This window comes from Herpailurus yagouaroundi, unplaced genomic scaffold, assembly GCF_014898765.1.
Source record: "Herpailurus yagouaroundi ecotype Mexico unplaced genomic scaffold, PumYag 28, whole genome shotgun sequence".
Taxonomy (NCBI): Eukaryota; Metazoa; Chordata; class Mammalia; order Carnivora; family Felidae; genus Herpailurus; species Herpailurus yagouaroundi.
Window position 1 is genome coordinate 138,280,995 of NW_024412376.1, and position 119,242 is coordinate 138,400,236.

The 119,242-nt window shown below is 38.1% G+C and overlaps 1 protein-coding gene across 3 annotated transcripts; it reads right to left on the reverse strand.

Moving 5' to 3' along the window:
* Window positions 1–20,588: 20,588 nt before the first annotated feature.
* DTHD1 (death domain containing 1) lies at window positions 20,589–92,338 on the reverse strand. Of its 3 annotated transcripts, XM_040486100.1 has the most exons (11): window positions 91,995–92,338; window positions 88,924–89,539; window positions 84,814–85,141; window positions 81,818–81,997; window positions 79,093–79,337; window positions 68,143–68,307; window positions 65,891–66,180; window positions 58,875–59,119; window positions 32,129–32,186; window positions 28,389–28,747; window positions 20,589–20,979 (listed from the first exon to the last, which is right to left on the reverse strand). In XM_040486100.1, the coding sequence occupies exons 1-10, from the start codon at window positions 92,263–92,265 to the stop codon at window positions 28,401–28,403; spliced, it is 2,745 nt and encodes a 914-aa protein (XP_040342034.1). In that variant the 5' UTR covers window positions 92,266–92,338; the 3' UTR covers window positions 20,589–20,979; window positions 28,389–28,400. The 3 variants fall into 3 exon arrangements, with proteins under 3 accessions (XP_040342034.1, XP_040342024.1, XP_040342045.1); XM_040486090.1 differs by lacking the exon at window positions 20,589–20,979 and having other exon boundaries at window positions 27,896–28,747; XM_040486111.1 differs by lacking the exons at window positions 20,589–20,979; window positions 68,143–68,307 and having other exon boundaries at window positions 27,896–28,747.
* Between the last annotated feature and the right edge of the window lie 26,904 nt (window positions 92,339–119,242).

The following is a 119,242-nucleotide window of genomic DNA, read 5'->3' on the forward strand; positions in this document are numbered from 1 at the left end:
TAAACATAAAAAATAAATAAATAAATACGTGGGAGAGGCATCCCTGATGCCTTAAAGTTTATGATTGACGTGGGAAACGTATGAAAAATGTACTCTTGGGAGATCTAAGTCATGTTAAAGGAAAAGTCCAACAATCATAAAATTTGAAAGATCTGGTAAACTTCATTCAGTGATTCATGAATTGAGAAGCATCCAGTCTAGAAAATTAAAAAGAGCTTCCGAGGGTTGTATAAAGTGAGAGAATGTTATAGGGCAATGTGAGAAGGAACCAGGAAGTTATAGTGGTCACTTGCTGATTGGTTAAAGGAAGGTCACTTTCCTCATATGGCACTCACATGGAGGTCTTGGAGCAGGTCAGGTAACCTGTGCTGAGCAGGCAAGCCTAGGCCTTCCTTTTTTGGGGCGAGCAGAACATAGAAATTTAACTAATTTTATCTGGTCTGTGATGTAGGGCTTAGCATAAGTGACTCTATCTTGAGTCCAGTCTGGACACCAATAGTGATAACAAATAAGTGGTCCAAAAAGTCACAAAGTGGCATAGGATTAAATGGAGAAACGGGTGATAGAAACAAGTATGAGTTCAGAGGAGATCACTGTGGTTGGAAAAGCCATAAAGGAGGGAAGATTTGAAAAATAGGTCGGAGGGAAGAGTTTATTTTAGGTAGAGATGATTAGCATGTGCAACAGACCAATGCTGTATGTGACATGTTTGCAGGACAGTGAGGAGAACAATTGGATGACCTCTCCTTTTATTAAGAATTTTCCCCTTTCAACCCAGTTTAATAGATTTTCATTTCAATTGTCTCAACCATACTTTCCAACTTTTCTTCTGGAAAAAAAAATCAGAAATAGTTACAAAAAACAGCCATAATTTTTATTTTTCTCATGTCACTTTCTTGATATGGCCTCTACTAAAATATGTTATTTTTATTTTTAAATTTCTATCTTCTATGAACAGTGTAAGATAAAGAAACCCTAATTCTAACTTCCTGCTCAGATTTTTAGGAATGCCAAATGTCACAGAACAATCCAGTCTGCTGGCGGGAGGTTTCCATGTAAAAAACCTAGCTGTATCACTGTTCTACTTCCTTTTAGTCCCTTTGTCCTGTTTAATGTCATTTCAGTGTAAAAAACAAGTATCTTAAAAACAATATTTATTAAAGAGACTGTTTTCCATTGGATATTCTTTCCTGCTTTGTCAAAGATTAGTTGGCCATACTTTTGTGGGTCTAATTCTGGGTCTAATTCCATTGGTCTGTGTGTCTGTTTTTGTGCTAATACCATGCTGTCTTGATGATTACAGCTTTGTAGTAGAGGCTAAAGTCTGGGATTGTGATGCCTCCCGCTTTGGCCTTCTTCAAATTTACTTTAGCTATTCAGGGTCTTTTGTAGTTCCATACAAATTTTAGGATTGCTTGCTTGTTCTAACTTCGAGAAGAATGCTGGTGCAATTTTGATTGAGATTACATTGAATGTGTAGATTGCTTTGGGTAGTATTGACATTTTAACAGTACTTATTCTTCCAATCCATGAGCATGGAATATTTTTCCATTTCTTTATATCTTCTTCAATTTCCTTCATAAGATTTCTATAGTTTTCAGCATACAGATCTTTTACATTTTTGGTTAGGTTTATTCCTAAGTATTTTATGCTTCTTGGTGCAATTGTGAATGGGATCAGTTTCTTTATTTGTCTTTCTGTTGCTTCATTATTAGTGTATAAGAATGCAACTGATTTCTGTACATTGATTTTGTATCCTGTGACTTTGCTGAATTTGTGTATCAGTTCTAGCAGAATTTTGGTGGAGTCTATCAGGTTTTCCATGTATAATATCAAGTCATCTGCAAAAAGTGAAAGCTTGACTTCATCTTTGCCAATTTGGATGCCTTTGATTTCCTTTTGTTGTCTGATTGCTGATGCTAGCACTTCCAACACTATGTTAAACAACAGCGGTGAGAGTGGACATCCCTGTCATATTCCTGATCTCAGGGGGAAAGCTCTCAGTTTTTCTCCATTGAGGATGATATTAGCTGTGGGCGTTTCATAAGTGGCTTTTATGATTTTTAAATATGTTCCTTCTATCCTGACTTTCTCAAGGGTTTTTATTAAGAAAGGATGCTGAATTTTGTCAAATGCTCTGCTAGGAATTTACCCAAGGGATACAGGAGTGCTGATGCATAGGGGCACTTGTATCTCAATGTTTATAGTAGCACTTTCAACAATAGCCAAATTATGGAAAGAGCCTAAATGTCCATCAACTGATGAATGGATAAAGAAATTGTGGTTTATATATACACAATGGAATACTACATGGCAATGAGAAAGTATGAAATATGGCCTTTTGTAGCAACGTGGATGGAACTGGAGAGTGTTATGCTAAGTGAAGTAAGTTATACAGAGAAAGACGGATATCATATGTTTTCACTCCTATGTAGATCCTGAGAAACTTAACAGAAGACCATGGGGAAGGGGAAGGAAAAAAAAAAAAGGATTAGAGAGGGAGGGAGACAAAACATATGAGACTCTTAAAAACTGAGAACAAACTGAGGGTTGATGGGGCGTGGGAGGCAGGGGAGGGTGGGTGAGGAGTACTGAGGCGGGCACCTGTTGGGATGAGCACTGGGTGTTGTATGGAAACCAATTTGACAATAAATTTTATATTAAAAATACTTAAATAAAGAGGGTTTAAAGTATTTATTACTGTGTCTCTGAGTTTTTCCATCAGTTTTATATCTATAATTATACTTTCCAGAACTCATTCTGCATTGAACCTAATATATGTCTCAGCATAACATAACTGATAGTGGTAAATATATATCAGATTAATCAGTTTACCCAACAACCTTAATTTCCAAGGCAAAGATTGTGATTCTTCTCCCATGTAGTAAAGAGGTCCTTCCTTCCTTCTCTCCCTGATTCTTTGTTGTTTTTATTGTTGTTATTTGAGTATAGTTGACACACAGTGTTACCTTATGTTTCAAGTGTACAATATGGTGAATGGACAAATTTATAGGTTATGCTCTGCTCACCACAAGCGTAGCTACCATCTGTCACCATACAACATTATTACAGTACCATTGGCTGTATCCCTCATGCTGTGCCATTCTTTTAAAGTTTATTTATTTAGTTTGAGAGAGAGAGTGCATGAGAACAGGGGAAGGGCAGAGAAAGAAGGGGAGACAGAGAACATCAAGCAGGCTCCATACTGTCATTGCAGAACCTGATGCAGGGCTCGAACTCAGGGAGATCATGACCTGAGCTAAAATCAAGAGTTGAACGCTTAACCGCTTAACTGACTGAGCCACCCAGGTGCCTCAATGCTGTGCCTTTTATACCTCATGACATTTCATTCCATAACCTAGGATCCTGTACCTCCCAGGATCCCTTTTTTCCACCCATTTTTTCCATCCTTCCCCGCCCCTCTGGTAACCATCAGTTTTTTCTCTGTATTTGTAGGTCTGATCCTGCTTTTTATTTTTTTATTCATTTTTTTAAGGTTCCACATATAAGTGAAATCATATGCTATTTGTTTTTCTCAGTCTGACTTATTTCACTTAGTGTAATACCCGCTAGGTCCATCCACGTTGTCTCAAATGGCAACATCTCATCCTTTTTTATGGCTGCATAATATTCCTCTGTGTGTGTGTGTGTGTGTGTGTGTGTGTGTGTGTGTGTGTATGTGTGTGTGTGTTCCATATCTTTATCCATTTGTCTATTGATGGACACTTGGGTTGCTTCCATTTCTCTGCTTTGTAAATAATGTTGCAGTAAACATAGAGATGCATATATCTTTTCAAATTAATGATTTTATTTGAGTAAATACCCAGTGATGAAATAACTAGATCACACAGTATTGGTATTTTTAATTTTTTGAGGAAACACCATACTCTTTTCCACAGTGGCTCTACCCATATACGTTCTAACCAACAGTGTATGAGGGTTTCTTTTTCTCAACATTCTTGCCAACACTTGTTATTTCTTGTCTTTTTGATTTTGAACATTCTGACAGGTGTGAGGTGATATTTGTGGTTTTGATTTACATTTCCCTGATGATGAGTGGGATTGAATATCTTTTCCTATGTCTATTGGCCATCTCTATGTCTTCTTTGGAGAAAGGTCTGTTTCAGTCCCCTACCTATTTTTAAAAATATTTATTTATTTTAAGAAAGAGAGTGTGTGAGGATGGCACGGGCAGAGAGAAAGAATGAGAGAGAATCCCAAACAAGCTCAGTGCTGTCAGCACAGAACCCAACATGGGGCTTGATCTCAGGAACCACAAGATCATGACCTGAACCGGTATCAAGAGTCAGATGCTTAACCAACCGACTGAACCACCCAGGTATCCCTGCACATTTTTTAATAAGATTGTTTGGGATTCTTTTGGTGTTAAGTTGTAAGAAGTTTTTTTTGGTTTTTGGTTTTTGGTGGTTTTTTTTGTTTGTTTGTTTGCTTGCTTTGGATATTGATCCCATTTGCAAAAATCTTCTCCCATTCAGTAGGTTGTCTTTTGTTGTTGTTATTGATGGTTTCCCTTGTTTTGCAAAAGTTTTTTTTACTTTGATTTAGTCCCAGTAGTTTATTTCTACTTTTGTTTTCCTTGCCTTAGGAGACATATCTAGAAAAATTTTGCTATAGCCAATGTCAGAGTAATTACTGCCTGTTCTCTCATCTGGGATTTTAATGGTTTAAGGTCTCACATTTAGGTCCTTAATCTATTTTGAGTTTATTTTGTGTATGATATATTTAAAAAAATGATCGAATTTCATTCTTTAACATGTAGCTCTCCAATTTTTCCCAGCACCATTTACTGAAGAGACTGTCTTTCTCTCCCTGATTCTTTAGTTCTAAAAGAGTGAGTTACCTTGCTGGCAGCATCTAGTCTCCTTCCCCACCTGCAAGCCACAGGCAGAGAACTTGATAGATTTTGTTACTATTCTTGGTGAAATATTAAAAGAAAATTCCAAAATAATGGGGGAGAGGTCTAGTCACCTCTGGCTTTGTTTACTGTCCTATCCTAAGAACCTAGCATTGGTTACTTGTAGTAGACATTCAAATAATATATGCTGAATGAAACGATTGATGATGAAAGCTTCTTGAGAAAAGGAACTTTTTCAAAATGTTGAAGTCACAACATCTAGCACTGCATCTGACTCTGAGCTGGTTGGCATTTGATGATTAATTTAATGAAAAAATAATCAGTCATTGATGAATGAATAAAATTATCTCCATTGAAAAAATGCACAGCTGTTCAGAAGTCATGGATACTACCTCTATTTTCTTCCGATATTTTGTCTAATAGAAAAAAATATCCAAAAATTTTAATATATTTGTGGGCCCTACCATCCTAATATATCCAAATAAATACATTCCCATTTTCCTTGTGGCCAGAGTGCTACAGAAGTCCCAGGCTGCAAACTGATGAATGGAGTACTTCCCATTGACACTCGCAAACTTCCCATGGCAAGATTGACTCTGCATCTGTTACTATTGCTCATGGGGCCAGTGTCATCACAGGTACACTCATTGACTTCAGCAGCCAGGGAAAGTATGTTTGCAGATTCCAGGGAGAGATGGATATGTTTTCAAGCATGTCTCTGGTGTTCAATTGTTAGATTAATGAATGGAGCAGCTATGTCTTCTAAGAAAGAAAAAAAATGATAGAGTGGGTGTCCTTCTCCAAAGCAAGGACTACGTCCATCCATGTCATGCTTCTGCTAGAGCTCAGGGCAAGGCACGCTCCTATTCCTATCTACTTGGCCTCAACATTGATCTAGGTGCTTCCTACTGGATAGGAGTCATCATTCAGTTGGAACACCCTTCATAGTTAGCCATAAGTTCTCTGTACTTTGACTCCCAATTTCTAGGCAGATCCTGCCCAGAAGTGATGTTTCTTATAAAAGCATTGACATCTAGACATCTTTCCCTGATCCCTGGGCAGACACGAATTGCCCTCCCCTATCTGCAAAAAGCTAAAGTAGAGGTATTATAATTCTCCCATACTAGAATGTGATCTTCTTGAAGACAAAAACTGATGTATTCATCTCTTTGTGCCTGAAAATAATAGATGCTCAATAAATGATTGATTAGTGTGATGGATAGGGAGATGGACAGATGGACAGATGAGAGGGAACCTGCAAAGACCAGAGCTAAGGAGCCCTCCATATGGAGACAGTGTGAGAATAAATCTCATTTATTTGCCTTAGGTCCCAGAGATGTAGAGATAAATGAAACATCTCTCCAATTCTCAAAGAACTCACAATCTAGCCGATAAGTGACACAATGGAGAGTTTGCTCACTCATTCACCTTCTGCAAATACTTCCTATAAATGGAAATTCTAAAAGTCTTTTGGAGAGTTGCACCTGGTTGGTGATCACAGCAAAATCCTTCTCAGTCAGGAATAAGCAGGGTGGTAGGTGAAGTGAGATAGGGAAGTAATTGACTGCTGTTGGCCTCGGTTAAGATGAACCATACTTAAATTGTCATGCATGCTAAGTCATAGGTGATTCAGAGCTTTCCCAGAAATCAGGCCTGGGATCATTGCCAGGCTAACCAGAAAATGTTGTTTTTGTTTGTTTGTTTGTTTGTTTGTTTGTTTTAATTTGGATGATTCACATTTGGTCTCTCTTTTCCAATAAAAAACGTCCTATACTATATAATAGAAATTTTTTCTCTTTGTTCATCTAAATTTTTTGTCTTTTTCCATCAGTAATGATAATGGCAATATGTTTTCACTCATAATTTTTATCTAATTGAGTTTTATATATGTATCATAAAAGATTTTGGTGAAAATATATGAAAAACCACCAAAACGGGTAGCCCTACCATCTGCCACCTGCCAAAGTGTCTGAATTTGCCCATAGAAATCTATATATTTTAATATTATTAAGTTTTTCAAGCTTTCAGAGGCTCCTTTTGAGAGTGGTAACATTTGTTAGTGTCAGTCTTCAAAATGAATTTGCCAAGTATGTGACACATGAGCCATCATGGCATTATCATTCTTTCTCCTTCACCCTTAAGCCCATCACAGGTCACATGGCCTCAGACTCCTCAGGACAGATTCCTGGGCAGCCATCACGAAAGGACTGGGATTGGTCTGCAAAATGATACCAGCTCTAAGCAGATTTAGTAAGAGCTGACAGAGATCAAGAGATTGACCTGCCTTAGTCTTGAAATAAGACAATGACAATTTTGTGATTGTTAATGTTCAAAATCTTAAAGTCACTCTAAAAAAATAAGCTGTAATATGAGTTTCTTAACACTTGAGAGAAATCAGTAGTGTAAAATTAAAGAAAAGCACAAAGAAGCATTTATCTTCATATGAATCGATTTTGTGAATAAATGTTTCGTTTCCATTTTGAACATTGTCATACAAAATCCCAAGGGAATTGAAGACAGGCATAGGCTCTGCCCTAATGAAGCTTCGAATCATAGAGAAAGTTCTGCTATTGAGCTACAGGACCATAAAGCACCACTAAGGAACTCTGTACTAATATAGACTCAGAGAAATTCAATTTTTTTCTCATATAAATTGACAAATAGCATGGCATGGTATGAACACTTAATTGTTTTAATGAAGTGTTTCCCAAACCTGAGTTATTCTCATACTCCCTTCACAATGTTTTTATCATTTATGCATATATTACATATTATTTGAGGTTTAAAACAAAATTGTTTAAGGTACTTCATTTTAGAATAGTTTTAGATTCAGAAGAAAATTGTGAAGATAGTACAGAGTTCCCATATACCTCATACTCAATGTCCCTCTTATTAACATCTTTCATTAGTATGATACAATTCATGAACTGTTACTCATATATTATTAACTAAAGATCATAGTTTATTTTACAATTATTAGTTTTTATTTAACATTGTTTTTATGCTGCAGTGCCCCATCCACAACCCCACCTTATGTTTAATCATATATCCCCCCAGGCTGGTCCTCTTGGCTACTACAATTTCTCAGAATTCCTTATTTTTGAGGACATTGACATTTTGGGAAAGTATGATCCAGGTATTTTGTAGAGTGTCAATTTGTCTGATGTTTTTCTTATGATTATAGGCTTTTGTGAGGAAATAGGATTATTATAGGCTTTTGTGAGGTTATAGGCTTTTGTGAGGAAAACCACCGAGGCAAAGTGCCCATTCTCATCACTTAATATAATCATATTAAGATTATGTAATTTCAGTATGACGTCTCTGTTAATATTAACTTACTTACTTTTCACTGCAACCTTATCTAACTAGTAGACTTAAGATAACACATTTAGCTAGCTGTTTATGTTTTTCTAATCCATTTTTCACTCTATTTTTGGTGTTTCAATTTGGGCGATTTCTGTTGACGTATTCTCAAGTTTATGGATTTTTTTCCCTCAGCTGTGTCAGCTCTATCGATGAGCCCAAGGAAGGCATTCTTGTCCCTGCTACTGTAATTTTATTTCTAGCATTTCCATTTGACTTTTTCCTCTACTTTTCATCTCTCTGCTGAAATTCTCCATTTATTCATCCATATTGCCTGACCTTTCCACTAGAGCCTTTGATATATTATTTAACATTATTTTTTGATATATTATTTAAAATTGCTGTCTGATAGTTCCAAGTTCAGGGTTATATGTGAATATGATTTTATTTATTGCCTTGTCCATTAACAATGTGTTATTTGTTGTTTACATCTTTGTGTGTCTTGTAATTTTGGTTGAAAATTTAACATTGTTATAGGACAGTAGAAACTGAAGTAGATAGTATTTATTCCTGGAATAATACTATAATAAGAAGGCACACCTCTTCTTCTGCTAGTCTTTTAATGAGTAGAACCAGGAAAAGGATTTTATTATTGCAGTGGTACACTTTCAGTACATTGCTGGCTTCAATTTCCTCTCCTGTCACCTTGTGCTTATAGTGTGGGTTAGCTTGCTGGAGGACTTCACACAATTCTCCTGTTCCACCTTCAACTTTAGGTCTTCCCTATGCACCTATATTTCAGAGAGGCTCTTTCTCCAAACTTTTGTCCTTCCTCCAACAGAATATTGCAATAGCATGTTACTAAGTGCTTGCTAGTCTAATGGGCAAGGGAAGCAGAGTCCACTCTTCACTTGATTCAGCCTCAGTCTGAGACAGACTATGTATCACTGCACCTCAGGTCTTTCTCAATGATCCTTTCCCTCCCTCGGGGGGGAAGAGATTTCTTATGGTCTCGGCCTATGAGATTTCCTGCCCCTGCCAAGATATAGAGAGTGTTTTTCTTTTCTGCTTTCTAAGCCGTGAAGAGCCTTGGCCTGTGTGATAGGATTTACTGCCCTCCCTCAATAACATAGGGATTCCCCCCCCCCCCCCCCCCACACACACAGGGAATAGCATCTAGGTGGAGTTTCTGCCTTTCTTATGGTTGTCACTCCTCCACTTTTCCATACTGGACCATGAGGAATGATTTTTGTCTTTTCCCAATTGCCCTTAATCTTTTCATCTTTCTTGTGAGTGCCCAGTGGAGAGCTGTGGAGAAGAACATCTGAGCGGGTGCCAATTCCCCTTGCATCTTTGTTTCTAGGGGTTCTATACTCTCACACTTGCCCACACTCCATCTTTAGCAACTTTTCATTAAAATTTATTTTATTTGTGGCTGAATTCTTCCTGAAAACTTGCATTTAAGTCCCATCTTCCACCCATGATATTTGACTTGGGTCGGTGCATATGACACATATCTCTTTGAAGCTACCTGTTGTTCCTCAACTTCAGACTAGTTGATGTACCTGTAAACTCATCTCTGTTATGGATGTAAGAATATTTATGATTTTGTAGATTATTGTGCATTTTCTGATTTTGGCGTTATAAGCAATGCCTTTCCCAGATTTTTATATCCTAAGCAGAATCCAGAAGTCCCTAATCATTGGAAAGTGAATGCATAGTAATTTTTTAATGTTTATCCATATCCACCTGGAATCATCTACTTTGCCACCAGCATTATAAGAATCAGACTTTGAAAAAGGCTACTATACTGTCAGATAAATGAACTGGATATCAAGAAACCTGGGTTCTACCCCCTGCCTGGTCAATAATTAGGTTGTACAGGTTGTGAAAAGTTATTTAAATACTTGGAACTGTAGTAATCTCATATGCAAAATAAAGATATCATATTACATTGATCTCTAAGATTCTTTCCAGTTCCAACTTCTGTTGTATTTCATATTTTTGGTAGCAAAACATGTATTTTTATTTGCTTATAATTGAACGTACATTGTTTACTGAATAGGGAGTTAAAGTTAGACTTCAGAAAGACAAATCTTTCCTATAAGCAAACTACTCCTGGAAGCAAGTTAGGTACTTGATAAATTGCACTGAATCCTAAGTGTTACTTTAAGAACTAAAGATATTAAGCAGACCATAAAAAGTGCCTGTGCTTTACTGGCTGAGGAGTCCATTGATTTCAACAATTGACTATATTTTTGGCAAAATGTAGGCAACAGTAATTCCACAAATGAAAAATTCAGTAAAAAGTAAGTTTTCCCTGGACATTATCCATAGAATTGTACCTCAGATTTCCAAGAAGAAGGTGAGTTTATATTTCACATGAAAGATCAAATTATCCAGAATCTGAATACTTTCATGAAATATATGTATTTATGTTTTCCCTTTATTATCATTTTTAATACTAAAGGGAGTATTCAAATAAATACTACACTTAGTTAAGTGTTAATATTAATCTTCAAGATTTCAATTTAAGTCTTGATTTCAAGCATAAGTAAAAATGATTTGTTGAAGCTCTCCTAAAATAGGAAAACAGAAGATTTAATATAATTTATCATAGTAGAAAGTATGTGCTAGCATATTTTTTCCTTAGCTTGCTGTTTCACTGGTTATCTCCAGAAGCAATATCACATTTTAAATCTACATCGAGTCTCTTCTTATTCTCTAACTTTATTTGATAAATGCTAACATAGAATTTATGTGAATGCCATATAATATATGTGAGAAAATATTTTCATTTATGCAGGTAAAATACAGGTTTTTAACTGACCATATCGCTGTCTTGTTGTAGTGAGCATTCCTTAATTATCTGAAAGAGCAGTGATCCTGATTAATCTACAGAGTGGGTTCTAGGTAAAATGTGAAGCGAGATCGCTTTATTGCTGAAAGCAGATGAATCTTCCAGATGTGCTGGTCTTAACCCCCTTTGTGGTGTTATGTCAAACTCAATCAAATTTGTTGAGTGCACACTATTCACAAAATCTCAAGCATGATACGTGAGGCACACACAAACAGAAGTGAAACAGCTTTTGCTTTTGACATGCTAACAATTTTAGGAAAAGCAAAGAGAAGCATGTACCCAGTATTGTAAGGATGACTATCTGACCCGATACAAACATGCTCTGTGGTTTCAAATATTTTACCATACTTCTATTTTTTTTTTTTTTTTTTTTTTTTTGCTGTGCTTTTTAAGCAATGATTCTGAAACCTACCTGATTGTCAGAATTAACTGAGGAACCACCTAAATCATAATCGCCAGCTCTGGGCCTAGGAATCTGGATTTTTAGAAAACTCAGCAATGATTCTGATGATTGGCTGGGTTTGGCAGCCAGAATTTAACCAACTGGAAAGGACTGTGTTTAACCTATTCTTTTCTTCTGGTAACATAACTATAACAGTGTGGAGGGAAATTCCTTTCATAATGCTTAAGTGGAGGAGAAAGGTGAATCTCTTACCCAAGGCTGGGCTGGATGTTACCAGAACTCTAAGGGAGAAGAGGTGATGGTCAGCATTAGAGTGGGTGATGTGTTGATTGCTTTGTTCCTTGTCACGAAGTGCCGCAGAACCTGGCACTCTCCTGGTCATGAGAATATGTTCAGGATGGTTCAAATACTGTGAGATGAAGGTTTTTTAATCATTGCTTTGGAGTGAGATTCCTTCCCTTCAGATACATGTGAAAGAAGCTAGTATGCTACAACCATGGGTAAAGACAGCCTGTGGACAAAGCTAACTCATTAATAAAAGTAGGTTTGAGAGAATCACCGAGAATCAGTATAAGAACTCTAAAGCTCTCCTTTATAGGAGAGGATGCTCTAAATCTCTCCCAATCTATGCACTTATCAGTATGAGAACTAATAAATTCACTCTACTGTCTAATCTCGCTTGAGTTAAATTTTGTGTTATTTGCAATCTAAACTGACTTAATCAATTACTCATTCATTAAATATTGAACAGTTATCAGTTATGTACTGCTTTCAGCACTTGGGAAATATGAATGAACAAAAAGAGAGAACTCTCTGGGTTTTGGTAACCAGTTGTCCACAGCTATACCACAAGTTATTAATAACAGGAAATAATTATCTAGTTGCTTCTCTGAGGGTGAAGCTGCTATAGTGTTTGTACCTGGCTAATAAGTTTAGTCATTGGATTAATAGGATAATTCATTCAATAATGATTTATGGGAGTCTATGAACCAATCGTATTAATTAATCCATTTTAATGTACTTTTTAGGTAATGTGCTCCTTTTCCCAAATTAATAGATTATTGTAACACAGTTCAAATACCTCTGCTTCCAGGAGGAACTTTGAGGATAAAGAGTTTTATGTATTTCAACTTCCTACAGAAGATTTCCTCGTATATTATAAAAGGACAGGCATTATTTTAACTCTTCGTCATGATTTTAGATATGCCAGTGTTTGCAGAAAACATTTTGAAGCAGATACAGGTTGTGTTGGACTCTGCTCTTTCCCACTGGCTGGCTTTCCCCTAATGGGAATTACATCATCTTCTACTCAATTCTATCAGAACTTCCTCAAGAAGAAGGATCCTTAAGATGCGTTGCTCCCTGGGAAGACTATAGCCAGGACCCTTTGTGCTTGGGCAGCATCTGAACGAGGTCCAATCTGCTCACACTCCTGTATGGTCCATCACCACGAGAACTTGCCCTTCCATATTCCCTGCTGGCTCCTCAGGTGTGTGGCTTTCCACTGCCCAAAGATAATGACTTAATGACAATTATTCATACGTTAGTGAGAAATTTTTTCAATGTATTTCATGTCTGGAATGTTTATACTCTGTCTTATTTCATCTCCAATAATAATAGCAAGCAGGTAAAAGAGACTCGCAGCGCAGGAAAGCATCCTGGCATGCTGGTTCACACCCCAGGTGTGGCCACCAACTCACCCTGTATGTTCCAACCCTGCTTCCATTTAACCCTCATATCTCCTACAGGTTTTCTAAAACTTCTTTCAATCATTAATGTTCACTGTTTGATCTTTTTCTTTGTTTTTCATATTAGTTCTTGTCAGTGTAGATGGTCTTAGTACATTCCAAAGGACCTGGAAACACAGTCACTAAAAGGCTCTTTGATATTTTAATAATTATATTCTTTGGGCTCCAAATTGTCTAAGGAAAAATGTTTTGGTTCAAGACCTCTTTCCAGTCTTTTTAAAAAATTTTTTTTAAAGTTTATTTATTTATTTTGAGAGAGCAAGTGAGCACAAGCAGGAGAGGAACAGAGAGAGAGGGAGAGACAGAGAATCCCAAGCAGGCTCTTCAGAACCTGATGCAGGGCTCAAACTCACAACCGTGAGATCACGACCTGAGCTGATATCAAGAGCCAGATGCTTAACCGAGTGGGTCACCCAGGTGCTCCGACCCCTTCCACTCTTAAGAATGAATGACCTCAAAGTGCTTTTTTCTTTTTTTTTTTTTAATTTTTTTTTCAACGTTTATTTATTTTTGGGACAGAGAGAGACAGAGCATGAGCAGGGGAGGGGCAGAGAGAGAGGGAGACACAGAATCGGAAACAGGCTCCAGGCTCTGAGCCATCAGCCCAGAGCCTGACGCGGGGCTCGAACTCACGAACCGCGAGATCGTGACCTGAGCTGAAGTCGGACGCTCAACCGACTGAGCCACCCAGGCGCCCCTAAAACACATTTTTGATACATTTACTGATTAATTTATCTCAAAAAAGGCAATTATAAATCCATTCTATGTTAACCTAAATAACATTTTCATTAAAAATAACTATACCCCCCTCCCCAAATATAGAAAGCTGGCATTGTTTAAATTATAGCAAATCTTTTAAATATCTGGCATGATTTGAAAAAATATAGCTGGAGTCTCCTATGTACTTTTGCATTCAATCATCACACATCATGTACCCTCTGGAAAACTCCACTGCATACTAACTAGAGAAAGGACAAATAAAATATTAGTTACATTGTAATGAATTTTCACTTCTTCTTCTCAGATCCCCTGATAGAGTTTCAGGGACCCCACCCCCACTACCACATTTTGAGAACCATTATTCTAAGTGATAATTAAACAGAAAGAAATATCAGTGGCATTTCACTGTAGAGCCATCTACAATACCAAGAATGGCACGGAAAAGGTAAAATTTAATGTGTGGTGTCATTTGCTCAGTGATGTAGCTTGACATTTTTCTGCTCAGGTGCAAAGATGATTAGAGACAGACTTCACCCAGCACCTCCAGTTCTGTTGCTACCAGATCCTTAAATGGTGTTTGCACCACCAGAAGGTTCTGGTAGGTGGACTATGACTTGATCCTCTTAAAGTCTTTATTATATCCATCCTTTAGGAAGGGAGTTCATGTCTTCTGCCAAGGACGCTTCCGGCAGATAAAGTCTATAAATTCCATTCAAGGTGATGTTTTCCACATTTAAAATAAAATACATAAAATTACAAAGGAGAAAATATATTGAAATATAAGCATCAATATATTTTACGTTGGGATATAATAGTCCTTTAGTAGCCCATAAAGTAACAAAATCTAAGGAGAGGAAAATAACAATATCACATCAAAGTCATCATGTGCACAAACCATATTTCAAGAGATCTGAAACAATGGTAAGGTGGTATGAAAATATCTCTGATTTCTACTGGGACAAAGTCTGGTGCTACTACTGTTTTCGTGGTTTGCTGGCTTCATTCAGAGTGGGTTAGTAAAAATGTGAATGCTGTTCTTTAATCCATATTTTATAAATTTTTAATTATTTTTTTAAAGTTTATTTATTTTGAGAAAGAGAGTACGTGTGCTAGTAGGGTAGGGGCAGAGAGAGGGAAAGAGAGAGAATCCCAAGCAGGCCCCGCTCTGTCAGCACAGAGCCAGGGCTAGGGTTCCATCTCCTGAACCACAAGATCATGACTTGAGCTGAAACCAAGAGTCTGAGACTTAACCGACTGAGCCACTAAGGTGCCCTTTTTAACCCATCTTTAATAAACTCTCTGAATTCTATCTATAGATGCCATTGCGTCTATGAGCACTAGGTTAAGGAATGTTCTTCTAGAGAACAATGTTTCTCAAAACGTGATGCTAAGACCAGAAGCATCACGGTCACCTGGAACCTTGTTAGAAATGCAAAATTCTTGGGTCCTACCTCAGACCTACTGAATCAGAACTGGGGGTGAGGTCCAGTAATCTGTGTTTCAACAGATACTGATGCACACTAATGTCCTAGTAGTTCGTTTTCCTCAGGAGCAAAGTATATCAAGGAAAGTGGAGGCAAGCAAGGTACATAGTCAAGACCTGGAGAAAAATGGAACCTTTGTTAAGGTCAAGTAAAATTCCTTGCACAGAAAGATGCATGCAAGACTCATGGAACACTAGAAAAATAGACGAGGACTGAGAGCATCCATTCCAGGAGCGGTATATTGTCTCATGCTAAATGGTAATTTCGCTGGGTTAATAAGTACTTTGAAAACTGCTGAGTTTGAACATGAGGATTTTGGTTGAATTTTGAACAAATGAATGAATGAACCATGTTACCATCAACTATCTGTTATGGCTATACATAGGGATGGGAGAAAAATAACAACCCTCAAGTAATATATATGTTATCCCTAATATATCCAATCTTTTCATCTTTAAAGTGAAAAAAAAATATGACACAGATATTAAGGGACTTGCCAAAAGTCGACGGCGAATTCATCTCAGAGCCTGAATAGGGACTCAGGACATCTGATCTGTTGTCTAATATGGATGCTCTCATATGTCAGAAGTTAGTAGCTTCACAGCCTGTACTAGGCAACTTTTATATACTCTAATCCAGAGTAATTAGCAAATGTCAGTTTGCAATCTCTGGAGCTTGCCGGGTAAAATCTGAAACCAGAATTCCCCCCTGTGGACATAGGGCAAGGAGAGACTGCAGAGAGAGGCAGGCCACTCCATATTGGTAGGTGGCAGGTTTAAAAAGCAAGGGAACTTACATAGGAGGCTTGTCTTGGGAGGTGCAATGGGAGTAGATCTCTGCACATGCCCACCAAGTCTGAAAAGTTTACACAGAGGCCTTAACTGGGTGCAGTCATGTATACCATCCAGACGGCCTCAGCCACACATTTCTATCTCAAGGCTGCATCCTTGGGCAGCTTCAAGCAGGGAGAAGGTAAACAGAACATAAGTTCTAAAAACCAGGGAAGGGATGAGGAACCTCCAGATGTTGGGTCCAGATCACAGATCTACTTGCTGTCACATCCTCTCAATGACCTCCTCCAGCAGCAAGATTTTATACACTCGGTGAATAACTTTAGAGCTGCTTGCGCTATTCTATTCACTGACTTAGGACTGGCAATTGAAATTCTTCATATGCTAATCTAAAGAGAGAAAACCCCAAACAGACAAGACATGAACAATTCTCTTCTAGAAAGACATCATGGGACATTAATTGAAACAATGTTACTGAATCCAAAGATAATTACATTCTCAAACATAGAAGAAGAAGCAAGAAGGAGATTGTTTTCTTGAACTGAGACACATAACTCAATGGGACAAGTTAAAATGGAAGAAAGGAAAGTGAACCTGGAGGAAGGGCAGTAAATACTAATGAATAATGGAGTGCTCTTCAGGGAAGACACTAGAAGATCCATTACTTAGGAAACAGAATATTTTCTGATGGCAAGATTTTATTTCATAAAATTGTAGGTCAGATGACCCATTTGCAGGTTTTGTATCTTATTTGTGAACTTGGTAAACTTTTTTTTTTAATTTTTAAATGTTTATTTATTTTTAAGACAGAGAGAGACAGAGCACAAGTGGGGCAGGGGCAGAGACACAGCATCTGAAACAGGCTCCAGGGTCTGAGCTGTCAGCACAGAGCCCCATGCAGAGCTCAAACGCATGAACCACGAGATCATGACCTGAGCCGAAGTTGGATGCTCAACTGACTGAGCCACCCAGGTGCCCCAAACTTGGTAAACTTGTAAGATCATGTTATTTAAACCCTTTAAGATAGCATATTGTTCAAACCCCTCTAGTAATACCAAGTAACATTTAACATAGGTCTTCAAATAGGGAAAGAATTGTTTTAAAGGTCATTGATTTCCATAGATTTTATTTAAATGATATTTTCTTACAGATACATATTATGAGTAGGGAAAATTAAAATTATTCATGAAGACTTTGCCACAGAAGAATACTAAGGTTAAATTAAAAAGGATCCTGCACGAGAATTAAGGGGACTTGTCAAAAATATCTCAAATGGTCAAAGAATATTTAACCTTTGCTACATAAATAAGAACAGAGGAAAAGCACAGTGGGGAGAGGTAAGGTTAGTGTAGGAAATATGTGCATTGAAATAAAAGACTATAACAATGAAAGTGCCCTTATATTTGTTCATATTATTCTCATGAGAAAGGCTTTTGAATAGATTTTTGAATCTCATATAAAAGAAAGAATGAAGAAGTTTCATCCAACTGCAGTCATAACAATTTTTTAAATGGAAAAGTCTAAATTAAATGAATCATGACCCTGAAAAATATCTCAAGTTCATAGTCATTATATTTTGAATGGACCACAACTGCCACAAACCTTCCCCTAGAGTCAACAAATAACTCAATTAGAATCTCTGGCAAAATTAGTCAAACCCATAACATAACTTTGAAAAGAAAGGACTTGAGTAGTCATGAAATCATAGAAAATATAATCATAATCTCTGGATTTAGAAGGGAGCTTAGTGATCCTGTATTATAATAATTTCTTATCACTTTTTTTCTTTTTTTCTCTTTTTGCCTTGCTTTCTATTGTCTAAGGGTATTTCTAAACTCTACCATCATACCTGCCTACCTTCTAAACTAGATAAATCTGAACATAAATTGTATTTTTATTAATGACTCAAACTTGTCAACCTAAAGATGAGTGCATTGGTTGTCTTTTGCTGTGTAACAAATTATCACATACTTAGTGACCTGTAAAGCACTGATTTATATGCTTATAGTTTCCATGGGTCAGGAGTTATCACATTTTAGTTAGTCCTTGGTGCAAACTTGGTTTCAGAAGGCTGAATTCAAAGTGTTGGCTGACTGTATTCTCATCTGGAGCTATGATTAGGAATATTCTGTCAACTAACTAGCTGCTGGTAGAATTCACTTTCTTGTGATTATAGGACTGATGTCCCCAATGTCTTGCTGGCTGTCTTCACAGACTGCTTTCTTCTCCAGAGACTACACTTGGGTCGTTGGCATGTGGTCCCCTCTATTTCAGGGATTGAGAACGGTTTGCATCTCAAATCTCTTTCATGCTTTAATTCTTTCTAACTTCCCTCCAAAACCAGCTCAGGAGATTAGGTCAAACCCACTTGAATAATCTTATTTTAAAGCCAACTGTGTTTTATAGCATAGCCTATTCATGAGAATTAAATCCACTATATTCATCACATTCATAGAGTGTTTATGACAGGAGCGTGGGAAATCTTTATTTTTTTATTTTTTTACATTTTTATTTATTTTTGAGAGACAGAGACAGAGTGTGAGTCAGGGAGGGCCAGAAAGAGAGGGAGACACAGAACCCGAAGCAGGCCCCAGGCTCTGAGCTGTCAGCACAGAGCCCGACGCGGGGCTTGAACCCACGAACTGTGAGATCATGACCTGAGCCGAAGTTGGCCGCTTAACCGACTGAGCCACTCAGACGCCCCAGGAGAGTGGGAAATCTTGAGGGTCATCTTAGAATTCTGCCTACCACAGAGTTGTAGGGAACAGTAAGAACATAGACTTTGAAGTCAGATAGGAAAGGGTTTGAAAAACCTAACTTCATGATCTGGTACGTAATAGGTGTTTAATAAATGCTTGTTGATTGAATTATGACTATGTGAATAAATGCACAAATAAACAAGGAAATGTGCAAATAAATGAACTTAACTTTTCAAAACCTGTTTCGCACTCTAGGAAAGGAAAATAATGGCATCTAATTGAAGAACACTTACAAAAATGAAATGAAATTATACATAAAAAGCTCTTGGTACATAGTTGGCACTCAATAAATCAGTATCTATTCTTAATCTTTCTACAGCGGCATAATATCTGGGCTTACCATTTCTGTAATGACTTCTAATTTCCCCCATTTGCTGTGGCAGTCTGCTGTTAAGATCAATAGGGATGCCAAGTTTTGAATTTTTGCTGACCTTCTAATCACTTTTTCTTCTTTTGCTTTGATTATAGACCCTATGGTTCAATGACTTTTATTAAAGTCTCATAGCATTAACAGCCAATCATATTGTTTTCTTCTTTATGCTTGGGAAATTAATTATATCAATCAGATGATGGGAAGTTACAGCAAAAATATATATTTTTCATATCTAGTTTTCATGCAATGTGTTGCAAGTAGGCTGTGGGTCTCATCCATGAATCAGGATCCAGGCTGATGGAAGAGATTTCACTGGGACAATGCTGATCTCAAGGTAGAGAAAGGAGAAACATGGTACAACAACTCAATGGCTCTTAAGCTTCTGCTCAAACATGGCACTCAGATTTCCTTGGGGACTCTAAATCACACCATCAAGGGTAACGTCAATGGGATAGGAATATGTAGTCCTTCCACAATGAGGAGAAGCAAACGTTTAATATACTCATCACATTTCAGTGTCATTTTTGTGTATTTGACTATTTTCAGTTGTGCTGTTCATTTTTGCTATATATTCAGGGGCTGTTCTGTTGCCATCACAATATCATTGGTGCATGTGTGTTTGTGATGCTTTGTGGAAGTAGTAATATTGAGCTTATTTTAGAATTTATATTTTTTAATAAAATCACAGCTAACACAAATATTCTGAAAAATATCACTTGATTATTTTTAAATAATAATCAATTTAGAGATTTATTTTTAAAGCATGCTAGCCACTTTTGTTTACTGACAAACCAAAGCAACACTCCATTCAAAACCTTTCAAAAATGAGAAGACAATTCTTCAGAAATCACATTCGTCAATAACATATATTGGAAAGTAAAGTGAGTCAAAAGTACATTTGTTCCATGGTACTATCAATAGTTTATACTCTCAATTTCTATTTCCTGATAATTTCAACAATATTACACACATCAGTTCCAATGATCAATAATAGATTGCATTGTTATTTCTATTGCATTGATTGAAGAAACAGAAGGTATGATAAAACATAGAGACCTGGATAAATGCAGAAATTTCTATATACTTCCTTTCTTCATATCAAAAGGGAATCAGATGGGGGTGCCTGGGTGGCTCAGTCAGTTAAGCGTCAGATTTCAGCTCAGGTCTTGATCTCATGGTCAGTGAGTTTGAGCCACACGTAGGTCTCTATGCTGATGATGTGGAGCCTGCTTGGGATTCTTCCTCTCCCTCTCTCTCTGCCCCTCCCCTACTCTCTCTCTCTCTCTCTCTTTCTCTCTCTCTCTCAAAATAAACTTAAAAAAAAAAGAATCAGATGTTTCTGAATATTAGAGAAATTAGCCACAAAATGATGTATTATTACGTTAACAATATATTGACCATAGATCAAATTACACCCTCTACCCTAAAATAACTTTAGTTTTTTAAATCATGCAAAACACTTGTTTGGCAACATAAAGGATTTTTCTCCATAAAGTTTTAAATGATTCCTTAATTTTATCTGAAACACAGAGGCCCTCTTGTGGCCATCTCTAGGCATTTGCACTAACAATTTCTAAAGAACAGTTTGACTTTGCAGGAAGCACAGAGCCATTCAGGTGGAGCATAGCCTGGGGCATGTTGAATTTCTGAGGTCCTCAGTGTCTGTAAAAAATTACCAAAAAAGAAATCTAAAAATATATAATATATGATCTGATATAATACAATACAATGCATTTTAAATTCTTTAGCACACAAACAAAAATACAATGGAATATAGTTTCACTCTTTAAAATGAGAGAAGAAATTAAAAAGAACTATTAATTCACAGTGTATGATTGGTGTGCAGTCTGTTAATAGGATCAAATTTAAAGGTGTATGAGAATCAGCTTCCAGAGAAGTCAGTCTCCATCTTTGTGATTGCGGCACAGCTCTTTTCATTGAGACTTTTAAAACTTCTATATTTGGGGGCGTCTGGGTGGTTCAGTTGGTTAAGTGTCCAACTTGTGGTTTTAGCTCAGGTCATGGTCTCATGGTTCGTGGGTTTGAGCCCGGTTTGAACCCTGTGTCAGATTCCGTACTGCAGAGCCTGCTTGGGTTTCTCTCTCTCTCCCTCTCTCTTTGCCTCTCTCTCTCTCTTCTTTTCTTTCTCTCACTGTAAAAATAAATAAATAAACTTAAAATAAATAAAGCTCCCATATTTATGTTCCTCTGTTCTTATGAAGCCTGGGTCAAGTGCTCCTCCCTCCTAACTATCCCAATTCCTTGCCTCAGCTCCCAACCCCACCCTGCTTAGTCTTGTGAACAGATAAATTGTCTCAAAATGCAACCATAAACGGAGAGAAAAAGTCTTGTATATTCAACACAGAACAGAGCCTTCTCTGTTCCTTTCCCTTTCCCTCTCCCCCCCTATGTTACTCTTGATTCTGTGCTAATCCTGAAAAATAAAAATAGAAATGGATAGTGCTCTGGACAGGAAATAAATAGTAGGCGTTGTCCTTAAACTTCCATGTCCGCTAAGAATACAGATTCCTCCGTTCTGCAGCCAAAGACACTGATTTACGGGGCTGACTTGTGGTTCTGTGAAACTGGATTTTAACATCCCTTCCAAGTTTTTCTGGGGCCAGTTAGCTAGACAAAATGATTCTTTGCCCCGGCTGCAGAATCCACTGGAGAGCTTTGAAATTCTCATGCCCAGGACCCACCCCAGACCACTTCAATCAGAATTTCTCAGGATGGGTCCAGGCACCCCCCCCCCCACACTGACTCTAATGTGCAGCCAATTTGAGAACTACTGGGCCACAGCACAGAAGGATGGATGTCAGACTTCAATCTGCCTCAAACTACCAGAGACGCACCTGAAGTTCCACACAGTCAGGTTTACGGACTCATTGCAGTGAGGGGGATGGCATGCCAAAGGAACAGTGGTGTCCCACAGAACAAACGCAAATTGAGTTATTTTAAGACACGGAAGTAGGGCCGGGTTGAGTGTCTGAATGGGCTCGAAGCAAAGCAGAGCGTGTGTAAAGGAACCAACATGGACCTGCACTGCAAAGTGGACCCCAAGTCCTGCTCCCTTGAAGACAATAATGTCAAGATAGATGTGCAGTGCTGTATCCAGACACCCTTCCTCTGAAGCTCTGCACCCTGACTGTCAGTGAGGACTGCTTTTCTGTGTCAAAGTGTGTTAGATCCTCCAGGCAAAAGAGGAATATCTCTTTCTCACTGATAGGATTCCAAACGGCAAAGTTTGTGATAGACCATGATTTTGAAGAACAAAGTTTTTTCGGTGTGTAAAAAAGCAGCTGTCACTCAAAGAGAGGGAAGAGACACTTTACAGATGCAGTATGTCCTTGGGAGAAATATTGAATCCTGTTAATTTTGTAGCCGGCTCCCTCTCTATTATTCTAGCCTCATACATGGCAGGGCAGTGTTTACGTTCCAAGCTAATTTTTAGTTTTTTAGAAATGGCATCTGCCCCACGGGGTTGCTTCCAGAAGGAAAATGGAACAGGAAAAGAGGGTCATAGCATGTCAGCATGTAGATGTCACCCATGCATTAATTCAGCAAGACTTATTGAGTGCCTACTTTGTGTTGGGACCTTGGCAGCATCGGGAAACTTAACAATGAACAATACTCAGTACTTGCCCTTGAGATACTTACATGCTGGTTGGAGAAAAACACATATAAGCAATTGCAACAGAGTATGGAAGAGCTGTAACTAGACTTTAGAATATCCATGAACAATTAACCCAGTCTTGGGTATTTAGGGAACTGGAAAAAAAATGTTACCTGAGATTATAGAAGATGGACGATTATGGGGGTGGGGCTGGGGGGTGGAACCAGGACCAGAAAGTGGTAGTAGATGGAACAAGACTTTGAAAACAGAATTATCTGGCCTCTAATCCACTGACTGGATATCACTCTAGCTCTGAGTTGCAGCTTCTCATCTGGGAAGTAAGGGTAACAAAACAGAGGAACGTTCACTGAGTGTCAGACAGAGTTCTAAGTAATAGGATTCCATCAACGAACAAGAGACAAGCTCTCTGCCCCTTACAGAGCATGCACTAAGGTGCAGGGTTACCAAAAATAAATAATAACCATCATTGAGATGTAAATTATTTGGTATGTTAGGTCATAAATGCAGAGTGAAGGAAGTTGGACATACCAGTAGAGAAAACCTAGGAGAAGAGGCAGGTTGAGGATTCAATGATATGACGTCCGTCCAAATGCCTAGACATTACACAGGAACATTCTCATGATATTAAATCACACAAGTTATGTTTGCCTCGGTGAAAGGGGAAACCCTACACCTGCACATCACTTAGCCACGACTTTGACCTCACCCCAGTATTTCCCTTTTCTTGTGAACTACCACTATTCTAACTTTAGGGAGCCTGAATTTGTACCTTAGCAAAACTCTCATTTTATAGCATAACCCTGGGGTACAACTCAGAATCTCTCAGGAGATTCCTCTCTGAGAATATTTCTGGGCAAGCTACCAGACAACAGTTGACAATTCTCGTAAACACTGGTACCAGTTGGAGGATTTCAAGTTGGGCCTTTTTTTTTTTTTTTTTGCTTATAATGCTCTAAATTGCCCTTGGCTTATTCTGCCCCCTTTCTTTGATTCTCTGCTTCAAGCCAAAATTTGACTGAAACAGTGGTTCTCAACATGCTCCCTTAAGGTCTATAGCACTCTATTCTTGAGTTCAGTAATGGCATTTCTGTACCCTCCCAATACCCGCCCCATGACTCAAACTGTGTGGAAGGAATTTTACTTCTCACATTTACTAAGGTGAGGGAGTGCTCTGTGCATTTGGTGGACAGAGGTCAGGGATGCCAAATGGACATGAGCCAGTTCAAGTCACTTAAAAAAATATATATTCCATTCAAAATGTCAATAACACCTCCTTAACAAATACTGGGTTAGGAAAATAGAACTTTCTCCACAAAATTTAGATATTTTGAAAATTGGATTATGATACCCTCAAAGTCTACTTAACTTAGTTGTTATGATGTTTCTATTTTACCTTCAAAATAGGGGCATCTGGGTGGCTGAGTTGGTTGAGCAACCAACTCTTGATTTCAGATCGGGTCATGATGCCAGGGTCATGGGATTGAGCCCTGTGACAGGCTCTGCACTGAGCGTGGGACCTTCTTAGGATTCTCTCTTTCTCTCCCTCTGCCCCTCTACACCATTCTCACTCTCCCTCTCTCTACAAAATAAAAATAAAAATAAATAAATTTAAATAAAATACTTTAGAATATACAATGTGATATTGCCTATGTGTTCATTTAAGCTACATTTTTTTTAGAAATAATCAATTGCTATAATCATGAATGAATAAGCATTTGATTAAGATAACTATGGTTAACATTGTACATTTTGTTAAATAGAATAATAAATGTTAGAATTTTTTATTTGAAATATTTAGTGCTTAATAGTTAGCAAATTGATGGATATAATGGGCTTTCCTTAATGAAATTGATGTTATTCAAGATAAGGTAAGATTGGTCTGAATTATATAATTTTATAATTTCATAAAATTATGAAAATAATTTTATATCACAGAGGGGTAAGAATGTTAATAATTAATAATTATTATTGACATTAATAATTATTTATTATTAATTGCTAAATAAATGGTCATGTTTTGCAGCCACTACTCTGAAGGGTTCTTGATGTTCCTGGGTAGCTAAATTGTGGCACAGTAGCTCTAATTATAACTCAATATTTATGCATCACCAATTTGTGTTTGATCAATTTGCAGTATTATCCTAAACTGTCAGTCTCTTAAACAAGAATAAGAGAACATTTAACTAATTGAGCTGGGACAAATATCAATGAAGTCAACATCACACTTCCCTCCCACCTCCTGCTCTTTTCCCCATCCCTGTTCTTAAAACTCATGTCTATTTGTATTAGATATGAATTAGAAATTTTGTTTCGCAAAATAAGAAATAAGATAATGGAGAAGTAGATACGTCCATCCCCTTCCTTTCTTCTCCATAGGTTGGTAGCAACATGGTATGGTGGGAGCCAAGCCAACATTCTACATTTGAATCCTGGCTATGTCACTCACTTGTGACATTAAGCAAGGTACTCACTCTTTCAAGACTCCAGTTTCCTCTCATAAATTGGGGGCAATGTGCCTACCCCACAGAGCAGTGAGAGGATTCAATAATTCAGTACTTATAAAGGGCTAAGCATAAAAAGCCTGGTTCATTCTAGGCGATAAACTAGATGTTGATCTCATTCATTTACTCTTTTTGTATGCAGAAAACATAACCCTAGAGAACTGGCTCCTACTCTCTTTTGTGCTTGTACTATTTAACAGACTGCTAGACCCAGAGTTCATGTTCAATGTATACCTATTGAATTTAACATTATTTTCATTGGAATTTGGCTATAGTTTGACACTAGAAACTGACATTTTGGAATCTGTCCAGATGTCTGCTGTATTATTTCTCTTTCTGATGCTTTTTAAAAGAGCAATGTCAATGGAATATACTCTCTTAATTAGTAAAGGAATTACTGTAAAGATTTAAGCCAATGTCTTTTTTTTTTTTTCAATAGAGCAATTGAAGACAGTCCAGGCTTACCCAGGATGTAGAGTTTCATGTTATGTGCCTCAAGTTAATTCATTTTTATGTATTCTTAAAAGTTCCATTTTCCTAAGAATCTTCATGACCTAGTGATTATAAGATGGCAATTTGGCAATGTGTATCAAGAGCCTTAAAAATGTTTTCAGTAAGTAATCTCTTTTTTTATTTAAATTTTTAAAGTTTATGTGTTTATTTTGCGAGAGAGAGAGAGAGCGCACACGAGGCACGTGCTACACCCAGACTGATTCCTTTGATAACCTAGGTGAGAGGCCACACCCAAGACGTGACCCATTTTTTCTATATATACTTTTATATTGTTTGACTATTGCAATAATGTATGCTATTTTTTTTTTTTTTTTAATTCTGGAAAGGTCAGAGAGTGTGTGGGGGTGAAGGGATGGGTGCCTGTGAGGGTAGGCACATGAAGCATGTGAATGAATTCATGCGTGAGAAGAAAGTGTGTGCGTGATGGTGTATGCATGCATGTGAGGATGTACACGCGGAGGTAAGACTGTGTGGGGATTTGCGAGATGTGCGTGGGAGGGTGTGCGTATGCGTGGGGGTGCCTGGGGGGCAGGGTACGAGGACACGGTGGGATGAGAAGATGTGTGTAAGTAAGGAGATGGGTGAGTGTGCAGCATGTGTGGGGATTTATAGTGTGTGGGTGCCTGTGAGCACATAGGTGAGTGTGTTTATAGATATCTATACACGGAGAAATAGAAATATTTCCTTCCAGGAGCAAAAGAAAAACTGGGAGAAAATACTCCAAAATGTTCAGAATAGTATTCTCTAGTGTTGGAACAAGAATCCTGGCTATGTCACTCACTTAGGACATGAGGCAAGGAACTCAATCTTCTGAATCTCCTTTCCTTTCTTGTAAATTGCGGGGAGGTACCTACCTCACAGAGCAGTTGGGAGGACTAAACAAGTCAGTGCTTGTAAAGGACTAAGCATAAAGCATTATAGGCGAATAAACTTCACTTTGCTGTTACTTTGTAGTTCGAAAAACTGGATATTCCAATCTGTTTTCTTCATTCCAAGGACACCTGGAAAATATTGTACCTTTCCGGAAACATGTAAAAATAGTAGAACATTGACTAAATGTTTCTTAACAGGAATGTATTTGAAAATTGGAATCCTCTTTTTCAATGTGTAACCAAATGGGAATCTAACTCCTTGGTTAATTTGTAGAAGGAAATCTGGTCTTTGAAATTCAGAGCCCTATAAGTGTTTAACTTTTCGTGTGATTTCATTAATTCTTCTCGTATTTAATAATCAAAGCTAATCACTACTGATGCTGACAAGCCCAGGCCGTGATGCTTTTGTATGAATGAAATGGTAATACTCATGTCATACCCCATTCATATCACGTTGTTTTTGCTAAAGCTAAAGCCTCAGGTTTCCCAAAGTCTCAAAGCTTATGCACTAGACATCAACAGGGTTCATCAATGATGGAGGGGCTTTGGTAATTGTTATTTTTTTTCCTTTTAGTTTTGTGGTTTTTTACAGCCTTTTTTTAAACGATGAGTCTTACTTAAGGGCTTACTTAATAAGATTTCCGTGAAAACTGGGGCGCCTGGGTGGCTCAGTCAGTTGAGTGTCCAGCTTTGGCTCAGGTCATGATCTCACAGTTTGTGAGTTCGAGCCCCGCGACGGGCTCTGTGCCGACAGTTCAGAACCTGGAGCTTGTTTCGGAGTCTGTGTCTCCCTCTCTCTCTGCTCCTTCCCCCGCTCGTGCTCTCTCTGTCTCTCTCTCACAAAAAAAAAATAAACATTAAAAAAAATAAAAAAAAAAAGATTTCCGTGAAAACTGATTTAAGAGTAGGTTGTTTTCCAAAGGTAAAAGGCCCTGAATTCTTCCAGTGATACTTCGTGTTCTCTGCACTGCCTCATTTCACTACTAATAAAACACGAGATTTTCCCTATTTCAAGATACCTTTTTAAGAAAAGAAAAGTTGGTGGCAGCGGATGGTGGATGTTATTCTATTTTTAATTTATTCCAAGCTTCTCTGTTTTCTTACTGATTTGCTATCATCAGCATCAGGTCGCTGCAACCCAGTTTATTTTGTACTGTTAGCTGCAGGCTCTACAGCATGTGCATAATGTGAATTTGTTGCTTGGAGTCTGGCACAACTAGTTTACTTTTATGTAGATAATGATAAAAGGGGGGTTCTGTATAGCCTATTTTTCCTTTCCACTTAGAAAACGACCTCAACTGTTAACATGTAAACAGAGCAAACTCTACCACAAATGCTATTAAATTTGGCTGAACTCAAGACAATAATTCTTGCAGAATGTATATCTCTGAACCACAGAGGAGCCCTCAAACCCAAGAACGCCTTTTATGATCTGCTTCATGCTTTTCCACCTGTCTCAAATAGCACATCTATCAAAAAGATGCCCTTCAAACAACTTTACTTGGAAACCGCCAGTAAAATGTTGGCAGAAAAAGCCTTAAAACCTACCATGACCCCTCTCTAGGGCAAAAGAAAGAGTGACCCGGCTTTACTAGGTTGTATCAAACCAGTGCTGTGGCTCAGGGAACACCTATTATCCCACTTGAATCTGAGCTCTTCGGACAGATCATTCCTGCCGATCTTGCGGAGATGACGAGCCAGCAGGCGAAGTTTATCGGTGGAATTTGGGAGTGATTTTTTCCAGAAGCAAAGGAGTTCATGGATCTGTTCTGTGAGGTCACCAGGGGTCTTCAGTTTGATGAGCTGGACGGTGCTGTGGCGAAGAGGGAGGGAGGAGGAGAGGCGGGTGGCATTTTCTTCGGAGAGTTCCTCTGCCAGCCAGTACAGCAAGTTATCCCATAGGGCTTCTGTCAGGCACACAGGGACACGCAGGGTTAGGACACTTTCTCGGGCCATGCGCTTATCTAACCGTCCACACCTGCGCACGGGAAGTCTAAAGGCTCTCTGCTTTGGCCTCTGAACAGTGGAAAGATTTGGAAACTCCCCGGCCCACTGTTGAAAGCCTTTGGATCCCTGCCATTTCGGGGGTCTTCTCCCCGAGGGAATCACCTATTGCAGGGGGACTAGAAATGCTCCTCAGGTTTTAACTCCCCTGAGATCCAGGAGGGCTTGTTGAAATGGATTTTAGGCACTGCCCCAGAGACTCTTATGAAGTAAAACTAGGGTAGGGGTAAAATTTGGCATTTTTAACAAGTTCCCGGGTGATGCTGGCACTGGGGTCCCCAACCATACTTTGAGTAAGTAGCACCATGGTAAAGGATACTTCTAGGTTCAAAACTATTTTTCTTAATTAGTACCGATCTGATACATAACTTATACCAGCAGAGGAGCGCTTGGGAGGTTCAGACAGTTAAGTGTCTGACTCTTGATTTGGGCTCAGGTCATGATCTCACAGTTTGGGAGATCGAGCCCGGTATTGGGCGCTGCTCTGACAAAGTCTGCTTGGGATTCTCTCTCCCCCTCTCTTTCTCTGCCCCTCCTCTACTCACACTCTAAATAAATAAGCAAACAAACTTAAAAAAAAATTATACCCGCTACACAGTCCCCTCATCACCACCCAACTATACACACACACAAACTCCCCAAGATTCAACCCAAAAAGCAGTTCTGTGGAAGGTCCTTTATGCCAACATTTCCCCTGACCTTTGAACTATTTGCAACCACAAACATCTCCTCTGAATACATCCTGGAAGATGGTTAGGTCTACCACCTAAACTCATGATTCCATTTTTCTATTGTTTGGTTGTTATCTTTTTTTTTCCCATTGTGTTACTCCCAGTTATCGCTCCCAGTGAAACCCCTAAGTCCTCCTATCCTCCTGCCTCTGTGCCCCAGCCCAAGCCCGTACCACTATCCCAACTCTTGTCTGGTCTGATGTCAGTAAGCATTCTGTATGTGTACCTTTCACTCAACGATTCCTTTGTGAGTAGATACCTACTCACATACACTGCACTTAACACACTGTGAATCATGCCACTTTGGTGTGAAAACTACTCAGGAAACAGAGCCAACGCATCCTCGCTCTCCATTGTCACTTTCGAACCAACATTCTGCTTCCCTCATGCAATATACTCAGGCTACATGGGTAGGCCTTCCTCTCCCTGTCTGCTAAAACTCTGCGGAATCCTTTCTTTCTGGTCTTCCTAGTGCTCTCCTAATTACATCTCACAGCAAATGATTCTCAGTCTGCACCTTCTCTGATTTCCAGAAAGCATTTCACTCCTTCCCCCGGGTTCCGTGGCCTGCCCTCATTCTCCGCACCTCTCTTTCCCTTTCGTTGACTCTCTTCCTCCTGATTCTGCTGAATTACTACTTCCTCTATCTGGCCTTTTCTTTTTCTGTCCTCTCCCCTGAATGAATACATCAACATTCACTTTCATAACCATTTCCTCTAATGTGAAATATCCCAGCCCTGGTATATCTTCATCCTTGGCTTTGTTTCCCTAAACCCTGGGACGATTCATCTCCTAATTATCTTTACCAGTATACATCACAGCCAACCCGAGCTCCGTATTTCTAGAGTCACAATCAGCTTTGGGCTTTTTCTGTCTGCACCTGATCCTTCTTCACTCTGTGCACTTGTTAGTGAATATGACCCCTCAGCTGAGTAAGCTGAAACATGTAACATTATTCACATTTCTCAATGCCTATTTCTTAACCCCCACACCCATGTCCTAACTCTAAATATAGCTCAGATATTTCCCCTCCTGACCAGCCTTACTGACAATCTCAGTCATGTCCCACCTCTCTTTTTTTGGAGTATCGCAGGCACCAGGAGTCTAAATCCCTGCTACCAGTGCTGACCCACCTTACTCCTCCATCAACTCCTAGACGGTTGCAAAGTCTAATCTGATTTTACCCATTTCTTGTTAATACGTGTCACGTAGCTTCCTCCTATCGCTTGAACTTCTTAACTTGGCATTTAAAACTTCTAGTTTTAGCCTGCTATAACCTCATCTACCACCATCCTTCCCGCAGCAGCTTGGTTTTGAGAGATGGCGCACTGTCACAACCTAGGACTTCCTAGTACACATAGGAAAGATAATAGCCTTGTGGTCTCTGGCAGTTGTTGACAATAGTAGAGGGAACGCTTTTCTGTGGGCATCAAACTCTTCAAACATTAGCAACACTACTAAACTTGCCAGGCTTTCATCTACCACTGTTGCTTTTTTAGATTTGTTGCTGGGTTTTCTTGGTTTTGGCTTTGGTACGTTTACTTTTGTTTTTGCCACATCATCTGCTCTTTCTTTGAAAATGGTTTTTATTGCCTCTGAGATGGTGCATAACACTAAGGTGTATGCCCATCCTCACTTTTAAAGTAATTCAGCAAAGCCTGCACATTTTCTGTACAAATTCACAAAGGTGATCCCTGAATGGAATGCTATGCCATCAGCCATGGGCCTGACACACAGTAGTTGAAAGGTACTCAAGTTTTGAAGGCCAATAAAGTATTGCCTTAGTGACCATTAACATTATAAAATGAATTGTTTCAAAGCCTAAAGCAGAATAAAAATGTTAAATTCTACCCTGAAGCCTTTATCACTGTTATGTAACTGAATGATGCATAACCATGATCAACTCCTAGATGTTTCTTTCCTTTTTGTGGTTTCATACCAATATACCTCTCTTTAAAATCTACTGGCCTTGGGGCTCCTGGGTGGCTCAGTTGGTTAAGTGTCCAACTTAGGCTCAGGTCATGATCTCATGGTTGGTGAGTTCGAGCCCCATGTCGGGCTCTGTGCTGACAGCTCAGGGCCTGGAGCCTGCTTCGGATTGTGTCTCCTCTCTATGCCCCTCCCCAACTTGTGCTCTGTCTCTCTATGTCTCTCAAAAATAAATAAATGTAAAAAAAAAAAAATTAAAATCTACTGGCCTCAAATGTAGAATTGAAGTGACCACATCTTAACTCACAATTTAATAGAAAGCATTTCAGAACTGTAGTTATTTACCAAACTAAGCAATTACTAGGTATCTTTGTAAAATAATACTTAGCAGGTTCATATTTCTTGTAGATTTTAACCATTTGAATTACATTCACATTTGAGAATGTTTTGCGCACATGGTTTATGTGCACATGACTTCCGAAGGAAAACTCATTTATTTGTTGTTTATGATTGTTTGTGCAAAGTCACCCCTTCTATCCTTTTGTATGCAATGATTCATATACATATAAAATATAAGAGGAAAAATAGCACCACTGTAATGAGGACAAAGCAAATATTTCTTACCTACAGGATCTGTAGAAATTCTTTTGGTACTCTGTGGACGGCTGATTAATTTTTTATGCTATTGGAGGAAAGGAACACAGAATAAGCAGAAGAAATCATTAATTTGTGAACAAGCTACAAGTAAAAATCCATCTGACCCTCACCTCTATTTGAAAGGAGTACTGAACTGCACACTTTGCAAAAATAGATTCTGTATTTAGGCATGCATGCTCAGAATTGCTTTCCAATGATAAAGCAAAATATATTAACCCAGATCTTTCAGCAAATTTAAAACTACATATTTAAATATTATTATAGCAGTCACATTAACTCTGAATAAATATTTTCCAGTTTCAAATTTGAAGCTGTTAAAAAATAAAATTATAATATAATATAATATAATATAATATAATATAATATAATATGATATAATGAAATAAAATTTGAAACTCTTAAAAGCAGCAAACATAAAGCAAGCTACCTCTGTGCAACAAATGCAGTATTTTGTAAAAGCCCTCATGGGGAAGGCACCTTGCCCCAGCACTCAGCACAGGGCCTGAGTACTCAAACAGTAATTTTTGTAAATGAATGAGTGAATCAATGTGCATACACGATGCTAAAAATAATCATGTTTTTGAGCAGATATTATTCTAAAACCAATATTTTTTTCAAGAATATTCAAATATATAATCATTACTTTTCTCCACTGTCTGCAGAACGGTTTGTTCTCTGTTAACAGGAGATCGCGGAAATAGCACAGGAGATAAAGTAACAACGCCTGGGTTTGGAAAATTTCTCAGTGCTCTGGACAATTTATTTGCCTCTCCTATCGCAGCTCTGAAAGGTGATTTATTTAAAAAAAAAATCTCAAATACCTGTCTACAAATGTTCAGAGCAGCTTTATTTGTGTCAGTCCCGAACTGGAAACACCTAAAAGTTTCTGCAGTAGTGAAACGGTCAAACGGACTAAGGCACATCCACACTACGGAATGCTATTTCATAATAAAAGGGACAGAGCATTGACACAGGCAACAGCTTGCATGGACCACAGGGAATTATGCTGAGTGAAAAACTCCAGTCTTAAAAGGTCACATATTCTATGATTCCATCTGTACGAAATTTTTGAAATTACAGAATTACAGAAATGTAGGATAGATTAGCAATTGCCAGGAGTTACAGATGGTGGAAGACAACCATAAAGGGGGTTGCACAAAGGAGATCTTTGTGGTGAGAAAATAGTTCCGTGTCTTGAATGCAGTGGTTACACAACCTATACATGTGATAAAATGTGTCTAGAACAGTGTCTAGAACTGTACACACACACTGAATCAATGTGAACTTCTGGGTTTTGACATTGTGCTATAGTTATGTAAAATGTAACCACCGAGGAAAACCAGACTTCTGTGTACTGTATTCTCCAACTTCCTATGGATCCATAATTTTTGCAATAAAAACCGTTTTCCAAGGAGCAAGTTTAACTACCTTTTAATTATTTGGAACATACAGATAATACTGAAGGAAAAAATACCTTCTACAAATAATTTTCCAAGTTTCGCGTAGGTTTTTAGAAGGCGGTCTGTAAAACCTGACATAGATTTACATACATGCACAAGCATTCGTGACAGAAACTGCTACCGTGGTGATTTACAATGGAAACAAGTTTTGCATGCGTTCACTGTAAAGAATATTTCAGGGGCGCCTGGGTGGCTTAGTTGGTTAAGTGTCCGACTTCAGCTCAGGTCATGATCTCACTATCTGTGAGTACGAGCCCCATGTCAGGCTCTGTGCTGACAGCTTGGAGCCTGGAGCCTGCCTCAGATTCTGTGTCTCCCTCTCTCTCTGCCCCTCCCCTGCTCATGCTCTCTGTCTGTTTCTCAAAAATAAATAAATGTAAAAAAAAAAAATTAAAAAAAAAAGAATATTTCAGTGATCCTACCTAAGGTACTGGCATGAACAATGAAGTTGTTGATAAGCTAGTATTTCTCATTGATACCATCCAAATGGTCAAAATAACACACGTATAAAAGCATACACACTAATAGGTTAAAGAATTTCAGAAAATTAAGACCTGTAATCAAAGTTAATTTTTAATGACGATGTATTCATACAATATTTAATGCCACCAATTTTTATTGTGAAAATGTCATTAGCTATAAATGCCTCACTCCTGTAAGAACACGCTCAAGGCAAATGGCCTCTACCATTTAATGTAAGAGTTGAAATTTTTCTTACATTTGAATATTTTCCTCTCTAAACTACTGAATTGCCAAGTGCCTGGTCAAAGGCAATCCTCACATATGTTCAAAATAAAAACTTTTTTTAAAGCACTTACTTCACAGCAATGATACAAGGGTAATCTAAGTGTTTTATGCTAACACATAGCACACTGGTTCACAGGAAGATTTCAATACAAGTGGATTAAATGTGAATGTCACATTTTGTGAGTATTCTTGTCACACATCATATAAACATGTATATAAATTTTCCTTTAGGAAGTTTTAATGGGAGGGGTGCCTGAGTGGTTCAGTCAGTTAAGCGTCCAACTTTGGCTCAGGTCATGATCTCACGGTTCGTGTGTTGGAGCCCCATGTCGGACTCTGTGCTGACAGCTCAGGGCCTGGAGCCTGCTTCATGTTTGGTGTCTCTGTCTCTCTCTGACCTCCCTGCTTTCACCCCCCCCCCCAAAAAAAATAAATAAACATTAAAAAATTTAAGTTTTAATGGGAGGAAATTAGGAAATAACATAAGAACAGCAAAAGTTCAAGTATATTAATACTACAGAATTGCAAAATAAGCAGACATAACTTGTGAAACATCAACTATATGCTTAAACCTCTCAAAAAAATTGAGAAATAGCAACTTAAATAGTGAAACAGATTCTATCTTTCCCATCAAAGGGCATATGGCCTGCATTGAGCCTGGGATAAGAGATACTGTTTTTTCTTTGTATAAATAATGACCTCCTACCCCTGTCCTTCTTTCTTCAGAAATGTCTCATAGCATCTTGATGCACTGAGAGTGATTCTAGTGTTTAAATATATGTATTTTCCCATACGTGAAAATTCAAGCCAAGTCCTTCTTTTGGGGCTCAACCTTAGAAAGAGTGGATTGTAGCAGCATGGAAATCTCGGACTCTTGGACACTTGAAGGCACTATGCTGGGTCTCCCATTTGGCCCCTTCATCAGGGATTTTTAGTGTTCCCTTCTCTTTCCCTCCATTTCCCTTCCTTTTTTTTTTTTTTTCTTTTGTTTGCATGATTTTTGTCTCTGCACTATTTTTGCCTTGCTCACCATCTTTCAAATCTCACTGGTGCTCAAGGTCAGGTCCCGGCTGAAAGGGGAGTCTCTGCTTGTCCCACGTAGTGTTCCCTCCCACAGATCCCCAGTATCTACGTGTGGATCCCTGGATGCCTTCCTTTGTGGCAGTGACTCTAATTTTTTCCTACTTTTCTCTCTTCCCTGTTCTAATCCACAGGTGTCATTCTGTTGCATTTCTCAGGTTTTACTATTTGCTAAAGGAAGGGTTGCTATATATGTTAATATTGTGTATTTTATTTTGCTGAATGCAATTTCTTAAATGCCATCTTCAACTTGTCACTGCTCAGGAAGATGGTTGGCAAAATCTAAACCTGTCTCCCAAGCTCTCCCTAGTACACATCTACCTTGTAAAGGGGTGTAGTCGGGTGTGGGTAGCAGTTTTCCCTTCCCTATGAACCTCTCAAAGCCATCAATGTAAAATTATTAGTAACTCAAATATATACAGATGTGTCTTATTTATACTGCTAGGTGAAACACAGGCCTCATGAAATTAAAAGTGGTTGGGGCGCCTGGGTGGCGCAGTCGGTTAAGCGTCCGACTTCAGCCAGGTCGCGATCTCGGGGTCCGTGAGTTCGAGCCCCGCGTCGGGCTCTGGGCTGATGGCTCAGAGCCTGGAGCCTGTTTCCGATTCTGTGTCTCCCTCTCTCTCTGCCCCTCGCCCGTTCATGCTCTGTCTCTCTCTGTCCCAAAAATAAATTAAAAAAAACGTTGAAAAAAAGAAAAAAGTGGTTAAAAATTTTTTGGAACCAAAGAAAAGTATTCACACCTGAAATGGGTGTTAGGTCTAGTTTTATAGGCCACTGTTGTTAAGACTCAGTTGCTGACTATTCTTTCCATGTTGCCTAAATACAACCCTGGTACTAACTCTTGAAACTAAGCATACCATTTATTTATTTGTTTGTTTATTATTTTACCCCACATTATTTCCCATAGCACCTTCAAAAGTTTCCCTTCATTGTGCTTTTCACCACTCCAAGAACTTGCCATGATCAGTCTGGGCTCTATTTGTTAGATTGTAATGTCTTTGGGAACCAATAAGGTATCTTGTTCCTATATTAATTCTTCACAGTGCTGTAAATGTTATTGCATGCATGGGGTAGTATAAACTGTTTATGTGATGATATCTTCTCTTGACTTGAATGATCTCCTCCTACAAATCCTACCATATTTTTAAGGCACCAAATGCCACCTATTTTATCAGCTACTCTAGTGCCTGGTTTCTTATTGGAGAATTTATACACTATTACTCAATTTATCTTTTAACTTAATATTGTCCTGTGGTGTTGTTAATGCCATTCATAAATGCCTGTTTTCCCTCCCCCAATGAGGCTTTCAATACTTTATTGTATCCTTTTTCTTTTTCAAGCAAATGAATAGTTTTATTAACAGGGCAACAGTTTTTTCCCCTCATGGTAGGGTTTCAACCCCAAAAAGCTGTCATCTGCTCCATAAATTAACTTATGGCTGGACTACTTATGGAACCTTGAAGATACCTATTCCCTCTCCATTGTAGGGTCCAATGTAGACAGTCCTCATTTTTTCCCCCAACCCTTCAAGGGCCTTTATAAATACTTCTTTCATTTGATGCCCAGAATCCCCAAAAATGCACCAGGGTATTCCATCAACTTGTAGAGAATACCAAGACCTTATGTTCTATTCCAGTCTCTATCTCAAAGAAAGCTGAGTCAGGCTATCCAAACAAACTGACCAAACAGTTACCTCAGTTAGTGAGTCACATGAAACTAAAATTTTGGACAAAACACGTCTCTCCTTCTTTGGCCTCACACAGAATTTTAAGTCTCAATATATCGATAATACTATCTTCTGCTCCTTTGTCTGAGCCATCCATCCTAGCCATATCAGCCTCATTCACACCCCCCAGCTGAAGTCTGGTCCCTTGTTGAGCTTTTTTAGCAGTCATTTCATGGAGTTGGCTTCTAGAAATAATGTAGCTCCTTCAGCACCTCCAGAGCTGGAGAAATCCAATTCTAAGTTTCATGTGTTACACACAGACCCAAAATTCCAGGAAGCTATTCAGTCACACGAGAAAGAGCAAAGCACCTCAACACAGACTAGGTTGATCAATACCTCACTGCCATCTTTAGAATCTCCTTGGCCTTATTTTTGGCCTTTGCATCGTTTAGTCACTCAATCCTCAACTCCATCGTTTGGATTCTAAAGATGATTCAGAGTGCTTTCCTCTGAGACCTTCAGTTGGGTTTTTATTCGGATGAGTAGACTGCCCATTTTCAACAACTAACTCTGCACATAAGCTCTCCACTGCACTCTAGTGCAAGATGTAATACGCTCTTGCATCTTGCTGATGACTGGAAGCAGAAATTGCTTGACATCTTCCTTAGACTCCAGCACATCCACTCTCTCTGGTTCTGACAGTTTGATGATGACCAACGGTTGCATTTTTCTTGCTACTCAAGAACTGTAGTATCAATGTGAGTAGAGAAGCGTCAACAAAATGGAGACTTCGCTGTCAATCCAAGCTCTGCATGTTGGGGCCTCTTTCAATACATGACTTGTGCCTCTGTTTAAATACATTTTTAGACCCTTGATGGAGGTGCTTCTTCCCAGGGTCAGAAACTACTATGTCAGAAAACCAAAACTGAGATAATTTTTGTGTCCCTATAAATGTTCTGCTTGACTGGAAATGCACTATATCCAGCTAGCCAATCCCCAAAGATCAAGCCAACTCTGGGCCTCTTACCTTAAACAAGATTGACCCCATGGCTCCAGCCAATCAGATATTTTCCATTTGTTTCTCCTTGTTTTTTATTCATCCTATAAAAGCTTCTTGCCTTCCACCCCATTTTGTAGTTCTCTGAGACTGTCTACTTCATGAAGTATTAAATAAGGTTTATATCACCTCAATTGTCTTCTTCAATCATTTTTAACACCTCTTCATGGACATGCTGCTCATAGAAACTATTATATACTTTTCTGTATCCTCTTTTATATCAATTCTCATATTTACCAAATGGTTGCCACACTATGCCCTCAATAAATACATGATAACCATGAAGACGCTTTGCGGACAATCCATGAGGATTATTATCATCCTAAATGTAAGGTCTGCAGTTTCAGCTGGGACCAGGGCTGCTCCGCCACATTTTTATGTATCCCTGAAGATTTATCCAGTGTTCCCTACAGAGGATACTTCAAACTTTGACCAGTCTTTGCAAGACCTCTACTTCTCCCCTAATTTCCACTCTCTCAGCTAGGAGATTTATCTTCTCACTGAGAAAATAAAGCAATAGTTCTCAAACCTTAGTGTTCATGAAAATTACTCTGAAGAAAAAGGCAAAAAGAAGTAAGTATACAGCTTGATTCAGTTTGTCTCAGATAAGGCCATATTTGTAACAAGTGAACTGCGTGTTTCTGACACTAAAGTATGGTGGCTGCACTTAGAAAAACACTATCAAGCAGGACCTGCATCACTTATCAACTTGTCCCCCAAATATATCCTAATGGATTCCCAGAAGAATGAAAGAACTACCTTTATCCAAAAAGTGATGAAGATTTCTCATATCGTATCAGGACCAAAGTGAAATTCTGATTGTTTCTTACCTACAGAACACTATAAGAAGACAGCAATAATAATAATTTCTAATTCATAAATTACCTTGCAGGTGTCACACAGATGACTTAGCTCTGGTGCCCATCTCCTCATCCAGAAACTCTAGCTTCTGACACAGGCCACTCTAAGTATTTCTGACAGTTCCATAGGCTTTATTCTCTTGGTAGCTACAGTGTTGTCCTAGTAACCCCACAATGTCAGGCAATGTAGCCCATCCATGTTCCTCTTATAGGCATAACTGTTTCCCTTCCTGGGCCTACCATGTAGTGTGCCATAATGGCTTCTATCCATATTGCACTTGTGCTCCAGGGCACATTGTTGGACATCAGTGGTGACCACGGGTTTTTTCTACTGCTATCCTGCCATTGTTCTGCCGTATCCCAACTTACTCCATATGCAGCTCATGGTTTTCCCTAGTTTTCTCCTAAGCAAAGCAATTCTCCACTAGTGGCCACCCTGACCCCTCCTGGTACGTACGTTGTGTGGTAAAATGTGCAGGATGAAGAAAGTGGTTCCCTACCCATCGTGTTACATGACAGTAGAGTGATGTTGATTGTGCCCTGATGTGTCACAGAGGTCAGTGAAATAGGTCTTCTGTTTTTAAATTAAAACCTTTCCCTTTAGGGCACAATCTTGAATCCAAGGGGCTGAACTGAGAGAAAGAGATTTCACTAATAGCTACAGCACTCTATTCTGATAACATCTGATGCTTTAAATATATATCAATATGCTATGTATTTAACATAGAGTATCTAACATATATTTATATGTATTTAATAAAATATATTTGTATAATTAATATACAGTTGACCCTTGAACAATGCAGGTTTGAATTGCATGGGTCCATTTGTACATGGACTTTTTCGATAAATACAGCACAGCATAGTAAATGTATTTTCTCTTCAGAAAATGTATTTTCTTAATAACATTTGCCTTTCCCTAGCTCTCTTTATTGTAAGAATACAGTATGTAATATATATTGCATACAAAATATGTGTTAATCTACTGTTTATATTATCAGTAAGGCTTCTGATCAACAGTGGGCTATTAGTAGTTAAGTTTGGGGCACCTAGGTGGCACAGTTGGTTAAGCATCTGATTCTTGATTTTGGCTCAAGTCATGATCTCAAAGTTCTGTGGGATCGAGCTCCATGTTGGGATCTGTGCTGATAGCATAGAACCTGCTTGGCTCTCTCTCTCTCTCTCTCCCTCTCTCTCTGCCCCTCCCCTGCTTGCATGGGCCCTCTCTCTCTCTCATCTCTCACTCAAAATAAATACACAAACATTAAAAAAAAAAAGTTTCACGTGGATTCTCAACTGTGCAGGGGGCAGCACCCCTAATTCCCATATTGTTCAAGGGCCAACCTTATATGAAGATGTATGTGTGTTTTTAGGCAAATTTACCCTGACCCCTGCAAATAGAATTCTATCAAGTCATATCTCATTTACTTCGTTACTTCAGACCCAATGAACAAGGTCAATTTCTTACCCAGAAATTACCTCAACACTCACATAAACAATCTTCTGGGCTGGTAAGCCCTCAGTACCCATTTATCAGGCAAGGCTGAAACTCTCAGAATTGAGTCTGCTTCAAAGTTATTTACAAATTCTTTTCTTCTTGATTATCTGATCTATCTTTCCCAAAAGCACTGTGAGGAAAATGAAGGAGCTCTTACTGGTTTCCTCTGTGATCTGTGAGGATAGCAAAGACTCCAGAGTGGTTGAGGTCTCACGGCTGAGACCTCAGAGAGAGTGAGTGGAGGGCTGAACCCAGCTGTGATTAACTCTAAAGCTGGTGCTTTCTTTCCCTAATACGAGGCTGCTCCAGCATACGAGCTCTCAGGTAAGACTGGACAACCTCTGTAATTGTTGGCTCCTGAGAGTTAATCCATGCCTTAGTTTCCTAAACTTTAAATTTATTGTCATTATCTTATCTATTTCTTAGGTTTATAATGAATTTTAAGTGAAATAAAATAACAAACTTTAGTTGAAATAAAATGGAATAGCTTGGCTGGGTTCCTTGAACATAGTGGGACACAAAAGTTATTTGTTTTTGTCAGACCTCTCTTGGCAGAACTAGAGACCCATTTTGGATGCAGAGAGGCTTTATATACCTCCAAAATTCCAATACAGAGATGACTGCCCAAAAATCCATTTGTAACTAAAACTAATCCTGTAAGTATAGCTTTTTTGTATATACTTGATCTATACTTGTAACACTTGATCTGAGTGTTATAGCTTTTTATATAGCAAGACTTGATCTGAGTGTTACCATGACATGAAAACACTGGAGACCATCCCTTTCCCTGTGGTCTCACAGCCAATCTGGGCTCAGCCACTGCTGACCATCTAGTCTTTGACAGGACTTAGAAAGAAGCATAATGTTTCAATCTTGGCCAGGATTCACCCTCATTATATTGTGCTTTCAGGATGCTTAGGATGGTGGTCGGGTTCACTAAGTTAACCTCACTCTAGAAATGTGTGCATGAAAAGCAGAGTGACAGACAATGCAGAGCAAACAACTGCCATGTTGGATTGGCTTTAGGACTGATTTGTTTGATAACTTAAGTCACCACTGTGCACCCACTTCCCAGCCTAGGACAAACTTGCATCAAATTAGGAAGTTCATTCAGTAAGGACACTGGGGGGAAATTCCTACAGGGATCACCACAATAATCCACAAAACCTAATGTGAAATTTTAAAAAGGGGGGTAGTCAGAACAACTATGGATCCTTCCCATTATTTCACACATATTTTGAAGTGCTAGGTGGAAACTGTGACATAATATGACGGTATCTTTGAATCCTATAGCAATATCCTATTTTAAATTGTATCCTATTTAAATTGGGGTGCCAATGGTAGGGCACCCACAATAATACCATTGCTATTGGGAAGATATAGAAATAATAAGAGGTAGAGATTTTCTCTTTAATTTCTACCTGTCTGCTAGTTTGGAGGGTGGGGAGAGGGTCCCTATGGTACAACGAGTTCTTATGTAAAGTAATGTGAAAACTTTCTGACATTTGAAGCTCCATCTCATGTGGATGCCACCGAGCACCGCAGATCAATGTGAGTCAGTGAAATATGACAAACAAACAAAAATGCCATGCTGATATTATTTTTTTATTTACTCTAAGACACTTTTGCATAAAGAGACTTTCGCTGGTTAATTATCATGACATCTTGTGGCAACAACTCCTCCATCCAGCCTTAACCTCCACACCCTTCCCACCCCCATACACATATTGCAGACGTTTCTGGTAAATTGGTCATTTATTTTGTAGTTAGAAGATACGCAAGTGAAAGTATGTGAATACTAATAGATCAAGGAAGTATATATAATTAGAATGTTTGTGTGTATCTTTAGCACAGATTTTATCAGAAGCCTTTAGGATAATATAACTAAGTACTGGTTTTCACTGCCTACTCTTACTCTGTATTTATCTTGCATAGAGGTCTCTGCAACTAAGTAATTACTGTCATTTGCTTAACTTGAGTTCCTCTATTGCATCATAATAGTAAACTGTATATTCTCAACCTTTATAATGTACAACTTCTATAAAGTTCTTAATGGCTTTGCTTTGTAAATAACTTAGAATATCGATCAAAGAAGTAATCTGGTACAAAAGATTAACGTTAGCAAAAAACTTTGTGCCGCAGTTATGGGTCCAACATTATTACAAATCAAATCGGAGCTAATACCAGGGTTGAGCAAGGGTGTACTCGTGTAAAGAACTGGGCTAAACTTCCAGTTTCCAATCAGTCATGTAAGAAGCTGGAAGTTGCCACTCTGTCCTAACACATAAAAACTGCTGAACAAACTAAAAAGTCAACAACTCTTTTTAGATCCATCAGACAAGTGAGGTGACAGGACGAACCTCTGTCCCCATACATGAGGAGACTGACAGCTGAGTACAGAATGTTACAACTTACCAGAGGAAAACCCATCAGTAGAAACTGCCACTAGATCAGTGCCAGGTAAGGAAGCCTGAACTATACTTGACAAATTGCTGGAGGCTTAATGTGAACAAATTTAAGAGTTAAAAACTTCACAGGGACCCAGTCAAGGGAGACTGACACACTTTTGTGAATTTTACCTCCAGGAGCTCAGCCAGGTTCTCATAGTGAAAGCTAAGAAAAATCCCCCTTACTTCCAGCAGGGATAGGGGGAAATGAACCGCCTTGAAACATACCAGAGAGTTCTGTTCTTCTTAACAATGTCTATCCTTAGTAGAAACTGTATAACCAGAGCCTGATCTGCTGGGGTTTTATTAGAGCCTAACTGACCCTAGAGAAGGGAAATACCCAAATCTAGGTCCCTCTAACTTTCTTTTTTTTTTATTTTAACTGTTTATTGTTTTAATTTTAATTTTAATTTCTTTATTTAGTTTCATTTCAGGAGTAGAATTTAGTGATTCATCATTACATATAACATCCAGCACCCATCCCAACAAGACCCTCCTTAATGCCCATCACGCATTTAGCCCATCCCTCCACCCAACACCCCTCCAGCACCCCTCAGTTTGTTCTCTGTATTTTGGAGTCTCTTATGGTTTGCCTCCCTGGTCCCTCTAACACTTTCCATGGGGGAAGGGAACTACTCAACTCCAACGCCCTGTAGCCATCCTGTTCTACAGGCTGGGGAAGTTAGGAAGTGGGTTAAGAGGCACATGTGAAGTTCATAGACAGAGGTACAGGCTCATTGAACACTGAGACCTCATCATAAGACTATTGAACGGCTCCCCTACCCCACACTTACTATCACATTACTCAAGGCCTATTTAAAGTAGTTCCTTTTACCCAGTACATCAGGATCACTTATCAAGTAAAAATGATAAGATCTACTAAAAGGCAAAACCACAAATTGAGGAAACAAAAGTGTCAGAGCCAGACCCAGATACGTCAAGGATGTTAGAATTATCAAGCCAAAAAGTTTAGAAAACCTGGAGTAATGTGCTAAGGGCTCTAATGGAAAAAGTGAACAGCATGTAAGAACAGATGGGGAATATAAGCAGAGAGATGGAATTTCTGAGAAAGAACCGAAAAGGAATGCTAGAGATCCAAAGCAATGTAAGAGGAATTGGGCTAAACAGGTAACTATTATCATTTCATTCCAAACGCATGACAAGAGTTTGAATAACTGTCATCCCCATTTCACAGATGTCACTTCTCTGAGGTAACATGGTCTTAAAACCTGGGTCTGTCTAAAGCCCTAACCCAAACAGTAAATAATATTGCCTCCAGATAATGATATCAGCTACTATTTTGTGCTATTTATCATGTACCGGTAATTACCGCAGCCATTTAAAGTATATCATATGACCTTGGTATAGTCTACTATATCCATAACCTTGTGAGGTAGTTGTTAGGTACAACTACAATGAGGTACTTTACAATGAGAAAACTGAGGTGTAGAGAGGTAAAATAGTTTGACCAAAAATGTACACACTAAGAGATGGATATCATACGTAAAATAACATTTGTAAGAATACAGGTCATTTATTTTTAACCTGTAAGTTAAAACATGTATGGAACATGAAGGTTGTAAGGCAAGATGTTCTCTGAACGATTCTAGTACTTCTTGTGTTACACTCACCATTTACATATATCCACTTTACTGCTCCGGACTGGGAACCAGTATTAGGTGAAGGGAAAGAGCTCTGCTCAGCTCCTAACCCTACTACTTATTAAACTTGTGATCTGAAAGTATTCCTTCGTGCCTCGCTTTCCTCACTTACCACATGATAATAGGACCTGCTTCGTAGTGTCATTGACAGAAACATTGAATTCTTTTTTTTCTTTATTTTAAGTAATCTCTACAGTCATCATGGGGCTGAAACTCACAACCCCAAGATGAAGAATCATACACTCTACTGACTGAGCCAGGCAGGCACCCTGAAAACACTGGGTTCTATCAGGTAACTTAAAGCAGGACATTGTATATAATACGTGCTCAAAATAATAGCTGTCATTACTTAATTTTTTTCTTTAGAAGTACTGCTTTTAACCTACAAAATACAGTTTTTTTTAAATGTTTATTTACTTATTTTTGAGAGAGAGAGAGCGAGCAAGTATAAGCAGAGAAGGGGCAGAGAGAGAGGGAGACACAGAATCCAAAGCAGGCTCCAGGCTCTGAGCTGTCATCACAGAGCCCACTGTGGGGCTTGAACCCACAAACGGCGAGATCATGACCTGAGCTGAAGTTGGACACTTAACTAACTGAGCCACCGAAGCACCCAACCTACAAAATACAGTTTTAAAAGGAACCCATATTTGAATCATAAGTGGAAAAAACATTTCACTTAAATGACCACATGAAAATCTTAAAAATAAATACAATTAAACAATATTGTTGAATTCTGTTGCCAGCCAAGATTTCTGAGCCTAAGAATTATTCTCTGCTTGTTAACAGGGGAGATTTTGTGTTAGAGAGATGTGAAAATATGCTAACACTAACCTGAGATCTACTCAGAAGATCAGGGAAAGGATTAGAAAGAGAATAACTCCCTCACCATGTGAATCCATTTTATTTAAAGCTGGTATGTTATCGTCCTTCAAAAAGAAAAGTTCTTGCAATTCCAAAATGTAGAAAAAAGCAGTATAACTGAACACTCCCTTTTATTTGCTAGGAACCATCTTTTGCTATAAACATATATGTAACGTATTTTTGTTCTTTTAAAACTGTAGAGGATATTTGGAGGGTATCTGAGTTATAAATCATCAACAAAAAGCAAGGAATGTGAACTCATGACCTAAGCCAGAGAAAGCTGGAGCCTTCATCATATTAAAAGGACAGTGATGATCTCTGCTCTGGAAAGGAGGTTCTGTGAACTGATGTCACCACGTGAGTTAAACAGAAGACCTTTTTGAGCTGTTCAGAAGTGACTGCGCATTTAACACCAAGTTGACAGAGAAAATCTGCTTCTGAAAAATTCCAAATAGCAAAGGAAACCACCATCGTAGTCTATGGCTGCTCTATTCCAAAACTTAGTTTCAACAAAAGGTACAGCCAGTCTGGCTCTTTGAAAAGTCTGGAATTGCCAAACACCCTGAAGGGGCAGAGGGTATGAGAGGCAGCATGACATCGTAATAAAAGTGGCAGATGTAATGCAAGCAAGGATCTGGCTTGCTCAGGGGAAAAGGGACATGGGACTACATGAAACAGGAATGACTTTGAAGTGGGTCCTGACACAGCCTCTGGCCCTGTGAGGTCGTGCAAGTTGAGGCAAGTCATTGAAATTCGCTTACTACACTCTCTGAGACAGAGACGATGGTTCCTACCCGCAAAGTATGCTGGGAGGGTAGCTTGAAATCAAGCACACGAGCTACGCTGAAAATTCAACCAATTGTGGCCGAGACACAGACAAATGCAATGTGTGGACATTTCTTGAACCTTGTTTTTGAACAAATTAACTATAAAAAGAGAAAATTATAAAAAGAGAAAATCAAGTAAGAATTGCTAATATTGTTGGGGGTAGCAATGGTATTGTGGTATTTTTTTAAGTCCTTACCTCTTAGGAAACAGAGAGAGTTATTTACAAGTAAAGTGACATAGTATCTGTGATTTGCTTTAAAATATCCAAACAAAAAACCAAAAAACAAAAAACAAAAAAACCCAGGGATATTAGAGGAAACAAGAATGGCAGAAGATGATGGGTCGATGTAAATTCATTATTATTTTCTCTATTTTTGTGTGCTTTTGAAAATCCCCGCCCCTTGCTTTTTGATGATGACTTATAACTCAGATACCCTCAAAATATTCTCTACACAGGCTTTTAAAATAAATAAATTAAAAGACACCAATATCAGCCAATACATATCCTCTTGCTGTTTTCATCGTGATATTGTTGTAACAGCACAGTCAGTGTAGAACTTCCTGAAAGCTTAGGCAGAGTGCTTGGCCCACACAATAAAAGGAAGTGCCTTTATGTAGAGAAATCTGAAGACCAGCATAAACCCACAGAGAAGTAAGATTAAAGTGAAAGAGAGAAAGAGAAAGAACCGAAATCAGAACAAGAAGAGCTGACCAAGAGTGGTCTAACTTAGAGATAAATCTAGAAATTAAGCTTCTTCAAAATGAAATCAGACCACTAGCAATCCCAGAAGAAACCTGAATCCGTACCTTTGTTTAAGCTCAGGTCTTTCTTAGTCTTAAAACCGTGCATATTTTGCTTGCTGCCAAGCTTATGTTTTATTTTCATTATTTTTTTTTTAATTGCTCCTTGGAAAATGGCTCTTTTTAAGGCTTTAATTTGATTGTGGCTTTGTCAGGAGGAAGAGATTAAATATCTCTCAGCCTTTGAAGGAGTCAGTCACAAAAGGAGACAGCTTCAGGACCCTGATCACCAGAAAGACCAATTCAGGAAACCCCAACTGATTTAAGGATCTTGGACAGATAGAAGGAAGAGGCTTTCAGAGATGGCTACAGATAGGCTGAGAAAGGTTCTGGATAATTCAGAAGATATATTCAGTATATACATTGAGTCAATAAAGAAAAGTTGTCAAAATCAGTCTGGAATGGATAAATATAATTTAGAAATTAATGTTTCCATGTTCATTTTTTGTATCTACCAATAGGCAAAGCGGTACCTGTACCCTAACCACAGTGAGGTTTCAGTGACACAAAATATACAGAGCACTTCAAATATGCCTGGAACATAGCAAACACTGGGTAAATGGTAACTACTCTTAATATGCTTAAAACTTTGCCCACTATTCCAAGCAATTCTGGCAAAAGCAGATGCCTTTGATCTATAAATGCAGCTACGTGGGAGACACTATTCATTTTAAAAGCAGCTGAACAAGTCAAAGATACATAGCACTGTTAACACTTTTATGAAGTTCTACCTCCTCTCTCTATTATTCCACTTTTAAATTACAATCCCAGAGAGTTTTGGTCAATCCTCAAGACCTGTCAAAGTGCCTGTTCAACTCTGAGCATTATTTTTCTCTAGTGTGTTCTGATTTCAAGATTCTAGAATCCAATTTCGAATTTGTTTTCTAACTTCCTGATGATTTTTTGTTTTGCTTTTTCTCTTTTTCTTTTCTTTTCTTTTCTGTTCTTTCTTTCTTTCTTTCTTTTTCTTTTTCTTTTTTTTTTTTTTTTTTTTTGGCTTTGGCTTATAGATAGGAGTAGACTTTCTACCAGAAAGAGTGATACGAATGTTACCGGGAAAGGCCTGGATAGCCACAAACATCTTCCAGGTCTGACCACAGCTGTAAAATCCCCATATTAGTCATTCCTTTGAGGGCATGACAGGCTTTTGCTAAATGTTAACTGTTAGCTGGGAAAGGAAACAGGTAAAGCTTTTGTCAGCTGTTAAGGCTCCTTCATTTTTCTTATCAATTTCCCCAGCATTCATTTATTTAATAAATGCGTTCACTTATTCGTTAAATAGTTCGACAAAAACATTATTGAATGCATACCAGATGGGTTTACAAAATTAAGCGAGTTATGCCTCCAGCCCTGAGGAGGCCCACTACCTAATTGTGCTCTTCTAAAGAGATGATCGTAGAGCTAAGTGTGGAGTCAGTGCTGTCCCAAGGGCAGCTGTGGGAAGAGCCTCTGAGGTAGTTAAGACCATAATGTGTAAAAGAAATGAGACTTTAAGTGGCATTGGAGCAAAAAATGTCACTTGAGTAAATGTAATATGAAGGGGTTGAAGGGTAAGTTGTGGTGGTTTGTGAAGGGCTTTATATGCTATGTATAAGACTGATAAAACTACATTTATCTTTGAGAAAACCACCCTGCCAGGGTGTGATGTAGGGCAGTAAAGGGAGCTGGTGGTAAGCCTTCAAAAAGGAAGTAACAACCATCTATTGTTTAGGGCAATATTAGGGGGAACGGAAATGAAATGCAAGTTTGAACGCAATTCCAAACTAAAGTCAGTGAAACTCTATGTTGTATCACAGGACCATCACTCAAACTGGTGTCCTAGGAGGCACCCTAGGAAGCACCCCCCCACACAACTTTCTCTGGCTCCTAATGTCCTGCTACCTCCCAATCCCCACACAAATTCACTCTACCACCAAGTCCAGTTGGTCCCAAATCCTAAATTGCTCTCTGACTCTGTTCTCTGCCTGCCACCCTTACCACCATGGTCTTAATATCAGGCCATCTCTTCCATGGACTATTTCGTTAGCCCTTTATTTTACTGTTGCTAAACTCATCTCTTCCATAGTTGTTCTTATACCCTGGCACAATGATACGCTAATGAAATTTGATCATGTCACCCTCCTGGTTAACATTTTCCAATTATTTATAGGATAAAAGATTAGCTTAGTTATCAATTAATAAGATACCTACTTCTCCATCCTCAGTGGCCAAGGGATATTTTTGTTTGCTTATACGCTAAGGATTTCTGGTTTGAATCTCTACTTCACACATGTCCTTTGTATCATGAAACCAAACATATTCTTTCGACAAATTTTGACAAATTGTGTAAAAATTTCACGGAGACATTTGATTGACTTATCAAGGCATTCAAAGCCCTCCATAATCTTTCCCCAATTTATTTCCAATGTGATTTTTCCAAATCTTCTACTCAAACCACACAGATCTACACATTGTCCTTTCATAAAACACATCATCTGCTTTGCCACTTCAAAGTTTCAGCTCAAGCTATCCTTCTTGTATGGAACTTGCTGCTTTTTTCTCTGTCCTTTCCAGGACCTAAACATTCTCTACATCTGTCTTGCTCTGTGAAGTGTCTCAGGTTACCTCGGCCACAGAAATCACTCCCTTCTCTGAAATGTCCTGGCACTTAACATCTCCACCATTCATTTGCAGTTAATCACCAGTCCTGTGATATTACTAGATTGTTGTATTCTATTATTATCTATCTCTTGCATTGTTTTATAATGTTTAAAGTGTTTGTGTTTTATTTCCTGAACTGGACTGTAATTTCCTAACGCTAGGACTTTGACCAATATTACTATTATCTTTTAGGCCCTACATAGTATCTCATATATAGTTGGTATTCAATTATTATTTGAAATGTTGACTGACATTTCTACACAAAAACATTATGGTTGGAGTTCATGAGCTAGAAATTGTTTGAATTAATGAACATCATCTTTTACTTAGTAAACATTATTTTAGGAGAATAAGTGCAAACACGTCAATTACTTTTTTTGTTAAATTTTCCCAGAGAGACAAGAATATATGAGTTTGCTTTATAAAACAATTCTTGGGCACAAGAATTGTAGGGCACAATTCCTGGTTTAATTATACTGCCTGCTGAGCACAGAAAACCTTCCCTTGTATGAACAGACCATGAAGGAGGAAGAATGAGGAGGAAGGGTCAAGATGGACAGATAAAGAGAAAGGGGAAGATAGAGAAGAGTAAGGGAGAAGAGGAGGAGAGGGAAGAGGACAAAGAAAAGGGAAGGGGTAGATGAATAGGAAGGAGAAGGGCAAGAGAAGGGAAAGGTGCTCTTCTGATTAAGTTGGTGGGCAAAGCTGCTTCCAGAAAAGGATCCTGTTTCTAACTAAACCAGTTTTGATCATTTTCACCCTCAAACATCTCATGTACAACATAAACTAGATTTTTCAGTGGCATAGTCAAGACTGTCTTTGAAGGCCATTCTGATGGCTCAGAGGAAGGTAAGACTGCAGTCACAGAGGGCATGTCAGCAAAGAGCCAAGGAGAGCCAGAATTACAACACCGGAAAGAGAGACAGGGCTTTGTAAACGTTTCACAGGTTAAAAAAGGAAATTGACGTGATATCTCTCCTTACCAAGATTTTAATGACTTCTTTCCATAATTGACAGGGGTGGTGCATAAAGCAACGTAAATGTTATTATAATTAACTATAATATAGAAAGCATGAAACTAAGTTACAGAAAATTCCAAAGTCACCATTAGGTTTACAATGTCTCCGCTCCACTACACCACCCCCCCCAAACACTCACATGCAAAAGCCAACAAACTCTGATTCCTCTTGCACAGTTTTATTTTAAAAGCAGACACCTTTTAAAATCTGCTTTCTTCAGGGCTCCTGGGTGGCTCAGTCAGTTAAGTGTCTGACTCTTGATTTCTGCTCATGTTACGATTTCATGGTTCATGAATTTGAGTCCCACACCGGGCTCTGTGCTGACAGTGCAGAGCCTGCTTGGAATTCTCTCTCTCCCTCTCTCTCTTCTTTTCCCCACTCATACAGCTCTCTCTCTCTCTCAAAATAAACAAACTTTAAAAAAAATCTGCTTTATTCATAGCTGGCAATGGACTATTAAGTCCCATTCCATTCTTGAGCCTTAATCCAACTTTGTAAATTATTACAACTAAAAGCCTAAGTAGAAATGAAGAGGCTGTGAGTGTAAAGATGTTCAATAGCTTGGGGTCTTCACAGTTTTGTAGTTGAGATAGTCTCTTAGTGTCTCATATGCCTAGAAAAAAATCACTGAAAAACATGTCATTCCTGAAAGGACAGGGAGATGGCAATCCGAAGTGGTGAGAAGGTGAAGTATATCACTTCTAATGAGGTAAATGGTGCACCTACCTCTGCCTGCTTCCTCTCTTTGACAACGCAAGTTACTTCATGTGGTGAGAAAGCAAGTGTTGAAGCAGTATAATTATTTACTAGAAATCACATGTTATGAGTTCAGTTTTTTTTTTTTTTTAAAAGAGGAAGTTCAGACTAGGCAAAACTTGGGTCAACAGATGGCTTACGTAAATATGTAGGGTAGATATGACTAGAAAACTACGGCCCTGACAGCCTCCCACAGAAAACAGCCACCAGACCCAGAGCCCCCCTCTCCTTCAAAGCAAAGCCTCCCAGCAGACAAACAAGAATGAAAGTCAGTCACAACTCAACCTAGCACAAATAACCAAATGGCACAGTTACCTTTGTGACGTGATTTCAGAAGTACATACGCACACACCACTTCCTTCCACCTAAAAAAGAATCTTTGACAGTTTTTTGAAATTGCCCTGTTTCTGACAAAGCACACATAGACGTGGTGTGAACTGAGTTTCCTTGAATATTTTGTAAAAGAAGAAAGTTTGAAGCACAACTTAGGAAAGACGTAGAGACCAATCCTTACTCTTTTCCTTCATACATTTTCACATGTATTGATTATGTGACCATTTTCAGAAGATTAGATTGAAATGGAATTATCATGAAGATCCTCTTTATCTCTCAAACCTAATCACCTCTCTCTGCTCCTCCCATGAGCATTTGCCACAGAGTCCTTGGTTAAAGTCTCGTGCCCATGGCAGTCTGGGAACATGTTGTTTCCCTCACCATGGTGCTCTCTTGGCCACGCAGGCAGATGAGCTTCCTGTCACTGTTACTCTTCAGCCCAGAAGGGGTCCACAGTGAAGCCTGTGCTGGCTATCACATCTGTAAGCATACATTACAAATTCTGCCAACCCTCTGATGCTAATTCATTTTCCTTCTCGGCACTTCTCACTTTGCTCTTCGCACTTTGCGTATTGAAAATACAAGCTCTATTTGAAAGTTAATTCAACCAATGTATCTGAGCACCTAACCTATGCCAGGCACTATTCTAGGGCCCTGTGGTGTGGCAATGGACAACAGACAAAGGTCCTTGCCCTCAAGAAGCTCACATTCTAGTGGTGAAGTAATGGTGTTCCTATGATAAACATAATCAACAAGGAAATAAATGTTAGGAGGTATCGATGCTTTAGAGGAAAGCAAAACTACAGAGCAAGTTAAAGAGGACCAGGATTGTTGGTTTGTGTGGGTAGGAGTACATTGCAATAAGAAATAGAATCAGAGTAAGTCTCAGAGAGAAGGTGAAATTTGATCGAAGAACTGAAGGAGGTGAGGGTGTTGGCCACGTAGGTATCTGATGGATGGAAGGACATTCCAGGCCAGGGAACCACGAACATAAGGACCTGAGGCAGAAGCATGTGTGGCAAGTTCCAAGAACATCAAGAGGGTGTTGTGGCGAGAGTTGAACAAGTGAAGAGTGGGGGAGAGAAGGTCTTAGCATCAACGGGAGTCAAGTTCAGACACAGTCTTTTACTCTGAGTGAAACCAGGAGCCTTTGCAAGGTTTGGAGCAAAGTCAGAAAATGATCTGACTGATGGTTTAGAGGCTCATTCTGCCCTCTGGGTTGACAATAATCTGTGGAGAGGTAAGAGGAAGAGACCGTACCTCAAGGAACACTGTTGTATGTCTGGTCCATGGGATACAAAAGTGTTTGTTGAATGAATTAATATATGCATGAATGGAATTTGGAGGCTAAAGGATGAGACAGAGTCCTTCACAAGCATGAAGTAATGGGTCCTATGTTTTCACATCTTTGGGAATCAGGCAGTACATTAAGATCACAGATTATAATTATGTGTATGTGAATGTGTATGTTTATATACATACATCTAAATAGTTACTGCTTATCTTCTGTGTGAAAAGCACTTTTAATTTTGACAAATGCCTTCATGTAATTTATGCTACATGTACAAATGTGTGCATAATGTAGTGTTCATTAATGCCAAGCTCCATATAATAGGGATATTTTCATTTCCTGAAAAAGAGGATATTCTACTACTGTGAAGCTGAGGTCAATTTTTTTTTTTTTTTTTAATTATGAACTTTTTGGAAGAAATCTGTCCTCACAGACTAAAGGTCTGGTTTCAATTCCCATTTGGGTATATTACTTTGAAAAGAGAGAAAAGCTTGTATAGCCACAGATGTTTTTCTGAACCCAAGAAACTTCTAGTAAAGATTTAAGCATGTAAAATGACCAAAAGGGTGAATCTGGATAGCCCTATACAAACTCATCTGGAAGAAAAAGGAAGGACCAAAGGCTATAAGCAGTAGATTCATATATGAAGATCAGTGGAGTAAAATGTACTATGTTTAAGCAAGCCAGGGACGCCTGGGTGGCTCAGTCTGTTGAGGGCCAGACTCTTGATTTCGACTCAGGTCGTGATCTTGAGGTTGTGCAATCAAGCCCAGCAACAGGCTCTCACTGAGCATGGAGTCTACTTGGGATTCTCTCTCTCTACCTCTCCCTCTGCCCCTCTCCTGCTCTCTTTCCCTCTCTCAAAATAAATAAATAAACATCTTTTTTAAATGTCCATACAGTTTCAAGATTCACAGTGTCAAAACTGGGCAGTCTTAAGATTTGAAGAAATCGTCTCATCCCTCTAGTTATTCACAAATATTTATCAAGCATGTACTGTATGCCTGACACTGGCAATGCAAATTGAAAGAAAATTAGCTCTTGGGCAAGATGAAAATGTTTTACACTTTTAGTTTATAAAATGCAAATATGCATACTCTGTATCTGTGATATTAAAATTTAGTGGGGAGGGTTGATTAGAGGAAAAGATGTCTAGAGAGACTCTTTAGGAGGGCAAAAACAAACAAAAAGACCGAGAAATATATATCTACTGAGAAACAAGTGATGATAATACAATATGGTAACTGCAGCAGTAGGGGAAGTACAGGTGTTGTGGAAACCAAGCACATCAAAGTCGATATGAAAGGGGAAATCAAGGAAGGCTTCCTGGGAGAAGTCACACCTCAACAGAGCTGTAAAGGATGACCACTAGGATTTGTTCAGGCAAGCAGAATCAAGGCAGAGGAAGAACTTGTGCAAAAGACTTGGACAATCACTCACACAGACTTTTACTGAGCAAAATGCATATAAAACCCTAAATTGTATGGCTTGGCTAATTTGGCCAGTTGATTCATGAAATCAGAGAAAATACCAAAAACTGAGAGCTGAATTTGTATCACATTTTGGACTTCAAGTCTGTCCTCTCTTACATAAGGGGCTTTCTTTCCATTGTTTGCCACTATCACAGTGAGGCCTTCACCACCTCCTGCCAGAAAATTCTAAGCCTCCTTATTTGTCTCCCACCGATCTCCCTATAGCAGCTGAACAACATAGTGACCTTAGGAGGTAATGTGTTAAGTGGAGCTACCTGGAGAAGGCCCCCAGTGTCCCCTTCGTCTCTTCCTCTGCTCCCAAATCTTCGTGTTGATCCAAATCAACTCCTTGGCCCACCAGCTAAGTGTTTATAAATGAGGCTGTGAACCACTGGACAAGAGAATTGGAGTATTAAGTCCGTAGTTCTTAAAATCTAATTTTAATTCTAATTTTTAGAACCTAACAAATGGTACAGACCTTTCCTCTTTGATCCAGTCACAAATATTTAAAGTTCCTATGATGTGCCAGGCACTGTTCTAGTCACCGACGGTATAGCCAGAACAAGGAGACAAGGTCTTTCACTCTTGGAGCTTGCTTTCTCAAGGAGCAAAGGCAAATGGAAAGTTCACGAACAAATACATGACTCTATTACTTTCAATTAACAGTAAGTGTTATGAAGTAAATTTTAAAGGGCTAATGGGTTAAAGAGTGGCTTTAGATAAGGAGATGGGGGGGGATAATTATAGGAGGTGATTTATGAGCTGAACCTGAATGATAAAGAACCAGCTACTCTACTGAGGGAAGACAGCCCTAAGCATAGTGAACAAGTACAAAGGCCCTAAGATGGAAGTGAAAATGCACAGAGGAAAAACTGATGGTGGGTACACACCTATATAGATACACTGTTCTTAAATATAATTTTAAGTATAAATGGTCTAGTAGACTCTGCTACCCTGCAAATGCCTCCCAGGAACCCCAGAATCTCCCCCAAACCAGCAAGTAAAGAGTTAATGTCTCTATAACCCAGCACCTCTGTTGACATGGCTACTTTCAATGTGACTGACCAGAATTCATGCCATATCAGTTTTTAAATAATTTTAATAACACCTTTACACTCAGGCATAATACACATAAAATTATTGTACAACTTCAGGGGTGAACATGGAAGTCCTAAAATCCATCTTATATCCTGGAAGTTATCTAAATCCTAGTTTTATCTGCTCAAGAGACAAGAGCAGACAGTGGTTGCACATGTGGGAAGCAGATGTGGGTTTGAATCCTAGCTCAGACACTTCCTTAGCTACGGGACCAGGGGCAAGTTGACTAAAATTTCTGTGCCTCACTTTCCTATAAAATGAGAACAGTGGTAAAGCCTCATTTGTGAATTTAGTAATATAGGGCATGTAAAGCACTTGAAAGACTTTTGGGACATTATGAATTATTATAATGGTTATTACATGAATTATGAATTCATGCTAAGCTACACCTACCACCCGAAGTCCAACTCGTTCCATTCCATCATCATAACATATTTTTTCTTCGTTTCCATCGGCTAAATTTCTACCAACTTACAAAGCTCAGATAACATGCCATAACCACCATGAATTTCCTATTAGTACCAGCTTCCGGAAAAGCTATTTTCCCCCTCTGAACAACTATTAGTACGCTGTTTTTCCCATTAGTCTAATCATTTACTATCTTACAAGGTGATTTTATATACAGCTGACCCTTGAAGAACACAGGTTTGAAATGCTTGGGTCAACTTATACACTGATCTTTATTTCTAAATACATCACATTACTGCAAATGCATTTTCCTTATGATTTTCTTTTTTTGCCAAAGGGAAAAAAATAAGATATAATAAAATAAAGATACAAAGGTCTAAACCACAAATACTAGTTGACTTGTCCTTTACAGCAATTTTACTTTTCTTCCAAACATGAATATTAGTGAAATTAAGTTAAAATCGAGTTATATCTACAGAAAGATAATTTTCTATCAAGGAGCAGATTTCTGAAAAATGCTGAGAAAATAACATCTAGAAAGAGTGAAAATTACTATGAAATGGAAAACAGATTCTTACAGCAGCTTTAGGATTAACACAACTAGAAATATACAACAGAATGAAGTTGTCAGGTTTGAAATAGCACCTTGGCTATTTAATCCCACACCCCCACGTCGTGCCCCACCCGCCTCCCAGACTTTGGTCTCAATCACTGATATGACTCTAAACAGAAAAGTAAATTATTTGAATAGTCTGGGACATGGCCCACAACTACGCTTTACAACTCTCATTAGAGGGCCGAACTCCTGTTTTCTAGTATATTCAAGTCACAAAATTCGTTCCAATCTGGATAATCTTAAACAGGCTCCCTTCTGTCTCAGTTTTATTTTAAAAGTTGATAATAGGGTAAAAATATTAAACTGCACCTACTTCTGCTGATTTGTATATAAGAGGGAGCTATGATTTCCCACCTACTAAAATATAGTATTTGGATATATCCGTTATGATTTTCTTAATGATGTTCTTTTCTCATTATTGTAAGAATACAGTATATTAAACATGTAATATACAATATGGGTCAATCAACTGTTTATGTCATCAGTAAGGCTTTTAATCAACTATTGGCGAATAATAGTTAAGTTTTGGGAGAGTCAAAGTTATACTCAGATTTTTGATTATGCAGGGGTTGGTGCCCTTAACCTCGAAGTTGTTCAAGGGTCAACCGTACAGATTTTACACACTTTGCTGGATTGTAAATCATTTAGAGCAATACTGTGCCATAAAAATATGGTTTCACACAGACAAGTAATTTGAAATGTTCTAGTTAGCCACATAAAAAAATGTTTTTTAAATGGGTGAAATTAACTTTATGGAGTAAGTAATAATATGTTTTATTGTATTATTTATATCTATATTTTATTATTATATATTTTGTTTCACTCCATAACCAAATATTATAATTTCTATAAAATCAACATAAACAAATGATTAATGAGTTATTTTATATTTTTTGTACCGAGTCTTTGAAATCTGGTCTGTACTTTATACTTACAGTACTGTTCAATTTGGACTAGCCATATTTCAAGTGCCCCACACATGACACATATGGTTAGTGGCTATCGTTTAGGACAACACAGTTTTAGGGCATATATTATCCTCTATATCTCTGTATTTTTCATAATGCCTAGCAGAATACATTCCCTATTTCAGAAGTTCAATTAATATCTGTCAAATTCATTAATAACTGATTAACTTAAAATTAGTACCATATCTAATGGCATGACAAACATTTCTACTATTCATAATGTAAAAAGTAAAAACACGAAAACATAATTTTAGCATCTTTAAAGAATACGTTTACTCTTTGAAGTGATAAAATGAATTTTTCAATTATATTTCTCATTAAGAATATAGTTTGGAAGGACTAAGTCCTGGATCATAGAAGAAAATAGTATATACAGCAATAAGATTATTTGTTTGACCTATTAGGAGAAAAAATTCAATCCTACTTTCCTGAAAAGAATAAGAAGTTTAGGTAAGAGTAATTCACTCTTAAAACAAGTGTACAGGATTTTATAAGCCTGGATGAAAATATTTTGATGTTGTTTTCCCATTCCCCACATGACATTTCCTAAAAGTGTTGTGTTGTTAAATGTAGTCTGTGTTTTCATAAGTTCTTTCCCAGTTATTCTTATGCAGTTACAGAAAATGAATGACATTATTTCTATAATCATTAGGAACATGTTGTCAAGACCGGATCAACTTGAATTGTTGCTACTAGAAAGTTGAGGTGCACCTGGGTAGATCCTGGAGCGCTGGGGGGGCTCAGTCAGTTAAGCATCTAACTTTGGCTCAGGTCATGATCTCACAGTTCATGGGTCCAGTCCCACATCAAGCTCTGTACTGACAGCTCAGAGCCTGGAGCCTTCTTCGAATTCTGGGTCTCCCTCTCTCTCTGCCCTTCCCCTGCTGGTACTCTGTCTCTCTCTGTCTCTCAAAAAATAAATAAACGTTAAAAAAAATTTTTTAAAGAAAGTTGATATGAAAGGAAGTGAAAATCCTGATCTGTATTCCACCACTCTAAAATTATATACCCACTCCTTCCTTATCAAATTTATTCCTGCCTTTCCTTTTCACCTTGCGTATCCATGTGCCTGAAGTATAGATTGTGGTGGAGAATCACGAAGAGTTAACAAAATATGGTAATTAGAGAAGTAAAATAACTTACCTTTGGCAACTTCAATGGCAATTTGCAAATTGGCAACTGACAAAGGTTTTCATCCAGTAGAGGAGATTGATCCAAGTTGTGGACTATCTTTTCTTTAGGTACTTTATAAACTACAATGGTGCCCTTATAATGAGGGCAGCTATAGTTTCCAAATTCATCCACCTCTTTGATTTGGAGTTCCAGCCTGGGTTTTCTTTGTAAATGAAAAATAAGCTTGTAATCTTTTCCATAATCCTTTCCATTGCCTAAAAAGAAGTGAAATGCATTTGTTACTACTAAGATATACCACTTTGCCTTATTTAAATTTTTAAAATCCTAACTATTATTCCATTTTTAATACAATTTAAGCTTTTTTGGTATCACTGACTCTTGCCAAAATATTAGCAGCAATAGACTGAAACTGTAGATTACTAAAAAGACTTCTCTTTTTTTATATGTGTTTATTTATTTTTGAGAGAGAGCCTGAGTGGGGAAGGGGCAGAGAGAGAGAGGGAGACAGAGAATCCCAAGCAGGCTCTGTGCTGTCAGCAGAGCTCGACACGGGGCTGAAACTCAAGAACCTATGAGATATGACCTGAGCCAAAATCAAGAGTCGGATGTTTAACTGACTGAGCCACCCAGGTACCCCAAAGATTTCTTATCTGTAATTGGACCAGGTGTTTCCGGCTGCTTCTAGACCTAATAATCTTTAATTTTCTCTTTCCATTCCATTTTACTCTAACAAAAAAGTATTGAAAATATTCCGTCCTTTCTATGGTTAGAAAATTACATTTATCTTTCAATAATTGTCTTTTGTCTCTCCTCTAACTATTCATAGCATATTGTACCCTATCATGACCTCACAATAGGCATTCTAGATATGTGGTAGCCACTAGCAGCATGTGGCTTTTAAAATTAATGGTGAAATATATTAAAATTAAATAAATTGGAAATTTACTCCTCCGTCACTCTAGCCACATTTCAAATATTTCATAGCAACAGATGTCTATTTCATAGCAACATATGCACCTTATGGACGGTGCAGATACAAAACATGTCCAGGATCACAGAAATAGAAATGTTCTAGGGGCACCTGAGTGGTTCAGTGGCTTAAGAGTCCAAGTCTTGATTTCAGCTCAGGTCATAATTTCACGGTTTAAGTTCATGAGATCGAGCCCTGCATTGGGTCCACACTGACAGTGAGGATCCTGCTTGGGGTTCTCTCTCTTCCCCTCTCTCTCTCTCTCTCTCTCTGCCCCTCCACCACTTGCGCTCACTCCCTCTCTCTAAAAATAAATAAATGGAAAGAAAAATAGAGGTGTTCTAGCTAAACTTCAAAATGAAATAGCTACTAGATTCATGTTACTGAAATTTTTATTGAAACCTGATTAATTCCCCAAAATAAGGGTATATCTTCTCAACTGCTCACTGAAAATACAAGAGCTCTAGTGAAGATAACCTTTCACTCATGCGGTTTTACCATGACAGTTTTACCTTGCCATTCCAATAGCGATGCCATTTTCCCTAAGACATGTCGCATTACCCTTAGCAAAATTTAAATGTAAGCTACATTGTAGCAGTCAAGATAAGAGTGTTTCAAATGTTGAGATCCAGATCCAGCTGGGGCCAGCCCCAGCTACTTATCTACACTGTAATATTTATCTGGTTCTTTCCCATCTCTGAACTTACTGGAAGCTTAACTTTCTTATCTTTAAACCAAGAGAAATAAAACTTACCTTCTGGGATTGTTCTGAGAACGAAAAGAAATAACATGGATAAAATGACGGGCACAAGGCGTAGCACATACTAAGTGCTCAGCAAATGATAGTAATAATAGCAAATGATAAGAAAGAAGCAGGACCCTTCAACTGTTTTTGAATTTGTATGGTAAAGACAAAAAAACAAAAAACACATTTTTTTCAAATATATCAATGTGAAGCTTTTATATCTAAGTTGCAGCTTCCTCCTACACCTAGAAGCCTGAACATTGACGACCCAGAGCTCTTTCTCGTGAAAAGCTTTCCCACTTTGAGAAAACCTTCCCAATGAAATCAGAGTTCAATAAGGGATGTAGATGACACCAATATTTTTCTCCATGTTGGACTGCTAGAGGTCATTTTGGTGAATCTCTAAAGCACACAGTTAAATCTAGAATTTGAATGACTCCAGGTTAGGAAAGGTGCTAGAGTATGTCTCTGCAAAAGTTTGTATTTAAGAGACAACCTGGCTACTTGGACAGAATGATCCCTAGGACGTCCTAGGAAAGGAATGACAAGCCATGGCTTGCCTTCTTGAATGTTTCCTGCTGGTAAAAAAAAAAAAAAAAAAAAAAAAGATAAATTTTTGAAGTCACCAAAATGTCATCTAGTAAATTAGAGAAATTAGAATTTTTAGATCACTAGAGTAACACCTGGCAAACTTCTCCGTGCTACTGGAGTTGCTACTTTGGTCCCAATAGAATACAACTTAATAAATCTCTCCTTCTGTCCTTTGAAAGATAGTCCCTGCCGTGTACACAATTATTCATGAAGAATATTTATATGCAGGATATAAAGACTGAAGGTGAAGCAGAGCTACATTGATTCAATTTAGATCTTAAATTTATCTGCCTCTCACTGCCAGTTAATTTTTTAAACTAAAGATCTGTAATGTAAATATGAAATGAAGATGAAAGTTGAGGATTTACAGTAATAAATAGCATGATTTTAGTGTTATAAATAGAAACCTTCCATTTTTTTAAGTTGGAATTTCATTGTTGCCAAGACATAGCACTATATTTTGAATACCCCTGTCACAGCTGGCAGGGGGCAGGGGGGGACAAGCAGCACAAAGAAATTGCACTATTCTTTTTTTTTTTTTAACTTTATTTATTTTGAGACAGAGACAGAGACAGAGAGTGCATAGCAGGTGAGGGGCAGAGAGAAATAGACAGAAACCCAAGCAGGATCCATGCTGTCAGTGGAGAAGCCCAACACGGGGCTCAAATTCACAAAACATGAGATCATGACGTGAGCAGAGATCAAGGGTTGGACACTTAACTGACTAAGCCACCCAGGCACCCCGAAATTGCACTATTCTACTTTTTTTTTCCTCCCACATTGGCATATTTAGAGGAGAAGTAAAAACAAAATCCATTTACTGCATTCCAAAATTATGAAATCAACCCTAGCTGACCTTTTGAGAACCTCTTTCTCCTCAGCATATTATGTATACAGTTCCTAGAAGAACTTGGAACAGTAGCTGTTCAATAAATATTTGTCATATGAAGAAATACAAAACTTATTTATATTTTACGAGCTACTAGGCATACCTCATAGAGATATCTTTTCTTCTCAATGAGGGGAATTGGAATATTTTTCAAAGATGACATAGAAAGTAAAAATGTAGAGATATATGCTTTTGCTTAGAAACATCAGATGAGTAAGTGATAAGTGAACGGTAGCAAAATGGGGAACCAAATGAATCTAAAAGAACCATTGGTTCAGGGCATTTCTGTATTCTAACACGTCTCTACCACCTCTACCCCTAAGCCACCATCATTCCTTGCTTAATTAACTTGCTCATTAACTCGTCTCCCCAATCCTTCCTTTGCCTCTGAGATTATAACTGTTTGAAAATCTATTCTATGATCTAACTCAGATCATGTGACTCTTCTGTTAACAAGATGGCTGCCCATTTCACTTAGAATAAAAGGCAAACTCGTTGCCTTCAAGGAATGATCAGTACTCATCTCCTCTCCTATAACTGTGCTCTTACACCCTGTCTACCACCCATTTCAGCCTTCTTGCTGTTCCTCACACATGTCAGGTACAGGTCTGCCGCTGCTAAGTAGCACTTGTACTCCCTCTGCCTGGGACAGACTCCCCTGCTATAGGATTATGGCTTCCTTTCTCACCTTCTTCAAGTCTCTGTCCAAATGTCACTTTCTCAAAGATGGCTTCCTTCATGAGTGTATTGAAAATTGCAATTCTGCCACTCTCTGTGAGACTCTTGATATCCTTCCCTTCCTTTATTCTTCTATAAGGCACTTTTCCTCCCACCACACTGCACATTTTATTTACTTATTTGCTTCTCTGTCTCTCCCTAGTAGAATATAATGCACACAAGGGTAAGGAGTTTTCACTGAATGAATAAAACGGTGGTTATCCCAACATCCTACACATTTCTGGGAAAGTCACTTCTCTGGGCTAAAGGGCATTCAGGGCCACTTTGACACACACAAACCTTTGTAGGGCATTAGTAGATGTTACAGGTCATGCTAGAGTGTCATTATATAAAATTTTCTGTTTATTTCCCGGCATTCTCTGGATTCTGTGAGCACTGGGGGGTTCAGGTGACGTGTAGTGGAAAGTTTAAGTCTGAATCAACAGCTCTAACCTGGAGAATGAAGGCATACTCTAGCTTATGTTCAGAAGAATGCCAAAGGCTGATGTAAAAAGCAAGGGGATCACCTATCTTAGTTTTTCGTAGAATTAAAGTAAATGGTGCATGACCTCACTCAAAAGAATTATATGTATTCTATATAAATAAATATAAAATTTTTAACATTTCTCAAAGGGCAGATGTCTGGATCCATTAATTAAAATTTTAAATATTTTTAATACTTTTAAAATTTTAAATAATTTTAATCTCTCCCAATTTTTTGTCTTCATTCTTCCAACAAATACTTCTAGCTGTCAGGTACCACACTAGGTGCTGGGAATTGAATGGTGCCCACTAACAGGACAAGACCTGTTCTCATGGGACAGTAGTCAGAGAAACTGACATCCATCAAACAATTAAATGAATAAAGACTCTATCTATGGTCATGTCCACAAAAGAGTAAGATAAGAACTGACATAATCAGAAAAGATGGGGAACACTTTTCTAAACATGATCGTCAAGGTGAGATATGAAAGTACAGTAGGAGGTAACTAGAGGTGGGCCGGGTAGATGGGTGGGGTGGAGAACCCTCCAGGCAGGCATTATCTGATTGTATGCCTTTTTGAGATTCACACCAGACTCTAATGAAAGGATGAGGTGTCAATTTTTTCCTGAGAATCTTGCTCCCCTTAGATGGAGAAAAATCCAGTGAGGCCACAGATCCGAGCATAGGTCTCTAGGAAAGGCAAAGCAGAAACAAACCTGGATCGTGCCGGATTCATTTCCCTTGAGTGAAGATGAGTTCTTCCCCATTCCTTACATGGAGGAATTTGCACACAGGCTGGCTAACCTCAAGAACTCTTACCCTCAGTACCACTGCCTGTGAGAAGCATAGCAACTCACTCCTGTTTATGGCACTAGGTAAACACAGCTGCTGTCCTAAATATTACAGGAAAATCATTGGCATCTTTAGTTTGGGTGGGACACTTCCAGTTTTTTACTGTCTCCTAGAGAGATTGTTCCAGGGTGGACACTGTGGTTTCTGCTTCAGAAGCCCAGTACTTTCCTTCCTTCATCTCTTCACCCTTCTCTTTCCCTTTTCTGATACCCTCGTTACTCTCTCACTAAGTCCTGCCAGCTGACTCAGACGGCTGGGGCTCCGCATGCGCAAGTGGAAGAGACAGTTCACGTTGGGACATTTTGGGTCTCGTTTCTGAGATACAGAGAAAAAGGGCAGCCTCAGCTTCAAGCTGCATCATTTTTGTGACAACAAAGAGCCAACAGAGCTTGGATTAATTTCCAGAATCAGAGAGAAAATAGGCAGCATTAAAAATCAATGAGATCTGTGTCGATTTATAAGTGAACAGAGAATATTACTTCAAGTCAACTCTACTGCAAGATTCCTGGGCCAGAAATCCCCATAAACCCCAAGCCTGAATTCTCCCCTACACTTCACCTTTACATACATACCTGTTAGATTCTATTCCATCCCAAGGAAATAAGTTACAGAGAAGCAGTTGAATTAAAAAAAAAAAAAAAAATGGGGGGGGGGGAGGATGGCAACTTCTCCAAAAATCTTTTTCTTTCTTCTCTCACACAGCTGTTTTCTCTCTGTGTTCTCCTTTTTTTCTTCCTCTTCTCTTTCTTTTATCTCCTTTTCTGGATCTCTTCCCTCATTTCTCCTACCTTATCCTGCAACCTCCCATATTCATTCACCCTGTTTGTTGGTCTTAGTATTTCCATAGGTTCACTCATTCACTACATTCCTATTGAAAGCTTTTCCTGGGCCAGGCATTCTTCTAAGCTCAGGGATCCACAGCAGGAAAGACGTAGCCAGTACCTTCCTGAATTTACATTCCGGGGAAGAACATAAGTGTATGAGCAAAGAGTAAGTAAACAAATAAATAAAATAATTTCACATTGTGGTATGATTTATAATGGAAGAAAAAAAAAAAAGCCCTAGAAAAATATGAGGATGAGAGGTAAGCAAGGCACGTCATCTAGCTCAGAGGTTCTTAGCCACTGTTGTGCCATGAACCCTTTTGGAGTTTGGTGAAACCTATTAATTGTTTCTCAGAGTGGACTTTTAAATACATAAAATGTGTGGAGGTATAAATAAGACAATCATACTGGAATATAGTTCTAGATACACATCTCTTGGGAGTCGTGATCAGTCTGCTGATTCCAGATTAGATTCTTTGTAGGACATAAGAAAGAGTTTGGATATTATGTTAAGTAGAATAAGAGATAATTGTCAAGTGCTTAATGTGGGGGGAGGGCAATAAGGCATGATTTATATTTTTAAAGGATCACTATTGTTCCTGTGTAGAAATAGACTTCACATGGCTCTTAGTGGAGACAGAGGAGCATTTAGGAGGCAATTGCAAGGGTGTATGAAAGAGATGATCCTCGCTTGGATTCAGGAGTATTCACGGAGAAGACTGTTTCTAGAAGAGCGTCACCTTCTAGAGCCAGCCTGTAAGGGAAGATGCATCCCTAATAAGGGAAGAAAGAGATTGAAGCAAAAAGCAAATAAGTCTTTTTCTTTCCCTACTTTTCATAAGCCTCCCCTCAGTTCTCTGAAGTTTTCCTTGGTGATACAAGTTTAACGAAGGCCTCCAGAAGCTTGTGGCTGCTAGCCCATAGAGCATACAAAAAGGTGTCTTTGTACTTACTTGAAGCAAATATATTTCCAGTAAATCTTAAAAGAATTTGTTCTCCTTCTTTGACTTGGAAGCAGCGTGAAGACTCTGGAGGGCCACTGAACGATTCCAAGCGCAAGTTCCGAAGCACCTGGTTTAAATCTTTAGAAGGAACCACTAGAATGACTACTTTATGTGGATTGTCTTTCTGGTGACAGAGCACAACACAGGCAGTGGTGCTGAGCATAGCTTCTTCTAGAGCTTTCACAAAAGAAACCAAAAGGCTATTTTCCACAACAGAAGAAAGGTGTAGCACAATAAACCTGCACGGGAGCAAAGAGGCATGACGTGAGGGAAACATACAGTCTCAGAAATATCACTGATAACAAATAACACCCACTATCATCCAAGCTTTCGTTAAAAAACAAAAAACATCACGGGGCCCCTGGGTAACTCAATCGGTTAAGTGTCTGACTTCGGCTCAGGTCACGATCTTGCAGTTTGTGGGTTCGAGTCCTGCATCAGGCTCTGTGCTGACAGCTCAGAGCCTGTAGCCCGCTTCAGAATCTGTCTCTATCTCTCTCTGCCCCTCCCCTGCTTGCGCTCTGTCTCACTCTCTCTCTCTCTCAAAAATAAGTAAACATTAGAAGAATTAAAAATTAAAAAAAAATAAAATCAAACGTTCTAATAACCAACTAGTTAGATTCCTGAATGACTTTAATGAACCTCCTGGCAGTCAGGAAACGATTCAAACCAAACCAAGTTCTAAACAGATGTTCACAAAGAAATCCCCCAGGGTCAGATCAGCTCTAAATATGGCAGCATATTTTAAATTGTATTTTAACTAGCATCACCAAGGGTTATAATTTCCAACTATAGAAGAGAAAGATAATCAAGATAATTCATTTACTACCAACAGGATAAAGAATAGATATCATAATTAAGTAGAGATTAAAATATTTTCTCTGTCACTGTGGTGTCAGAATCGTTATGAATAGACCTGTTGTGAGATGAGTCTTGTCCACTCTACCCAAATTCAAATGTTGGAGGCCTAATCCCCAGTACCTCAGAATGTGACCTTATTTCAACATGGGGTCTTGACAGGTGTAATCCAGTTAATGCGAGGGCATTAGATATACACTAATCCAATATGACTGGTGTCATAAAAAGGGGAACTTTGGGTACAGAAATGTGCATACATGGAGAATGTCATGTGAACATAGAAAAGGACACTTTCAAGCCAAGAAGAGAAGCCTGGAACAGATCCTTCCCTCACAGTCCTCAGAAGGAACGAATCTTGCTGACTTCTTGACCTTGGACTTTGAGCCTCCAGAGCTATGAGACAATACATTTCTGTTGTTTAAGCCACCTAGTTTGTGGCACTTTATTATGGCAGCCTGGCAGACGAATATAGACATCCCTCTCTGGGCTGGATCCTTACCCCCTCACACACATCCCCCAACTCTTCTCCACAAAATTGCCTTCCATGATCGCCCTCAGCCAGAGAATCCCTGCACCCACAGACAAGGATTGACTGATGCAGGGGTGTATACCAGCCTCCTTGGTACTCAGACTCCTGAGCTTCCCGGAGGTACCAGGCTGAGGTAAAACTTCTGCTGAAACCATAGGTTTTCTCAGCTTATTCCCTTGCCTTACTCATTTCTTTCATTCCCTTACAGGATTCACCTAAGAGTTCTCCCTCAATAAATCAATAAATTCTCATATTAAACTCTGCTTCTGACCCGAGACAACTGTAGATGTAAGATCTTCCATTTTGAAATAAAAGCTATCTTTAGACATATGATTGCCTTCTCTTTATGAGTGTCTGCTCCTCATGAGCCTTAAAACTGTCTAAAACTCTTCTCATAATTAGCTGTCTAGAAAACATGGAAATGAGGAAGGCAAAATAAGGGCACGGAAATAACAAATTCAGTTTACATATACATGCTTATGAGATTAGCATAGTATGAACAGTTAATTACTGTCTTCATGGAATTTCATAAATGTGCTGTTTTCAAACTATTTTGGAGTTAAAGGAAATCTCTAAAAATAAATCTAAGTTATGAGTGATTTCCAAAAGCACTTATTAAACTATCATGAATGAAATTATAGATAGCATATTCATATCAATTCTGGTTTGTGTTTTCAGCACACCCTGAAGAACTATTTATATTCCTATATGAGGCATAAAAACCTAATCCTATAATTTCATTTCAGTAAGCATCACTTATAATTCATCAGGATATAATACCGTCAACTTGTATTGTTTACAGGTATTGTATTACCTCTCTAAATGTTCGCGCAATTCAAATGATATCAAGCCACTCTGCATGGTTCTCACTACAACATTATCAAGCCCAAACCAACCACTGTCTCCACTTCTGAATCCCAGTAATCTCAAAGATTCACAGGCATTGTTCCCAGGTTTCCTTATGGAAGTGCTTTTTGTCCTGTACAATGGTAGGAGAGGAGAAACTGGTAAAATTTGTGTAGCATGAATCTTATTTAATGCATTAATTCTTTCAGTAAGCAAATAATCCAATAACAGTACATTAAATGTATTCTATGTGCCAGTAATTCCTCTATGCACCGGGAACACAAAGATAAGAAACATATAGCCCTTGCTCTACTGAAGAGTACAGTATTATAGTATTACCCAAATATGGGGCAAGGTGATCGGTGTGATAATTAAGGGAATGCACAAGGTGGTTTAGAAAACAGAAGGAAGGTGCTCAGGGAAGCTTGCAAAGTGAAAATGTTAATATTTGACGTGAACTTTGGAAAATGAGAAACATTTTATTACTGGCAAGAGAGTTAAGGGAACACCCCCAAAACATTAATAAAGTCACTGGTGAAAACCCAGATGCTTCAGGGGAGCCAAGAGTAGTGGGGGCACCTAACAGGTAAGACCACAGATTCTGGAGCAAGACTTTCTACTTTCAAATCCTGGGTGGATCTGAATCTTATTAACTATATGACCAATGGGCAAGTTATTTGATCTCTCTGTTTCAGTTTCCTTATTTATAGTATGAGAGTAACAATAGTATCTACATCATAGAGTTAAATAGTACCTACATCAATTGAATTAATATTTTTATCCTAATTCCTACAGCAGACATAGCGAATTAGCTTTCTTGCACAATCCCCCTTCCTTTTCAACCTGCATTTGAATATACCATGTGATACCTTCCACCAACCAGAGCTGAATTTACTCACAGTAGACCAAGTTTCAACACTCAGCAAATTTTATCTTTTTTCTTCGGAACTTGACTAAGAGGACCAGAGATTATAACTTGTCACTGCTGTCATTTAGCTACGGCACCCTGGGCTATAAAAATAATTAACACAGAGAGTATTAATAAAGGAAAAAAATAGAGGAGATGCTAAGAGAGAAAAGGAGAGAAATCAAAATGAAAGAATCCATGTAGTCCTAGAGATGGAATAGCCTTACAATAAACTCTTTTCTTGAATTCATTTAAATGGATACCTGTTCCTCAGAAAGGAGGAAAAGTCCTTGATACTGAACATAGTGGGGGGTGGGGGTGGGAAAGGTCTAATGATAGTACAAGTCACAAGGGGTAAAAACCATGTTAGCTAGTTACTAAGAATGAAGACCCAAGTGTGAATCCCACATCCTTATTTGTGAATACGATTAGTTATGGCTTTAAAACCACCTTAGTTTTTACAGGTTGAGCTGTCCAATAAGCCATAAATTAGGAACTAAACTTGATTTAAAAATGTCTACTCTGAAATTTTTAGATTCTATTGATTCCTTCAGGGAATCAGCCAGTTTAAAATATGGAGAATAGGGGAAGAAATAACATTTAGTTTTTGGCTTTTGGTTTAAAACCACAAATAGAGTAAATTTTGTAACACTTGGAAGTTAATTATTTTTTATGGAGTTTTTAAAAAATTATTTATTTTATTTTGAGAGAGACAGAGACAGCACAAGTGGGTTAAGGTCAGAGAGAAGGAGAGAGACAGAATCCCAAGCAGGCTCTGCTCTATCAGCACAGAGCCCGATGGGGGGAGGGGAGAGCTGATCTCAGGAACCATGAGAAAGCAACAATAGGAAGCCTAACCAACCAACTGAGCCACCCAGGCACGCCGGAAGTTGATAATTTATTAGCACAGGAAAATACACTGAAACTGAATCTAAAACTCTGGTCATTTACTAGAAAATTACTTAATTAAATGCATGATTGATTTTTTTTTTTTTTTTCTGATGACAACTCCTAACTTTTTTCTCCCAATAGTCTAAACATTTCTGGGGACCTACAGGTTCTCAGCAGTAGCAGAACTGAACCCTACTCTCAGGTCCAGGCGGGTCTAAAGCCTGAGGCATATAGTGCATTTGGCATTCATTAACAAAGTTTGCTTTAAAAAAAAATCCCATTTTTTCTGATTTCTGAGCACGTGATAGGGTCGCACTTCCTTTCCCCAGCGATTGAGTGGGGGCCATATGACTAGTTCTAGTTAATAAACAGTGAATGTCACTTGGAGACCAAGCATTTAATTGCTCATGTGCATCTACTCAAAGCTTTTTCTTCTGCTACCCATGACAGCAGCCAGAAAGTGGTTGCCTTTCAGCCTGGGTACTGGAGTGAGGATAACCAAGAGACAGCCTGCCTTTGAGGACAACACAGCATGTGTGAGATATGGATTGTTGTCATCAGCCCTGGGTGAATTCAAGTTTTTGTTAGCCTAGCCTACCCTGTAGAGTGCATCTTCCTCCCAGTCCTAGTGATCTGTTCAGTGATGGGTTTGTAACTGATTTAGGGTGAGAATAACTCTCAGGGCCTTTATGCATATCCATGGGGAGCTTCACCTTCTACTGAACTTGGAATAGCAAGATGGAACTGTCTTGCCAGCATGAGGGACAAGCATGTCAAAGAATGGAATTGGCACAGAGGAGGGCAGAAAGAGAAGAGAGAGACTAGGTTCTTTCTGGTTGAAGAAGAATATAAAGACAAATATATCCCCAGACTTTTTGTTTACATGAACCAAAGAATTCCTTTTTCCTTAAAACTTTGGGCTTGCTTTTCTGACACTCAAAATCAAAAGAGTCCTCAATGATATAAAGATCAAATTTAGATTTCATGACATATAACATTGTGTAAGTTTAAGGTGTAAAATGTAATGGTTTAATACATGGATATGTTACAAAATGATTATTACCGTATAGTTAACGCATCCATAATCTCACATTTAGACTTTAATATGATAATAGATTATACCTCCTCTTGAAATTAAATGATTTGCAAGCATCCTTATCTATCCCAGCTGTTCTTGACAACTCTGCAAATAAACTCTTCCTTTTATATATGCTATTAGCAAACTTTCACATCTCCTATTGTCTAGCAATGGCTAGCATTTGATCACAGTCCACAGAGAATTCTGATGTGCTAAGAGTTCCATAAAATATAATCTTCATTAAATAAATTTGTTTATTCAAGAATTACTGATTTTGCTTTTTTCTTGAGGTGAAACTTTTTCCGTACCCAAAATTCCAGGCATTGGGGCAATTATAACTGGCCCATTTTGGGACAAGTGCTCAATTATAATTAACAAGGACATTAAAAAACATGGAAATTCCCATTAGATCCACATGGATGGAAAGAACACTTTCCAGAATTTGTGGTACAATTTCTAAAAATTAAAGTGGCTGGGTAGACAAAGCAACAGGTGTCCACTCCAAGCTGCCTTTCTCAGGTCTAACAGTGCCCTGGTATGTTGTTCTGAGATAAATGCCTTAATGCCACACCACTGAAAGACACTCAGAAGATTTTTTCCAAGATAAAAAAGATCTATCTGTCTAGGGGGCACCCAGGTGGCTCAGTCAGTTAAGCGTTGGACTCTTGATTTCGGCTCAGGTCATGATCTCAAGGTTTGTGAGTTTAAGCCCTGTGTGGGGCTCTGCACTGTCAGCTTAGGATTCTTTCTCTTTCTTCTCTCTTTCTGCCCCTCCCCTGCTTGTGCTCTCTCTCTCTTTCAAAATAAATAAATAAACTTTAAAGAAAAGAAGTTATATCCCAAGGTTCTACAAGTAGAAATAGGCATTACTGGAAACTTTTCAAGGATAGTTTCTTTCTTTCTTTCTCTTTCCTTTTTCTTTCTTTCTTTCTCTCTTTCTTTCTCTTTTTCTTTCTGTCTTTCTTTCTCTCTTTCTTTCTTTCTTTCTTTCTTTCTTTCTTTCTTTCTTTCTCTTTCTTCTTTCTTTCTCTTTATTTCTTCTTTCTTTCTATAGCAGTTTTAGGTTCACAGCAAAATTGAGAGGAAGATGCACAGGTTTCCCATTTACCTCCTGTTTCCACATATGCATAGCCTCCTCCATTATCAATATCCCCCATCAAAGTGGTACCTTTGTTACAATTGGTGGACCTACATTGATACATCATGATCACCCAAAGACCATAGTTTATATTAGAGTTAACTTTGTGTTGTACATTATGTAGGTTTGAACAAATGTAGAATGACATGTAGCCATCATAATAGTATCATACAAAGTATTTTCACCACTATAAAAACCCTCTATATTCTGCCTATTTGTCCCTCCTTCACTCCAATGTCTGGCAACCACTGACATTTTTACTGTCTTCATAGTTTTGCCTTTTCCAGAATGTTATACAGTATATATCATACAGTAGGTAGCCTTTTCAGATTGTTTTCTTTCACTTAGCAATATGCATTTAAGATTCCTCCATGTATTTTTGGTTTGATAGCTCATTTCTTTTTGGCACTGAGTAATTTTCTATTGTACGGATGTTATTTATCAATTCTTGACATCTTGATTGCTTCCAAGTTTTGACAGTTGAGAATAAATCTTATATAACATCCATATGCAGGTGTTTGTGTGGACATGTTTTCAACTCCTTTCAATAAATATCAAGAAGTGCTATTACTGGATAGTATGATAAGAGTATGTTTAGTTTTGTAAGAAACCACAAGTTTCCCAAAATAGCTGTACCATTTTGCATTCCCACAAACAATGAATAAGAATTCCTGCTTCTTCACATCCTCACCAGCATTTAAGGTTGTAAGTGTTCTGGATTTTGGCCATCCTAATAGATGTGTATTTGTATGATTTTTGTTTTAATTTGCATCTCAGTGATGACATATGCTGTGGAACATCTTTTCAGATTCTTATTTGCCAATCATACATCTTCTTTGCTAAGGTGTCTGTTAAGGTCTTTGGCCCATTTTTTAATCAAGTTTTTGTTTCTTATTGTTAAGTTTTAAGAGTTCTTTGGTATTTTGGATAACATCTCTTTATCAGATGTACCTTTTGTAAATATTTTCTCCTACTCTGGGGCTCATCTTCTTATTCTCTTAATATTCTCTTTCCCAGAGCAGAAGCTTTTAATTTTATGAAGTCCAGCATATCAATTATTTCTAACGTGGATTGTGCCTTTAGTGTTGTATCTAAAAGTCATTGCCATACACGAGGTCATCTAGATTTTCACCTATTAGGTGCAATTAGGTGAAAACACCTTCTAGGAGTTTTGTAGCTTTTCATTTTACATTTATGCCTATAATCCAATTTGGGTTAATTTGTGAAAGGCATAAGTGTTGTCTACATTTTTTTTTTAATGTGGACCTCTACTTGTTCCAGCACTATTTGTTGAAAAGACTATCTTTATTGCATTGCATTGCCTTTTCTTCTTTGTCAAAAATCCGTTGACTATATTTATGTAGATCTATTTTTGGGCTCTCTATTCTGTTCCACTGGTCTATTTGCCTATTCTTTCACCAATATTACACTGTTGATACTGTGGTTCTGTAGTAAGTCTTGAAGTCGCATAGTGTCAGTCTTCCAATTCTGTTGTTCTGTGATGGTTTCTTTTTGATTTCTTAAGTTGTGTGATAGTTTTACCAACGTGTTCATTTTATTATCATGCCATATGATGCATATATTTTACAGATATTGTCATATAAGACTCACATATTACATTTGAACATAATAATCTTAAAACCAATGACAATATGTAGAAATAGTATTTTTCATGAGCAAAATTATTTACCCATCTGACTCTCTAAAGTATTTCTTATATAATATGGAATAAGTTTTTATTTAACAAATTAATTTCACCTTTCACTACTGTGAAGAAATCTTTTCTGATTCATAATTAAATGACTCTCATCTTTTCCCCAGAAACCATTCAGACATAGAGGAATGTAATGTAATAAAGACCACTAATTCTTCAGATTTAGACCATGTTTTGGCCTCACCTAGTTTTTACCATTTTTTTATTTTATGAAGCATGGAGTGCTTCACTGTGTTCCTATTTCCATAGAAAATGTTCAACTGTTTTCACCCTTTGATGTAAGAATGTTAGTATATGTGCTGCCAAAGCAAGCACATGAAAGAATGTTAAGTAAATAGTTGACACAGGTTCTCATTTTATTGTTTAATGCTCCACTGGATAGAGAAATGCATCCACCATATCTAGCACTAATAGCAACAGCATAGTATAAAATACTAATTCAGTGTTTTTACAAAGCATAGGATTACTAATACTATTTACATTTCCATAAATTTATTCATTAATTTATTTAACTCACACAACTTTTTTTTTTTAGCACCTACAATGTTATACTTATGCTGAGTGATGATAAATGGAAAGGAGAATGATACTATAGTATGACATAGGATGTGTGCAAAGAATGTGGCTGACGCAAAGAGAGGAAAAATCAATCCCTCCTAGAGATCTTAGAATGTCTTGACAGATACGGACACAGTTAAGCTACTACTTACAGAATAAACCAGAGTTCTTCACCTAAACATGACGGAAAAAGAATTTTCTAGCAGAAAGACCATACACTAGAGCAAAGAGATGGAGGAAAAAAAAGAAATTAGTACTTTGGCCAACTGAATTGATGACAAATGGCCATCTTCCCACTACACAGGAATGCTGGACAAAATCTCTGTCTCTCTCTCTGTCTCTGTCTCTGTCTCTGTCTTTCTCTCTCTCTCTCTCTCTCTCTCTCTCAAACACACACACACACACACACACACACACACACACACACACAGGAAAGTAGAGGAACTCAAAAGCTGGAAAAAAAATCCCTTAGATCTGGAAACAAACAAACAAACAAACAAACACACTTCAAAAAGTTGGAATTCTCTTCTCTCCCCACAGAACATGACCAACCGGTTCTATGGAAGCTCCCACCCTCATCAGTCTCCTCCACACACACACCCTGCCCCACTAACTGTGCATACACACCAGGTGTGTAGGGGCTGGAGCTTAATATATTATCGGGTACATCAGATACAGCCTCTAGCTATTAGCTGGAACTAATTCAGTCATAAAACTGGAATCCCAAAAGGGCAGCACTGGCCATAAAATGAGAAACAATAAAAACAACCCAAATCTCTTTGAATATTGGCTCAAGAAAGCAACAAACACACAAAGCTGCTCTGGCAGGAGGGAGGGAGAAAAGAAAAGTTGATCTAAAAATCATAATCAATACTTGGAAATGAATTTCTAAGGACGGAATTAGCATATAGACAAGGTACTAGATTACACCAGGCTAATAGATAATCTTAAACATCATGCTAATAGGTAGGTGATAGAATAATCTCAATAAAACCGTAAAATGAGTGTGTTTACAATGATTAAGGGGGTAACGAAAGAAATAGAAAGCATAGTGAAAAAACAGAGCATCTTAGAACAAAAGATTTTTAAAATATATCGATATCTTTTTTTTTCTTTTTTTAGAAATAAGAGTTACAATGATTGAAATGAACAGTTGAAACTACTGATTTAAAAAAAAAAAAAACAGTAAAAATGTAAGGGTGCCTGGTTGGCTCAGTCAGTTGAGTGTCTGACTCTTGAGTTTGGCTCAGGTCATGATCCCAGGATCTCTCTTTCTCTCTTAAGATTCTCTCTCTCTCTATCTCTCTCTCTCTCCCATTGCCCCTCTCTCCCGCCCTTTCTCTCTCTACTCCTCTCTCCCACTTGCTCTCTCTCTCTCTGAAAAAAATAAAAAAGAAAACCTAATTTACTTTAATAAATAAATAAATAAATAAATAAAAACAAAATATAAAAAAGGTAAAATATATGAGGAAATCATCTCAAATACAGCATAGAAGCTTTTAAAAAATATTAAAGGTTTGTGTAAGATGAACAACAGTATAAATTATGTTTACTCCATTTATATTTGTTTAATATAACTGATGATTTTATTTATATCATCTTTTCTCTTTAATATCACCATGCTGTCTTCTTGTTTTCCTTCCGTTATCCTTTTGCCATATAAACTTTTCCTTTTTACTTTTTGCTTTGTACTTTTATGAATGAGATTGAGGCAAGACTGATTTTATTCCTTTTTACTTAGTCTGCTTCTGCTAAACAGATTGTTAAAGAATTATGTTTTATTTAAATGTGCATTTCAAATCTTCCATGTTATGCCTAAGTATGGGTTTTGTTTTTTGTTTTTTGTTTTTTCATAAATTGTGTCTAGTAATCAATCAGCACTTTCTAAGTCAAGGCTTTAATCAACGTCAGAAAATCAAATTCAACTATGCCTTTGATTATTGCTTCTTTTATGGTTGTTTTGGTTGCTCCTTTGATGATACCTGTAATTATTAGGTGACATCACTTCAAATGACTCCTTATCAAACACTGGTCCCTTTTCATCTCTGCTTGTTATCTTTGTATCTTATCCTGTTGTCCTCTTGTCTTTTTCTAGTCTATCCTGATGGCTTTCTGTTTCTCAGAAATTTTGCTTACTGGATCATACTACACTTACAAAACAGATTTCTAAAATACTCTGCAGGTAACTGTGATTCTCATTATTCAAGTTACTGTGAAATGTCAGAATGATGCTCTCTTTCTTTATTTCCATAGTATGTTCTTTGGTGTTTTTATTCCGCTTTTCAAATCTTTTTGATTAATATTACAATTTTTTCCTTAGGAAATCATGTAGGATTTTGTATTTTTTCCCTTAATCTTGAATGAATATTTGTCCACTCGCTTTGGTAGCCACTTGAATCTCTTTCTCAGATCTGGAAAGCAGATCCATGTGTATAATTTATAAATCAATTTTCAGCGTCTAATCGTTTTTCCTGAGTATAATTTATCTGGAGTACCACTGTGTAATCTTCTACCTGAAAAAAACTGGATTTCAAATGTTTCGAATCAATTAAGTGTATGAAAATGTGCCACCCTCAGCATGATTTCTACTGGGGCTCCTCTCGCCTCTGCTCTTATCTCTATACCTGTGGGAATTTCATTTTTGACAATGCAGTATGCTGCTTCCAATTTCTCTTTTCATTCTGCTCTGTCATTTCTGAGGCATGTGCAAATATAGCAAAAGAGGGGCAAAGGAACACTGATCTAATCAGATCCAAAAATGGTATCTGTGTGTTACAGGGATAAATTTCTATTTCTCAGACTAGGGGATTAGACCATCAGGGACAAGCTAATTATTTTTCTATCATATTTATTGCAAATGGAGCTGCTTTGTTTTATGATGGAAAATACATATCAGTCACAAATTATTTTTATTAATCCTTTGCCATCCACCCTCTATATATAGTAGAAATACTAGGTTCCAGCAACAGGTTACTGGTAAGAATCCATTCTTAGGATTACGTTCTTATCTTTAAAACTATATATGGGGGCACCTGGGTGGCTCAGTCAGATAAGCATCCAACTTCAGCTCACTTCATAACCTCATGGTAAGTGAGTTCGAGCCCCACATTGGACTCTGTGCCGACAGCTTAGAGTCTGGAGCCTGCTTTGGATTCTGTGTCTCCCTCCCTCTCTGCCCCCTCCCCCACTCATGCTCTTTCTCTCTCTGTCTCTCAAAAATGAATAAATGTTTAAAAAATTAATAAAAACAAATAAAAAATATATATGTATCTCAGGGGATATTTAAAATAGCATGTCTTTAATCTATTAGACTGGTACATTTTAAATTTGAAGCTTCAGGATATTTCTGGTTTTAAATCTTACTTTACATTGGTACACAGGAACATGGATTAACTAAACTGCCATTTGGAAGATTATATATCTATATCTATGTAGATATAAATGAATGGATGGATGCATGGATAGATAGACAGACAGACAGACAGATAGATAGATAAATAGATCCCCATCCCAAGTAGCAAAAGTATATATAACTGGATCATGTCTATATTTTTATGTTCTCTCACTTAATTTAACACAAGGGAAAGTTTAATTTCCTCTCCCAGCCTCAACCTAATATTCTACTATTGCCATAAATTGCAAACATTGTGGGAAAGGACAAATAATCCACATCTCAATTTCTAGCCTTGCAGTTTCAAACTTAATAAAGGACAGCTACATAGAGTCATAAGTAAATCTAGAGATATGCAAGGGTGTCCAAGATTGCATCACTTGGTAGGTATAGTGACTTATACACGTTATTAATATCACTGAGTCTCAGTCTTCTCACTAATAAAATGGAGATAAAGTGGGGTGGGGGAAACTGGATAAAACCATATACACAGGAAACACAGTAGATTCTCAATTAGTAGTAGATAGTATTTCAATTAAGTCTCTGAAGTTGTTTCTCCCTCTTCGTTCTTCAAAGAAAAAAATATTTCCTTCAGAAGTGAAGAACAGAAACATTCCCTTCTACATTTTTCATTAGAAAAGAAAAAAATAAGCATTAAATGAAAGAACAGGAATTAAGATCGGGATTATTCTGTGTAACCTATTTGTTGTTAGCATTTCATCTCCAATGTCGTTTCTGAAATAGGTTAGCATTTCATTTCCAATGTCATTTCTGACAAGTAACTCAATATGTACATTTGTCTCATTGGTGGGGATTTTGCGTAATCATAAAAATTAAGGGATTATCCACTTGTATTCCACCGATACGGCGAATACAAACTCAAATTTAATTTTGTTTTAGAAAAGTTCAGGTTAATCTTTTTCCTACATTAAGAGCACACTCTTAAATATAGAAGTTAAAATCACTGTACCACTTCTTTATAATTAACCATATCATAACTTCTTTGAAAGCAAAGATTAATTTTACCTCTTCTGTGTCTACCCTACCACATAGCATACATTTGGGCCTTTTGTGGGTCTAAAATCATTACCTTTCATGGGTCTACAATACTTTATATCTATATTAAAATGTTGCATGACATTTCAATAATGATTTTTAAATATATGACATCAAATTACACTTTTAAATTATTTACATTTCTTTGTTTATCATCAACTCAGAGATACAAGGATTTAGCTCACCGGTTGAGGTACAGTGGTATGATCCTTTTTGTAGTGGCACTAGCCATTCTTTTATGATCTATCTCAGATGCAAGATTTTTTTTATCAGGGTGTGGAGAACAAGGTAGGAATACAGTGACTGGCTTCTGGAAAGGATGTACCAAAGGGTGCTTCATGTGGATCAGCGGGCTTGTTGATATCACCGGGTAGGAAGTATCTTGCTGTGTTTTTAAATATGCCACCAAAGATGGGTCAACTGGTTGGACCTAAATAAGGAAAAAAATGCATATATTCCTATATTTTGATAGCAAAAGATGCAAAGTATCAGCACATTTCTAAGTCAATTTTCTGAAAATTTGACAGAATCTAGTTTTATATATTTCTCTATGTGTTGTTGACTGGAAGCAACACTGAATTAATTTATTAAAAAACACAGCATTTGGCCCGCCTTTTACAAAGTCTTTCTGAATTTAGATTCCTTGTCCAATGTTATAAATAACTGAGAAATACTCATTGTAGGCAACAAAATGACCTAGAAAACAAAATAGACATTTTACGTAATTTCTAATTAGAACTGTTGTTAGATCAACAAGAAACTAGAAACTAGAAAAAGAAGACTATATTTGTTTCCTCTCACACAAGAGTGGCTAATAAAAATAGCTAGCATAATTCTAAAATTTTAAAGTTTATGGAAAATACTTATGAATACATAGTTCATAATATGGGTTTTTCCCCTATTTTTTCTTCTCCTTTAACCACTTACAATAACTGAGAGAAACAGGAGAACATGAGGGGAGAGTCTAGACTGGAAGAACAGAAAATATTGAGAAAGTGTATCTTCTAAAATGTGCACTGATGCTCTATCATATCTTGTGTATACTTTGCAAACGGTGTTTGTATATATTAAATCCTCATTCCCAAAAAGGGATGTTTTATAATTAAATATAACCAAATATTCATAATCATAAATATTTAAATTGGTTAGCCTCTTTTTTTGCCATCCTCTCAGATGCAAATTTTGAATCATATGAATGTCCCAAATTCTGGCATCAATTCTATCATAGATACTCAACATATGTTTTTGTTAATAAATATCAAGACACACACACACACACACACACATACACACAGAGTTAAGAAAGCTTTCAAATAAAGCAGGGGTGTACTTTGGAATGAGATTCATTATGCTCCAAATCCTCACTTTATCACTGATAAAACTGTATGTTAGGTCATTAAAAATATAAGAAGAGCACCTGGGTGGCTCAGTCGGTTAAGCGTCCAGCTCTTCCTTTTGGCTCAGGTCATGATCTCACAGTTCGTGAGTTGAAGCCCTACATTGGGCTCTGTGCTGAACATGAAGCCTGCATGAGATTCCATATTTCCCTTTCTCTCTTCCCTATCCCTTTCATGCTTTTTCTCTCTCAATAAACAAACAAACAAACAAACAAACAAACATTAAAAAAAAAAAAAACCTGGACCACTTTCTTACACCATACACAAAAATAAACTCAAAATGGATGAAAGAGCTAAATGTAACACAGGAAGCCATCAAAATCCTACAGGAGAAAACAGGCAACAACCTCAGCCACAGCAACTTCTTAGTAGACATGTCTCCAGAGGCAAGGGAAACTAGAAACAAAAATAAACTATTGGGACCTCATCAAAATAAAAAGCTTCTGCACAGCAAAGGAAACAATCTACAAAAGTAAAAGGCAACTGACAGAATGGGAGAAGATATTTGCAAATGACATATGAGATAAAGGATTACTATCCAAAATCTATAGAGAATTTATCAAACTCAACACCCAAAAAAATAAATAATCCAGTGAAGAAATGGGCAAAAACATGAACAGACAATTTTTGAAAGAAGACATCCAGATGACTAATAAACACATGAAAAGATGCTCAACATCACTCAATATCAGGGAAATACAAACCAAAACCACAATGAGATGCCACCTCAGACCTGTCAGAATGGCTAAAATTAACAACTCAGGCAACAACAGATGTTGATTAGGATGTGGAGAAAGGGAAAAACTTTTGCACTGATGGTGGGAATGCAAACTGGTGCAGCCACTCTGGAAAACAGTATGGAGTTTCCCCCAAAAATTAAAAATAGAACTACCCTATAACCCTTAACTAGTAGGTATTTATCCAAAGGATACAAAAATGCTGATTTGAAGGGGCACATTCATATATATATATATATACATATGACTTGGCAAACAAAAAGAATGAAATATTGCCATTTGCAACAGCATGAATGGAACCAGAGTGTATTATGCTAAGCAACATAAGTCAGTCAGAGAAAGATAAATATCATATGATTTCACCATGTGGAATTTTATAAACAAAACAGATGAGCATAGGGGAAGGGAAGAAAAAATAAGATAAAAAGAGAGGGAGGAAAACCATAAGAGACTCTTAAATATATGAAAACAAATTGAAGGTTGCTGGAGGGGTGTTGAGTAGGACAATGGGATAAATGGGTAATGGGCATTAAGGAGGGCATTTGTTAGGATGAGCCCTGGGTGTTATATTTAAGTGATGAATCACTAAATTCTATTGTTGAAATAAATTAATAAATAAAATTTAAATAAAAGACAAAAAGGATAAAAAAGAAAAGTATAAGAGAAGAATTCATTTACTGTTATATTAAATAGTGGCATCTTCTTTATCCTTTTGGGACTATGTTTGATGACCCACAAAATCTATGAGAAGAAACTTACCAGCTTTTAGCATTTACCTTTAATTGTACCAGTACTGATGAGCCAAAAACTCCTGGAGGGTAATTTAAGGACACTCGGGAATCCATGCTTGGCTTAAGAGTATGGCCTTTCTTTGTTACTGTGAAGGACTCTTTCTTTAGACAAGACACAACAGAAAAGATACCCAACTTGTACACTTTGACTTCAGCACAGGTCCCCTGTATGGATTGATGACATGAAAGGACATTAATGCGGCACTGTTCAGGGAGTATCTGCTGTACATACTCTGCTGTGAAAAAAAAAAAAAAAGAAAGAAAGAAAAAAGAAAAAAAGTCTATCTGCTGTCCCTGTAATCTCTCACAATTGAGAAAGATTTCATTAACACCAAAGGGTTGGTCATTTCATGAGATGAGGTGGAAGTCGATATTAGTTTCTCAAATTTGGACTAGGTGATAGAAAAGAGAGAAATAAATATATTTTTAAATTTAAATCCCCCACCCAAGATGTATACTGAATGAACAGTCCCATTTAGTGTTTTCATAAATATTAACTATTTTTGGAATCCTATGTTCCTTTACCAGAATAAACTTTAAATATTGGCCTTTAGGGGCACCTGGTTGGCTCATTTGGTTAAGCATCCAACTCTTGGTTTCAGCTCACGTTATTTCATGGCTGGTGAGCTTGAGCCCCCCACTGGGCTCTGCGCTGGCAGCCCAGAGCCTGCTTGGTATTCTCTCTCTCTCTCTCTCTGCCCCTCCCCTGTTCTCTCTCTCTCTCTCTCTCTCTCTCTCAAAATAAAGAAATAGACTTAAAAAAATTAATAGATATTGGCCTTTATCCAGAAAATTCAACACTGTTTTAGGAAATTCCAAATTTCATCATTTGGGTAGTTTATGCAAACACTAAAGCACCTGTACCGTCAGGAAATTCTTCCTTCTGACAGCTCACAATCTCTTAGCAAAGTCATTTTTTCTATTCTTCCCCTTCATGCAGTGGGAACAACAACAACAACAACAAAAAAAAAAACTGGAAAGAGACATTTGTGTTTATTTTTTATATACTGACATTTACATTTGTAATGCATATATGCAGTCACATATTGAAGCTTTTTTTATCATACAAAAGGGAACTGAGCACATGAAGGAAAGCAAAATGATCTATTCGTGCAACCACCAAAACTTAAAATGAGGAGGAAGGCTCTATTGGTCTATTGGTAATTTGGTCTATTCATGTGTCCCCCCAGTCCGGCTCCACCCCAGCATGAGTGGATAATATGCAGACACACACACATAAGCAAACATTTCAGGGACACTCACAACGGAAAATAATCTATCGTTTAAAAACTGAGGAAGACATTTCACAATATCACGTCACAAAACTGTCATCGGGAAACTTCAGGGCAAGATGAGTGGTCTTCATTGGCTGAAGGGAAAATGGTGAGAAGTAAGAAAGAAAAGTCTTCCCAGAGCTGGTGGTGGTGGCTGTGCATTTTCTGCACATTTGGCAGATGCTGGGAACCAGAAGTGTTTTTAAGCATGGGAGTTGCCATGAACAGAAGTCTGATGATGGTTTGTTTATCTGACTCTAGAATTAGCATTCTTAAATGTTGGATGAACCACATAAAATTTTGGAAGGACTCCAGAGTTTAAAATTTTTGAGCTAAGAATAGGGATAACTACCCTTGGAAAATTATAAAAAGCATATGCTTTTGTATTTTTAGTAGAGGACGGACCTCTTATTTTGTTTTCCTTTTTGCTTTGATTATCCATTTACTAAACATCTTGCCTGCCCATTTTGTGAAAGTCACATGTACTATTAACAGTTTTTGCTTTTATAATGTCAGTCACGTAGACTGGTCAAGATGAAAAAGCCACAATCAAGGGCAATGCTGATCAGACTATTATACATGCAGTCTTCCTAGACTAAATATAAAATGTATCAGGGACATGAATTGGAATAAATAATTAGAACAAGCTTAGCTTTCATATTCTACTGTATAACCTTGTTTGTAACTCAGAAAAGTCCCAAATCAGAAAAAGAAGAGACGTATTATAAAGAATTTCTTGTTTTGTGGAATTTTTAAACGTTGATTCCTTGCCCTCGTCTTCAAATAATGATGACTTACTTAAAGCTAAGAAGAAAAATATTTTGTTTAATGGTAAATTCGGTGGCCCACAGAAAAATCTTTAACCTTAGTTCCCGTCAACTTTACACTAATTTAACAATTGTTATATTCTGTCTTCAAAACAAGAATTTGTGACAGTAGAGAAGTTCAGAGTTATTACAATAAAGTCTAAGTTATTAACTCCTAACACATGTTTATAGGCTACTTTTATCTTAAGTGCATTTACTCATTTGATCCCTATGACCCTATCAGGTAGACACTATTATTGTGTTCATTTTCAGATAAAGAAATAGAGTCTTGGCAAGGTTACATAATTTACCCACTCTAACACAGCAAGAAAGTATGGGACCCCTTCTGCAAACCCAGCCAGTCTTCCTCCACAACCCACATCCTAACTACCACATATACTGTCTTCTGCATATAAACAAAACACAATTTATAGACTTAATAACTATCGCCAGGCACGCGTGCACACACACACACAATTGTTCATTTTTTTAAACATATTTTCCCAACTCATGAATGATGAAAATAAAACTAGTATTATCTGGGGATACCAATCTTCTTAAATTTAGACAGAGGTCCATCACATTAGAAATGTTAGTCTAATGCTAGTCTAGGGCATGAAGCTGAGTAAGCCATGATTTTGGTATTGTTTTCCAGGTGAAAATACATTTGCTGGGTCCTAGACACAAGTTCTTCATTCCTAAGTTTGGTCAATAACTTCTGCTCTTTGATCTTTATAGATAGCAAAAAATAAATAAAAATTGTGAATTCACTGGTGTTAACCTAATCAGCCTTTCCACTTATTACACAATCTATCTATATCTATACACAATCTGGTAGCCTGACTAATATTAAGTAGAGGAGTCAAACAGCAAATGTAGATATAGCCAATGGTTTACCAACCGTGTAACTTCTTCTCATTCCTTCCAGTGAATTTGGAGTTAGGTAACTTGATCCAAGGTTTACGTCAGACACTTTCACCATGATGTCTCTGTAATTTCCCCTGTAACGTGCAGTAAATGGAATTGCAATGCATATTGGAAATGGAATTTCCTTTTCCATATCTGAGCACTCAACAGTGATGACATTACTGACCAACTCTTCATTATCACTCACTACTAAAGAACTCATGCTATTAATAATCCGGCATTTTAGATGCTGGAGAACATTTGATGGTGCTGTAATATAACAAGACACTTGGGGGCTGGTATCACTCAGTATATCAAAATACCTGCAGGGAAAAAAAAAGACATAATTTTTGCAATTATTTAGTTTGTGTACTGTATAGCTAAATGCATAAGAGCACAAGCTCAAGAGTCACGTTGTTTTGGTGTGGATCCCAATTCTTCCACTTAGTAACTCTGTAACCTTTGGCAAGATACTCCACCTCTCTGTGCCTCAGTTTATTCAACTGTAAGACAATTCAACTCAGTTTATTCTCAGACTGTCTCATAAGAAGGCTGTGAGAATTAAATAAACTAGCGTATGTTAAGTAACTAGAAATCTATGCCTGACATAGTTGGTATTGTATATTATATATATTAGCTATTGTTACTATTGACATTACCACTATTATTTAGGTGGTTGATTTTTCAGTTTTGTTCACTTTACAAAATGAATCTGAAGACTGCTAATGCTTTTTGATAAACCAAGAACTTATACCTGAATCATTTACTAAATTTAAGGGAAGGAGACAAATATATATATATAATACATATCTGGTATTGGAATTATCCAAACACATTACATCAAATGATGATGCTTATTATGTTTTTGCAAAACACTGAGAAAGGTACAAAAATACTGTGAATTTATGATTAATCAAGGTAATTAGAAGCAGAATATTTACAATCCTCAAAGAATCAATACAAACACTTATTCTGACTATTTGTTATACTCTTGCTTATTATAACTATCACTTTTGCCAAAGATTTTAGAGTCTTAAACATTTAAATTCAGATTTGAGATCGGTCAGTCCCTTACTATTTGCTTGACCTTAAATATCAATAATTATTTTTTTAAATGTTTATTTATTTTGAGGGCCAGAGGGAGAGACAGAGAAAGAATCCCAAGTGGGTTCTGCATTGACAGCACAGATATGGCTATGGTGCTTGAACCCAGAAACTGAGATGCGGGCTGAGCCAAAACCAAGAGTCTGATGCTTAACCAACTGAGCCACTCAGGTGGCCCAAATACCAATAATAATTATTAAAATAGCTAATATGTCAGCTCTCTCTATGGACCAGATTTTAGGCTACACATTGTTTCTTTTTTTATTTCAAGATTTTATTATTTTTCAATAATATTTACACTCAACATGGGGCTTAAACTCACAACCCGAGATCAAGAGTTGCATGTTCTACCTGCTGAGCCAGCCAGGGGTCCCCACGTTGTTTCATTTAATCCTTACACTAGGGTGTCAGGCAGGTACTACTGTCATCACCTTTCACAGGTAAGGAAACTGAGGCTTAGAAAATTTCATGTGTTGAAAATCACACCAATGGCAAGCTACAGAACCAATACAAGAATCCATCTATCTTTAGTACAAATGCCCACATGTTCTAACATGATATTCTCAAATCACTCCAAAGCACTGGCTTCTTTGTCCATTACAAACTGAAACTAATGCCTAATTCACAATGATGTGAACATGGAATGAGATAAAATATTTAAACTTCTCATAATAAGGGGTTAGCATAAAATATGTGCTCGGTAAATGTTAGATCTCTACATTAAAATTACCAGCTGTAGTTTCTCCTCTTCTGGTTACTTCACATTTCTCATCAGTGAAATGACTGAAATGTTGGCAATGTGAAAATATATAAGACGATCAGTATAAAATGCAGCATTCATACCCAGCTCTAGAATAATAAGCTTTTAACCATTTTTCAATTATTAGTAGATTGGATTTAATAAGTGTCCTTTAACAAAGATATCAAAAAACAAAACAAAACAAAACAAAACATGTTGAAATTGTAGGGAGGGTCATCTATATTGATACTTTCGAACCTGTAAATTTAGAAAGAAAATTACCCAGTACATTGGTCTGTTTTTATATTCTCTGATGACAGTAATAATGGTACTTCAGAAAATGAGAGAAAATTTTGGAATTGTTTAATAGAGAATACAGTGACTCAGCCTTGTATAACTTCAAAAATGGTTCTCTTCTGTGCCCTGGAAATGATCTGCATACACTCTTCTAAAAGACAGACAGAGGAAATGAGTGAAGAGACCTATAAATGCTTCCATTTCCTCTAGGCTTAATCAAATAGATCTAGTCCAGCAGCTAAAATAATCAGATTGGTTTATTTTAGTCTTGTTTCCCTTTGAGTCTATACATACTAGGACAACAGTAGAAGAGATAGGTTTCTTACAGAAAACTATCCAGCAAGGAATCACAACAGATTCCCAGCAAGATTTTGTTCATGACATACATATTTTAAGCGATCTGATGGCGTTCTAGCCTGAGGGATTTAAAGGAGTCATCATCTTTATAAATATGCAAGCCAAGCACAATTGGTTTGGATGCTATGAAGAGGAAATCACTAACCAGGGAACACCTAGGGAGGTGTTAGAGGGAGTGGTTCAGCAGTGACTCATTAGTTGATGCTTTGAGTCATTTCTGAATATAAGAATATGAAGTGTTAATATTTTTCTCCAGTAAAATGGGTAACTGCATATTAACTAACTTAATAGTTGTTTTGCAGGGGCAGTAGTTCTTTGAAACTATGGGGGTCTTTCATGCATTGAATGCACTGCTATGACATCTACAAAATTCATTAGATTCTCAGCCATGTAGAGACCTCACTGCTAACCTAACTCAACCTGTTCATTTTACTGATGAGATAGGTAAGGTCAAAGTAGCAAAATGAGTTGCTTGAGGTCGTTGACTCAGTTGTGGTGCTGTCCTGGAAACGGTATCGTACACCTGAAAACAACACCACACGTCATGGCAGAGAGGGGTTAAATGAAGTTTGGAAGCATGTGGGAGGTAGAGAAAGTGAGGGTTGTTGAGAGTGAGATTGATTGTATACTAACATGAAGGCCAGCGTGAGCAGCTACAAAGCGACGCGGTGCTAGGCCCTTTACGTGATTTTCCCATTTGACCTTACCAAATAATCCCAGCAAGTATATATAATTTCTACAAAGCAGAAAATAGAGCTAAGAGATGAAGCAAGCTGCCCAGGGTTACAGAACTATTATGTAATAAAACAGGATATAAAATGTTAAGTCTTTCTGATTCCCAAAGCAATGATTGTTTTCATTCTTCTCCATTGCCTTGCAAGGATGTGATATTTACTAGAAAACTATGGCTTGTGAATATTTTATTTTATTTGGACAGATAGGGATTATTATTCCCTTGTATAGGGGAGATAATTCCTGAAGTATATCAGTCAATTTCCACTTTTATTCTTTCACATGTCATGGGCTCTTTGGGAATCTGGTAAAAGTTTTGAACCATCTTCAAAGAGATAAAATAGGTATGAAAATACACACTTAGTTTTAAAAACTGCTTAAAGCTTACCCATGCCCCCTGGAGACTACAGATACAGGTTAAGAATTTATGATAATTCATAAATAAAATAAATGTGAGGATTTATTTGAGGATATAACTAAAACAAATCTGAGGCTAGAAAATGCGTTTCCGGTATATGAACTCTCTGTAATCTCCTAGTTTCTTTTTATTATAATTGAAAGAGTAGTGATTTAGAATACCATTCAGGTTGTGGACAATTGTTCATTTAAACTGTTTCCATATATAGTCAATTCCTCTCCCTCTAGAGAAACATTGAGTGTTTGTTTCCTAAAACTATAAAAAAAAAATTAGTAATAGCTGCCATATAAATTTTGCTAAGAGTAATTTAAGCTGAATTATTGATTTGTAATATTTTGGGGGGATGATCTGAAAGGGAAATGTAAAATTCTATTCATGTATAAATACTATGTATAATCACTATAGAAACACATATCACTAGGCATTGTATAAGCACCACTCACATTACATTTACTTACTCCTTTTCCATTATGTTATTCTTTTGCTTTAGACTCTCTGAATCATTGGAAAGGAGACTATTCAGATATCTGCTGGAGATATCACATGTTATTGAGGATGTGGTAATCTCTTCTCTTTGGTTCTCTGAGGTCTCTTGTATTTCTCTTTCTGTTGCCTGGATTATGTCATGCGTCTCTTCCCTGTTGCCATTTACGTTCTCAACAGTCATGTGTTCTGTTTGTTTATCATCTTCATTTTCTACATTATCTGGGAACATTTTGTTCTCTGTTTCCTCTTGCTCTGTTATATCTTCATTCAATGATGTATTGTTTTCTTTTTCCACTAAGTCTGAATTCATATGTGCTTTATTTTTTTTTAACTGGACCTGGTTCGTATAATGACTTTGCTCTCCATTTGTGGAAGAAACAGTAGCTGTTTCTATGACATTCTGTTCCCCTCTTGCAGCAATGTCTGCTTCTTTGATATCGTGAATGGTGGACATTGTCTGCAGTGGGGTACATTCATCATGCATGCCGCATAAATTACACATCTCCTTTTCTTCTTTCTTTAGAAGTGTAGCAGTGCTCCCCAAATATTCATTTATTTTCATGAGGCAGTCGATGAAAGTAGTTATTTCTACACACACACACACACACACACACACACAGATACATAAAAAGAATAAAATACAAAGCTGAAACAAATTATATTTCTCCACTGAGGTATGGCAAGATAACCTTACAAGCCTACCAAGACCCTTACCAGTCATTTAAGCCGATCTCCCTCCTGAAGGAGAAGTCATTTGTACAACTGTCATTCTTTTAACATGTCTAGGAATTGGGGACAAATTGTTTTTTACTGTAGTGGCAAAGAGTAAGTCTAATACCTTCTGCGCATGAAAATACTTTGAATATTTGCAGGCGGATACCATGATCTCCCCTACACAGCCACAAAACTATTCAACTGAACTCAACATTTCCCTCAATCACTCCTTGATGATTTAGTATGACTTTGAGACTTGTTCCTTCTCCTTTTAAGGTACTATATTGTTTATCAGTGATCCACTTAAAGTATTTCCCTGAAATTCAGCAAAACACTTCAGAGGAGACTTGAGTAGCAGGCATACCATAGCTACATTATTTTTACTGGTGTAGAAACTATACTTTTTTAGGTACTTTTCTGGCTGCTATGAGAATTAAGTTTATACTATTCTTCCTGCTGAGCTTGTGATCATTTACAGTTTTCTGATCAGCCTTCCAAAGAATAGCTTTAATTGTACAGCTTCTGATTCTCTGATTAGAACCTGCATTAGCTACTCAAGGACTACTAAACCAAGTCAAACCTCTTCACGCTAATGAAGATCCTCGCGATCTTATTTGAAATAATATTTTACTCCATCCCCATGTCCTACCATTCTCTTCTTTGTTCATCCCTCCTCTGAGGTCATAGCTCATAGCTCAGGTCATTTGATCACTTCTTGCAGGCTTAGCAATTCTCCAATCTTTAGAATTCAATTCTGAACTAAGGAATGTGTAATTTAGGGTCCCATACATAGGTCAGTATTTTAAGAATCATCATTAAATCATCCTTTTACAAGTCTAGGTTTATCTTTGGGCTCCAATTCTCACAACTTGTGTTTTTGTCTTGTACCCAAGACCACCTTTATTTTGATCTCCTATTCTGGTAGCTGTGACCTTATTATTTTCCATGAATAAGCTTTTGTCTTGATATGTTGCCTAAGACCATATTCAACTCGCTCCAGAGACTAGAGTCCTAGGTATGAGCTCCAGCTGCCATTGTCTGGATCATGCTGCCTCTGGGCAGATTTCCCCAATGCCTACCATCTGCCTTCTAGATAATTTCTTAACATTATCTGCCCCGGATGCCTGATTGATGAGACCTGCCCACTTACCTTAACACTATATTATTTAGAGTTCGATTTCATGATACCACCCATCTTCTTATCTAGAGTAACTGTTGTCTGAGATCATATTCATCAGATACAATATTCTTCCTGTCATACTTCTCAGCACCCATAATTGGGACTATTCCCAAGAACCTGCTCCCCTCTCAGTGTGTGTGTAAGGGAGTGTCCAATTCTATAGCCCAGCCCACCCCAGTCTTTCTACTGTTTTTATAATTAATGGATTCAAGCTCAAATAATTCTACAAATAGAACTTCATCATATTCCAAGATAGAAAAACTGCTTGTTCTGTCTCAAAACAGGAATATTTTTCTGCTTAAAAATTTTTTTCTTACTGTTTATTTTTGAGAGAGAGAGAGAGCGCGCGCATGAGTGGGGGAGGGACAGAGAGAGAGGGAGACACAGAATCCAAAATAGGCTCCACACTCTGAGCTGTCAGCACAGAGCCCGACATGGGGCTCAACCTTCAGACCATGAGATCATGACCTGAGACGAAGTTGGTTGCTTAACCAACTGAGCTACCCAGGTACGCCAATTTTCCTACTCTTAATTGTGGATCCTGCTAATAATACCCTTGCCTGGAATGCTTTTTCAAGATTCCTAATTTCCAGCTGCATGAATCCAATTCATTCCTTAAGATTCAGCTTATTTATTTTTTAAGAAAGATTTTTTTAATTTTTATTTATTTCTGAGACAGAGAGAGACAGAGCATGAGTGGGGGAGGGACAGAGAGAGAAGGAGACACAGAATCTGAAGCAGGCTTCAGGCTCTGAGCTGCCAGCCCAGAGCCCGACGCGGGGCTCGAACTCACAAACTGTGATATCATGACCTGAGCGGAAGTCAGTCGCTCAACCGACTGAGCCACCCAGGCACCCCGCTTAAGCTTCACCTTAAAATACAACATTTGATCTAGCAAAATTCCCAATTTCCCATTCTAAAAATGGAATCGTTCTTGCTTCTGAACTCTTAATGTACTTTCTTTCTATTTCTCGAATGGAACTAGTTTTGATATCTCTTGCACTATTGTGCATTTGTCTTACCTTATTTCCCCGAATAGTCCCTTATGGACAAGACTCCATCTTAGCCTTCTTCGCATGCTCCTTAGTACCTCTTAAAGTGACTACTCAATCAACATTTCTTAGAGAAAGAATAAAAAGAAATACTTGCCTTGTTTCCAGATACACTGATTCTCCTTGTCAAGCAATACATACAGCTGCTGGCAGGTAGAACGCAGAGTCCCTGCAGTGTGCTCCAAGAGTTGGTGAAGGGTCCCACTGAGCTCTTGCCCCAGAAAGACCACTGTGGCTATCCAAGTGGCCCCGCCAGCCCCTTCACAATGGCTATCTCCCAGGAGGGCCTGTTTTAGCATCAGATTTTGTCTCCAAATCTGCTTCAATATTTGGCCTAGTTTACCTGAGCCCATGTCTTCTGAATCCATTTATGCTCCAAGAGTGGAACGCTTCTTTTCTGCCAGCAAAGCCTTGAAGGTTTAGCGAATTCAAACTTGGCAATGGAACTTCTCATAAAATCTAGGAGATGATCCAAGTCAGCTAGCCAAGCACTTTCTCGCAACATAATAGTTTATTCAGCTTCTTGTTGACCAGTGAAAAGTTACTAGGTGACCAAAGGAGGGGCGTTCCCACACCCTGGGTGCCATTGTGTACAGAGTAGATTAATCACAGGGATAGAGCTAGCTCTCACAATCCCACTCTCCATGCAAGTTTTACACATTCAATATGTATATGAGAAGCCCTATGTGCCTTTCAAGTTTTGAGGCAACAAAATATAGATTCTATGGTGGGATGAGAACTTTATTAATCAAAGGTAAACTGTTTAACAGTATTGTCAATAAGATTCCTATGTGATAATTAAAAATATTTATGAATGAAATAATATGATGTTTGAATTGTTGCAAAACAATCAGGAAGTGTTGGAGTGAGTGGTGTTGAGATGAGTTAAGATGGGCTGCTACTTAATTGTTGAAGCTGGATGTGGTTACAGGGAGGGTCTTTACGATTTTCTCTAATTAGCATATATTTATAATTCTTTTATAATAAAGAGCTTTAAAAACAGAATCCTCTGCTAGAGTACATCTATTACCATTGGTTAGGTAAGTCAAATTAGTACCTTTTGATACAGCAAACCTGCAGTGGGATTGAGACAGGTGCCTGGCCACTTTCCTCTGTGATAATTTCTCTCTAATTAGATAAAATGCCCCTTCACTAAAATAAAGCAAACGTGAAGAGTGGCTCTCTCTGAACTAGCAAGGACTCTTCACCATGTGTAATTAAAATTCACATACAACAGTTTCTCACCACTACTGATGTTTCAGGTAGCACATTATATATGAGGCCATTGCAATACAGGACTTGATACAAGAGAACCTTGGGGGGGGGTGCCAAGGAATCCCCCCTCCCCCCGCTTCCTCCTCTCCAATCCCCCTCCCCTGATTAGAGAGAACATAGCACCTGGAGAGGGCAGTGAATTCCAGATTCATATTCTTTCAGAGATACTGGGATGAAGTGAAAGCTTTCCAAAGGGAGGACCAGACTGCTTCTCCCCAAGCCATCACATTTTCTCATTTGACACTGCGATTCTTAGAGCCACACTCATGATGCCTGGATGACAAGATAGGGAAAGAAAACCCAGTGAATAAAGAATAAAGAATGAACCACAGGCCTCATTACTGCCCACGCTGCCTGTGGTTTGAAGAGTCTTCAGGAAAAGAAAGGGAATGGCATGAAGCATGGTGGCAGGGTGGCCGTGAGAGGAGGGCCTCTGTGAACCTCGGTTCACTGAAAAGGTGATTTCTTTTTGAGATATTAGTTCATACATCATGGGCCACTTTGTTTTAATATTTTTCACCATCTTCTCAATACTAAACGCTTTCTGCTTCAATTTTCTTTTATTTTCTTTACTTTTTTCCCTTTAACTCCTGAAATATGTTTGTAATCCTCAGTAATAGTGTATATAATGGCTTTAAGTCAATGCCAATTCTGAAAACTTTCTATAGCATTTTCTGTGGGCTGGGCTTAAGGGCTAGGCAAGAGGGCCTTTTTGGACTTGGGAGACAGATTGACACCTAGCAGATTATGAAAATGCAACTCAGACTTTGTGAGAGATAGAGCAGACATATACATAAAAAGGTCATGAAAGCTTTGAGGAGTAAAAAAGTAAGTCCATCTAGAGGCCTGGGAGGTTTTGGATTAAGAGCTATGGGATGGTCTGGATTTGAGCAGACTAGAAGATAGAGAAAAGGAACATTCTAGGGTAGGAAATAATCACATGATCAAAGGCATGGAGGCACGAAATGGCCCAGTGCAATCAAACATGGGAAAGCCTGGCTTTACAGGAAGATTCAAAAACAAGTCGGAGGAAGTGATGTAAGAAGTATCTAATAACTGAGGAGAGTCGGGAGAAGAAGTTGGAATTTTGTTTGGCAGGCAAAAGAGAGAAATTAAGTATTTTTAAACTAAGTTAAAAATATGACCAAAGTTGTGCTGCAGACAGTTTAGATGGTAGAGACCCAGGAGGCAGAAGGCTTGAGGGCCCATATTAGAGCAGCAACAGTACAGGCAAGGAAGGAGATGTCTTGAGAAGGGGGTTGAAATCAAGTGACTAGAACTCACTAAGTCATTAGAGGAAGAGGAATCAAAAGCATTGAAAATCCATTCATTGATTTAAGAAATATTTATTGGCCATTGGTGGAATCACTGTGCTTGGAGAGAGCATGAGACTAAAACGTTTTAGTTGAGATGAGCAAATAAATGACAGAACAATTAAATGAACTAAGGAATTTAGGAAAAATGTTAGAATAGGTGAGTAGATAATTTGATTAATTTTGGATTTGCTGAGTTTGAGATAGCTTAGGACAGTTCTTTGAAATGTACTATAAATTAAAAACAAAGAATAATATTGGCATATTTGAATGTCATCAGCAAATAGGTGATGGATGAGTCCCTGGAAGTAGAAGAGATCAATGGAGATTTATACTATGCACGTTTTAATTGTTGAATAAAACTGATAGTGAAATGCTGAATATTGGACCAATACACCAATACATTTTTTTTCCTTCTAGATAGGTGGTAAATTTCTTTCTCGGGGCAGGGGGGATTAAAAAAATCACCCAAAAACATTTCTCTTCAGCCTCATTGACATTTGCTATCCTCAAGTCCAAACTTGTTCTCTGTCTGACTTCCCAAGTACATGTAATATTTGCAAAGTCAGACCTACCACTGGCCATTGCTACATTTACTTGTTAAAACAAGCATCTGCATGTTCCTGCATCTTGTTTCCAGTTAATTGAAGTCACTAACCATGGAAAGAACTGACATTTGCAATCAAGATTTGTGACATCCACAGACACTAGCTCCTAACATTTATCTTGGTGGGTTGAACATTTGATTGGCATCTTCACTGTGGCTACTAGCTCTTATCACTACTAAGACTATCTTTTACTTTCTTTACTGAGAATCTTTGCTTCCACTGACATTAAAGCAACTAGCAGGCAGCCTTCAATTCCTATGCAACATTGTATGGTTGAAAAACAACAGTTCTCCTTAACATGAAAAGCATCACGGTGAGTAGAGATGAAATTCAAGTGAAGTTGATGGTCACTTGTGTACTACAGGAGAGAGAAACTTCTGCAATGGACTGAACAACCTGTTGATACTAGTCAGGAGGTGAGGACAACATAGTTTGAAGTGTGATAAAGTATGCTACTTTCCATGGAAATTAGAGTGAGCCAGGGTTGATAAGTCAGATGTAAGCAAAGGGGTTACATAGGCATAAGGTACTATGAGTCACTGTTACAAGTCCTGTTATCTGATTTTGTTATTTTCTTTGAGTGCCTGTAGCTGGCTCCATCAGAGATTTGGGTACAGTGAGCACAGACTAAATTTGCCCCATTCGAAAACTCTTGTTGAATTTCTGTTCATCTTTTATCTGATTAGGACAAGCTCATACAACTGAATGATGTGTGGAAGGAAAAAGGAAAATTAGTTGTTTTGTTTTTGTTTCCCCCAATTCTTTGTTACAGAATTCCCAGTGTGCTTATCAATTTTTAAAAGTATTTAGAGAATAAGTAGTAAAATTCGAAGCTTAGGCTCCTGGTTAAACAATGTAGGTTAGATATATATTCTATCTCTGCTTCTCCCAAAATGCCACTGAAGAGGGTAAGAGAATGTATAATCCCTAAAGGACAGAGAGAATGGGTGATACTGTGACAGGCAAGAGATGTCAACAAACTTTGGGAACATCAAAAGCAGCTGGACTAAGTAAAGGACTTAACAGGCAAAGAGAGCATGTATAGGGGCAAAAATAGGCCAGTTCATGCCACGCAATCTCAGAAGGTACCAGGAATTAGAGACATCTAGTACCTCTGACAGTGAGAGTGAATGGGGGAGCATAAGCCAGTTTTTACTGGAACTCAGTTTGGGGAGCAGTTAGATTCCTAAATCCCTTCCTCTGTTCCAAATAGCCAGATAAGTCTCTCTCCCACACAGCAGAAGCTAGAGACTTTCTCTATGAAGAAACTGCAGCAGGAAGGTAGGAGGCCTGGACTTCGCCAAGAACTGGAAGGAAGTGCTATGATGGCGTGTGTTAAGAGAAATCTGACAATGTTAAATAGTGAGGTCCCACGCGACCGTGACCGTTCTGCTCAGTTCCAAGAACAGGGGCCTGCAGGCATAACCTCTCAGGCAGAAGATTAGAAGTTTCCTCTCTAGAGTAATTGAACATCCAAAGAGAAAAATCTATTAATAGTGAAACTTTTGGTGCTCCTCCCCACCCCCCATCCCTGACCCCATGCCCCATCAACAGTGAAAAGAATGAAGGAAATAAATTATCAAAGAAATAATACAAGACAGTTTCCCAGAACTGGAGAACTTCATATTCTGGATTGAAAGGGCAATACATGCAAACAATACATGCAAAAAAAACCCCAATACATGCAAAATACATGCAAAAAAAAAAAAGGGGGTATAGCTAGTCATGTCATAATGAATATTCAAAACACCAAGGACAAAGATCCTAATAGCCTCCGAAGAAGGAAAAAGGCTCATGTTTAAATCAAAAGGCACTGAATTTCTCAACAGCAACATGAAGACCTAGAAAATAACAGATTTGTGACTTTAATATTCAGAGGAAAACCTCTTTGTAATTTAGAATTCTGTTTCCCCCAAACTATCATGCAAGTGTGCAGTGACACGAAAAAGAAATGGTAATTAATGTGGTGGGATGGAAGGATTGGCTAACGCTATGGTGAAAATCATGTAGCCATGTTGTGATATTGCGATTTATAATAAGAAATGTATGTTAGGATTTAGACCCCATTTCTTGACAGGAGCTACTAAAACTTTTGGAATTTCCTAAGCAGTGAGAGCAATAGGGTGGCCATTGTTATATTAATGAAGTGGCTATAGGATAGCCCTTTGGAGGAGGGCTGGTTGTCAGGGGTTGAACCAGGAGACTGGAGGGTTGCAAGTTTCAGTCCCACCCTCATAATCCTACTATCAGAGAGGCTAGAAGGGCTGGAGTTTAAATCAATCACTACTGGCCAATGATTTCATCAATTACGCCTACATAATGAAGCCTCCTATCAATTATATTTTAATAAAACTGGAAAAAAATAAGAAAATATTTTTTAAAGTGTTCAGGGGGGCAGGGTGGGCATTTTCAGGTATGCACATATCAAAAAATTTGCTTCCTGTATACACTTTCTTGGGAAGTTACTAGGGGTTGTGTCCATCAAAAACAGCAGAGTGAACAGGCAGAAAACGGCTTGGGAAATAGAAAAGCCAGCAAAGAGAGGAACAAATTAAATGCTTAAAAGGAAGTCGCAATGTTACAGCAATGTGATAGGCTTCAAGAGCTCCTAGTCCAAGGGCGCCTGGCTGTATCTGTTCGTGTAGCATACAACTCTCAATCTTGGGGTTATAAGTTCGGGCCCCATGTTGAGTGTAGAGATTAATTAAAAAAAAAAATAGCTCCAGGGTCCTTCAGTCATCTGAGCGTTCAGGAGGGCTGTCTACAAGAGGAAAATGGAACCAAAGAACTATCTGATGTTTTAACCATTCAAAGAAAAGTTTTGCAATTCTACTGGAAAATTTAGGGGAAGAATTATTGGTAACTGAGCAAATCAAATCAAATAAGACAATTAATAAAATTAAATTCTAAAGGAAAGGATATATAATCATAGTATTCTGTACAGTACTGCTCTGGATAATATTTTCATAGCCATAAAAACAAAAATAACTATAATTACTTTTAAGTAATACTGGTGATATCAGCACATACCAGGATGGCGACAGGAGGCATGTATGTAGAGAATGAGTATAAATGGGATAGGTAAGAGACCAAAAGGCTTCTTTCTTTTATTTTTTTACAATTTTTTTAACGTTTATTTTATTTTTTGAGAGACAGAGCACAAGCGGGGGAGGGGCAGGGAGAGAGGGAATCAGAAGCAGGCTCCAGGCTCTGAGCTGTCAGCACAGAGCATGATGTGGGGCTCGAACTCATGGACTGTGAGATCATGCCCTGAGCAGAAGTCAGAGGCCCAACTGACTGAGCCACCTAGGTGCCCCCAAAAAAGCTTATTTCTATAACAGGAAGTCAAATATTTAAAAATAAATCAAAACTTTAAGAATAAGAGGAAACTAGTACTTAAGAATCTGGAGGTAAGTTCCAGAAGAAACTGCTAAAAAATTGAATGTGATGTGGAAGAGAGGAAAGCCACTCCTGACCCACAGGGGCTAGTCCAGGGCTATCTGCTGGGCTGTAGTGATGCTAGGGACCCGCCTGACATTCACTGCTAGGCTCTGGTGTTCTCCTGTTGAACATAAAACATTTCACAGAACATCAATATCATACAAGGACACTCTGTGACTATAATGAATCAAGACACAATGAAGACCACTTTATAATCATGTCTAAACACAGACAAAATATGAGCACTGACCTAGTCACAAAATACCCAACATGTCCCTATTTCAGCTCATGTGGCTGAGGCTGCTTTTTACCAACTAAGCTTTAGTATTTCTCTGGTCTTCCATCCTTATATAGAAGATTTCCCAATCATAGAATTGTTCCCATTTCTTTTTTTTTCATTATTTGTTTGTTTGTTTATTTATTTATTTATATTTGAAACAGAGAAAGTGTGCACAAGCGGGGGTGGGGCAGAGAGAGAGGGAGACACAGAATTGGAAGCAGGCTCCAGGCTCTAAGCTTTCAGTGCAGAGTCTTAAGAGGGGCTCAAACTCATAAACCGTGAGATCATGACCGGAAATGAGATCAGATGCTTAACGGACTGAGCCACCCGGGTGCCCTGCATTGTTCCCATGTCTAAACAAATTCTTATGCAGAGCAAGAAATTCCCCCCAAACCCAATCCTATAAGTCTCTTTAACTTAGATACCCCACAGCTCCCTGTGATGTGAGTTCTCCATTGCTGAAATGAGTAATTAGCTCTATCTATTCGATGATAGTTGTGTTCTGGTGGCCTTTGACTGTAGATCATTGACAGATACTTGGGTATTTCAGGTGGGAGGTGGGAAAGGAGCAAGTGCTGTTGCTTTTCTTTAAAGTTGTTGTCATGTTATCGATTCTTAAGAACTATATACATATCGGGGCGTTTGGGTGGCTCAATTGGTTAAGTGTCTGATTCTTCATTTCAGTTCAGGTCATGATCTCATAGTTCCTAAAATTGAGCCCAGCGTTGGGAGTCTGCTTGGGATTCTCTCTCTTCCTCGCTCTCTGCCCCTCCCCCGCTCACGTGCTAGCAGACACACACACATGCTCTCTCTTGCTCCCCCCCCAAAATAAATAAATAAACTTAAAATAAAGAACTATATACATGTATTACTTTGATATAAATGAAATATATATATTAAAAAAGAACTAAGGCCAAATGTTGCATTCACTACGAGGTACTTTGGTGATGATATTAAAGTTGCATAACATATTCACATCAAGTGAGTTACTGCAAAACAACAAACACATATTCTAATTGACTTTATAAAGAGTATATTTTGACATTCAAATATGCTTGGAATACAGTGGCAGGTGTTCAAGAATGAACTTAAATTAAAAGTAGTCAGTTGAGCTTGGCATGATCTTCAAACAGAGGTGGAATAATTACCACCTGGTAATGACCCAATATCAACTACTTTATCTGGAGCACAGAGCTCTAGATATAGCAGAAGATAAACAAATGTTCGATGATTAAGACGATGATGAAATGTAATAAACCATCCACGCATTCTTCTTTTTTTAAAAAATCATACTATTCTTTAAAAATTCCGGGGGCGCCTGGGTGGCGCAGTCGGTTAAGCGTCCGACTTCAGCCAGGTCACGATCTCGCGGTCCGGGAGTTCGAGCCCCGCGTCGGGCTCTGGGCTGATGGCTCAGAGCCTGGAGCCTGTTTCCGATTCTGTGTCTCCCTCTCTCTCTCTGCCCCTCCCCCGTTCATGCTCTGTCTCTCTCTGTCCCAAAAATAAATAAACGTTGAAAAAAAAAAATTCCGTAATAATGTCAAATACTTGCTTAGGGTTCACTTTCCCAATTATCTCATCAAAATCACAAACACCTTATTTTTCACACAAGTTTTAAAAATTAGGCTCCAAATAAAGGCCACATAGACAACTAACTCTGTTATTGATTTTCATATGAATTTAAACAACTGAAAACTCATTAAAAAGTATGCCAATAAAAATGATGGCAGAGCAATTTAATTATAGATTTGAAACTTATCTTTCATTTGTGCCATTTTTATGTGTTGATGAGAAGTAGAAGTAAAAGTTGATTTAATTTTTTAATGTTTATTTATTTTTGAGGGGGAGACAAAGTATGAGCCGGGGAGGGGCAGAGAGAGAGGGAAACACAGAATCCAAAGGAGGCTCCAGGATCTGAGCTGTCAACACAGAGCCCCACATGGGGCTCAAACTCACTAACTGTGAGGCCATGACCTGATCCAAAGCCAGACGCTTAAACAACTGAGCCACCCAGGAGCCCTAAAAGAGTTGATTTCAACTAAGTCACCAGATTTGTAAAGCTACAGAGCTACAGCAGACATGTAACAGATAGTTACATTCCTTTATAAGTAAATTCTCTGTCTTTACCATTCAATTGCAGTAATAACTGAATTTGAGATGTCTTGTCATACCTGGGAGTTGAATACTTAAAGACTTTGTTGCCAAGTTCTATGGTCACTTTACATAAAGAAAGAAAATGGTCTGTTCAGGGTGTCAGGGACTGTATTCGAACTGAAAAGTAATTAAGGGCATTCCATTATTTGGTTAGCAAAAGTTCCTTTTTTAATAGCATTAATGGCCTCTGAAATTAATACCAGTGTTTGGACTACAGCTTTGCAACACTTCCCTGTTGAGTCACTGATGTGTTTGTCAAGATTATGACTCTTTATACAGTCATGGGCCTATGACATGAAACCAATGAAGCAAAATTTTGTGAAATAAAAACTGGATAGTTTCCTCTCTGCCAAAGTTTTAGGAGACAGTTTCAAATGAGGGTGTGCCAGATGCATTGCTGCTGTGTACTTCATGGTATCCTAGTATTTAGAACGTGTTTCTATAGCTTCCTCATGACTTGACTTCTTCCAGGGTGTGATTAAAGTTTGGAAGGTAGTTCTGGCAAAGAGAAAGAAGAAATAACGAAGGAAAAGTCTAGAAAGGAGAAAAAGGAAGAGTCTGACATAAACTACATATTTCTCCAAGTTTGCTTCCAGTTTCCCTCCTTTCCTGTGGACAATCATAACATAATGTGCCAATGGAAAATGACTGTGGTGTCCTAGATCTCAGCTCCACAAAGTGACCTTTCACCTATACTCTATGATATCTCTGAGAGACCAATTCCTAGTCATGTCATACAAGGACTCATGTCTTTGAAAGTGGAATTGACACCTTGTTCCTCACACTGAAAAAATAAATTTGCAAGAAACAAATTCTTCAGCATGAGCCACACCCTCAGTATCATGGAAACTCGTTTTTAAAGTGAGGACAGGATACTGAGGGATGTGTGATGTGCTGCTTTTCAGAAATACTACGACTCTTCCAGTTGGATGTGGATGGGCTAAGACCACCTCAGGACACCACAGTATTGTCATTGCCAGGAGAACAATATTACACACGTTCAATCCTCAAGTATCTTTGCTGCTCAGAAATAAGATCCACTATATAAATAGAAAGTACTAAGCTCCTCAGCACCACAACTTTCTCCCCTCTTTGACCGTTGTTATCTTGACGCATTGATCGGATGCATTCAGCTGCTGTCTTCAGTTTATGTCCTTCCACTACAGATACTAACCATGTCCAATATCAGAAAAGAAAATGTCATCAATCTTTTCCTTTTGTGTCACTTTCCTCCTTATTGTTCTGATCTCCAGGTTCTGGGTCACTCTAAGATCTCAGTGAATGGCAATAGGTGGGAGGAGGACAGCCATAACCAGCCCTCGGCAAGCATTTGTATTATGAAATTATCACAGGCATCTCCTTTCTGGAATGGCGTCCCACCTACCTCTCCCTTTCAGCGTATCTTCCCTGTTCTTTCTCTCTTGCTGCCTTGAATCAACTGCCAAAAATCACTTGGATAAACGCATTTGCACTAGAGTCTTGACAGGTCTGTGAGTTGCCTCACCAGCATTACCCAATTTTTTTTTTTTTTTTTTTTGGTATGGATCTGCAATAGTACCTCTCAGCCTCTGCATTAGGTCTGCACATCAAGAACTTTTTTTTTCTGTCATTTTGAGCACTGTTAGCAAGGCATGATTTTTCTACTGTTTTATTTCTTAATTCAGAATTAAGCTATACAATTTTAAGGGAACTTTATTTAACTTTAAAATACTAAGGGGGTGCCTGGGTGGCTCAGTAGGTTAAGCGCTGACTGGATTTCGGTTCAGGTCATGATCTTGCGGTTTTGTGTGTTCAAGACGCACGCCGGGCCCTGTGCTACCAGCGTAGAGCCTGCTTGGGATTCTCTGTCTCCCTCTCCCTCTCCCTCTCTTCTCCTCCCCCACTTGCATTGTCTTTGTCTCTCTCAAAATAAGCTTTAAAAATTTTTTTAAATACTAAGAACCAGAGTAAATTAATTTCTGGGATACCTGGGTGGCTCAGTCAGTTAAATGTCTGACTCTTGATTTTAGCTCAGGTCGTGGTCTCATGGTTTGTGGCACCCCTCTGAGCCTCTGCTGTCAGCACAGAACCTACTTGGGATTTTCTCTCTCCATCTCTTTCTGCCCCTCCCCCGCTCATGCACTTGCTCTCTCTCAAAATAAATGAGTGAATAAACAAACAAACAAACGTTTTTTAAAAAGGAGTAAATTAATTTCTGTTCTCCTGAGGACTCATTTTTTGTTAGGACAGGACACCAGCGATCCAAGATCGTGCCACCTTGTAAAGATGCTTTTACAATTATTGATAGACCCAGATAACAGCTCCACTGTAATCCCAGGTTCCCATATTGAATTAAATCTGCTTTGGGTTATTTAGGTCACATACTGCATAAACGCCCTCTCTGTGTCATTTCTCTGTAAATAGTGAGTGTGCTTCGGTTTTCTCTATAATATACATTTATTTTTGGACCTCATTAAACAGGTTAAGGAAATTTAAATAGGTCTAGCCAGTAGACAGAAGCTAAGGCTGAAGTTAGAAGTACTCTCTGTGGTATTATCTAACACCAAGATGAGGGGCGTTTTTAACTCTGGCTGCTACTTACAAAGAAACTAAGAGCATTATTTGAAAGTCAGGTCTGAAAATCAGGCCTACGCTTTTTAAAATATGCTATTATTGCTTAAGCAATATTAGTGTTGTTTTAAACGCAATAGATAGTGATTGCTGTAAGCCATCCTTGTCGGGTGGGGGTGGGAGTGAGAAAATTGTAGTTTAAATAGTACAGTTCAATTTGTCTTCATACTCCTTTTGCTGCAAATACATTGTTGTAATCCCACCTTAATCTTAAAACAATTTTTTTTTAATGTTTTATTTTATTTTTGAGACAGAGTATGAGTCGGGGGGGGGCAGGGTGAGGGGGCCAAGAGAGAGAGGGAGGGAGACACAGAATCCAAAGCAGGCTCCAGGCTCTGAGCTGTCAGCACTGAGCTGGACGTGAGGCTCCAACTGAGATCATGACCTGAGCCGAAGTCAGACGCTTAACTGACTGAGCCACCCAGGCGTCCCCATCCTCTTTAATCTTAAGCTGGTTTGTAATTTTCTAAAGTCTAAGATCATTCCTGGAAAAAAAAAATAAACTAGGTGGTTAGGCATTAATTATTTAACTGCATTTTAGTAAAGGTGCCATATGAATTCATTTGATTTTACAGGAGGGCATAGTAAGTCAATGCCTCTGTATGGGAAGCTTCCTTATGTTCTGAAAGAGTTAACCCCTCTGTGCCTCATTTATGTCCTAAGAGGGACTGATAATACCAGGAGAAATATATCAGTATGTTCAACACTAGAGGACGTTTCTTATTTCAGAAGTACAAGAGAAATAATGTATTCATCCACGGGAAGAGCAGGCTCCTCTGTTTGGGTACTTTTGAAAACCACAATTTTATTAATTAAATCTTCAAAAGTTTAACGATAGCTTAGAATAGTAAAAAGGAGCAATTTCTAAAGAACTGACAACTACTAATTCAATTACCGGAAATGCAAGGAACCTTCAGCTTTACCCTGTGGGATAAGTTATAAGATTTTAAATATACATTTTCAATATATTCAAAGTATGCTCATTAAGAAATTCTATGTTTTTAAAAAGCACCAGACTCCCAAATATTTTATTGTACTTTATTTGTTCTCACCTCAGCAACATGCTCAAAGCTTAATACCTGAAAAACAACCTCAACATTCTTAAGAACCCAGAAAGTAGAGCACTTCAAGGAAAGATAGCACGGAACATGTTAGGAACTAGAAAAAAAAAACAAAAACAAAAACACAAAGAACAAGGAAATACTTTCAATATGCCTTTTGAGAGGAAGAGATGATCCATGGGAGGACTATTCATGTGAGTATGTAAGTGTGTTTTGAGGATTTTTGCAGCAGTTGAAATCCTTGTTCAAAGGAAGAAATAGCAGTGTGTTCGCGTGACCTTGTAGACTGATATTTTGAGCCATTACTTAATCCAGCAGCTGTGGCAATGCCCTTTTGTATGATACAAAATAAACAAAGAAGCAGAATATAATAAGCAAGTGAATTCTTGAGCAAGTCGACCATGTGCATATAGCTTCAGCTTCTATATAGTGTGGACTGTTTCAATGTGAGAATGGTGATCTCCTCCTTACAGCTTAGTTGTGAGATTCGGGCCAGTCATAGACATTGCAACCTGTTTGGGGACGACTTTAATCATCACCCTCGAGCCATGACTTGCACAAAGAGCAAGACAAGCTAATCAGCAATAATCCACTTGAGAGAAGCTAGGTGTTTATCAACAAACCTCTGCTGGGAAAAATGAGGACAATTAACCTGTACATCTACATATTACAGAGACTAGGAGCCTGGCAGTGAGATATTTGCCTATCAGTCAAAATATATTGTGGGTATATCGTGTGCCAAGCATTCTCCTCATCCTGCATGTGGTTTAAAAAAAATAGTTTTGTCCTAGTGGATCTTAAAAATCTAGCAAAACTGGGGCGCCTGGGTGGCTCAGTTGGTTAAGTGTCCGACTTCGGCTCAAGTCCTGATCTTGCGGTCCATGGGTTCGAGCCCTGTGTTGGGCTCTGTGCTGACAGCTCAGAGCCTGGAGCCTGCTTCAGATTATGTGTCTCCCTCTCTGCCTACCCTTCCCCCATTTGCACTCTGTCTCTTTCAGAAATAAATCAACATTTTTTTTTAAAAGTCTAGCAAAAATGGCCAAACATTGCGTTTAACAAGAATCAAAGAAAACCGAAAATTTACATCAAAAGAACAAATAAGCCGCGTGTTAAACAGGGGTTTAGAAGAATGAATGCTATAGACTAGACCCAGGAGAGGAAGGGGAAGAAATGACAAACAGCACGGGCAGGCCAGTGAAGTAGAGGATGCTACATACAAATGACTTTAGACTGAACAGTGGACCCACAGATGAACCAAGAGTGCAGCAATCAGGAGAACTTCACGGTGAAACCGTCCCCAGGGATGCAGCCCAGCAACCACGCTGTTGCCCCACTCATCACCTAGATAGACCAAGCACATCCTGTTTCCGTGGGGACAAGAAGTGTGACACAGCTAGCATCCTGAACGTGAAAACAACTTCTTCTAACTTACATACCAACGTTTTTCAGTGATGACAGTCTTCTGCTCAGTCCTCGAGTCTCTCAGGCTGGTGGATGAATGAATTTGGTTGGTCCAGAGAAAACTCTGTGGATGTGAGTTTGAATGAAAACGTAAGCATTGGTATGTGGGTTTTTGTTTTGTTTTGGGTTTGTTTGTTTTTGTTTTTTGTGGTTTTTTGGTTTTGTTTGTTTGTTTGTTTGTTTGTTGACCTACAATAGGTAAGGCACTGGAAGAAACAATTTTACTCACACCTTCTCCAGAGGATCCTGGGATTTCTACTACTCCTCTATGGTAATTGCCAACATGACTTTTCCCCCTATGTTTACTCTCAAATGATTTTCTAGGATACAAAACTGGTAAACCTATGGAAGTATATAATATAAGGTAATTCATTCCAGCCCCTTTGAGTTGAATCTTGAGATTCACAGCATTTGGATCTCTCATAAGCCTTCCAAAAAGTGCTGTTTTTGTGCTGTGGCTGATTGCATCTGTTGCATAAAATAGTTTCCTTTGAGGTTTTGAATGATACATCCTTTGGGGAGCCTCAATACCAAGAGAAAATAGAGCTTTATAGCACTTTTTAAGCTCAGATTCAAGGGATTTCCTACAAACAGGGAGTTCCTTTTCAATTTTTTACAAGAAAACAGCACCCACCTTCAAACAACTGTATATGATGCCAGAAATACAACTAGCATCTAAATATACATATATACTTATACACACATTCTAAAATGTGTTCCATGTGCTATGGAGAAATAAAATCCAGCCATTTTGCTGAATATCAATAACTTCAGTTTTAAACCCTCAAGCAAGATAACCCATGAGCAAGATAACCTACAAATATGTTCACTCACTACAAATGTTTACTAAGCATCTACTATGTGTCAAATATTCTGTTAGGCGCTGGGGATACAAGTCCCATTCCTTATGGAACTGAAAGGAACCTAGAAAGACTTGCATCCTGTTGTGTAGCTCAGCCTACCAGGAGAGGCTAACTAGCTGACTAAGGTAGACTTGAAGAAACAATTGCTAATGCTGTGTATTCTGCCTCTCTTATGTATTTTTGTTTAGAGTTTATCTTAGTGCTACAGGTAAAAGGACAGTTCTCAACCTGTTGCAGCCTGTAAAAATTATCTGATTACTTCACAATAAAGTTAATACCAAATTCTTTCAGATCTGACTGTTTTGTTTATCTTGAATGCTAGAATAAAGTAATGTGCACAGTTGTGCTTGAAACAAAACAAATCACTATTTCAAAATAATTATAGAGTGTTCTCCTTTGTTGTCAAGCATAGTCTCTGATTTACGTGATACGTACCAAAAAGTGTGTTTTTATCCTGGTTATCGTTCCACAGAACTACTATAATGACTAAGAAATTGTAAATATATTTAGTATCATTGTTTTCCCCATCATGAACTTGTTCTTTTGACTGGTGAAATGTCCATTTTCACGATGTCAGATCACTGAATGGAATTTTGAGTCCTCGGAACTTCAAAAGGCTCATTATGTAACATAACATTCAAATCTAATATGAAAGAAAACACTTCACTAGAGTCTACTTCCTGAGTGTGTCTTGTAAGTAGATGCACGTTTGGACACTTCCTCTTGCTAACGCCACCTCTTCTTGTCATTCCTGTACGTGTTCTCTTAGGATAATTAGACATTTGAATGTTGAAATCCATAGAGCTTAAACTTGAAAGGAATTCTACACTTTCCGAGCTGGAAGTAATCTCTTAGGTGCCCCTAGTTCTACCTTCTGCTTTTATGATGAGGACACTCAGGAAAGAACTATCGGCAGTGGGTGAAGATTTGCCACAGAGCTTGTCTGCTGCCGGTTAGCTACATTTTCCAGTTCTGGTACCTGGCTCAGGTGAAAAAGATTTGTCCTTTGAACAAACAAACATGAATTATAAACTTCACGCACTTCCTTGAATTAGAATTATTAAATTATTCATAACTCCTTTAAGTGTCATTTATTTCTTGGCTCAGGTCATGATCTCACAGCTTGGGAGTTCAAGTCCCATGTGGGTCTCTGCACTGACAGCTCAGAGCCTGGAGCCTGCTTTGGATTCTGTGTCTCCCTCTCTCTCTGCCCCTCCCCTGATTGCGCTCCATCTCCCACTCTCTCCCAAAACTAAATGAACATGACAAAGAATTTTAAGTATGATTTATTTCTAAAATTTGGTCAGTAATTTGTAATCATGGTTTGAATAGAGTAAGCATTTATATATAATATATATATTATATATAATTTAAAATGTTATAGCTTTTTTATTCCTCTCCCATCCAAAACAAATATAAATATTTTATGGTTCTTAAAATAAACTCATAAACATTATTATTGTTACAAATAAAACCAGAAAGATCAGAAATCATACAAAGAGAAAGGGGGAAAATTACTAGAAAAGATTATGATTGTTACTAATAAAAACAGATCAGAAATCATACAAAGAAAAAGGGGGGGATTACTAGAAAAGAGGCAAATTGACTCTTTTTTTTAAGTTTATGCATTTCTTTGGGGGGGGGGGAACAGAGAGACAGGGAAAGACAGAATCCCAAGCAGGCTCCATGTGCAACACAAATCCCTAACGTGGGTCTTGATCTCATGAACTAGTGAGATCATGACCTGAGCTGAAATTAAGAATGGGAGGCTTATTAACTGACTCAGCCACCCAGGTGCCCCCTTTTGGTCTTATTTTTAGATGAAGAGAGGTAGGAAACATTTCTGGTACTGAATTCTAGGTCATTTTAGCATACATATCTTTATGTAGAGAACACTAAAATAATGAACGAGGCCTCTGCAAGAAGCTTTGCAAAATCATCGAACTTTCTTCGTGGTTCTTGCATTGAGTTCAGTGAAGGCATTTGAACATTAAATTGCATTACTGGGAAAGAATTTTCTTTAGCACAAAAGAGTTTTAACTTAGATATGTGTATTGCTGATAACCTCAACTGAAGCAGGAATGGAGTTTAAAGCAATTGAAGAAATGATTAGCTTACCCCATTCAATTACTTAAACAAGGGGGCCATTAGATCGATGTGACTGTAATGCTATAGTGGCCTATATAAACAAACCAAAATCTAAGCTTGTAAATGCCTCAAGATTATGAAATGGAAATGCTATGGACAACCAATCACAAATAGCCAACTAAGCTTCAAGCTCTAGCTAATCAAATAATCTCCTTTCTTTATTTCTGCACTTCATATAAGATTCTTCCCCAGCTCCTGACTGGGTTGTGCTCTGGACCACTGTGGTTTAGGTGCTGCCGGATTTGAATGTTTTGTTTTGTTTTGTTTTTTTGCTCAAAGAAATCCTTAAATTGTTTTTATTAAAATCTTTTTGATGTTTATTTTATTTTTGAGAGAGAGAGAGACAGAGACAGAGCGTGAGTTGGGGAGGGGCAGAGAGAGAAGGAGACACACAATTCAAAGTAGGCTCCAGGCTCTGAGCTGTCAGCACAGAGTTGGACGCAGGGCTCCAACCCACAAACTGTGAAGCCATGACCTGAGTCGAAGTCGGACGCTTAACCTACTGAGCCACCCAGGCACCCCAGTCTTTAAAAATTGTTAATATGGGCCTCTGTTTATCTTTTAACATCCCTTACAGTCTCATTCAAATATGATATCAACTATGTTTTGGGTAGAATAGATGCCAGCTCGATCAATGTTGCATTGTAAACAGAAGAAGGAAATATATATCCACCTGCTTGGATTACCTGGGACTGTGTAGGGAAACTTGATACTCTTCCCAGGATATTCTTCCAATGTTGGCTTCATTCCAGCCAAAGTCCTGGTATGGAGACATGAAAAGGGAGTGGCTTCCATGAGTTTTCATCAGTGTGGTCTCAAGAAAACAGGATTTTCTCCTTCTAACTATAGGACTCTCTAGTCATAGTGTGGCTATTGTCAGGGAGGGCAGGTTATGTAAACCACATAAATTCTACATTAAAAAAAATACATATATGTGTTGAAGAGAAGAAGAAAGAAAGAAAGAAAGAAAGAAAGAAAGAAAGAAAGAGAGAGAGAAAGGGAGAAGAAAGAAAGAAAGAAAGAAAGAAAGAAAGAAAGAAAAGGAAAGAAAAGAAAGGTGGGCACTCTAGAATCAATATCCAGGCAGTTTTTATTGGTGATATAATCCAACCATGAAGGTCGGTTTTTCTATATTAATCATCACTTTTTTAATTTCCCCTTTTTGCTGCTAGACCTTCCTTTCTTAGGGTGATGTTATTTTTCTTTTGCACTCATGTTAGTCTATGTCCTCCAAGAAGCAAACACCAGTACCAGATTAAGCATGCTAGAAATTTATTAGGGGAATTGCCAGTGAGAGACAAGGGTAGGGAGCTGGAAGAGGCCTCATCCTGAACTTGGGTGAAGGAAAGAGAGAAGGAAGGAAGGAAGGAAGGAAGGAAGGAAGGAAGGAAGGAAAGGAAAGGAAAGGAAAGGAAGGAAGGAAGGATTCTAGATGGGACTTGCAGTTCTAAAGAAAGTCGAGCATGGCAGTCTGGGAGGTCTTGAGCTAAAGGTTCTACGGCCAGAGGAATCCCCAGTCTCCCAGGAACAGACCTGCCTTAGGATCACCGCCACACCCAGTCCTTGGCTGTAGGCCAGCGGGGAGGCGTGGCCAGCACTTGGCCAGGGCCAGCATTGCTTTTACTCGCAGCAGAGATCCAAGAGACACTCCCAGGACTGCCATAGCAGCCCTAGTTTACCTTAAGCAGAGTTGTTTATACTACTTTCCATTTTTGTTTATTTAATATACAATAATAATTACTTTCTGAGCATTCACCATGTGGCAGACACTGTTAAAACTTTTATGTGCATTATGTCATTTCATCCTCACAACCACCCTGTTATTATTCCCATTTTACAGAAGATTACTTAATAAGTTTCTTGCACGGACAGGCTGTGATGAACTATTATGTCATCTTCATTAAGTGGAGAACTATTTCCCAGAAACCCCTCATCTATATGGTCCCCCTGCTGATAGTTTGCCAAAAGAAGAACTTGCAAGAGATTTGAAAATTGGAAGTGATGCAGCAAACATTATTCTCTGAAGGTTGTTTTGCAGCCAGATGAAATGATGGACAGAGGAGGCTGTGATCAGTAGGTTTCGAGTGCTTTTCTTCTTCCTCTGCTTTGCCAGTAGGTTTTCTTGCAGCCAACTAGCCCTGACGATCAACAGTGACCTCAGGTATGCCTCAAAGCACTTGACTGTGGACCCATCGAGTTGGTCTCCACAGAAAGAGCAACTCTCCATAAAGCTCTCCATGGGAACCCCTTTTATGGTTCCAATTTAGCAACCGGCTGTACTTGGCTTCTCAGATTGGCTGCTTGCTAACTACTCTGATCTAAACTCTGCCTTCTAGACTTTCACTTCTCCAGCTCCTCCCTCAATTGTAAAGTCTAATTCCTATAATAAATCCTTTTTCCCAGAACACAGAGTTACTCTCCTCCCCTGCCAGAACCCTGACTGATAGAGTAACCGTGCAAACGTCTGTTGAATGAATGGGCAATTTTGGCCCAGGGATTAAGACATAGGTAGTCAGTCTTCAGAGTCCAGTATCCTTTGTTTTAGATTAAAGTAAGAACAATTCATTTGTTTAAAATACCAAATATGCAAGAAGAAAGTGTGACCATAAATTATTGAAGTTGAAGTCTGTCACTGGCAGTGTCCCATATACAAGTTCATCCTATAATCTTACAACGTGTGATGTGCAGGGCCCAATTTTTGCCCCTCTCAAATCAAATAAGTACGAAAACCTATAAATGTACCTCCCTGAGACTCTAGACTTTTGTGTCCTAAAAAGCAGAGGATAACGTTCTAGCCAAGAAAATTTTAGGGGTGCTTGGGTGGCTCAGTTGGTTAAGCCTCTGACTTCGGTTTAGGTCATGATCTCGTGATTCATAGGTTCAAGCCCTGTAGTGGGCCCTGTGGTAACAGCTCAGAGCCTGGAGCCTGCTTCATGCATTCTGTGTCTGCCTCTCTCTCTGCCCCTCCCCTGCTCGTACTCTTTCTCTCTCTCTCAAAAATAAGTAAAACATTAAACAAATTTTTAAAAATACAAAAAATAAAATTTTTAAGAGCAGGCATTATCAGTCAGGCCTCTAATATTAAAAATGTCTAACGTGTCTACAATTGTCTGCAAAATATATCCCCAAGACACTGAATGGAGTTAGTTTAATAATACTATGTCAATATATAAAATTGAGTGTTGAAAAATATCTTGCAAAAATAAGGCTTTGCCATAATTTCCATCAAACTATTTTTTTTCTGAGAGTAATTTTACAGTACATTTATCTCTTTTATGCTTTTCCACTCTAATGTTTGAACAATACAGAATCAAAATTTTAACAATATATATATCACCAAAGGTACTATCACACCAACCTGGGAGAAAAAAATATGGGGCTGTAGTAAGAGTTGCACACAGTTCTTTTCTGTGCTTCCTGTATTTATCTATTGTGTCTGCCCCAAATATGTCTTTCTGCAAGCCTGAGGTTGGTACAGCTTTGCTAGCTAATGTCCTATTACGTTCTGCCAAAAGGAGTCACTAGAGGGAGTTTAGAAACAAGGGAGGGGGAGGGGAAGGGCAGAAAGAACCTTCCTCTTCTTTCTTATTTTATCTTTCAGCACTGCCCAGCAAAAGTGACTGTTTATTCTCACTCCGTTTGGCACTTCTAGGACAAGATTCATCATTTGCCTTAGAGAAACCAGCACCAGCCAGGTGGGTGCCCCTGATCAGAGGTCTGAGTCTGAGCTCTATGAGGTTCCTCCTCTAAGCTGCTGCTATGGTAACTTCCATCTTTTGCCTTTTGTTCCCATAGCTCTTGGGGCAATACCTGCTAGTTCTTATTAGCTCTGAGTTTACCCTCGTGTCTCCCTCTTGCTCTGAAAGCTCCAATACCTGTGTCACCGTTCCTTATTATTCAATCTTCCTTATTGAAGCCCTGAATGTGAATTCTTTTTTCCTGACTGGACCCTGTCTGATACCTTCATTTTTATACAGCTTCTAGCAAATAAAAGGGGTTTAGATGGCCTTCCTTACCTCCTTCTTCCCCTCCCCTATTTAAGAGTGTTTTAAAGGGTTGCCTTACATGTCCTCAAGAAACACCCTGTCAGCTACTATGGGGCACCTGCAGTTTCCTCTACTTCTCAGGTTTTTTGTGATGTCTATTGCCCAAGCCTTGAAAGCTGTGATGAAACTTTGGTCCTGCTGATAAGCATCAAAGGTGAGGTCTTCCTTGAAGGTCCAAATGGTGATCCATCCTACTTATTTTGCTGCTCAGTAGACTGTGGCCATTCTTTGCTCCAGAAATTTCCGGCATAATACAACCTTCACTCTCCAGGGCTGCTTTGTTTAATGTACTTTACATGTTATTTTTGTGTTGGGTTCTCAGTATCTTTTAGATTGTACAGCACAGCTTTCACTTTTAGTGTCTATTTTATGACAAGTCCTACCGTATGGCAGAGGTCTGAGTCATGAGCTGAGCTGAAGGGCAATCTGTGTCACTGGTAGAGTGAAGTACTTAGAATTACCCACGCTTCCACGGAGGGGAAGAGGTCCCACCCCCATGCCTTCCCTCCTTCAACCAGATTATCATCAATTTTATTTGTTTCATTTTCATTTCCTCTGAAGATTTCATTTAGACAAAGGAGTCTTCTGCTACAAAAAGATTTTCAAAACTGGCATAGAACCTCCAGAGGCACCCAAACTTATCCAAATACAAAGATAAAAATACCTAGGTTCCAAGCAGAGGCCACCACTATAAATGTAAAAAATGTATATATTTACATGGTCTATGATTCTTAGGATTTAATACAAAAATTTCTCCCAAGTTTTATAATATTGAAAGAAGAATAAATGTGCCCTTTATTTGTTGAAGAATATTGCTGTGGGTACCTGGTCTCCCAGGAAACACAAAACCTACTTTCCTTGAAATGATATTTATGGCACCAAAGAACTTAGAAAAGGTGTGGAGTGACATTTAATACTTTGGAGGCTCCAGAGTACATGAAGAACTTCCATACAATTAAAATGATCATAAATCAGAACCTCTGGATTTCACTAGTTAAATAAGAGAAAAGTAAGAAATGTATTGAGCTTCAGATATCTCTAATAAGATATTGTACTTTGCATTAATATGCATTAGTTCCAAAGAGTAAATGAAAATTGCATATGAAAGGAATTTGAAAGCTGTGAATTTCTAACAAAAAAAATGACACGTAGCTATTTGCAGTGCTCTTCTCAATAAAAGTGAATGCCTGGGAAAATATTTGAAAAGATAAAAAAAGAAAAGAAAGGTAAATGAAAATACAGAAATTTAAAAGATATCAGAACTCTGTATAGGTGAGAGCTATATAAAGACAAAATTTTAAAAATTGACTTAATTTGTTCAAAGTGGTAAATTCACTATGCATTAGTGTTTATTAGTTCTAATAAGCAAAATGTGGGAAAATTTTGGTATTTAAACATTGAGCCATTTACTTGTGATAGTTGCAATAATTTCTGTGTGGTTCCAGAGATTTTTTTTTTAAATACTTTTTTTCCAAAGGAAAATGATCATTTATAGAAATTTCTATGAGTTTTTTTTTAAGATTTTATTTTTAAGTAATCTCTACACCCAATGTGGGGCTCGAACTTACAACCCTGAGATCCAGAGTCACATGCTCCACCAACTGAGCCAGGAAGGCACCTCTCTGTGAAATTTTTTTGATGTGTTCTATCCTCACAGATTTTAGAATGGATTGCTGTAATATAGATTTATCTCTCACACATTGTCCATAGGTAATCTCATAGAAAGCCTGATGGTTTTCATATGTGTATTTAGCTAGAATAAGTATTCTTTATTGCCTATGATGTCACCTCTATTTAGTATTTAGTATCACTTGTATTTCATTTTCTTTTTTATGATGCATTTAATCCAGTAGGAATAAATGAGACTGTCAGTAGTTTAAATGACTATTCCTTGACCCTTATAAACAGGTATCATTCATGGACTCATCTGCATGAGCTTAATGTTGATCTTTTATGCTTTAACACACTCTGTATCTTAATAACACTATAGAGACATAGCAAGTATTTTTTTGTCTCTAGGTGGATCCAGCAATAATTTCTAACAACTTTATAATACTTTTGAAGATGTTTGATGTATCTTCCATCATGCCAGAAAGATCCACCCTCTCCCATCCATATGAAGAAAGAATTTTTGTTGACTCAGACTTCACACCATTCCAGCCAACTGGCTCTGCTATTCAATTTCTAGCAGAAAAGATTGCCTAACATAAACTATTCTAAACCTAAAATACAGTTTTGGGTAGGGATCCATAATTAAATAGCTTGTAGCTAATGACTGTGACAAAAAGTGCTAGTTTTCCCCAAATAGTCATTCTCCCCGTATTCATTTAGTAAAAAGAATGATGCAATTTTAATTGAGCACATGGATACCCAGCATACGGATTTCATTTCTTTGCCTCCCATAAGCTAGACATGACTATTTCATTAAGTTTTAGGCCATAGGTTATGGGTAGAAATAATGTACAGTTTCTAGGTCTGGCCTATAAAAAAGGACACTGTGCATTTTCTTCTCCCCTTCTCACCAGCTGGGATGTGGATGTGATGATGAGAACTAGAGCAGCCATAATTGGCTATGAGATAAATTCCAAATGTTGATCAGGAGCTTAATCCAGTTCTGAAATACTTTTATGTGAACTAAGAGAGGAAGAAGCTTCTGGATTATTTAGGGAACTGTTATTTTGTCTCTTGTTGTTACATCCAAAGAAGCATAAAACCCAAAATCCTATACTGGGCTTTTGAATAGAGTGCGTAATTCTGACTCAACTACTTATCGCCACTATGAATTTGAGCAAATTCCTTAATGTCTCATATCCTCAGGTTCCCTTCCCTTCTATAAAATGTGGGCTTCTATGAGGATCAACATACTTAATCCATGGAAGTGCTCACCTCTGTAACTGACTCAAATTAAGCCTTCAAAAATATTATCTAGTCTGATTGTTAGACCTGTATGTCAACCCATTCAATTATATTGGTTATTTTTGGCAAATAACTATTTCAAGAATTTCTCTATAAGTTATGTCACTAATTAACCTAGTTAAATTAGTTATAGGTCATAAGGTACTTTACTAGCTCTTTTAGGGCTTATATCAGCATTTGCTACCATCCACTCACAAATTTTCTAGGTTAAATTTTTCTGTGGTATAAACTTTGTGATCTTTACCCTCAGCTGTGAGTAGAATTGGATTCCAGAATTGATTTTTAGTCATAAGGATATCTTATTTCATTTCCATGAAGAGGTAGACAGACCTTCAACTGAGGCCCATACCCTGGAGGCCCTATGATTTTCATTTGAGTTTGTCACCCTTGTTTCCAGCTTGAGGTCCTCGGATCTTGAGCAGACATCTAGAATAGCTGTACACTGGAAATATTTTAAAGATCATTTCCTTTAACTCATTTTGACCAAAAAATTCTCAATAGTTTTGCTGTAAGAAACAACAGTCAATAATGTTCTTCGAGGTTTACCTATAAGATGTGGGGTTCCCTTAATTAACTGTACCAGCTTTACTGAAAGTGTGGTTCAGCAAACTAAAGGTGTTATACAAAAAAGATGGTCTCTTGATCTGACAGACCTGGGAAATGATAAATTAGGCAAGATTAAACAGGTTTGGTCTTGTGTGTGTGTGTGTGTGTGTGTGTGTGTGTGTGTGTGTGTTGCAGGATTCCCACAAAGACTTTACTATGATAATGTATGTCATAAATCTCTAGGAGAGAGTATTGATGAAACCATTTTTCAAACTTGAACAAATACTCTAGTTTTCATAAAGCATTATGTAGACCTAATACAAAACCTTAGTTTGGATTTGCTAATTTTATGACTGACTTAAGCAGGGCCTTTGGAGAGCTGCATGGGTTCTCTGCTGGCATAACCATCCCATCAGATTAAGTCAATAGTCAAATGCTTTCTGGGATCTATCTTTACTCCTTTCACCCTTTTAGACATTATATGTTAAAATAATGACCATTCCCTGGGTCTGTCCTCAGGCCAAATTCTGGTTTTCTCTTTTTCCATTGAATCTTGCCACTGAGGGTCACTGAGACCCCTGTAGGCCTAATAGCCAAGAACCTTAATGTTTTCAAAGTCTTGGTATGCTCTCCTGCCTATGAAGCAAATCTATGTGCTCTGAACTCACCATGATATTCATGTTCTTGTGGATGACCTGCCTAATAATGTTATGACCTGAACCCATTTTTTCCTCACAAGCTACTGTGAATAATATGATTATCTCCAATGTTCAGAGATGCCACAAAGAACCTATAAACTGGAATTTAAAATGCATAGCTAGATTCCTAGAAATCATAACTAAGTAAACTATAAATTTCATTAACTATGAGAAGAAATTTTAATCAGAACACTGTTGAGTAGATTACTGATGCTATATGCAAGAAGTTGTGTGAGGGGGTAGATGGATGACTTTGAAGTCTTGGGTCTTGTTATTGTTTTGCATTGTTTAATTGGAAGATTACAGTCATATATAGGCCTGTACCCAGGAAACACCTCACTCAGTGAAAGATTTCTATCCATAACACAGAGATGACAACTGCTGTCAAAGTCTGTTATCTGAGCAAACCTTTGGCAATGGATACAAGAATCCATTTAAATATCCCAGCTCTAGTCACTACTTAAACTAATCACAGTCCAGTCCCAAGGGTAGGTGGCCTGATGTGGTAATTGTGGTGAGCAAGACCTATGCATCTGACAATGGTACTAAGCTGAGTTCCAGCTCTACAATTTATAAGGTATGTGACCTTGGGCAAGTTAAACTCTTAAACCTTTAAGTACCCTCATCTATCAAATGAGGCTAATAATAGAATCCAATTCATAGAGCTGGTATGAGGATTATGAGAGACAGTTTATGCACTGAACTTGCATGTGGATAGTTAATAAAGATGACCCCAGCACTAATAAATATGGGTAGTATTTAATAAGTATGACCACCCACACATGCACAGATGCCTGGGCTCCTGTAAAAAATGAAAGACTCCAGCCTTGTGGATGTAGTGACGTGTTCTTACAACCTGTCTCTCTCAAATGATATACTTGTCCACTGACTCTTCCCTACTATTCTTAGCCATGTTTGATATAGTATGGGCAGCAGTTTGAGCTTCAGCTTTGAAAAAAGGACAAGAGTTCACATATCTGTAGTAAATGCCATCTGTGTATCTTAAAATTTGCTGAAGACTGTGGACTGTATGAAAGGTCTGAAGTAGGCACTCAGTCTAGTGGAAGAAACTTAATGTACCAGGAAGGGCCTGACGAGAGGTGTCAAAAGCTGCTGGCTGAGAGGAAGTATTTCCAGCATCTCTGGAGCATCCATTAGAATCCTGACTCCAGCAGTGGCTATGGGGTGGGGGTGGTGGCGGAGTGGGAGAGAGTTAGGAAAAACTAGGAGAGGAAAAGCCAGAAAATTACAGCTGCACCCACCACTTAAGAGACAACCTTTCCTCTCAATCTCCTTTTCCTATCCACCTGATCCTTGAGGGGTCTGATGCAGCAGTTAGCAGATGAGGGAAGAGGTGAGCAACTGAGAGAAATCCGTCTAGTCCTCTAATCCTTCCCTCCCCACCACCCCAAGGAAGCATGATAGAACTGAAGCAGGCTTGTGGGAAAGAGGGTGGTAATGGAGAACAGTATGTTTTATATTGAATGAAATAGATTGGAGTTAGTCTGTCATGCTAGAGCACATAAATTAGACTATTCTTTTCAATGACACAGATCAGAAAATCTAAGGAATCCACCCTGTATTTCATTCATGAGTAGAGTAAATCTGAAAGCACAGTTTGGAAGGGACAATGAAAGAGAAACTAAAGTTCTTTATGTTTAATTATTGCCTATTGAATTCAGCCGATTCAATAAAAATATTTACCCATTTGATAGTTGTACAAATGTGCTTTTTATTTGAAAATGCACTTGGCATTTTATGAAGATATTCTAATGCATTAAATTGGTGTCTTTTTAAAAATTATAGGTTTAGTAGAAATCGTCCCTAGTTGGGGCATAAAGACAAGTGACTGATTCCATCCAGTACTGTGTTATTTTCTCTTTCTTTCTTTCTTTCTTTCTTTCTTTCTTTCTTTCTTTCTTTCT

Excerpts from the sequence above, each read along its gene's own strand:
- DTHD1 (XM_040486100.1), bottom strand. The coding sequence starts at position 92,265 with ATGGATTCAGAAGACATGGGCTCAGGTAAACTAGGCCAAATATTGAAG. Across the intron at positions 85,142-88,923 it reads AATAACATAATGGAAAAGGA|GTATTTTGATATACTGAGTG; the intron begins GTAAGTAAATGT and ends TTTTCCCTGCAG. Across the intron at positions 32,187-58,874 it reads TGCCATTGAAGTTGCCAAAG|CATAAAAAATTAATCAGCCG; the intron begins GTAAGTTATTTT and ends TTCCTCCAATAG.